The sequence below is a fragment of the Zonotrichia leucophrys genome, chromosome 7 (genome assembly GCF_028769735.1).
Source record: "Zonotrichia leucophrys gambelii isolate GWCS_2022_RI chromosome 7, RI_Zleu_2.0, whole genome shotgun sequence".
NCBI lineage: Eukaryota > Metazoa > Chordata > Aves > Passeriformes > Passerellidae > Zonotrichia > Zonotrichia leucophrys.
Genome location: NC_088177.1, coordinates 19,304,721 through 19,429,446, shown reverse-complemented (window position 1 = coordinate 19,429,446; position 124,726 = coordinate 19,304,721). Strand labels below are relative to the sequence as shown.

The 124,726-nt window shown below is 40.5% G+C and overlaps 1 protein-coding gene across 1 annotated transcript; it reads right to left on the bottom strand.

The window, feature by feature from the left end:
- Window positions 1–8,826: 8,826 nt before the first annotated feature.
- Window positions 8,827–113,619, bottom strand: BMPR2 (bone morphogenetic protein receptor type 2). The gene is made up of 13 exons (XM_064717655.1): window positions 112,564–113,619; window positions 61,181–61,354; window positions 59,748–59,927; window positions 34,008–34,118; window positions 33,397–33,488; window positions 31,140–31,370; window positions 28,133–28,247; window positions 26,417–26,577; window positions 25,134–25,281; window positions 24,042–24,178; window positions 20,308–20,480; window positions 18,038–19,299; window positions 8,827–16,356 (listed from the first exon to the last, which is right to left on the bottom strand). Exons 1-13 carry the CDS (start codon window positions 112,637–112,639, stop codon window positions 16,106–16,108), a joined length of 3,111 nt encoding a protein of 1,036 aa, XP_064573725.1. The 5' UTR covers window positions 112,640–113,619; the 3' UTR covers window positions 8,827–16,105.
- Between the last annotated feature and the right edge of the window lie 11,107 nt (window positions 113,620–124,726).

Below are 124,726 nucleotides of genomic sequence, written 5' to 3'. Positions count from 1 at the left end.
GAATCAATAAACCTTTTTTCTGTCTGTATTGCAAATGGCTTCTGAGCTACCAGTACTTACACAAATTCTTTTCAATACTGCTCTACAAGTTGCATGTTTAAACTGAAAAGCATTGCTAAGACGCACATGGTGTGACAACAGTTTACATATTGGTCTCTGTTCATCTTGGTTGTGCTTGGGTTTCTTTTTTTCCTCTCTCCTTTGCTGTTTCTGATTGAAGCCCACTTCACTCAAAAATCCCTAATTCCCCTTTGAAGAGCTCCATCCTTGTGGCTGACAAGTTAAACAAACCTGAAAATCAAGACACTGGCCCTTCTTAAGGATGCCTGGATACTGGCCTACCTAAAGCCTTGAAGGGTAAAGCTCTTGTTAGAGTCGAGAGCTGTTTGTGGGGCATCAGACTGGCCAAAGAGAACAGGACAGATGTAGTGATGAGGCTGTTGTGAAGTAAGCGCTTGCATTCTGGATTAATTACATTTATTTTGAAAGGCATTATGCTCTCTCACAGGTACTGTAAATGCTAGTAATATGGCCTCAAGGAGAGCTGCAAGAGTCAACCAAAACCTTCTGCAAGAGGCCGTGCCCCGTCTCCAGAATTACCCTGTGCTACCCGTGAAAGTGGCTGCCAACTGAAGGCACCAGAAGCCCAGCAGGTCACCATCAGCTCTATTGTATCCCTTGCTTCAACTGTGCAATTTACTTGTTACCTTGTAAATCACACACAGGAACACTTCCCAGTCATTTTCCTGTAGCCATCATCAGCACTGCTGGTACAATGTGGCAAGGCATCAAAATCCCAGTTTACTCATAATTAATGAAATATCTGGGAGACAGTGTTCTCCTCACTGGGAATGGCTGAGACAGTATAAGCTGCATACTGTATCATTGGGGATGAAGGGATCTTGTAATTCCCTCAGTGACTCCATGTACATACTGAAAAAGAGAACCTCAGCTTTAAAGCTCTCCACAGGTAAACACCCAGGAGGTAGAAAACCAGCACCCAGCATGTCTGGAGAAATAAATTGAACCTGTCTGCTGCTTTGTCCTTCAGTAGTTTCTGTGACTCATCTGTGGGGCAACACAGCAGAATAAATTTTTGAGAAGGGGAAGAAAATAGTTCCAATCCTTCTGAAAGCCCATTTTGCCATAACACAAAGCAAGGTCAAGAGACAAGGAGAACAAGTTTTTAGGAACTAAATGGCAAGATGACATCATCAGAACCCAAGGGATGCAATCAACAAATAACAGCTATGCTTTCACCAACTGGTAAAACACCACAGCTAGAGAACAACCCTACCTGGGGCTGCTGGCAGAAAGCACCAGGGGAAATGTTGACTTTTCAGCTTCTCACTCAGTCCCCCCAGCAAGGAGGCTGGGGGCACAAGAAGCTGTGGGGACACAGGCAGGACAGCTGACCCCAACGGGACAATGGGATGTTCTGCACCACAGCAGCAAGCTCAGCATGTGAATGAGGGGGAAAGCTGGCTGGGGGCTGCTGCTCAGGGGCTGGCTGGGCAACTGCAGTCTGCATCGCTTGCTTTCCGTGTTCTTCTATTATTGGTATTTATTTTATATATATATATATGTGTGTGTGTGTGTGTGTGTAATATCTACTATATTGTATTAATATCTATTATCATCATCATATGCCCTATCGAACTGTATCTCAACCCCACAAATTTTCATTTTTTTCCCCCTCAGTTCACTTCCCCACCCACTGGGAAAGAGCAAGTGAGACAGCAGCTGTGTGGGGTTAACCTGTCAGCTGCCTGACAGGTTAAACCACAACAGCAGCCCAGAACAGTGCAGTTATCCTAAAGAAGGTTAATTTATGCAGCGTTTGTTTCACTTCTTTGCTGAACTTTTCAGTCAAGAGCAGAAGACGCAGTTCTTCCCTCTGAGTGGGTGACAGCACCCACTCCCAGCACCTGTACAGTTGTGCAGCAGACTTTCATCCCAGTTTACACTCATCAGAAATACTGGGAAGCAGTATTTCCCAATACTTGCAAGGAGTGTGCCATAAAGATACTTCTAAAGCACAAAATATTCTGCATGCATTCTCACTCCTGTTACTGTTTTGAAGAGGCCAAAGTGACAGGTACTGATTCATATTTATTTTCATGCCTCATGCTATGGAGCCAAGTCACGACTTGGATTGCAGAAGATACCTGTTACAATTATAGATAGTACTTCCCACGTTATTGTCACACTGCAGAGATGACACTGCTCCACAGAGTAGCTGTGAGAATATAAAGCACAGCATTTATGTGCACTGCTCATCATCAGTTGTGTTGCTGTGCACGCAGCAGACGTGAGAACTCGACATGTAAAGTCATGTACTCAGCCCTGCTCCAACACCGTGTACTTCTTACCTTCATTTGTTTAAACTGTAACAAATGTGTTACAACAGGATCTTACTCCTACACTTTATGGAAATAATGGAAAGAGCTAAAGCAGGATTATGAACTTGAAAATAGTTTTGAAACTCGTTTTCAATTACAAAATAACCCAAACCCTCAAAACAAAACCCCAGCCCCAGATAACTTGGATCCAGATCCCCCAGACTCTCCTGGCAATTCACACCTCTCAGGCTCTGGGTTTCTTTCAGCTGTCACCTTCCTTTCTGCCTGCACACTTTGCCAAATGCTGTCCAGGCCACCTCTGAGCAACACATTTCTTATGGTTTCATGTGGAACCTCTAGGCTGGGGTTTCTTCAAATCCATGACACTCTAACTCTGGCCACAACACCTGATGTAATGGTGCCAACAGTGATCCCAAAAACAGGAATGAAACTCCTCATCACCACAGAGGCTGTGAGCCTTCTACCTTCAGCATGTGCATCTGCCTTTTAGTGCCCACAGTCACTTCAGCGACTCCAAATGCCCTGGAGTCACACGTGACCCCACGTACACAGGGCCCATCTCTGTGTCTCCAGCTCCTCCCTGCCTGGAATTTTTATCAACCCACTGGCCCCGGTGCTCACACAGCAGGCTGCAGTGCCACCCCAGGAGGCGGTAAGCACTCCCACATCCCACTGGCTTGGAAGCCCTCAGCACCCATCCAGAGTCCTGCCAAAACCTGCTGGAAGATGGAGCCTGGCTATGGCAGAGGGCACCTTGTGTGCAAGCTGTTGGCTCTTCCTTAAAATACAGCCTGTGGTGGATGCTGCAGATCCACACAAATCAATCCAAAGGCTGAAGCATATTGAATGCCCTCAAGGGCAGACTGATCAAACACTCAGAGCTGCATGAACAAATCTGGAACCTGCTGAAAGCAGGGATGTAAACAAGTCAGGGAACTGTTCAACTGCTAACACCAAATGAAAAGCAGAGAAACAAGGGTCAAAGAGGTTTAACTAAGCTGAGAGGCCCAAATCCCACTGCACGCCTAATAAAACAGATAATACTTAGCAAGCTCTCTGGTACTACAGACTGAAAATGTGTGAGTAGTACTGCTTGCTGCTCACAATAATATCTATGAAAAATGTTCTGTTAAAATAATCGTAATAATAGTAAACCTTACAGAAAATAACTGTACTTCAAGCAGCTTCAAATATGCTATTGTCTTATTCCAAAATTAAATAAATGCAAATCAGCACATGTAGAGGAGCAATCTACTGCCAGAAATTCGTTTTTTTAACCTACAGTTAATGTAAGTAATATTGAAGGTTGAAAGACTAAAGATTCTGGGAGTCTGATCTAAACATTGGATTATGCCTCAGGATATTTCATCGCATTTCTCATCTCTCTCCTGCAGAGTGAGTTTGTTTTGCTTGTTTATGTGGGTGTTGAACATCAACTGGAGAAAAAGACATTTAAAAAATAGGACAAATATAATAGAATTTGCTTCACACAAAACCTGTAAGAGCCTAGTTAATATTCCAGAATATCTGTGGGGATTTGAGAAGGCAAACAGATTGAAATAAGGTATTAAGATTAAAACAATAAAAAACAACAGATGGGACCTTGGACATAAATCAAACTCCCCGCAATAAGAAAAATGCAAAATGCACTTCTGTCACATTTTGTAAGGTACAATCTTTAAGAAAAGTTGTCACAGAAATAACATTCAGAGGCTTCAGTGCCTCTCTGACATTAAGATAACATATTTTTGACAAAGAAACTCAGTTCTCAATGCAACATTTACATGCAGGCTTGGGAGATGCTCCCACTGCACATTCCTGGTACACATAATTACCTGGGAGAAGCACGAGGTTAATTTCTTTAGAAGCCAGTGCCAAGCTCACCTACATGTGACATGTTTCTCCATGCATACAGATCTGTTTTCTGAGCATCTGTTGAAAGTCAGCAGCAACACTAAGCAATAACCCTGTGGTGAGTGTCCAGCTGCTGAAGGAGTAAATGGAGTCTCACTTTCTTCAGTGATAGGACCTGAAACTGTTCTTGGATGGGGATCAGGGAAGAGAATGAGCAGCAGGAAAAGAATGTTGTCCACCACATTCCAGAATCTTTTTCCTCAGTAACACTGAGAGAAGTAGCCTAGTCCACTTAAAAAAGAGATAGTCTAATCTAATCTCCCCCAGGTACCCTACAAAATGCTGAAGGATAATTTGCACATGATTCCTCCAATTCAATAATAAAACTTTCCTACCTTTTAGGAAGTAAGGAATTTTTTTTTTATCTTTCAAAAACTTAGCATTTTTAGCTCATATTTACAGAGCTTGAAAATATACTAGATTTGTCTGTATTTGTGTTGTGTTTAGACATGTAATGCATTTCTGCATTTCTAATCTCATGTTAGAAGAACATGTGGAAATGACAGAAGAAATTCTTCATTTACAAACATTAAACACTGATTGCCCCGGCAAGGCACCAGCACAATTTCTGTACTGTGAGGACAATGGAATTACACACTATAAAGTATTTGTTTCAAATGTTGATACTATAAATTAATTTGGTAAGTGGCAATATTTCTATACTGTAGGTTTTATGACCATGTTGTAGGATGATAAACATCCTGTGTAAGTGATGAATAGGCATGTAACTACAGACACTTAAGAGAGCAGAAAAGAGAGTTCACTCTTTCTGATTCAGGCCTAAAATCTTTTGCTTGTACTTGTTCATGTAACATTTAGAAAAGGTAAAGAGCTGGTGGAAAGCATGTTGGCATGGTTTATTCAAGCACTGAGAGGCAGTGACAAAATGATTTTTCTTCTCTCTCCACAGACATATACTAGCTCTGTAGTTAAACTAATTAACTCGAGCAGAGCGTGTGATGAAGCATGAGCATGTGATTCTCCAATTTGGGAAAACACTTACTGGGAAAGAATGGATCAAGCAGAGTTCTGAATCCTCCCTTGCACTCAGCCATGGGCGGCAGGGGAGCTTTTAGCTTGTTTGGTCACATCTGAAGCAGACATCAATTTATCTCTGTGGTACCATCCTGTCCTCACGCACTGCCTCTCCCATTCAGCCTGAGTGCCTCCGGGAGAGCCAGAGAGCCACCGCTGAGAGAGAGGATGTCATCTTGGAGAGGAAGAAAGCACAGGTGGGCAAAGCCCCAGCTCTGCTGCTGTTCACAGCCAAGTGCTCAGACAAGGTGTCAGGCTGATTCTGCTCAGCAGGAGCAGGCGGACATCTCCAGCAGCTGTGGCTGGCATGGCTGAGCTGGAGCTCCATCATGGCCAGCCTGCAGGGTGTCCCTTCTCCTTGAGGCCCAGCCGAGCTGGGCTGGGCTGTCCCAGCTCCCCCAAGGAGGGGCACCTGCCTCAGGCTGCACACTGAGCGAGAGCTCAGCCTGCAAGAGCTGCTCTCAGCTGTGCCACTCACCAGCAGGGAGCCACGGCTCTTCCAGCTGGCATCCCACCAGGGCTCATCCTGAAACAACTCTGCCCTTCCTCCTGCTTCCCTCCCCCCTTCCCCAGCAGAGTGCAGTTCCTCTGCCTGCCTCCTGCACCTCACCCCAGACCAGGGGAAGGACTCCTGAGGCTGTTGGTTTGCCACAGGAGAACCTTGTGAGCCCTTCCTGTGGCTGGCTGCTGAGCTGGGGTTAACACAGTGCCCAGATCAGGTCTTCTTGACACTGCTGCTTGCATCTGCCTGGCTGCAAATACTTCTCATGTCAGTCTCAGTTCACAGCTTAAATAAATGGATGAGAATTTCTGCTTGTCTGTGCCTTAAAAGCACATTTCTATCCCTCATGATCACAGGGCGAAGCTCAAACACATTATTTAGTTGCATTCTGGTTTTCCAGAAACAAACAATAAATAAAGTTAGCCTGCTTAATAGTGATTTTAAGTCAGCCACTTCTGAAGCCTGATTCAGAATTGTTATTGGTCCTGCAAGAAAATCCTTGGAATGGCAAAAAAAAAAAACAAACAGGTTCTCAATAAAGTGTTTCCACCTCAGCAGAGATCAGTCCTGCAGGAAATTCCCTGGTCATCCATACACATGTTGGTTGCACCAGCACAGGTGATGTGTGCATCAGCAATGCCTACCTCCTGGGCTAGTCACACCTATACCCTGCTACAGTGAGTTGTGCCAGATCTCATTTTTTTAACCAATCCAGAGACCTGAAGGTGCTAGAAGTTACTCTTTACAATATATCTGCAAGGACCAATTATTACCTTTCCAATAAGAGGAAAGAGGAAATGGGACAAAGGCAATGAAAGGGAAGGAGATGGAGAAAACAGGTGTAATTTCAGTATTACAGCAGACTGGCAAAATACCAGTCACTGCAAAGCACGCAGACTGTCAGGAACAAAACCAGGAACAGAGCACAAGCCAATCTCACTCCCCTGTGCACAAAAGTAGCTTAAGAAAGCTGTATTTCTAGTCATTCTGATTAGGAAATCTGATAGCTTGTGGCACGAATTTCTCCCAAACAAAGGCTGCAATAGGTGACAGGGGAAAGCAAACAGGCCTGTACCTTTCCTAGGAGCTGCTTGCAGCCTGTCACACTCAGTGGCACGGGTAAAACGAGCTGTACAACCTCTGTACCCTTTTTATCACAACGCCCTACACTATCCTTTCCTGCTAGCACTTGGCAGCAACAACAAAGAAATTGGGCCAAAGACAAATGCTGAGTTCTACAGTGTTGCTGATGCCTGAAACAAGTCTCCCCAGCTTCCCTTCATGCTTTCTCCTTCCTCAAATCCACCTCGTGTACTTGAGGTGCTGCCCACTGGCTTTGGGCTTTATCTGCCCAAGGCACCTGCCTGCTCTCTACTCACTCTATGTCCTTGTTCTCAAAAGGATTTGATGGACTGTGATAGAGGGTGCTGGAAAGCTCCTGTCCTGTGAATTGAAATGCACCTGGATCAGTTGTTTCCAACATTTCTCAATATGTGCATCCTTAACATTTTTCCAGTGCTCATGTGAGCCCTGTCTGGAAATGCCATTTGCTCAGACACTGTATAGTAAATACAGACTTGCTTTCCTTAATCACCTCCCACAGACCAGCTGTCCTCAGGCAGCCTCATTTGTTGTCTTTTTAAAAGAGGCATCAATGATCCCCAAAGCATGACTTCAGCTCAGATCACCATTTGTGGATTTCTCACAGACCTGTGGTACCTGTGGTACTGAGAGCTGAAAGAAGATCCCCTGACATAAAGGAGAATATCCAAGTGTGCTGTTTAAATTCCAGGAATCAAAACATTTCAACTCTTCCCTGGATGGAGAATGACAATGTTTCAGGTTAACATGAAAGGCTGGATTTATAGAAATATTTTGGTATAGTTGAGTTTTCCTGCCTATGGAAAATGAACCTTCTTATCCAATAGAATGTGGTTTGGGTCATGGCAGTGAGCAGATGTGTATAATCTCCTGCACGTGGAGAATTTCCATAACATCAGAATTAGCAAGAAGTAAATAGGGAAAAAGCCCTGAATGGAAACAAATGGAAGACTGACATGGCTGTGTTCCACAAAGTACGTTCCGCAGCTGCATCACTGCTCTGGAACAAAGGGGAATATAATTATTGTTGTTCTATTTTCAATTCCCGTTAGCAAACCAAAAGCAAGTAAAAGTGGTTATTTCTGCAGGGGAGAGCTGGCAGAGGTGTGTATGAGGTCACACAGGGAAAGCATGAGGAGACTTTCTTAAGTCCAAGTAGCTCATGCACCCAAAGAAAAATCGATCAGTAAAATTCACCATTCACACTCTGTTCCTGCAGGGCTGAGTCAGGCTTCTCAGATGCCCTGAGGATAAGGCTCAGCCACACCTGCTGGGGTAGGGCAGGACTTGGCTGCTTTTACTGTCAGCCAAGCCAAAAGTGAGAATTGCTTTTGGGGACACAGCTACTTTTGTCATGCTGGCCTCCACTCCCAGTGTGCTTCCTGCTCCCAGGGAAAGCAATTCCTGCCATGGTCCTTTCCTGTAGCCAAAGGTTTCTAGCTTCACTGTGGGCTGAGATGATTTGCCATACAGGCAGATACTCAGCCATACACTACTTGCCTCAGTTTGTTGTTTCCTCCTTATTTATGACAGCAAGAAATGAAGCTCCTCTTTCTTTGATTTTTAAATCCCTTCTTTCTTTGATTTTTTGAGTTAGTTCTTTGGCCAGAGACTTGCATCACTTATTTGCTTGCAAAAAGAATCACTGTGGATAGAGAAAAATAAATTAACAGTAATTGAGGAGGAGAGATAAATCAACATCCAAGCTGCAGAATGGAGGCCACCAATCTGTGTATAGAGGAAAAGCATCAGTCAGTGGAAATTTGTAGCATCCTTCTACTATAACCCAATCCATCTTTTTCAGTTCAACCAACCCACACATATGCAAGGGGGGTTTCCTCTTCATCTCACTCCTGGAGCATGTTAATACTCATGGCCAATAACGATATGAACAACCAACAAAAGACCATGCTTTTTGTCATTAATATGATCTTTAATAAATGGAATAATGCACCATTTTTACAGCAAGCCTTTTCTCTCAGGCCTAAAGAATAGCCTTTTAAATGTTCTTACCCAATGTCTCTGTATCAATACAATCTCTTTATTTAGGTTTATATATAACAAAGCAATTCTTACAAGTATTCATAGAAAACTCTGTAGTGGCTTTAACAATGTCAGCTTTCATAGTGGCATCCACAGATGATTAAAAACCAAAAATTAGCTTTTTATTTCATACTCACACTGTTCCATGAAACACAACTTATACAGCATAGCAAGGGTATTGCGCAGCTTATACAAAAGAAATAACTGAAAGCAATTATTTATAAATTCATACATGATATTTCCTCAGTCGTTTGAGAGGAAAACCAAAAATACCCGTTAACAAAAGGGTTCTGATGAGACTCCATATTCTAGGATTTCTCCCCCTCTTCCCCCAGAAAAGCTCGCTCAGAAAGTACAGCTCTCTTTACAGTCTTTCATAAGGAAAATGGCAGTTTCACATCTTCTTACTTCAGCCTTTACAGAAGACCAAACCCTAAAAATTCATTCTTGCCATGTTTATTTTCCTCTTATACTGCATTTGGGGGGAAAATAATCAACAGCGATTGTAAAACATTATTCCAGCTTATATAAATGTGAATAGAGCACGCTTTCCTCTAGAGACAAAAAGCAGACAAGAAACATATAAACACAAACCGTTTTAAATACGTTTCAACAGTGTGAAAGAGAGAGAAGAGTCACCAATCAGGAAATTCAAAAGTGACAAATGAGTCAGCTATAACTTGGACTTGCCTGTTTGTTCTTGTGACTTCTTACAAACTACAAAGACCCAAAGACCAGAAACATTAACTATTTTCTGAATAAACAAGACTGAAGTGTGAAACTTCATGATACAGTTCTGAAGCACAAAAAAGAAAGTGAATCAAGTGCTCTAGAAATAAACCTCACACATGTTTTCTGTCTTAAAAACAAGTGAATGGGCTACAAAAGTGGAGGTTTGGGAGACCTTGGAACTAGAAAGTTATAAAGGCTAATTATTTCTGCTTTAAAATCGTTACCAGGTGAGATGCTGTGCCATGATGGACACAGTCCAGTGAAACATCTGCAGAAGCCTGTAAGGACTGGGAAGAAATCCTTCCTTCCTGTGCTGTGGTGTATGCATTGAAGTTAACCAACTGAATGACTTGCAAATTCAAACAATTGCTGATGAAATCAGCAATAGGCTTTGAAAAATGGCTGATGATTACACTAAGAATTAGCATAACTCCAACTAGTTCCTGCTTATTATGCACACGTGTATATTAAACCACAGTGAAATAAACAGAAATGGCTGTAAGAAGTAACTTGTATTAATAATGCACTGCTAACACAGACCTGCATGGAGCCCAGCTGAACATTAAAGGGCCTTGGTGTAAATGAGGATTTATCTTGAACCCTTCCACTCCCACTCCCCCAGTGCAGTCCCACTTCCTGACAAAGCCACAGCTGCCCTGTGCTGACCCAGCTCCACAGCCTGAATCCCCAACTGCAACACCCAGCAAGGCTCAGGAGCCAGGGCTGCCCCGCACTCCCACATTCCACATCAGCTTTCCCAGGGCTAATCCTCCCCAGAAACCTGTAACAGCACAGCCAGCAGAACCCAGCCCCCTCTGTCCACTGCCAGAGGCAGACTCCTGCTGGATTCCAAGAGCACTGGGCTCAGCCAGGAGCCCTGGAGGTGCCCATTCCCTCAGGAATACAGGTGCTGAACATTACATCCATCTGCATTTGCAGGGGCACAAATCTGTTCTTGCAGAAATGGAAGTTCTGCCTCCAATTTTACTCGGTACCGAAGAATCCCCAAATGAGAAAACTGATTTGTTACTCTTTCATGTCAAAACTGAACCTACTTGGGGGATGGGTGAGATCAAAAAGGGATGTATTTCTATAGCTACAGTTTCATATGACAATATAGAAGCCTAAAATGCAATTTGATTTAATGGACTAAAATACTATGTTTAAACGGCAACCACACATATAACTATAGCTCCTACATTAAAAAGCCTTGTAAAAATTATCATGTTTTAAGTGTTTTGGGTTATTTTTTGATCTTTGAGAGAGGTATCTTAAATTACTCAGCTTCAGATAAAGCTTGTCATGTGCATTCCCAGGCTTCTCTCTCTCTCTCTCATATAAATCCATTCCACCCAAACAATCAGTGACAAGTCTGTCACAGGAGATCCTGAACTACTGGACTGTGTGTCACAGTCTGATCCCAGCTTTACTGTGATGCACTATAGACAATTTTAAAATGGCATATGAAAAATCCCCCCCCACATTATACTTTCTACCAGTGCTACCATCTGATGCTGTAACTCACAGAATTTAATCCTGGAACTTACACACAACATACATATGCATCTAAATACACACAGAGTTTACATAAAAATATATATATCTGGCTGCACTGCAATACGTGTAGTTTTTTCACTGAAGAAAGGCTTGAGGTTGAACAAAAATTAGTAAGTATGTTTTAAAAAGAAGGTTAATATAGTTATTATCAGTTAAAATGGGTACTGGGAGAGCAGACAGAAAAGTTCAAATAATCCCAATTTATGCACAATATTGTTGTCCAGTCTATGATCTTTCAAAGACTGATCAATCCAATTTCATTTTACTTTGATGAGATGCTAAAAATCTTCCAATTAGATATCAGATCATTTATATGCTACTGTGCTTGGCAATTATTATTTTTATGGCTTAAACCCAGCCTATTCCAGCAACGGGACCAGCCAACATTTTTATACAAGTAAAAGCTACAGCATAATTAATTTCTAATTTATAGATTAAATATGTCAATTTTAAAATCACCCTAATTAGGCAAGAAATGTCCACAGTAACATTTCAATGGAAGAATGGTTGGAAACTTTTGTATTTTTCATGTAAAGAAAATAACAATCTGAACATCGACACAGTAATGTTGTATTAGTGGATATTTTTTAACATTTAAAAATGGAATATCATTAGAGCAAAATGCACTGAACACTGGAACTAGGGCATATACAATGTATATATATATCTTTTTAAGTAAGTATTCATTACTATTAAGTTTGGGGGCAATAATTTATTCCATACAATTAAAGAACTTCCTTATTCTCCTCTCTGAGGCAGGTAGGATACCAGATTTCTTTTAGAGAAAGCTGACAGGTAGGAGGATGTGAACTTTCTGAACATATTTATGAGGTGGGAGGTTTTTGTTGCTTGTTTCCTGAAAATTGCCAGCATCTATCTTGCATTGTTTTGTGCCCAGTGCACTGAAAAAAAAATCAAAATGTGTTGCCTTTGAAAATCAGGTGATTTTCTCTATGAAAAACTAGAGACAAACGAGTGGCACCAAGAAAGCAAAACAAGAATGGAAATGTTGTTTCTGAAAATATTCTAATTATGATACCATTAGATGGTTTTCTTTTAAATTGGGAATACCTTTACTTGAGCTGTGCAGTGTAAGTGCATCTTGGAGTTTCAAGAAAGGCCTTGGTAACACTAACTGGCTAGTATATCAAGCTGTAAAGCACTATCAGCAAATTCAGGGAAGTGGTGCAGATAATCTGACCTGTAAATACCAATTACAATCTGACCAATACCAATACCAACAGGCATGTCTGTTCAAAGGGCTAGAATTCACAGTCTAAAAACCATGTTACGTTGGTATCTCTGTTACAGGAAACAGAACAAGAGACAATGCATTAACCTAAACAACTCTCCTGCCTTCTGCTAGTAAACCATTTTCTATACCCAGCAAGATGCTGGATTTTGTCTTATACAGACAAACACCAAAACTGTTTGCTCTCCCATTTTACTTGAATTCTCCATTATAAATTACATAACAAATATTCTACTACTGCCTATTTGACAGTGGCACAATTAATAGGTATTTACACTACCATTCTATTTTAATTTTGCTGTATTTATCTTGTCTGCAATATACATGAGAAACTGATGGAAAATGATCAACTTTGATAATTTTCCTTTTTCTGAAAATCAAATAAGCAAAATCATAACTCACAAGGAAATGAATCACATTTGGTTTCCTTGTTTATTGTACAATAACAACCATCCCCGTGTTTGATTTGTAGAATTCTTTCTCTTACATGTATTTTGTTTGGTTAAGGACGATTCCCTGCAGCACGAAAATTCAATTTCATTTAACTTACAGAGATAGTATTCTATGGACACTGGATTATGTGGTGTAAGGAAAAAAAATGGCATTACTAAATTAAACATTAAAACCAAACTTCTAACCTGATTTAATCTGGCTGTGCAGAATTACAGTATTTTGGGACCTACTTTAGAGTTTGCTTGGACTAACCTTTCAAAAAAGAATAGATTTTATCTGTTTAATCTACATTTCCTGATAAATCTGTATTTCCTGATAAAGTACATTTTTCTATCATTTTACAAATTATATTTATCCATGGTAGATTGCACAGCCAATCTTGCTACTAATTATAATTTATTCCAAACACCCTCCAGCAAGTAACAGAAATAGACAAAGGAAAGAAAAAAAGTATTGTTTAAGAATGTTGAAGGAAATCTGCAGAACAACATCTTCATCTGGTATTAAAGTTATTTTGATTGCACTGATCACAAAACAGTTGGATTTCTTACAAAGGCATGGCCTGCAAAGAAAGGCTCAAAGACTGGTGCAATTGTGTCTCAGCAGAAGGAAGCAGCAGTCAGAGAAGCAATTTTTCTCTCCCCAGAATAGTCTGATTTAGTAAGAGTCCTAAATATTGTTTCCAGCCCACATTCTGAAATGCTGATGGATGATACATGCAAGGCAAAGAAAAGTCATTGGGATAGGAGTGAAGAGTCCTCAAGATCACGATCAGTGCTCCCCAAAAAACACCACTATGCACCCCAAACGGAGACTCACAGGAGGCCAAGGAGAAGAGAACCCAGTGAGCAATATGAATAGAATGCCAGAAATTCTGATTCAGGTCTTGAAACCCAGCTGGGCAACTGGCAGGTTTTCAACATCTGGGATGTGAGACTGCAGCAGATGGGAAGCCAGAGAGTGAATTAAAAGTCAAACCAGAAGAAGGCTGTGTTTTTAAAAAGGGGTGATCTAAGTGCATTATACAGGGGGAAAGCATAATTATGCCTCAGAGACGAGAGGTACTATTTGAACTGGTGCTTAAGGAACATAGGGAGCTCAAAATGTGCCTTGTGGCTTGTATTTCTACAACTACACTTACTCAAAGTCTGCATTTATAGTGCTATCTCTTGGAGATATCTAGGAGAATCTAAGAAATGTTAAGAAGTGTTACAAGAGAAAATCATAGCAATCAAGAACAAGCAAGGAATTTTGGGCAACAGCAAGAATCAATCAGATGTAAGCAAGGCATGTATTAGATTGGCTGTATCAGCAGATAGAGAAGAACAGGGTTGGCAAAGTTTACCTCAGGGGGAAAAAATGGTAAAATGGCAAGGAAACAAATGAGCTTAAAAGCAGAGAGCATCTGCTTCAGTCAGCTGAAAGGAGACAGGCTGGGGGAGGCAATTGTTTGCTGCCAGTATCCTGCCACAGGAGTCTGGCAGGCTGACTGAATTGATTTTCTTTCTTTGAACATCACCAGTTTTCAGATGAAGTGATAAATCTTTGCTTGTTACCAAAGACTGATGTGATACATCTTTTTATTTCCAGATAGTTTTTACTGAAGGGTTTTCAATTGGAAAGAATTCTCAGGTGGAAGGCTGTTTCTTAGGTGGAAGGAGGTTCTAACTAATAAGAAAATTATTTTCTTTCAGTAGACAGTAAAACCAATCATTCCAAAAAAAGGAAGGGTTTACTTGAGATAGTGAATAAACAATTTATCTCAATACATATTACATTCACATTCACTGACAGCTAAAATCAATGTGCATACCAACTGAAAGAAGGGACTAAGCAGAGGGGAAAAAAAATCCCCAACCCTCCCCCACAAACACCCATGATTTTAAAAAGCATGCAGTAAACCTTAACAAGATGAATGAGGGCCTCTAAGAACTCTGAAGGGTGGACGAGTTTCAACTCAACTTGGCAACAACATCAATTAGGATGCACCTACCTGCATAAGGAATCAGGCTCATTTTTACCCCATCCTGTCTGTAAGGAGGTACATCAGGAAAGACTTGTGACTCATCACCAAACTGTTTTGTGCCAAGTAAGATCGATGCTTTTTTTCTCTGTGTAAACAAAATATGTTCACAACCTATCTTCACTCAAGCTTTTAAAGTATGACAATTACTAATATTTCTGAATAAAATGTATTTTTCAATGTACATCATTAGTGATCTAAATAAGGTTTTACATAAATACAGGGGGTGAAACTGCACACAAAATAAAATGGAAAAATGGCTGACACTGTCTCCTTACATTTGTTCAACATTTTGTTACTTAGCTTCACAGGCTGGCATCTACTACTATAAAGGAAACACATTTTGATTAGGGAGGATCAAAAGAAAGGTACAGAGCTCAGATTGTTTTTTTTTTTTTGTTCCTTTTTTAAAGCCCTTTCAAGTTGGGGAAAATTCATGCATTGTCACCTCTGAGCACAATGTGATAATGGCAGCTGCTTCAAGCTGGCTACGATGTGCAAAGTTCACTGTCATGACCGGCTGACTGCTCAACTGTCAAGGAAAAATTAACAAATACAAAAATGGGAACATGTGGCAGTTTTAGAAACACACTTTTCAGTAAAGCCTACTATGAACTATAGACTATTGCACATTTCAACATGACACAAGGAAAATAAGGGGTTCAAAAGAGAATACACTTTGTAACATAGAAATATACAGACTAGCTTGTGCACAGAAATCAAAACATGGTTACAAGACACCACTGCAGTCAAACCTGTCTTATAGTCTGCTTATGTTCTTAGTGACCTTAAGAAACTGGTCCAAACTGATTATCAGCAATACTTTTTTTTTGTTACTTTTTTTTAAAAAAATATTTTGAGACCACATCTTTGATACACATATATATATTCCGTGGTCAAAACAGACAGACTTAACTTTAGCGATACTAAATAAAAGTGCAAAAACGTTCAAAAAATAAAACAAAACAAAAAATATGGAAGCATAAGCTAAAAATTTTCTGCATAGCTGAAATCTATTTAAAGCGAGTCCTTGGTAGGGGTTGCTGACAGGAGGAGAAAGCAGTTTTTTAAAATGTCTTCTGCACGTTTGTTTCAAATAACGCAAAACAAAGGTGGGCTTTTGAAGCGCTTCACAGGCAGTTCACCCCTGCGTCCTTGGAGACCATGGTGGTGGCAGTGCCCCCCTCTGCAAGGTACACAGCAGTGCTGGATTTGGGGGGCACTGCCTGCTCGCCGCCGTTGTTGTTGACCTCGCAGTGCAGCGGCTCCGTGGAGATGACCCACGTGGACGGACGCCACCGCTTGAGCGAGTACGGCGTTTTCACACGTTTCTTGATCTTCTCTCCTGAGCCTGATTTGCCATCCTGTGAGGAGTCACCTACTGAAGGGAAAAAACCAAACCAAAACAAGAAAACAGAACAGAAAATAGCATTATGAGGAAGGCGAGATTAGACTGGAGTCCAGGGTTGTTACTTATGTGAAACAGAAACAAAAGAACAAAATCTACAAACACAGAAGCAACTGTGGGGCAGAGGCATGACAGGTGTATCAACTACAACAGCTGCCACTAAAACAAGGGCTTAGATTCTGTTCTCTGTCAGAAATTACTTCACTGAAGTAATTTGTGTTACCTGGAGTGCACATGGGCATCAAACAGGAGAATCAGCATTTGACATTTGAGGGGCTTTTGCAATCATAGTATCTTATGTCACCTGTAATGGGAGGTACAAAAGAACATGGCTACTACAGGACAGCAAAGGCTAACACTTAAATAGTGCAATGTTAGGTCCCCTAATCCTACTCCACCTGGCAAAGCATTTCACCTGAAAACAAAATAGTTCATTCTCTGTTAAGACATTAAGTCAGGAATTGGAATGCTGGGTTGTAAAACTGGCAGAACCAACTTTAACAGTGATAAAACTTCAGCAGTCAAAATCTGATTGTTAAAAAAACTTTACACAATCCCTTCTTCAATTAAAGAAAGTCACTGCAATACTATTTTTTCTTTATCTTGGTAAGATTTCAACTCACATCAACATGTTAAGAAAAAAATGAAGGTCTCCTACTTAAAAGGAAGGCTTAAACATTCCATTGCTGAATATTCAATTACATCTCTTGAAAGATATGTTCTTGTTTGGTTTTCAACCTTTTATTTCCAAATATGCCTGGCATCCAGTTTACTCCACTAGTATCACAGCATCTTCCTGAACACACTCACGAGATTTGCAAGCACCTTTCAAGACTACAGTGACTTCTGGAAATATATTTTCTTTAAAATGCACACCAGGAGGTCTTTCCAATAGCTCAAACAGGCTCAAATCCAGAGGATGTACCTAATTTAACTATAACTACATCATTACATTCTTACTGTAAAAAGGAGAACCCCATTGTAACCTCTTAGACCTCTGGCCATAAAACTCTCAAGGAAGTTTTTCTGAAATAAACTATTACAATCAATTCCTTCTCTAATTACATGGATTAATATTTATGTACATGGCAAACTGATGAAGAATTGCTCTAATTGTTGGAGCTAGGACAGCAAAATAGAAAATGCCTGACTGTCCATTTAGGCTGGGCTAATGCAGTAAAATCAGTTGCTTTAAAATCATGAAGCATAAGTAGTTACTATAATAAATTATTTTAATCAATGCATCTTAGAGACAGCTACACTTGAAAGAATGAGGAAAAGTAAGGAAAAAAAGGTTTAAAGTGCCCCTGCAGAAAAAAAGGACACTTTTCCAATATGCTTTGCAGCTACCAAAGGTAGAAGCCTTGCAAGGAATACTGAAAGTTAACCTAGAGACAGAGTGGATGGGTTAGAAAGAGACAGATTTATTCTGTGTATGTAGAAGGATGATAGTGATCTAATATACTGGAAATGATGGAGACAGGACTGTATCAAAAAGACAGAAGTTGCGCTGAGGGAAATTACATTTATATGAGATTTAATGAGTATGCTTTGAGGAGAAATGGGAGACAGAAAAAATTTCTATCTGAGCAGATATATGTAGTTATTAGGTAGAGAGGTGTCAGGGAAACCGTTCAGCCCTGCAGGCACTTACACTGCATACTACTGCTATCCAAACTACTTGTGGCTGACAGATCCAGCGAATTAGGCCTCTGTGCTCGTCTGCTCTGGGTCTGCCCAGGATTTCTCACTACACTCTGGATGCTGGCTGCAGCAGTGTCTGGACAGGGATTACTGTTGTTGTTGTTGGCGTTCGTTCGCCCGTTGTCCAGCGGCCGCTCCCTCCTGTCCACCAGGCGGTCCAGGACACCTTCGTCGTGGCCGACCTGCTGCTCCCGCCTCAGCAAGGGCTCGTGCTCGTCGGGACTGGAGTTGATATTCAGCCGACTGTCCTCACCACTGAACTGGTTCTGAAGCATTTCCTGGGCCCTCTGCGCCACCGAGCTGCTGCTCTGGCCAGAGGGCACCGTGCCGTTGGCGTACTGGGCTGTGCCAGCGTGAGAGTTCATGCCGTGGCTCCTGCCGGCCACTCCGTTCATGGTCACCGTCACCACGTGAGGCTCTGCAGCATTGATAGTGTTCATCTTGGCTACGCCTGTTTCCACTTGCTTCAAGTTTGATTTGTGCTTGCCACCGAATTTTAACCGTGGCTCCTTGGTTGAATTTTTGGTGTTTAGAGGGAGGCTAGTGGGCCTCTTCGGCAGGTTCTGCTGCTTGGGTAGAGGATAGACCTGAGCAGCTGGCACATCCGGGATCAAACACGCCTGACCGTTGGTAGCTTGTGTGAAGTCCTGCTGCCCTGTCACCTCTACTGCAAGTTTTATCAGTGGGTAAAGCAAGCTGGAACTAGTGCTGCTCAGTGGATCTGGCCCACTAAACTGCTTAAGTGAATGCTCCATCAGATTCTCATCAGAGCTTTCTTTCAGGTTCTTATCCACTTCTTTTGGATCCAATTTATTTGTCTCCAAGTCCTCCTCTGTTAGCTGCAGACAAACAGGGGTGGGCCCACCCGGCTGCATGACATTTGCAGTGTGTAAATTTGTTTCATCCGAGTAAGGCATTTCGGAGATGGTGGTCATGCCGGTGCTGGGAGTGAGGCCAGCTGTATTGGTGGTGGACAAAGTGGTGACACTTGTCTCGGGACTGGGGATGCGAGCTTGTGCTTGCTGCCGCTCGTAGTTAATGGAATTTCTATTCTTTTCCCCTGAAGTCAATGGTGTAGTGGACATTGAATGTTCAGAAGAAATGTTCTTTACTATGCTGTCAGTGTGGTGGATTGAATCTTCAATGTAGGAAGAGGAAGAATAATCTGGATATGGCCTTATCTTTGATACACGTCTGTGATGCGACAGATTCCTTTAAGAAAAAAAAAGAGGTATTAAGAGTATATATGTAAAAATCACCTCATACTATAATGCCTCTCATTTAACAGTCTTTCTGTTTATTTTCACGCATAAACTAAGGATAGACACTGTACAAACTGAGGTATTTCAGCAACTTCCTTGAAAAGAAAATTGGTTTTACTAGGGCAAAATTTCATTATAGATGTTATTTCCTAGGAGAACAGTAATGTTCTATTTGTCCAATATGCTGTTTGTCCAGTTGGCAAACAACTGCTAAGGTTCTGCTCTAGATGAAGAGAAGCGATGCTGAAGAAGGTCAACAAAAACCCAACAGATTAAATCAAGAAAGTGATTCTGGGGAAATGTCACAAGGTCCTAACCCATGAAAATGCTACTATTTTGACAATTTAAGTATTTTATGATTTGAACATAACATTTTTTTCATGACAATGAACAGTGTCATATACAACAACATTATTCTTCTCTCAAATCTGGATTTCTAGAGTACACTATTAAGCCCTGAAGTCAGCTCTGCAAATTGTCATTCCCTCTGGATCATATATAAGCAGACAACATGCAGTACTTCTCTTGCTGAGGTCAGAAGAACAACTTAAACAATGGCCCTGCACTTTGTTAACTGAAAAACTACAGGTTTGAGACTTGGTAATTTCCTGAACTCACACTGACTGCAAATTCACAGTTTTTAAAGCAGAACACTTTAAACAGAAGTTTGATGCATCATTTAGCACGTGTACTTAAAGACAATTCACTTTGTCACTTCCCATCATGGCAAGCCTGCTGGGACAGTTTGCCTAAGCTCAATTTAAAAGGCCCCTCTGTGAGAAATACAGTTGTATACATAAAAGGTGCCTGAATTCTGGGGACACACACATATGCAGACCAGGTCATGTAACACACATCACTGAATGGGGGCAGCAAGCTGTAGCTTCTGCCCTGGAGTGAGCCAAGTGCTGCATTGGGCATTCCCTGCTGTCTAAACCCAAATGTGCTCTCCTCTTACCTCTCATTTTGCATGGCAGTTGACATAGGATTGACTGTTGGACTAACTGATTTATTTCTCTCCCAAATCATCATGAGCTCTGCCATTCTCTCCTCAGCACACTGTGCTGTTAGTCGAGCTTCTGCATCTTGATCCCAACAGTCTTCAATAGTTTCTTTAAGTGACCTCACAGCCTGCCAGGAGACAAAACCCCTTTAAGTTATTTTACCTTTATACTGTGCTTCTATTTTACTGTTTTATGGCAGCATTCTGCATGCCTGAAAACAGTCACAAGCTGGTGAAAGACAGAAACAGAAGATACACAATTTTATTCAAAGCTAATTTAACCTAATACTAGCAATGTGCAATTTAATATTAACACACCTCACATACACACTTCAACTGGGAAGACACTTAGCAAAAGCTACATTCACCAATGTCCACACAACCTTCAGCCAGCCCTCTGATGGATGCATGCTCTGTGCACTCTCCTTGCCTTATGAGAGCTGTGTACTAAGGATTGCTGATATTCTGGAAATGATGCCATGGTTATTCTCACAGTTCTGCTAATGGTCACTGCTTTGCTCCCCTGCACTGTATGTAAATAACAGCTGCGCTCACTTCATCATCCTTGACCTGTTTACCACAGTGACATCCAAATGTCTCGTAAGTATCAATGAATTTGTCTGCACCATGGGAGGGGATTTTTGTTGCACTTGTTTTACAGGTGGAGAAACAGAAACACACACGTGTTCCTGGCATCACACTGTGGGATGAGCTGTACAGTCAGGATTAGAGCTCAAGACCTCCAAAACGTGCTGCCATATGCTCAGGGAACTGGAGAGGAAACAACTGAGATGACGAGCACTGAACACTCCTGTTTGCCCTCTATCTGGAGGACAAAAGCCAGGCACACATTTCTGGGCCCCTGCTGCCAGCCCATGGCCATGGAGAGGATCTGGTCTGCCAGCACAGCTCCCATCCACAGCCCAGCTTTAACTTCCCCAGCACTGAGGACACTGAGTGCAGAGTCCCAGCTGGGCACTAAGGCATTCAGTGAGTCCTGCTGGCTGGCTGTGTGCCAGAACTGCCTTGTGCCCTGCTGGCAGTGGAAGCCAGGACCAGCTCTCAGTAGGAGCCAAGAGCTCCTCGCCCACGGAGCGAGCTCCTGGCATGGCTTGCATCTGGCAAGCCCTGCTGCTTGGTGATGCAGCTCTGGCTGCACAGGTGGGGACGAGCTCCCCCCCAAGCAAACCTTCCATCTCCCTTCCCACAGCAGATCACACAGGGGATAAGCCAATACTCTCCTCTTGGCTCAGGCACATGAGTCAGGGTACTGGATCCATTTTCTCTCCCACAATAAAATGCCTTCATTCAGCTTTTAGGACTTGATTTTGTCACCATTCAGACTAAACCAGTGGATATCCTAATCTCCTGCCTTTTCTCTTTGCAAGACTTTCCAACCAGTGTTTAACTGAATACTGTCTGTCCTGCAGCAGATCCTTTTGATGTGTTAAGGATCACTAAAGGACACAGCAGTGACTGTACAGACAGTTATCAACACTGGAGTTCTTCAGCATCACACTTACCACAATTATGTGTTTGCTATTAATTTCAGGTTGAAAGACAACTATGCTAAAATGAACTATTTACAAGTACCAGCACTCATCAAAAAGACAGAAGGGACCACCAGAAATTTGCATTATTCTATTATTCTGCTCATATCCTTCAGTGCTGACCTCTGAAGCCAAGCGTGGCCCCACTCTGGCACGTGAGACAAGAATATAGTAACACCTCAACACAGCTTAAAGCCTTTGAATTATTTTATATACATCCTCTGCTCAGGTTCTTACTTTATACTATGAAAAACAATACTGCTAATCGAGGTCTGTAACAACACAGATGCTTCCAGAAGCACACTAAGACTGCATAGGTAATCACAAATGAGGATTCCAAATCTTTTGAGTATCTTAATTATGGGATTAAAAAAGAAAGCATTATTTTTTATTTGTATTTCTCAAATGAAAAGGACAAATGCATTTGTTTCAAAGATGAATTTGCATGAAGGTATTACAACCCAACATAACAGCACAGCTTTAAATAATGGAATAAAGTCTTTTATGCCATGTATTAGATACAGGAGGTTAGGATGCGGGTCCAGAGTGAGGTTATCTGGAGCTTAATTTTCTACACTATCTGCTCTAGAGTGCTCATTCAGATATTATCCTAAACTGGCATAGGGTGGAAGAAGTTGTTTGACCCCTGTGATTATTATTCTTTTCTCTTAAAGCAATGGTGTAGATCAATTCTTGGAGCTGGAGTTATCACCATTTTGATTATACAAAAAAAAAAATTAGTAACACCCCAAAGAATGTGCTAGGCATTTTAAATATGGGGATCATCTAATAACGCTGGAGCCTATCAGCTTGCTAGAACATAATTAACATTTAAAATGGCAGTCTGCAAAACAAAACAAATCTTGAACTGTTTCAGTATTAACTGTCTTCAGAAACAGCTGTCAAGCTTGGTTCTTCCAACGCCACATTTGCCAACCTGGCTATAGTTAAAACAGCTGTTGTTTGATTTCCTATATAGTTTGGGCACTGATTTCTCTTTTTTCCTCTTCCCCCTTTGCCCCTGAGGCTGGGTGGCCAAAGTGCGCAATAAAAGCACCTCTCTTGGAAGCTCTCAGCTGGGTTACAACATGTTTTACTGCAGTGCACCTCTGCAGTCTATGCTCCTCTGAAAGCAGGCTCCTACCTATTCACACCAGGTGAGGCCTTGGGCTCCTCCTGGTCTGCACAGCAGCTACAAACTTATCAACCACCAAAGCCTCTGAAGATTGAAGGGCATCACGTCAATATGGGAATAACAAGAAGCATTTTTCTAAATAACAGCCAAACGCGGCATTTTCACACTTGCAATTCAGCTGTGTTGCCTTGTATCAGGTGGAACCCAGTCACTGTTTGCACTGCACTTTGCTTGTAATACAAGACAAACAGCCCCCTCTAAGCCAAGGGGATTCACATTGCCTGAACTTTGCTGCACATGAAAGCAAGCACAGACTCTCACCAGAGTTCAGCTGACTTGCTCTAACTTGTTGGCCCACAGCAGCAAGGTTCTAAGCCATAGCTACACTCACTCAAAACAACAAGCAATGTTATAATGTTTATAGTCTTGAAAAAAAATTGCAGATCAAATGAAGCCATATAAAATCTTTTATGTAGTTAAAATGAAATTATTTCTAGAAGCTTTAGTCTCTGCAAATCTTGAGGTCTATACAAGTTCAAAAAAGTTTAATACAATGTTTACCAATTTTAGTTTTGGAAGAGTATACTGATGTTTTTGTCAGCTATTTTAGTTGGTATCCTAGTTCAGTTTTATTAGTTTATAAGACGTCAAAAGACAAAAAATGGCTTTTTGTTTCTCATTCAGCACACAGAGAACACATGGGCACTTCATGCACAATGCTACAGACAATGTCTGAAATTAATGTAACAGGTTATCTTTGGTAATCACACTGCAGCATGCAACAACAACAATAATAGTATTTTTCCTTGAAAGAAATCTGTCTTTCATGTCAATAACTTTTAAAAACTGAATTCAGTATTTGAGAAGTCCATGCAGAAACAGCTCTCAATCCTTAAATACTAATAAAGAGGAAAAAAACCCAAAACCTAAAGAATTGCTTTTAAGAAATGAGTACACCCTAAAGCTGGTTAAATCACTATTTCTTTGAAAATATTCTCCCTCACCAGGCTGTTCTCCTTCCATGCTTCAGGGAATTTTGGTCTTTGCTTCTCTCTAGACACCAAGACTTGCATATCTTCAAAAGTGGGATGGTTTCCGACTTCAGTCTGGAAAGCCATCTGGTACTCTGGCACAGATTCCCCTGTTAGCAAAAGAAAGAAAGGAAAAAAAATCAATCACAGATTAAAAGGCAGAGCAAAGGCTTTCAGTTGATGAAAGGCATTATCAAAGTTGCTGTCTAACGAGATGTTCCCCACTTTCCCCAAAGTCTAACGTCCAAAAAAGCTGAATTAACTGCAAATGAATTAAGTGCTGTTCAGCAACCTCTCAAAGGATAGCATCTTGAGACTGTGCTGGTTCAGTGGCACGTTTGGAATGTCTTTGGGGCCTGAAGATGACACCAACTTTCTGTGAAATGCCACTGACTGATGATGTTCATGCACTTCGTTTGGGAGGAAGCCCAGCAGGATTACAAGCCTCTGCACACCAAGAACAGCTGTTTGACTGCAGAGAGTATGCTGCATTTCAGATCCATTCTACATGCTGGAGCTTGGGCAGAAGATGGTGCATGTGGCACCAATCTCATGCGTAAATTTTAAGTCCACTTCCTTTTTGTTTATGTTACAGATAGGGAGGATTTCCCTAAATTTTCAATGTCCTATCATAAACAAAAGTACAACTGACTAAAGGCTACATGAAGTCATAGCATGTTTTCATGGTGACAAGTCTGAAAGACACTTCAAGCACGTCTATCAGTTCTCAGAACTGGAAACACTGCCTTTGCCATCAGCCTAACTCTCAGTGTTTTTAAACTCTGGACAGTAATACTAACAACAATAATAATGCTCAAAAGGCACCTAGCACGAGGCCTGCGAACCGCCTGAACAGGTCCTGCCGAGCCTTCGGGCAGCAGCCACACCTCGCCCCCAGATGTCCTGACAAGCACCACCTCCAACACTAGATGGCACCGACTCAATGGCAGAAGCAGCTGAGGGAACGGCTTCCCTTCTCCATTTTCACATGCTCGGGCTCAGGAGCAGCTTTGGGTGCTGGTGCCACTTCCTACTGTTACGGCTTTCTGCAGTTCTTTTCCTTACCTGGGAAGAGGTCTGTACATCTCATGAATATCTCCCAGTAGATCAGGCCCAGAGCATACATATCTACTTGTTTCAAGGCAGATTCACAGTCCCTCAAGTTCACTGCTCCTTCAAGCACTTCTGGGGCCATGTAGCGGATTGTACCGACCTGGGGAAACATCACATCAGAGCTTCACATCAGGAAGAAATTTCCAAATTTAATTAAGTTTTTTACTGCCCTATTCTGCTTGGTATTCTCTACAGTTAAGGAAAACACAGCTCCTTCCTAATCAATGTCCTCAGTTTCTAGATTCTTATCAGTCTAGTCATAACAAAACCTTTCCCCTACACTGTCACTGTTTTGTATGTACCAAAACAAAATTATTTTGTCCCTTACTTAATGTTCTCAATTGAAATATGATATAGCTGAAGTGTTTCTTGTTCCAAGTTGTTTTGTTAAACACCAAGGTATGTATCATAAGGAAGAGGATCCTACTGAATAAGAAACTTTTTCTCTATTCCTGGACTGTCAGGAAGGTTCCACCCTACAACTCCCACAGTCAAAGGTTATTAACAGTCTTGCAAGATACCTAGGCATTTTCACTTGGATATGTGGTAGAGTAGAGCACTTACTTATCAGTACTTGTATGGACAGTATCAGGACAGTATTTTGTCAAAGGACTATTCTACAACCCTGAATTTTAACCAGCAGTTTCTCCGTTTCTTTTATCAGTATGGAAAGATCTAGATGGAGCTCTTCTGCACTAGGTATTTTCAATTTAGCACTGATTTCTAAGGGAGAATGATTAGCACTGTGTAGCATGTTCTTTGAATGATATACGAAGTTTTTCTGTAAAAGCACAGATAACAACTGCACTGAACTATTAGGCACCCTTTATTTAAAACAGCCTCACTGTATTTCAGTAGCCTGTATCAGATGTCAAGCAGCAGATGCAAAATGTGGTATGTCACCATTTCAGAAAAATTAACACCAAAACCAAAAATTAAAAACAAAACCCAAGAATGTTTGGTCTTCAGTTAGCATTTGCAGTACAAAACCAAAGGGACTTATACCACATAATCACAGAGAATGTGGCAACCAAAATTACCTTGTGTCTTCTCGTATCTCACACAGAAAATTCAGTCTGCCAATCTATCACCTTTCAAAATGGCAGGTTTGTGATGAGTATTTTGAGAATAAAACCAGTTTCTTCCTGGGGAGTCTTCAGCCCCTTCTCACCCATACTGCATTCCCCATTACAGAAATTGTACCAGCTGAACATTCATCCAACCATTGTACTCACCTCACTAATAGCTGCATTGTCTTCCTCACCAGGTCGTACCAGCCTGTTCCCAGTCAGCTTCATGGAGAGCCCAAAGTCACTGATGACACAGGTGCCATCGTTCTTCACCAGCACGTTGCGGCTGTTCAAGTCACGATGCGATATTGCAGGTTTGTAATGCTCTGTTTGGACACACACAAGTGCTTTTACCATTTCAGCAATTCCACTGCTTGGCAAAATGAATGAACCTTGTTATGTCTGCTCAGCTATTATGAATAAAGAATCACTTTATTTTTTAGAAGGCTAGTGTTTTTGTTTCTTTACAATGAGCTCCAGAGGAAGCTTCCTAGAGAAAACTGACTGGCACCCAGAGTTTCACTGTATCTATACGATATATTAGGCTACTGCCATACACAGTTCTGATGTTCACCAACACTCTTCTTCCCAAGGGGTATTTCAGCACGACTTTGGCAGTGGAGACATTGTACACTTAAACACAGACCTGCTGCCGCAGCCCCCCACAGCCATTCCAAATACTCTCTGTCACTTCCACACTCCTGTGTCAAATGCAGTACCAACTATTTACATTACAATTGGAATTATCACTGGCACTTATTCAGAAGGTATGCAGACAATATTATTCCAGAGAGTCTGAACATGTTCATCTTGCAATGGATCTGACCTTTTTCAAAGAATAATCTCAGTTGTTCCTATTTTTTATTTATTTTGTTAGTAAAGCAGTCAGCAGTACAGAACTCGTTTTAGTGTGGAATTTATTCTACTCCATGTGTTCCCTCCTAGCATTCACAGACATTGGCTGTCTCTCCTTTATGATAGAAAGCTTACACGTTTTCTGGTTGCTAATGGACACACCTGTCTGCACATCTCAAAATGATGAAGTTAAGATGATAGCTGTAGCTTCAATGGCACATAGGAATACTGATTTGGGTATTTTCAGCACTTTTAATAGCATCTTTAGTTGTCATTCTTTGCTAGTGCTCATGCTTAACATTTGAGATATATAGGTTGAAATTTTAATCCAAACATTAGCACCTCAATGGAGATATAATGAAATCAGCCTTTTATTTACTGCCAAAACCCTAACATTTCAGTGCCAGGCCATATTCTGCAGCTCAATAGATCTCAGAATATCTACTTTATAATTATGATACTTCAGCTGCTGAAATACTGGGTGAAGCATGCATGCAGACATAGATAGATCCCAAGCAATACATTGTCACAGCTAGTACTCTAATAAAGTACCAGAAAATCCAGCAGTATTGTTTGTACACAGCAAAGATTGGGCTCAAACTCTCAAACAAAAATCCAGAGACATGATAAATAAAACTACAGTGGGGTTAGAATACTTAATTTGACAGCATACGGTTCACACACAAACTAAAAACTGCTTTGGTGATTTCTGAACTGCAAAAACAGACAGCACCTCATCTGTTTACCCTCTGCCAGAGAGGCGGGCAGTGCTTCAGCTCTTCAGTAACCTGTTGCCATGATACAGCAGCACTGCACAGCTCTGCCTCCTCCTGCCTCTCCCACCTCGGACCCAGGGCTGCCACACAAGGGCCACAGAGCCGCAGCACGGCTCCCAAGGAGGGAACAGAGCAACCTCTATCTGCACTCATCAATTCCTACTCACAGTAGCATAAAAGAAAGGCTGGAATCTATGACTTGACAGAAATAGGAATATACTGAGATCTTTGCATCCCTTCCTGGCCTTACCTCCTCGAGGCAGCTCCGTGTGCAGGTACGCCAAGCCCCGCGTTATCGAGTGAGCCAAACGACACGAGCTCACCCAGTCACTTGTGTGGAGACTCAAATATTTGCACAAAGAACCCTGAGAAGAACCCCAGAAAAAGACAAAACAAAAAAAAACACAGATTGAAATCATTATCCAGTAGAATAACTCAAAATCTTTTGGAGACTCAATTTTACCCACTGCTTCTAAAAGGTATAAATCTGTAACTGCTTTTGAGTTTACCCACACGTTTTAAAACACAGCATTTGACCGAAGTCTCATTCGAGTGCTGCCATTTCGTTTCTCTAAAGTGAAATATGAATTTGATCATAGAATAGCAGGGACTGCCTCTAGAAAAAATGATATTAATTATAAAAGTCTTGTTGCAGAACAGAATAAAGGTAATTGCTGACGTAACAGCCTGGGTTTCTAAAATGTGGGCTTTAGACCATTATTCCTTAAGCTTTGTTTTTTTTCTTGGCTTAGTGGGTTGACATTTCAACCCTTTCTAATGGAGGCCACAGGACTGTTGTCATAAGGTGACTGGCAAATATTCACTGTATTAAACCAGCTTCAAGATGTTTCTGCTGCAGAGCCTGCCCACCACTCGATGTTTTTTAAGCCAGCTGAAGTCTGTGATTTTATGCTTTTAGTGAAGTTAAAATGATAACCAGGAAGACTTTTAGTCAAGATTTAGAGGGAGATATATTTGTATTTAAGACTATCTTGTCAGTCATGAGTTACACATTAAATTGGGGATATTCGTTCTGACTTTAACTTTTGATAAAAGTGATATTTTTAACAACCAGAGATTCTATTTGTGTTTTAGAACACTTTTACTCTTGTTCTGAAAAGACAAGAGTGTCTGACTACTGGGGTGATAATTCTGTGGGTATTACATATTTCCCACCACGTCATGCTTTACAACTGACTCCCTTACTGACCTGCTACACCTCCGAGTCCCATCAGAACAGCATGCTGATTGATAAATGCACATAGCATTCCTTTTACTTGCCTATTTCCTTTGGTCTGTGGGCATGTTTGGAAAAAAACAAAACCTGGCTCAAACCTATCTGTCTTGCTTTCACCAAGGTAACACCAAGAACAATTTTCCGTGTAAAAATGCCCTGGCTTGTGTGTTCTTATTTTCAGGAAGGAAAGTATTATGAGGGAGAATGATGTTTTGGATGGGGAATATTTCATCTGCACATCTTGTATTGGTTAGTCCTTATTGAAATCAGATTTATGGCTCCAGTTTGAACACTGGAATTCCCTTCTAGCAGGGCTGCCACAGCAGGCCTCCTTTTCTGCTGTTAACTCCACATACAACAGAACATCTGCTCACTAAAATACAGATCACACTGTGCATTAATTACACCTGCTGTGCACTTTTTCCAATGACTTCCAAACAACAGTGGATTGATTTTAGACTAATCTTGCTGTTCTTAATACCACATTGGGAAGGAATCTGATAATATGAAGTCATAAGCTTCATCTGTACATTTAATCAGGTCATTAACAGAGCCTATTTACATAAGCAACAAGACACAATTTTCAATCAAATGACATTTTAACTGAAAATCCTTTCATTCAAGAAAATAGCAAAACCAGATTACCTCTGAAGACAGTTATGCCATGCCTCCTAGGAGCAGAATACTCCCTTGATTTTACTTAACTTTCATTTTATTACATGAAAACATGCCAGCTTTGTCAGAATCGCATGCTTTGCCACTGTCCATCTGGTATGGGCACAACTGACCTTTTTCATGGCCACTTCCAGTTTCTGCAACCTCTTCTTAGATGCCTGTCTTGCAAGCTGACCTGATAGAGTGTGTTCTCACTGAGAAGTTTCAGTTAAGTCACTTTTTATATTTGTGCTTTGCTGCCTTAAGTTTGTATATAGTGCACAAGTGTGTAAATACATACCTATGTTTAAGGCATGTATTTACATGAGTGCACTTAACTTGCAATACAAGCATATGCACAGAGCCTAAAAAACCCTAAGACTGGCCATCATTACTGCTATGTAGCACTGTCCTGCTCCTTTCTGCTATTCAAATAAGCAGCTGTTGTCCTACTGCCTCCATAAAAGATCAGGCTTCAGCCATTCCCTTCACATTCTGCAGGAAACACAAGTTTGCTTACTTGAGACTAAAAAGCTTGTTAAAGAAAATTATTTAATGGAATAACTAAGGTTCTTTCCCATATACAGGCAAAAAACTCCCCCAAAATAAATTGAGACACCATTTTTTGCACTTTCATACATATATCCCCCACATACATTTTATGATTTTTCAGGAAAGCTAGTCACATTTATACTGAGTATTTTTTAAATGTTTCTGTTTCTGTATATGTGTGTACACACACAGAGCATGAAGTTCCCTAATCCATGAATTTGAGAAATACAAGCCTTCAGTTAGCTGATGAGATTTGAAGGTTCTGGAAAGTAAGGCTGTCTTCTTAAGACATGTCCTACATCATCAGTATATGCTACAGAAAGCTTTAAAGAAGATACCAGGATAAAAAGTCACCATGATTTATAGTACCATAAAGTCATTTGACAACAATCTTGTATCTATTACATTTCACTGTAAAAAACCCCACTATTTACAGCTATTGAGCGATGTCATAAGACAGAGATAATGTCTTAATATTAAGAAGTTTTACATTTATTAGATTACTTTTACATAAAAACAATTCTTCAAATTCTGTCATTGAATAAAGACAAAATTGACTAAAAAAACCTTGCACCAAAACCAAGACCAAGTACTCCAGAGCTAGGAATTTGTAAGACTACATTTGGTAGCACTAACCAGGAAGTCTAAAAAGGTATTACAGTAACCCACAATAAGATCCATTAAAACTGTCATTGATATGGATTATTTTTACATTACTGTGCAAGAGGCACCACCAAAACCTAAAGTACATCCTTTTCATGTGGCTATTCTTAGGATTCTTAACCAAGCTGACTGATTTTCTTGAAGCACTTACATTGGGGTAATATTCCATCACCAATAAATATTCCATCCGGCCGTCTGCAGTGAATCTCTCATCCCCCACAATGAAGCGGGCGATGTTCTCGTGCTCCATCAGCGGAATCCTGTAAATGTTCCTCTCATTGACAAAGTTCTGACGATTGGCAAAAGAAAAGACTTTCACAGCAACTGGGCGCTCATCTAGGGAACCTTTGTACACTGCTCCGTACCGCCCCCGGCCAATCAGCTGCAGAAAACAGAAACAATTGGTTCACAAAACAACAGGTGAAGACAAAACCCGAGTTTTCACTCTACAAGAATTGTATGCCAACTTTTATCCTGACTTACACTGTAAGAACAATGAAGATAGCGAGTATTTTGTAATGAAAACCGGAATTAGAATAGAATGCTTTCATAGAGGCTATTTGAAGTTAGAAACCTCAGCACAAGCCAACATAGGCTTTACTAAATTGATTTATAATCTGAATATCCAATACATATATCATAAATAATCTATTCAGTACTTTTATATACAGAATCAATAAAACACATGTGTTTTGTGCTGCTAATTCTCTTACAACTTTTGCCTACTACAGATTTATAGCTTTTATGTGATCAATTTCATTTCACTCCAGAAATCACAGACTTTAAGGGAAATATTTTAGGTTTAGGACAGTTTGTAAGTTGTACCTTTCATGTTAGTAGTGACAAAACATGCATTTGCAGTGCAAAATAGATGCCAAAAGAGGAAAAAAGATTTTAAAAGAAGGAAGTAATTAATTCCTGACTACCTGTGAATATTTATTCTAGCCCCCACTATATTAGACAGTCTTCAAGAATGGCCTTTCACATCTCCATAGTAACTGCAGAACAAAGAAGTGATCTCCACTCTAAGCCAAAATGCAGGACCACCTTCAGGAAGAGCCCTCATTTCTAAAGCTCAAAAAATTCCAACTACATAAGAATTTAAGCACCTATTTAAAATAATTTTCAGGAAGACCCATACATGAAACTGTAAGGATTTCATGAGCCATTTTTTAAACTTTTTAAATACTTACAAATAGAGGAGGAAGAGAAAACAGAAGGGATAACAAAAGCAATGTTTCTAAAGATTATAAAATTGTCTTACAGGAACGTTTTCAAAAATAAAGTATCATTTAATTGAGAAACTTTCTGTTTCTCAGTGCTTTGATAGCACTGGGTTGCAAAGCAGCAGCAAGTCAGCTCAAGGTATGAATGTGCAATGTAATCTACCCACAGAAACGTCCAAAGGCAAGCACAGATTAAAACATTTGTCCCTGTGACTGGAGGCAAGGGGTCAGCTCCTGAGGATACAAGAAGCAGGACAGAAGACACCGTAGCATTTCTCTCTACCAAGTTTCGGACTTGGAGAAAGTCACAGCTTTCTCCAAGTCTGCATTATCAGTACAAGTGCTTTCATCTGGGGCTTTGCACACTTCTACAAAACCCACTGTTAGACTCTCCTAAACTCTGCCTCAAGTCCTTTTTTGGTGTCAGAAGACACCCAAAGTTCTTTGCTCATCAGTGCTGTCACCATTAGAGCAACTCACACTGCATGTCTGCAGTCTGCATCTCCAGGTGGGGTTTCCACTGGGAAAAAGAAGAAAAGCACCACTCTGCATCTCAGTCGTTCTACTCATGTTTTCGTGGCTAAAAGGTTTTAAAAATTCCATATGCTATATCAAGCATACCAACTGGAAGCATAACATTTTGCAGTTTTGTGATGATATCTCTAACACCAAGCTGAGCAGAAAGTTCTGGTTGGCCTCTAGTTGCCATGGAGTTGGATAGAGCCCCACAGGGAAGAATGACTTCACAGAAATGCACCATATACTAAAATATACTGCCCTATGTGCAGTAAATTCTATTTTCCAAGAGTCTTACTAAAGAATTTTAAATTCCTACAGTAGGACACTGTATTAAAAGCAAGCAGTGTCAAGCAAAACAGATGGATCTTCTGATGCAATGTTGAAATATAGCACCTTCTAATTTTCCCCACTACCTCCCAGGGTTTCTTATTTTGTTCTCAAGGTAAAAAATGTTCTAGCAAATGCCAACAACATTACTAAAAGAATTAGACAAAATGTACCTGCAATAACCCTTTTTTTATTTTAATTTCTTCTTGAAGCTGTGATTTAGAAGCAAATATTACAGGAGCACTGATACATTCATTTCTGTAACTATGCCTGGGATATGACCACAAGCATTATATTAAATAAAAATAAAGATTAATAACTGAGTTGAATATTTACCTCCAACAACTTTAGATTATCCAGATCCAATGAGGGCTCTGATGCCGCTGCCTCCATCATGTTCATACTGTGCAAACCTTGTTTACGGTCTCCTGGGGGAGAGGGTGAGGAGGAAATCAGCCAGTTTCCTTTCTGGACATGCTCCAAGTGAAAAAAATGCAACTTACCTGGGACCAGGCAGAATTACATATTGTAGGCAAGGATGAAATAAGTAAAAAGAAGTCCTGTAAAATCTTCTCAAAGTCAGCAAAATGAGCAGTGAAGGTGCTGATAAGCCACAAACTACAGATATCTGCTACACAACTATTTTGATAATTCAAAGTCACTGGCAATAACTATAAAGCATGTTCACCACCTCACTTAAGCTGCGCTGAGCAGAGGATTTGTAGAAGAAAAATGGGTCCCAAAATGCCAGCTTAGAGAAGCCATAACTCTCTCCAAACTGTTATAAAAGGAATATCACTATAAAATGTCAGAGAGGAGAAAGGGGAGCAGCATTATGTACAAGCATATAACAGGACTGGGGAGAACAGAAGACCTAAGTATAGCTCTGAGCAATAGCCAAACAAACAATGGAAAAAAACAAAGCCAAAAATATTGTCAAGCCCTACCTGCAAGCATCCTGTATCCAAAGAACAGAGCAGCTATGAGAACAGCCAGTACAGACACAGATGCCAGGGCAATAACGATGGTCTCATCTCGATGAAAAGAATGAGAAGAATCTGAAAGCAAACAAGATGAGGACTCTTTAATTGTAAATTTGAAAGAATCAACACTATAAAACATGTAATTGTTATTACAACAATGAGAAGAAAAATGTACTCTGGATTGTCAAACATGCCACATCCTTTTCCCCTCAACATCTAGGGATGGCAGAAGAGCTGATCAGCCCAAAGCCAGCTGGGCACACATCCATCAGCAGCCTGGCCCAGGCTTCCCTTGCCCTGCAGCGAGAGGCACTGACAGCAGAAAGGGATTCTTCTTTCTATCTGGCAAAGTTCAGCACAGCCATACAAGGCCAAGCTGATGCAGCTCTCATCTGTTATCTGTGCCTTAATCCACTTTCCTGGTATGAATCAGGTTTGTCACCTTTACAAGGTTTTTTTGTTGTTTTTCCCAGGACAAAAATCTCAGTTTGCAAACTGGGCTGCAAATATGATGAAAATTGAATGTTTCACATTCACTCAAATACCTAAAACATACATAAGTCCACTTAAGCAAATATTTCAAAATACTTGGGGGTTTTGATTTGTCTAAATACTCAGATAATTTTTGGCATAATTCTTAATACACAAACAGGCAGAAGTATCTCTACAGACTGAAGCAGGAAACCTGAAACAAAAATAAAACACTAAACAAAATTAAATGAAACTAGTCTTATTGAGTCTGTTGTAAAATATAATTTGACTTTTTGTCAAAATGAGTTTCTTGCTTTTTCAGGTTTTCTTGGTTGGGTTTTTTATTTTCCCAGAGAGCAAAAAAGATTCTCTGAAAACATTTGTTAGTGCCTTGAAATGTTTCTCCATGTCAGAGTCCAGTCTTGCTTCTTGCAGGCATATAAAAATCCAGCCACTTTAATACAAAACATTATTAGTGCAGATACTCTTCTGGTGTCAGAATCACTGGAATGTGGCGCTACAAGACCTCATTTACTTTGGCTTCAAAACCAAGTTTGGGAACTATGTTTAAACATGTCTTACATACTGCAAAAAGTACTCCTTAAAAGACTGTAATGAGACCTAACTAGGCTAAAACCACAAAATATAAAATGCACACAAGACTTAAACATTGAATAAACTCTTAGGTGAGACTGAAATACAATTTATCCCAATCTATACTAGCTGAATAAACTGACAAATTCACTTTTCTTGGATTGCATTTAAAAGAAATTCAACATTATTCACTACTTCATATTCCCAGTATGGACATACACAAGAGAACCACGTAAGAGGGAAAAGCAAATTTAAAAGACAACAACTGTCCTTTTTACATAACCACAACAGTAAGGGGAAATAATGAAAAGCTGGTAAAATAGAATGCCAGAGAGAATTTCAGCTGCGACAGAAGTATGTGAAAAATCACCTATCAAAACCAACACACAGCTCATATCTGATACTCCCCTTAAATAAAACAGAGCTTGTGATAAATCACAATACCATCAAATTTAAATTTGTTCTGTCAAAAGAAATACCATCACTACTGGTTTTGGTAAAATAACTTTCACCATGAAAATAAGATACTGGCATAGAACACTAATGTGTAATATGAGCTGTGACTTCTGTAGTGAGGAGATGAAAAGATACACATTACAATTGTCATCTAAATTGTGTATTCAAAGCACAGGCATGCATATATATTGAAAGCCACAACATCATAAAGGAAACTGTTACATTATACAAAGCTATATGAGACGTGACACAAGTGCAGGCAGATGAGTAACTGCTGGCAGGGAAATGGTAGTTTTGACTTTCATATTTTTATGAATGAAATTTACATTTTATTGGGTTATCTTTTAAAACATATATTAAATGTGGAGGGTTTTGCATCAGTTCAAGACAGTGCCTAGCACATACTAAGGAGCAGCAGGTTTGCAGAGACTGACCCTTTGGTTATAATCCCAGCTGTATTTTCCTTGCCTGCACAACTAGAGCACAGCCATTTGCTACCTTCCCACTGCCAAATAACCAGCAATCATTTCCCTCATGGTTTGCCAAATGATATCTGGTGCTCGAGTTTGATTGCTCTTCTTTAGTTTTCTGTATAATCAAAGGCTTAACAACATGCCTCTATCAGGAGGGCCCTCCTCTACCCTAGAAAGGATTTTGCTGTTCAAGGGCATGCTGAGCAACGCGTTCTTCCACAGCTCTGGCTGCCTTGGCACACTCCCCTTAGAAGCCTGTGAATGTTGACATTCTGCAGGCTGAAGAGATACCAGAAAATCTCAAGACAGCATTTTGCTCCCATCAGCAGCTGAAAAACACACAGAGAAAAAGGAAAATTTCTCTCTCCTTCCTTGATGGACCATCCCTTCTGCAGCCTTTTTCTGTTTAGTGGGTGGCTGTGCAGCCACCAGGTAACCTCACAGACCTCACTGGCCTTCCAGAGGAAAGAATGCTTTAATTTTTTTTTAAGGAGAGTTGTTTCATAAGAATTTTAGATTGGCATATCTTGAACTAATTTTCAATTCTTACAAATATTTAAAAATAAATCTGTCAACATTCCAATAGCCAAATCAGTCCTATAGTGCAAGTTACTACTGTCAGGATGATGAGCAATAATAATAAATTTAAGAATAAATACAAGTTTCTTAGTAAGGGTAAGTGAGCATCTCAATGGAGTGACAACATGCAGCTCAAAACAGCATGAGTGAGTAAAGTGTTGTGTGTGACAGCCAGTCCTTTCCCAGCAAGGACAACTTCACTATCTTTTGCTTGTAAATCTACACCAAAAGGAAAGCACAAAAACCCCGCCATGACAAAAGGCCCAGACAGCTCCAATGCCTCCCTCACCCACAAAAGTGTTATTTCTATCAACCCTCTACCTGCTTTGTAAAACAATTACTTTGGATGCTGTCAGATTATCAATCTTTCTTAAACAGAACAAAAAGGATATGTCACTTATCAACCCAGTTTCAAAACCTTCCAAAACTTAACAGAACTTTAATTAACTCACTGTTTTTATTAATCCTTGTCTGGATATATTTAATCTTTAGTCTTTAAATGTCTAGCTAAGAACCATACAGGACCTCTGAAGGCACATGGAGAGGTTCACATCTGCTCTTTTATATACTTCTAAGTAATAATTCATACAAGTTTTTTATATGCGTACGCACAAGAGTCATGTTTCTCTTGGTATTATTTGGAGATATGTTTTAACTAACTCACCAAAAGACACATCAGTGTAGGTCAATAAAAGTAATCACTAACCTTTAAGCAAGGCACTTCTAAAATAAGGATGTGAAATGCACAAGTATAGAAGTTCCTTTTCATGCTTTTGCCCATGAACTCATGGTCTGGGTGAAAACAACCATGACTCATTGTGATTGGGACATTCATTATGAAAGGTATGATTTGATATTACATTTTCCTGAATTAACATTTGGTTGGTCTTCAACTGTTGACAACCCCTCCCTCAAATCAGTGGATTCTGCTTTTCAAGTTTATTTACAGGACCAGACACTTGCCCGACAGCTTCAGTATTTCTTCATCATGTCATTGCACAAACTGACTTTAAACATGTCTAACAACCACTCAATAATCTCATTTGAGTTTTTTGAATCATTACTAATATTTGGGTACACAGTGACAAATATCAACTGATTCAAAAACACTGTTTTCAAATCTCAGACTGGGAGTGCTGGTATCTCAGTATTATTTCCAAAACAATGTACTGCATAAAAAAAGCAATGCCATAAAGGGCAGAATTAGCTGCAGACTCTAGACAATCCAATAATTAAGGAGTTGGCTGCTGAACTAAATTCTACCTGCAGTTGTACACAGAAGATCTTGTCAGAGCTTTCTCCTATTTATGTTACTGTAACTGAAAGGAAGGCCAATGAAGGCGCTTGTTTCACTGCTACTTGTTACTGAGGCTTTTATTTCCAACTTCAGCTTAGGCTCCCTCATCTACACCAAATGTGCCACAACAAAAAATTGAAACCAACAGAAACTGCTGTAAGGCCCAAACAACCTTAAAAGCCAATTTCTTACCCCACTTGAACGGGAAGGGGAGCACTGCTCACAGATCTACTGACTCTACAAGCAGCAGTGCAGAGATTCCATGGGGAAGGCACCCAGCATGTACACACTTCTGTCTTGGAACATTTTACCAGTAATTCTTACAGTCTACCAAGTCTAGCAATCCCATCACAAAGAAATATCACAGCAGACAGTGTAATTTTTTTTTTTTAAGTAAGAAAAAGAAACAAAGCACAACTCATCAAAACAGAAGGACAACCTCCTTCTGGCTGGGGAGCAGCTGGTAACCAACAAGCCACCATTCCCAGAAGTGTCCTGACCTCATCATCAATAAAGGGCTTGTTTTCAGGTTCCAAAACCCGAGTACAACAGCTCCTGTGTATGGAGAAGGTACACACAAATAATTGGGAATGAATTTCAGAGCAAACCATGAAGAGGAATGCTTCCAGTATTCAGTTAGAAGTGAGTCATCTGGCTGAACCCAGCCCTGCTCTTGGGACACTCCCTGCAGGCACTTCTACCACATGAAGCATTTCTCTCCCTTTTCTCAGACATGACTGCCATAACATTTTCCAAGCACTTATACAGTATCTTTGATGAATTGAGGTTTTTGGATTAAGCTTCCACACTACCACACATGGAAGCTGTCAAACTGCAGCCTTCCTAACCTTCCCCAGGAATGGCATACAATGAAGAATGCTGCCAGTGCTAATGGCATCAGGAAGAACAATGTTTTTTCTTCAAAGTAACTTTTCCATTATAAACATAAGCTTGTAATATTAATTAATGCAAAAGTATTCCAACTGTGCCTATGCTTGAAAAAACTTTTTTTCTCTCTAATTTAACTTTCAAAAATTAAAGCCTCTTTTGCAGGCTTTCTGTTTCCATAATTTAAAATCAGCATTTATCCTATGACCAAAGAAAGTTGTGAGAAATGAGAGAAAACTGAGGCAGGTAACAAGAGCCAATGGCAAATGAGTCTGTAAACATACAGAACACTCCTTCCTGGGAGCCAGAAAGGGGATGCACCATTCTTCTATCTTCCCTCCCCTTCAGCAAATACTGTGAGACCTGCAGACAGGAGGCTGCTTTGGAAAAAGCACCAACCAAACCACCACTGCCAACACCACAGCATCAGGTCAAGCACCCACATCTGTGCTCTTGGAGAAACATTCCAGCCTGGATGATGAACTGTGAGGAAGCCGGGCAAGTTCTCATATTTCCTATTTCACCATTCAACACACTGTTTCCCCAGTACTATTACTGAAATGAGAGGGTATGAAGCAAATGGAATGGGAAATGAGGAGAAGGGAGGACAGTGTCTTCCCTATGGCAGCTGAAAGCTGTCCAGAAATCTTCTCTCTAACCCTACACCAAAGGTGCTACACTGCAATGGCCAGAGATCTGCCTGGGACACCAGAGAGGTCACAATTACAATGAGACATCTAAAGACAGCCATGGGAAGAGGCACTAAGTAGAAACCAAATTGAAAAACTAGGAATCCCAAGGGGGAAATTCTGATTGTGTAATAAAAGGCTGTATCCCAACACAAACACACAAAAGGATATGGCCTTGAAGCTGTGCAAGCAATGACATTGTTTCCTTCTAATATCTGAATATGAAACCTTGGGCTTTGGAATGCTGTTTCAATGCTATATATTTACATGATGGTGATCGTATAATAAAGGGCATTTGCACATAAATTTCCACCAGATCTCTATATTGCTATTAAAGCTTTTCATTCCATTTTCAGAAATCTGCCTGCTCTTCATGTAAATGACTCACAGCTGTGTATCTGCCACACACTAGTAAATAATTCTAGAAAATATATGTGTGTATTTAAGTTTAGAGAGGCATTGTATAAAAACATTTTAGACAAACATACAATTATTCTATATAATCGAAACCAGTTTTAAAAGTAATTACCTATGTTCCACAGAATTTCTGGTAGCTATGTATCAAAAGCGAAGTGATCTTAAAGCCAATCGGTACCAAAATATTAACACTTAATTACTTTGCCATATCACACATAAGTAGCAACATTAGTCTTAACAAATAAGGAAAACACCATCCTTGAACCCTCACAGCACAACAGTGACATCTGATTGTTCAAAACAACTACAGCTGTATGGACTCTGATCAAAGCCAGTAAAATTACACAGGGATTCAAAAGATCTGCCCATACAGATCACTTTAAAAAGAAGCAGTGTCTTCACGCCATCCTCCAACTATTTCTTTGATGTGATAGATTCAATATGTTCATAGCCAATCTGGTGCACAAGTTGCTCTTCCATGAAGGAATCTCAGTGATAGTGAGGATGAGATCAGAAGGAAGAGGGACAGCTTTTGGTTCTGTCACCAGCACAGTGTGAGATGGAGGCTGCAGGGTGGGGGCAATGTGGACCTCAGCTGCAGATAACTGCAAATATGCTCTGCACATCAGAAAGAGGCCTTTCAAGTATATTTAATTCAACTTGCTTCTAAAGTCACATTTCTTTTCACAGTAGTCCTGCACAATTTTCATGACATTGATAAGATCTTGATCCTTTGAAAAAACATAAAATTAGCAATCTTTTCCAAGGGCTTACAGACCTCAATTACAATCTGTTTATCTGTTTTGTCTACGCAAAGCTTGGATCAAACGTGTCCTCAGAATTCTCCACAACTAGTAAAACATGCATCCCTTACTGTATTCTAGCAGCACATTCCAACCAAACAAAAACACATCACAAGGTCTTTTTTCCTCTCCTCCTTTCTGCACAGTAATCAACATTTCTTTCTGACCAAGTGACCATTGCTTCATTCCTGATCCACTGTCCTGCAGCAAGAGAGTACAGTCTTCATAACATTAGAGCAAATGACAAGAAAGCCTCTGATAAAAGCACTGTGTCAGAACAACCCAAGCTGTTTTATGTAAATCCTAAGTTCATTCAGTGCAGGGGACAAAACATGTAAGGGGGGGAAAAAGTACAAATTTTTTACAAAAAATGTTAGTAGCCTTTTCTATTGAATCTATGTATAGCTGAGAATGATGAAAGGAAAAAATAGCATTTCCTAACAACTTCTGCTATTGACTTAAGCTTTTACAGATGCATGTTTTAAAACAACTATTACCCTAATTCTGTTTTATGAACCCATGTATAAGAGGTAAGGTTGCATCTTTCTGTAAGCATTTGACAAATTATTAATAAAATTAAGATCCATGTCCAAATTTTGTAGTAGGACTACAAAATGTTATCAACATGACCATCTTCAATACTTGAACCAAAGTTAAAGTAAGGAACTACTCTTTCACATAAAATTTTGGAGGCACTTGAAGGCACAATGAAGTCAGCAATATAACTTCTATGGAAGCACAGTGCACACGCAGATGGAAAACACAATGGGAACTGTATTTTTTGTGGGAGATGGTGCAACACTCTTTAACAAAATAATCCTGCCAATCCATAACCCTGAGGCAGTTTTCTTTCATAACTGAAAATGGATGTTTTCCCTGGATTTAACAGCAAGTCTCTGGTTTCTAGTCTATTGGCTTAGATGAAACAGATAATTTGCACTTGCTTCCAATCATTACAGTGTTTGAAGAAAAGATTTAAACAGTCACAAATATGTTTCCACTTTGCACGCAGCATCATCATATTTGACTGATTTTAACTTTTATATAAAATTTTATAAACTTATTGTCATAAGGTGCCCTTTCTGACAATCTTTTCATATTTTTCTCCAATCGGGAGAGCTAAAATTTTAATGCACTTTTCACATAATCACATCACTGTGTGGAACCTGGATGTCAGAAAGCACCAGTCTCTCATGAGATTTGCAGTAACATCAAAACCTGGCACTCATGCATCGCAGATCCATCTGCCTCCTCAGTGAATGCCTCAAAACATCATACAGCTTGGGCTGTAAAATTTATTTCCCATAATGTGCTCCAGAGGAATCCTGCTATAGCTGGAAGTCAGTCATCCGTGGTGGCAGAGTTTCAGCAGGCAGATCTCTCTTCAAAAATCTGCTGCTGGAAAATGTAATTTGAATGTAAGCTTGGTCTCTAAAAGCCCTCCTCTGTCCTTCTCTGGTGTACTGGCTGCCACCAAGCACCCAATCTGGAGGTTTTTTTGATGCTGAAGATTGCCATGATACATCAAAATCAAAAATGAAGCAAGAGTGGTAATGTCTTTGGCAGGAGAGTGGGTTATGAAATCCCTAAGTGCTCTTTCTTTGATGACTAGATACAGAGAGGTGAATTAGCAGCTTGTCACATGTGTGCAGAAAAAATTAATGAGTTCATCAAAACCCAACAAAACTTCTCTTCCTGCCTTTTCTTCTGGGAGTTCAGAGATCTTCAGTATAATTTATAACACTACTGAATAGAACCTTATAATCATCATGTATGTAAAATAAATAGCACTCCTAACACATAACTAAATCTAGGTTATTCTTTCTGAAGTTCCCTATATAGCAATAAATATTTGATTACTAGAGAGATAAAAGAAGTATCTTGCTTCTATAGTCAAACTGTTTTTGAGTGCACCTCAACCTTACCTTCAAGCTAAATGGAAAACTAATGAGAGCACTTAACAACATGCTGGGGATATCTTCCATATTGAAACAAAAGTAAAAAAAATGTTTTTTAATAAAAAGGCTGAAAATAACATTTACATTATCCACTTATATTCATCTTGGACCAACAGGACTTCCTGCTTATCAAACCAAATGGTAACACCAGCTTTAACATATGGCACACTTCCAGCCTCTGCAATGCACTGGATCAAAAACTACATGTGCTGCAATGGAAAAAAATGAGCGCTTCAGAAAGCCTCTTTAAAGATATTTGAAGTTATTTTAATTCCAACAGGCTGAATAGCCACATATTCCATGTCTGTAATGCTCCCAGGCACCAAAAATAGAGCCCAAAAAATTACATCAAAACACTGAAACGCCTGTTTTTGTACGGATGAGCTACCAGCCAACCCGTCAGACCCTTCAGGAAAGGCAGCTCAGAGCCCTGGTGCTGCATTTTTCACGTCTGCAGGAGCGCTGAAGGCCAGCAGCGCTGTCTGCCCGGCACTCGGGCTCCCCCGCCCCGAGAGCCAGCCGGGCCCCGCCGGCACCCCCCGCTCGGCGGGCAGGGAGGCGGGGCCGGCAGGGCGGGACGCTGGGCCTGCCCCAGCAGGTTCCAGCCGGGCACACCCGAGGGACGGGCAGCGCCTCCGTTCCCAGGCACGGCCGGAGCGGGGCTGCTGCTCCCGCGTGGGCAGGGACGGGAGCACTGCGGCCTGGCAGCACCGCTGCACACCTCCCCTCACCGCCTTCCAGCAACAGCTCTCCTCTCTTGTCAACCTTAGCAACGGCAATGAAGAATGAACTGGTTTTATTAAAAGACATGATTGTACAGGGTGTTTATTCCAAAACATTTCCCTAAGCATGCAATGAAATCTGAATTATAGCACAATTTTAGGCGGCCAACCTGTTTCAAGTAGAAGCCCAAGATCAATACAAACAGGGTAAGAACGAGTTCTGACAAAATCTTTCCTTATACGATTGGTTTATGTCCTGGTATTCCAGATGTAATACCCTAAATCAGCTTAATATTGTAATCCTCAAGTGTAATCCTCAAGTGTAGCAAGTATTATAGTACTAAAACTTAACTTCTCCTACTCTCTTGAATTCAGGAACATATTTCTGTACTTCTAGTACAACTCTGTAGAGCGTACATTCTTATACATAACAGGTTTTGTAAATTTAAATTTGAAGGCCTACACTACAAAGTTGTGAGTTAAACCTGTCTGATATTTTAGAAACATTCACACTTAGTAAAAGATTGTTTTGTCTGGCTAATACAAATTCAGACAATGCCTGTATTTTGCCAAAAGGTACACATCTGCTCTAGCTCTTGCTATCATGGTTTAGAAGGAGAATGTAACATGAATGCACACGTCCTGTTTTCCCATTAATCCTACCTACTGACTCTCTTATTTTCCCCAATCATCATCTCTACCTGGCCATATTCTAACTTTAGCAAATGCTTTTTCTAGGACTGGAAAAATATTTTTGAAGTCTTCCATAATTTTAAGATTAAAATAACCATTACATTTCTCTGTACTCTAGCATCGTACTGGTTGGTAGTACCAGGTATGTCCCAGATGAAATGGTTATTAGAAGGAACTGAGTGATGAAGCGGAAAGTTGGGATCAGACAGAATTCCCCCTCCTGCCTCTCTCCAGGGCACCTGCAGAACATGTGAACAGCATCTCCCCTTCTCTTCCCCAGGACCACTGGCAGTCTCACTCAGTCTGCATCAGTGCCTCAGAGTCTCAGCCCTGTTCCTCACTCGGTCCCACCCAGCACGGGCCATCCCTGAGGACACTGCTCGCCCTGTGTCCCTGCTGGCGAGCAGAGAAGGGTGGCAGAGCAGCTGAACCTCTCCTGGTTCCTGCTGAAAGCCACCTCTCCTTCCCAGCTGAGAGGCCTTAGCAAGGGCTGTTTCCTTCTACTTCCTTGCTTAGATGGGGATTCAGATGGTTTCCGGGCAGGAAGAGCCTCCCTCTCAGAGATACTGCACAGATAGGAGATGCAGCTATTTGGGGACATCCTCAAGCAGAAGGAAACAAAGGACAGAAAAGGCTGTAGGAACCTGACAAACCCGTGAGGAGGAGGCAGTGGCAGAGCCAGCATGTGGCACGGCAGGAGCTGACACAGTGAGAGGCCCAGAGAGAAGAAAGGCTTTAACCTCCCGAGGACCCCAGCAAAATCAATAACCTCCTGTGCCACACAGCTTCTGCTTCCAAGGCACCAGCTGCAGTGACCTTCTTCAAACAGAAAACTGCATCTTGTATGAGGGCACACAAGTGCACCTTAGATATGTGTAAATGCATTTTCTTTTCCTAAAGGAAAGAAAAAATGTCCAGAACTTGAAATATAAAACAAAGAGAAACTTAGATTGTGTTTCTGGCTCTGACACAGAACAGCCTGATCTTAGATAGGTTACTTTGCTTCTTAGTGCTTTATGTTAGCTAGTTATATAATGGGGAAAACAGTACCTCCCGTAACTTCAAAGGTTATTCTGATTACTTTAAAATAGCATGAAGATGAAAAAGGCAATAATGATAAATAGCAATCCTTAGTTTGCACTTATGCAAAATCCCTCTACAGATCTAAGTGCTTGATTTCAGATGAAATACAGACACCGTTTGATGTTCAGCTCTTGCAGCACAAGTGCCAGCTCAGGCATCCCTTGCCTCCTACTCCCAGGTGCTGTTCCAGCCCAGCAGTGCCCAACAGCTGTGCTGCACAGCCACGGCTCTGCTGAGCTCCAGCAGCCAGCAGGGAGGCCATGGGAGGGAGGAAGGACCATATCTGAGGCAACATCCCTGCCAAAATAAATATACATCCATCAAGTACAAAGGCTGGCATCAAAGCTATCAATTTGTGTTACAGCTGACTTCACTTGTATAACATGTTCTGTCTGCCCTACAGTAACAAACTTGTTTCAAACCAGGAATAAATATTTCAACACAAATCTGAATAGGTCATGAGGAGACATTTCATAATCCTATGGAAATGACTTGCAAACGATGTTGGAATCTGCATGATTGCTAGATGAACTTCACAGACTGAATAAAACATATTGAATGATATGGCTTCTGTAACTCTTCTACTTTAAACATATTTTCCATAATAAAAACTTTCTTAAATGAATCCCTGAACTGGTCACAGCATTGAGTATTGGTTTCAGCAGTTTCAATGATGCTGTACAATTAAACTGTAAGTCTAAAACCTTCACAAGACACTTATTTACACAGATACTGTAGAAATTACAATGGAAAAGGGAGCCTTTTAAAAAATGAATATAAAGAAGTCTTCTGTCAATCTAATTTACTCAAATCCTGACCATACCCTGAAATCCTATTAAATGAAAGGCAAAAACCTCAAGTCCCATTAAGCAAGTAGAAATCTTTTTTTGCAAAACAAAAAAACCCAAAATGAAACTTGTGACAGACTCCTTTCTGACAGGTGCTCCTGCTTTAACACATCACAAAATATATGCAGTCATAGGCAAGGTTTCCAAATGGCTCTTCTGGTTCCCAACTGGTCACCATCAAAGCATTTCTACACTTCACTGAAGACACTTTTAACACATCCTAGTTTGGTCACTTGAAATTTAAGACACCCTCAAATGACTAGTCTACATTTAGGAATATGCAACTCTGTAAGCCTCCTCAAAGTGAATATACATAAGCAGGACAAAAATGAGGATTTATGATTGCAAATCAACTCCATGCTTTCACCCTTAACTATAGTTTCATAGCTGGGTTTTTTTTTTTCCTTTTTTTCCTTGCTTATTCCTTCTAACAACTCACAGGTAATCGCACCAGTTATGCCTCTGAGAGGATATTGTCTTATTATTGCTTTAGACAAGAGTTCTGGTTCCCAATCTATCCTTTAAAAAAGGAAATCCAAGTGCTCTGTGAGTTCCATGACACTTACACAACACACTTTCTACTTTTCTTTCTAAGCTGCCATTTCCTGAAAGGTTTCAACACCTGGGAAGGCCTGTCAGGAGCCCAGTCCACTGCAAAAATGTATGAAGTTGTCAAGTACTTGACCACATTTCCACCAAACAATCAAAAGATAGCTCCATTAGAGGTGGAAGCTGATGGCATTTGCAAGAACATACCTGCTTCTCACAAAAACCTGCACCTACCTGTAACTGTTTCATTCCATAAGCATCTAGAAAGCATGGAAAAACCTGCCTTCCAATCTCATTTCAATTTCTCTATCATAACACAGGCTGGCATTGTGCCAACAGCACTTTTGGGAATAAGACATAACCCATTACAGTGATTACAAAGGCAGGGCAAGGAATTCATGTCACACTTCTGGCATCAGATGTGCTAGGCTACTCATCAGCTTTGGCCTAAGCACTATCAATGCCTAAAAAGTGGTAATTTCAATTCTTATACAGGTAGAAAAAACTAGAAAAAGCTCTAAATTTACCTGCTTGTGTCCACCTACCAACTCACGTGTAAGTGTGCAGGCATAAAATGAACATGTGATGAACATTTAGGGGACACACGATCTCAGCTAATCAAATACTTAGTGCTGTGTCCCCTTACACAACAGGAAACTTCTGTTCCACAGCAATCATGGCACAGTAACCACACAGCCAGAGTCTTCTTAAATGCAGGACTGTGCTCACCTCCACTCCCTGCTCTGAGTAGTCTTCTACAGACTATAGTGTTACACACCAGCTCAGTGTAGGTTCAAGCCCAGCAGAGATGGGAGAACCTGCTCAGACTGATATCTTTAGTACTTTATTTCACTTGGTCTATTCTGGAATATCTAGTGAAATCAAGGATTCACAACTTATGAGTTTCCCCTCCCTTAGCAATATTTAATTATTATTAGATATCACAGATATCTAACATTTCAAGACTATTATGAAAATTTTCCCCTCCAAACACTGAAATCTCGAATTAGTTTCAAACCTTTTCCTTGATGCACTCCCTCCCACTGCTCTTACTCACTGTTCTCTTGGTGCCAGGCAGAAGTGTCCCATTTAACCCTCCAAAGCTGGCCAGGGACAGCCTGCACCTCCCTGGGCTCTGTGTGCCCGTGCCAGCCTGAGCAGGGACAGCAGCCCCAGAGTGCCTGGTACAACACTCAGAGGTGTGTAATGCTCCTGCCTGCAGTCTGTACTCATTTCACCCCCACACAGCTCCAGTTTGCTGCAGAGATGCCATGAATGGCTCTGCAGCTGGGAGTGGCTCCCCCAAACCCACTGCGGGGGGCACAGCCCAGCCTCACCTGCAGGTAACCAGGGCAGGATGGGGCTGCTGACCCTGCTGATACAGGCAGAGAAACTCAAGTAACTCTTCAGACTCACTGAAAAAACTTCTCAAAAAAACCAGTTAAAATATTTTCTAAATGTTCATCTGTCACTGATTTCTCTGGCTTTCCATGCCTTAATTTGCAGTAAGTTTTCACCACGTTCTCTCTGCTTTCCCACAGCACTGTGAAACAGCAGAGTCTGGAACTGCATCCAAAGGAAGAACACTGCTCAGTGCAATCCACTGAGGCTCAGCATCATCCATTTTGCCTTAGTCACTGCAATTATATCCTCAGAGAACAGAAATGGAGAAAAACAGAACCACAGTTTGAATACAACCAATTTGTATTTCCTGCAGTTTGAATGTCTACCCTGTCAGGAGTTCATGTTGGTGTGAATGTGGGTATTTTCTCCATGCTTGGGGGTTATTTTGTCTGGTTTTTCTATTGGGGAGCAGGGGGTGGATTTGGGTTTTGCTTCTTTTTGAAGTTTTTATGTGTGTATTATATTGCTTTTCATTTTTTTAAAGAGAAAAACCCCCCAGGTCAAAGGAATACATACATAAAAACTGTGCTTCTGTTTTATTACACTAGTACTTATTTATTGGGGTTTAAAGCTCTATTTCTAGATGCATCACTACTTTTAGAGCAGTTTAATGCTTCAGTAGGAGAAACAGCTACAACCTAGCAAAAATGATCACAAGTGGCTCCATACAGTTGGTTCAGCTGTTTAGAGCACATATCAGCAGTGTATTCCTTCAGACAGACACATCAGCTTGTGAACACATCGACAGAAAGGGCACTGAACCACAACTCAAAGAGAAAAAGAAAGAAGAGAAAAAGAAATATTTTTATTTGGCATAGGGGGGAAAAATACTTTCACTGCTACAGCTCCAACACTTGTATTTCCTGTTCTAGCATTATGAAAGTGAGAAGTGTTTTCACACAGGATGCAAGGATACCTTACACTCTGCTCCAACTATATATAGCTTTAAGTCAATACCAATGTCTGGAACAAGGAATTTTTTTGCTGGACTCAGAAAACACTTAGAGGCCTGCAAGCAGATCCTAAATGAGCCTCATGCCACCATGCCGAGGGAAGGCAAAACTCCAGGCCAAAGTCAAAAGCTGTATAATATCACTCACTGGTACTCCAGAAGCTTTCAAGAAATAATAATGCCAAGAAACATATATGCAGTATTTTGAAAGGCTCAGCCTTTCAAATAAATGCATTAAACTGTAGTGATTAAACATCTGAGTCCACCTCACTGGAATCTCAAAGGAATTTAAAAGAACTGGACCATAAACTCCTATCTCACTGCAATTTGATATTAATGTTTTAGAAAAAGAAGCTCTCACTCACATCTCTCAGAAAATTACAACTCTTTCTACTTCAAAATAAGAGAAAAAAGCTAAAGCACAGATAAAAAAAAAAAAACAAAACCAAAAATAATGGAACATCTTCACACTTCCCTCTTTCAGCACATTCCTTGCCCTTAAAGATTGAATTCCTAACTCCCCCTCTCACACATATCTATACAGCAAATGTTTTTCCATTAATTGATTCTGCATGGAAGTATAGAACACAAACTGAAAGAGAATGAAACTCAGTAAGTTATATTTTAAGGCTAATTAATATATTGATTTCTTTCAAATTAAAACATGTGTTGCAAAACAAAACATCTCATACCCAAAAATAAAACACTGATAAACAAACCAGGTCTTCTGAGAAAGAAATGTATGGACTATCTAAATATGATGTTCGGCTTTTTGAAAGATCAATACCTATTCTGATATTGAAAACATGGAAGCTCAAGTACAAAAAAAAAAATCTGCAGACCTCAAACAGCTGACATGAAAAATGAGATCTACCACAAAATGCAGTCCAAATGAGAATTACAACAAGGCAAAAAAGGTCTCTGTCGCACACAAAAATAGACACAACACTCGGTGTCCTAACTCTAATGCTTATGTATTAGTGTCCATAGCAACACCTCACCATTCATTTTATTTATTAAATACAAGCCAGCAAAAATAATAATAGTGAATGGTATACATCAAAAACTGCTAATTCAATACATAAGGAAGAAAGGAACATTCCCAAACCTATCAGAGAAAGAAAACAAAACTGCAACATGACTAAGAAAAGTAACACCACAAAATACCAAGATAAAATAAAAAGACAAAGAAATACTCAGTATGGGTATACAAAAGTAGTAATGGATTGAGGAACTGTATTCTTTGTAACTTCATTTAGGTCTCTTTGTAACTTTTTCAGGAACTCACCACACCCTAGTCGGACCTATTAGCCACAGAAAGCTTTCTTCATTATACAACCAACACAAATATAAACAGACTTTGGTATCAACTTGAATCCCTGTTTAAGTACAATTATATCCACAGGACTCTTCACCAAGATTTTAGTGAATACACTGCCATCATCTTCCATTTGGACAGCAACAACAGGAGTTATTCCATCTTAGAAAATGCAGCTTTGCAAAAGCCTGCAAGTGGTGTATAATCAGGGGTAACACAACCAGGAGCACAATGATTGTTCTGGCTCCCCTGGATGCTCTAGGAACTCTGCTTTTCAAGCATGAGTGTTCTGTTAGCCAGAAAGCCAAGAGATCACCTCAGGCAACTTCAAAACAACCCTGACATTTCAGTTCTTTAGAAATAATGGAGATATCTATAGCAAGGATGACATATGTCAGGAGCTAGATGCCCAGTTACGAAACTTCACATTGAGAATTCCAGAGTTAGTCACATGTTCACAATCCAAACACTTGAGGCACTTAGCTGATTTGCCATTCACTCTTTTAATGAGGATGTGAGCCTTTCTTTGTAAGGAAAACTAATTTAAAACACTGATCCCCAATATGCATCCACATGCAAAGATTTGGTCTGATATGATGAAAGGATGAAGGAAAAGAGACGATCCATGGCTTCCATCAAGTATAGCTCCTAACCCTTTTTCTACCCCCAACAGAAGGTGGTCCACCAGCACAGCTGAGAAAGAAATCAATCCACAAAGAAGAGTCTCTTAGTGCATGTATACAAAGATAAGCACAGTGTCAAGTTCAGGCTCTGGCTGCAGCACCTGCAAGCCAGATCCAACCCAGCAAGGGCTGCCTGCAGCTTTGCTCCCTGCTTTGGGGGCAATGCTGCCATCTCCACCCACACCCTGCTCTGGAACAGCCTCTGTTCTACAGGAGCCACCTGGCAGCTAACCTACAAAACTCCAGCTCTTTTGTCTAAAAGTAATTCAAGTGTCCTTAGAAACAACATCACACTGTTAAAAACCAAATGCTTTATTTACCTAGAGCTCCTAGGATCGTGCCAGATTGTCATGAGCATCTAACCTCCAGATAGCACACTCTCTCTGAAGATACACTGAATGCTATATCATAAGGGAAGGAGCCAGAAATCAATGTTAAGTAATGCATTGGATTTTCTGGACCACATTATTTTTCAGATAAAGGAAAAAAAATTATCAAAAACAGCTCAATAATGAAACGTGATTAATGACCAAGTTTGAAGGGCCAACATATTTTAAGAGTCTGTCTGGACTTTCAGTCTCCTCTGAGGCATTGTGCAGAGCTACAGCTGCAACTCAGGTAAGACTGAAAAGCAGCTTGGCTAACAGGTTATTCTAAATCAAATGCCAAGAACCTAAAGCTTTCTTTAAAAATTGTATCCATTTCAAAACTATGACAGAGAATCAGATTTTTGTCAGCAAACTAGCACATAGTACAGAAACAAGTGAGGCTTACCGAAAATGTCTAATTAAGGAGCAAGAAAAAGACATGAAAGGTTTTCCATGATCTAAACACTGTTCTACACAGATGAGCCCAATAGCACTGAACACCAAATGACCCAATATTTATAACTGATCTTCTGTTTTGCACTTAACAGCTCCAGTCCCAAGTCTGCCTCTTACTATGCCAGTAGTCTGAGGACAAAGACTATTACTGTGCTGGGCATAGGGCAGGAATTTATTAGTAGCAGCTGGCAACACCTAGCAGTGCTTTATAATCAAACTTCACAGAGCTCTTGTGCCTTTTAATCTTAACTCCATTCATTGCAAAACTGTTCAAGAAAACCAGAGCAGAGCCACGCTAAGATTCCTGAGGAATGCTCTGTGGGTAACACGGCAGGACAAAGGGGGTTGTGAGAAACAGTGTTCACAGCAAGCCCAGCAGCTCCAGGCTGCCCAGGGAGACACAACTGCAGTACTTTGAAGCTAATGCCCTCTGTCAGGAGCTGGAGCCACAGAGCAGCCTGTGCACAGCCATTTCTGCCATTCTGGCTCAGTGCAAAGAGCCTTTAGCATGACAAGACAGGGAAAGCAGGAGATCAACACAGCCAACGTGAAAATAAACATTTGAAAAAGCACAGGGACACAGACAAGCAGAACATCCACAAAACATAAACAGTGTTTCCATTTTGCTTGGCAATGACTTCAATGTACACTATCTTGGCTAATTCAGTCAGTATGCTTTGTTGAGCAGAGTTACCTAAACAAATTTCACAAGTCTTTAAAGGAGAAATGCTTTCACAGAGGTGTAGTCTTAACTCCCACTGAAATATTAAAATTTACAGCACCCATCTTAAAATATTTGAGCAATAGTTACTGAAGCCTATCACCATTGGAAAGCCTGTTAATCTGTGTCACCCAAAAGTGCACTGATATGTCAGTCTGCCTTCCAGAGAGCTCTACTACCTATTTCTCAAATTATCTGTATTAAGTAGCAGCATAGGGTTTGTTTAGAATAATGATGATATGGCATATATGTATTACACTGCATACTGCAGCATGTGAATAAAGACATAAAAAATAGAATACCCTTGTCTACTCTCCACTTTGCCTTGAGATGAGGTGAAACAATTCCTTATCTGGTACCTTTATTATTTACAGTCCAGCTTTCCATTAGAGCAGTCTGAAAGAGTATAATTCCTAGAAGCCTTATCTACTTTTACCTTGTGTCTGTAAGGCATTCACAATAAAGCCCCAACACACACTGTCACAAAAGGTATCAGTTAAAGATGACATTGAATGTATTATACAACACATAAAAGTCTGACAGTACACAGCATTCCCAGTAAATGGAAAGACCATCATTACTATATTTGTATTACCCAAAGATATTTGCAGATCTTTAAAGTCTTAGAAGTGCATAAAACATAAGCAAGTAACTTCCAGCTGAGATGCAAATTAGTGCCTCAGGAGCTGCACATGATAACAGACTGTGAATCACTTATTTACAGATATTGGTTAACTTAAAATGCACGTTTTCACTATTACTGAAGATGGTAAAACCAGCGATTACATTACAAAAAACTTTTGTGTTTCCCTTTTTAATTTTAGATCTTAAATATGAATAAAATATTCACTGTGGAGTACTAGAAACAAGCAGGCTACTTCAAGGGTGACAAAGATGCAGATCAGATAATTGTATCAAATGAATAAGCTAGAAGTTATGCTGACAGGTACTTGAGAAATTGTAATCTCTAAGGACTCAAGAAAAATACATTTAGCCCCCTAAAACAAAGCACAAATACAGATCTAGTACTTAACAAACACACTACACTGCAATGTCAAGAAATAGAAAAAATCCCACCTCGCATCCAAAAAAATTTAGATTCCAGCATATTTTTAAGAGAACTTTGCTGAAGATCCTTGCTCATGGCCTTCCAGGTCCCAATGCACTACTAATTCCTGCAGTTACCTTTCCCAACAAGTGTGCTCCAACAGGAGGCTGACAAGGCAGTAAGGAACATACTCGTAAAAGGAAAAAGTTTTAAGAGAGTGTTTGGGTTTGGGGATATTGGTGTCTTTGTAAAAATAATATTTGAAATGTTTCTGCTTTTTCAAACAAACATGTTTGTTCTTTTAACATGGTTTTCAGCATTTTGTGGGTTTGGTGCATAGCAGAAATTTAAAAACATTTCCAAAACATTTCAATGTCAGTGCAAGTAAAACACTTCAATTTCATCTTCCTGATTAAATGTTTCTGCAAGAGAAAAAATTAACACATACAGTTTTCTGCCTAAGTATGTTTTGCCTTCACAGCTAACATTTCATATGCAAGACTCCAATTTCACATCAAAGCTTTACTTTTAAATTCAGTAAAGATTCAAATTTAATCTCAGGAGACTATGATGTCTTAGAAGTTAGAACAGCTAAGAGCTGCTACCAACAATCTTTAAGAGATTCTGCTTTTGATAGATTCAGTTTTAATGGGAAACTGAAGTTACTCGACAAGCATTACCAGTTATCTTGAGAGACTTGCAAAACACTGCACTGGTTCTACAGAAGCTAAGGCTTTCACTTGAATTTCTAAATAACCTTCTATAGCAATTGTTTTAATACTGTGCTTCCTGCAAAAACTTTCACTTCTACTCTTTCTTCCCAACCCTAATCCACCATCACTTTTCCCTCAGTTGCAATGATACAAGACAAAGCCTTAATTAGCCCACGTTTCTGAAATCTTATCACTAAGCATTTGTAGCAATGTGTACCCAATGTCACAGCCCCCTCCAAAGTTAATTAGTTTCCTGTAACCAAATAAACAGCAAAAACACCCCACTAAGCACTAAATTTTAGACAGAAAGGCAACTGAAGGTTCAGGAGAATACACATTTGTTAACAGCTGGCTAAAAATCCAAATATTTCATAATGAATCCAGTATATTTAAAAATTGCTTTAAAAAAGCCCTACATTTCATTTTCTCCCTCCATCAGCTGCTCCACATGCAATCTCTTAACAGAGAGACATATACAAAGAAATCTCCATGCACCTCCACTGGTATCTCCTTCAGCAGTTCAGCAACTTCATTTTCTACAGCACCCTAAAGCAACTTCCTCAGAGGTACAGTACCATCCTCCTGCATCAAATGCTTAATTGTCTCAAAGCAAATTTCTTTTTTTTTTTAATATTTAGGCCCTTAATTACTGTCTTACTATAGAATGCCTCCTCACTGAAGGAATAGCTGCCTCACTGACCCCCAATCATTTCAAGAGTACAAGTTTTATTCCTTGTGTAGATCACTCCCACCTCCATCTTTTAAAACCTGAGATCTGCCACTTTGCAAAGATTTGTCATTTCCTCTTTACATCTAAATCACCTGAAAACAAAAAGAATAATGCACATGAAGGAAAAAATTTATTTACAGAGTGTTTTTTTAGATTAGGCAGATCAGAAATTAAAGTCTACAAACGTAGCTGCTCAGGTGCTGCAACCCAGCTAAGTAAATGCATTTCAATTATAAATTAATATTGGATGCTGTTCTCCAGAAAAAGCAGTTCAAGACAACTGAGAGTGAGCAGGGTTACAACTTTCCAAAATTAGCCTGACATGATCTAATTCAGCTTCAGTGGGAGTTAGATTGGGCCACATGCCCATGGCTACATGAGTCTAACTGCTGCCTCTCAAAAACAATAGTTAAATGAAAACTGTCTCATTACTACCATAATTAACCTGTCCCAGCCACATACATTTGTAATTACTTTTTTTTTTTTAATTGCAGTGTATGTCAAAGTTTCCATACAATTCCATGAGCACTTCAAGACAGACTTTTACACAGCTATTTCACGTACTGAGCAAGAAGGCTGGCAAAGAGAGGCAAGAAGCTTACACTGGAAAGATAAGCCCGTTATCAGTGTTACAGAGTGAAGAATAACTTCCTTGACAGTGTGAGGTGGTCTCTTGCTATCCAAAACTCAGCGCTCTTATTTAAAAGAGGTTTCCTAAATCCTCCAAAAGTAGCAGCCACCCTTTGCTGTTATGAGATGAAAACCCTGTATAACATTCAACCACATGTACCAGTAACTGCTCAACTGTTGCTGCCAGGGATTTTTTCCACATATCACACAAATACATCACCTGTCATAGAAAAATACATTCTTAACACTCAGTTGCTGCTACATTAATTTATTTGCAGGAAGCAGCCTTGAGGGAAAAAAATAATTAAAAATTGCTCTTTCATCTTGATGTTATTTTAATGTGAATGTTTCATTACAGCATTATATCTATGACCAACAAGAGAGATCATTTAAGTCTTTAGCTACTTAATTTCTATTTAACTGGCTATTATGAATGATTGAAGAACTAATAAATTTGTCTTCAAAACAGTCTCAGAATTTAGGAGGCATTTTGTAGTCATAACAGGCAGATATTTAGCATGTCAAACTAAATATTTGACAAGGCCAACAAAGTAAATATATCTCAACACACTGACCCAGGAAGCCACAGTTGGCCCCTTTTGGAGAGTGTTAAGGGGTATATGAGTATACTGGCTGAAAATATAAGATGGAAGAAGAGTGAATCTATCCATGAGAGATTGATCACAGAAGAAGAAAGCACATCTTTCCCTTGTCTTGCAAAAGTGCAAGTTGAAGATAGAGGATGAGTGGTTGTTTCTGAACATCTGCATTTGAGCAGCTCCAAACTCCACAGGCAAATCTTGAAATGAGAAACAGACACCATTCTCCAACCACTTCTCCTGGCATCAGGAAACAGCTATCTTAATCTCTGCATTTTTAATAACTCCAGACTGTGGCTTCTAGACTATCACCCATCCTACAGTATTTGCAAAATTCTAGCTGGAGGGATTAGCAACCAACAGCTACTCAAATCTGCCTGGATTATCTTTAAGATAGAAGAGATGAACATTATGACTACTCAGATGTATGATTGTTTTAAATTACCAGCTGTGCATTAGGAAGCAGTAAGGATTAAATTTCAGGCTTCTAGAACCTGTTTGTCCTCAATCTTATTTTTCATTTGTATAAAAATTTTGTTACAGGACAGGTTGGATTACATGTATTTATACTCTAATCCAACATAAATTTAAAAAAAACAACAACAAACTGTTCTGTTCTACACAGATACAGTTGTGAGATAAATGTTTTGACATCCTAAAATCAACATTGACATTATCTTAAATGTTACACTTAATTTTTCTAATTGCTATATGTCACGACAATGATAATTTGCTATATCTAACATGTATTAAGATCTTAATTTTGTCTTCTTGAATCATTTATGGTCTAGCTGTATCTTTCAACACACCACTGTTAAGTATCATAGAAAAATGGCAACCAAAAGATTGTATAAAGTAATTGTTTTATTCCATTCTTTTTCTGGGTGGATTTAGCTCAAGGGCCTAACAGTATTCTGCTGTTTCCACAGATCCTTCATATAGCTGCAAGGAAACATCTTTAAAAGAACAACTGCAATTTTCCTTAAAAATTCAGCTTTAAATTGATTAGCATCATCAGCAAGGTCTTCAAGTTCCATTAGCTTTTAAACTACAGCTGAATTCCTGCTTGTCATTCCAGGAACTTTTTATTCTGTATGATTCCACTGGAAATGAGGAAAAAAAAACATTTACAAATACTTAGTTAACTGTTGGCTGAATTAATCAGGCTTCACATAATTGTACACCAATCATCTCCACTTCAACATTTCCAGGATCATAAGTACAGTTACAGGAGGTCTCCTACCTTACTTTGGGCCATTCAAGAACTTTGTTTATCAAAAATACAGATGAAAAATAATGCTCTTACAGTTCACAGGCTATAGTGAAATAACCTTCTGCAGAAGATTTCCCATGTGACTGTGACCTGTTCAATTTAATAATCTAAAGGGTCTGGAAACACAGATTGGCACAGCCTGTGCAGCTAACCTTGCTAATGTCCTCACAGCACTCTGTCAACTATAACAGAAAGGCTGGAAGAGTGCCCAAGAAAGGTATCCAGTAACTAATACAAAGCTTCCCAACAATTCTATAAAAACTCAACCTTGCCAAAGTAAGAAGTCTGTACTTAATATACGTGCCAAAATATAATCTTACAGCACCAAAATGGGTTCTGGAAGGAGCTGAGAAACCATGAACACAACACCACTTGGAATGTGGGTCAGTAACACTGCAGGGGTCTGTGTGCTGCAGCCTCCCTGCTTTTTCACCCCTGCAGCTTTCTCAAGTATCCTGTACCTCCAGAATGGTGCTGGCAGAGTGCTGGATGTCAGCAGCCAGGAGCAGCCCCATCTCTGTCAGATGCAGCATTGGTAGAGCTTCACAAACAAAACTCCAGAGTGGTAAACAAGGCCATCCTTGCTGCTGGAATGGCCCATCTCCATCTCCTAACCCAGTCAAAGCAGACTGACAACCTTGCTCTGAAGCAACCTCCTTTGCTTGTGCTTATGCCTAAAGCCAAATTTGCCTATTATGAAAATGGAAGGTGACACAATAACACAAAACAGTTGGAGTCAGTAGAAATGTACACTGCAGCATTCAATTACAGCTGGGTGAATTAAGGACTGTGTTACAGATTTAATCCACCCCATCCCCCCCCACCCCTTTGCAAATCAAAATAGATCTTTTGGTATCAAAAAATCCATTTAAAATTATTTGATGATCTTATTGCTCAACAACTGAATTAATTCAGTTTGTAATTTTTATCCTTTGAGAAGAACAAGCACAAGTAATTTAGTAATAACCTGGTCTTCCTCTTTTGGGGAGACAGAAAGGGACAAGGAATTACCTTTACAGGTGTTCTTCCTCCTGTCTAATTTCCCTGCACAACACTAACTCCAGTTACGTTTGGGCATGACTCTTACCGAAGTCAAGCAGAGTCTGTTCTGCACTGCACAGTGACACTGATCCCAAATGGTGATTGTTCACTGGTTCTACAAACAGTACTGTCAACCAAATGTTTTACCAGCTTCTTTACCCATTCATACTGTACACACTTTCCAAGTTACAGACCACTGGTTTTTAGCATGCCAAACCAAACTCTCATTCTGATCCAACTTCCTTACAAACACCAGACCCTACAGCCATTTTAGAAAGCAACAGTGATAAGTATCAGCATCTTCACACTGAAGCTAATTCAAACACTATCATTCCTAAACACAAGCTATTCATTTGGCATTCTACAGCTGTAAATGCTATCCAATTACACACCTTCATTTCCCAAAATACTTTCCACTGATAAAGAACTCTTGACATACACAACAGTTGTACCTCCATTTACATACCTAAATTTATTCAACTTCCTTTTCACAATTCTTATTTAGAGAAGGTTATCCAAATGTTTAGATTAGGCCACTAACTCAGCTTCTTTACGTGTTCTTAACTTTTGGAACACAGTGTAACAGTGTACCTGCTAATTATGATCTTGCTTCTGTCTTACCAGGTTAAGGGGTCTGGTCCCTTGATTTGGATCTGTATGTTAGGCTGATTTGATAATAAATAACTGAAAAGAAAATTACATTGCTCAAACTAATATTCTTTGAACATCATGTCGAAGTCAGCCCTTACCAGAGATATGCCAAAGAAAGAAGTCAGATTTCAGAGACTGTTAGAGAGAACTTGCGATACAAGACCAGTTCTACCACTCAAAACTACCTGTGATTTATGACTGAACAGACAGGCCAAACTTTCCAAAGGTACCATAGTGTTAATGAAACCACTGGCCTCTTCTCAACAAAGTCATGAATCTTCTGAATACCTGCACAGGCTTATGGGGTTGAGCATCCAAATATCAAAACACACAAGATTAGAGACCATTTTGAAAAATATAAACTGTATTCAGCAGTTGCCAATACAAACAATCCTCTTGTAAGCATTTAGCTCATGATTTGTGGAGCAATGTGGAATATGAGTGTGACAAACTTCCTAAGGGAAGGCTCTGCTCTGTTTGCCATCTCTGTGACTCAGAAAGATCACAGGTTTCACATTTAACAGTAGCACAAAAAGAAGGCTCTTTCCCTAAAATCTTTATAGCATGAAAAGACAGAAACACAAAGATCTGACTTACTGTAAGGTGTTGTATCAGTGGGGTCAGGAGGCGGGAAGTTTTCTGTGAAGTTGACATTACACAAGTCTGTACTACAGCAGCAGAAGCGGTATGTTCCATTCTGAATCAGGGAAGGGGTGGTTGTAACTATACACTCCTCAAAGTGACACTCCTGTGGGTCTCCTATGTGAGACCAGCAACCTGCAAAGAGAAGCAAATGACTTTTTTTTCCCCCCAAGTAATAATAACATTAATTCTACTGACTGGATAAACACACCTACAGAAATCCATACATTACCTGATTAAACATTACAGAGTGGGGTGAGAACAGTTATCATAATCTGCTTGTCTGACTTTACTACCATCTTTTAAACCAAAACCTGAAGAATTTCTTTTAGAACTCCCCATGGTCAAGGAGAAGAAAACATGGGCAGGGATGAAGGCTAACGTCCAGCTGTTGCCTTACTATGATAAAATCTGAATTTCTGAGCCTTCTAAGCAGAAATATGCTATTCCTCATCTCTCTGATACCACAGACCATATCACCATTTTCTAGTCCACAGACTAAATGAGTTGTGACCCAATCCCTTCCTCAGGCCACAAGACTGCATCTACAGCTTGGTGCTTCTTGCATAATTTTCAAAATTCTGCCCTTCCTCATTGTCAGCATCACTGGACTTTTCTACAGGACCACAGCTTATTGCCTGGTTCATACCAGGTCCTTTGTCCCTGCAGCAACTGTTCATTCCCAAGCATGGTCAACAGCAGTTAAATGTCATTTATCCACAAATACCTGGAAGGGAAAGGGGCAGCAGTGGGGCAGAGGTGAGGAGTCAAGCTGCTCCCTTCAGCAGATTGCCAGATCAAACAGGAATCATGGACTACAGCTCCACAGGCTATTTGTAAACACCAGCTGCATTTTCATTCAGCATTATACTACATTAACTTGCATCCAAGTAAAAAAGAGAAGAATCCCTGAGAATCATAATCAAATGTGTCTCCAGAAATTGCAAGGCCCTCCACACTTCCTACCTTCATTCTCCTCACAGAGCAGCACTGATATCTGATATATACTGCAATTTCCTTTGTATGCAAACATCCAATCAATATGAATTTTTTTTTTTACTTAGTAAGACACTTACTGCTAAATTTATCATTACATCAATACATATACTGAAATTCAAGGAAGTCATCTTCCTCTGGACGAGGAAGAAATTTGAATGCTTCTTCTTTCAACAGTACATTGATGTCTTTGGTCTCTTTTAGAAGTTATTAAATTGAAACACACTTTCTGTTCACATTTAAAATAGTTAAATGGGAGTTTAAAACTATGCATTTCAACAATGTGCCAGAAGTCTAGTTCTGCAGCTGTGCAGCTTTGGATGAGCTGGCTAGATCACAAAGAAGGGAAATAAGTAACAAAACTACTGCACTAAAACAGAACTGTTACATACCTTGTTTTACAAGATGTATGTCTCCTTCTCTTGTTTTTTCCCAGAGTCCATAGCAGGTACTACCTTTCATGCACAAAATTGTGCCATTCTCCTGGGAGATTCGGCTCTCACTGATTCCATGGTCCTGCTGATAGGGGTCTTTAAATGCACACAGCCGCTCCTCACTCTGGGTAGCTTTAGCCAAAGAAAGAAAAATCATTTTTGTCAGTGATTCCATGCATAAAATATTAACTTTAATAAAGAGATGATTAAGGTCATCTGAAAAGATACATTCAAAAAAAGCTAGATGAGTAACTACAAGGCACTTAGATGCTATTCAGAAGTACAGCTCAGCAAACATCCAATCACAGTAAGAATTTGTAGTACATTTTTCAGCAACTAGACTTCATCCAGTTCTTTAACTCCCATCAAAGCATTGGCAGCAAAAAGATGCAAGATGAAGTAGATTGGTCTTTTGGGTAAAAGAGATTTTGAACTTAAAGTAAAATTATAGCATATGTAATTGTAAATTATTAAAGGTCCTGTATAAAATATCTTCTCACAGATGGTTTATTTCTTTGATCATTCTTCAGCACTACTCCCAGAGAAGCCATGTTTCAGCAAGGCAGACCTACTGCAAGAACACTGCTTCACTGTGTCACCAGCTGGGGTGATTGGATAAGAAAAACCAAGAGACCTGGATACATGTGTCTCACTTTTAAGGCTGTTACTATTCATTAGGAGTCAAAATTTGTAATTCCTTTATGCTGAGACAACTATAGATTGCTGCACTATTCAGGCCAACATTCTGTCAGTGTTTACCAGTTTATGGTGTGGCAGCAGTAATTAAAATAGCACAACTTAGCTGATTTTTCTACTGGTTTGGCAGAGCATGTGTGATCAGTTGAGCTGCATGTCAGCTCAGTGGGGGCAAAACTTTCAGCTGAGGAGAGAGAAACTTCTTAAGCCAGTGTAATTCAATCCCTTGCAGCTCTCCACACTCCAAGAACCTGGCTGGCAGTCCATGTTACTCACCCACCTCTCTGAACTCTGGTCAGAAAGTCAGTTGCCTAAATTTCACATCTGATTTTTTTTAAAAAATCTCTCTGAGCAGAGTTAGTCAAGTTACTGAGTACAAAAAGGTCACACATGGACAGCCAGCACATGCTGCCTGCAGCAGAACCTGCCAGTTGCACGCTGCAGTTTTATTCTCAGAACAGCTGAGTATGCCAGGCGTGAAGCATCTGTGCTGCATTCTCTGCTCCGTGACATGGCACTGGCCAGGAGACAGCGCAGCACAGGACAGCACCCACGGCCGGAAGGGAGCTGCATCTGACTCACTTCTTGGAAAGTCAAAGGAGAAAAAACTAACACAGAATTATAATTTTCAAGACACAATGGGACAAAAGTATACAGCCTTGTGAAATAGGACACATCTGCTCTGAGGGACAGTAGGAAGGTTTTAAACCCGCTTGCATATGATAGCTGAGTGGGGCTAAGGCCATCCAAGATCTGGTTGTTTACAAAATGCTCAAATTGCACCAAGATAAGCCCTTTCATAACTTGCCTTTGTGAAAAATTGATTTAAAGGAACGGAATTTATGAAACAGCCACACAAATCTGGTTTCCTTATTTAAAAAGAAAAGTAATTTCCAGGAAAGTCCACTTTAATAATACCTCAATATGTTAAAAAAAAATCTTTGAAATCATGAACTAATAGAAGAAGAAAAAAGACCAAAACAAACCAAAACATTTTGAGTTTGCCTTGGACTCAGACAAAAAATAATTACATGTATCGTGTCTGTGCACCACCAACTGAGACAGCTTTAATTTCTCACTTTTCAGGTCACTTAATCCTTCTATAAAACTCCTAGGATCAAGATTGAGAGGTAAGAATATGAGAACACACCCAAAAAAAGAGAAGCTGTTAAGAGTCATGCTAGATGCTATCCAAACATACACGTACTACAGAAAATAAAAGTAACTACCAAAGACTTTTCTGATTTAAAAAGACTGCATTTCCCTGTAAGAATACCAGCAGAGGGGAGGATGGGGCAAGCATGAGAAAACACAACACAGCGCTAGCTACCTGATTGTCTAACAATTTTCTTGCAAAGCAATAAAAATACGAGTGAACTTGACACAATTTAACGTCAGATGATCTCAGTGGGAAACTTTTCCAATAAAAAAATAAAGGTTACTCATCCAAGAAGTAGAGTTTTCATGCTGATCACTGCACATTCCTGCTTCGATTATAACTCGGAGAAGCACGGCCCCTGTGGGAGCAGTACCCACTGCAATACTCTGCTAACCCCTGCCCCTTCCCTGATGGCATGGAACATCTGGAGAACAGGGGACATGGAACAAAAGCTACTTTATTTTTCTCTGTGTCCTCTGTACGTTCATTGTTGAAGTTGTAATGCCGAAGAAAATTGGGTAGGGCATTCAGATGTACAGAAACCATCCTGCAGAACAACAGAATAGATGAGCTGCTTCAGTTACTGCTCGTGATTTCAGAACATTGCTGCTCTGGGATTTCTTTTTTCCAGGCAGTGGAAACTAGTCAGATTTAAAAACTTTTAGTACTGGAATACTTCTAGGTCAGGACTTGAAAGCAGCCTCTAGCCTAGGTGAGTATGCTTGTATGTCTTAAGCCTTGCCCAAGAGAAGTACTACAAAGTACTACTACAAAACCCACACAAAAGTGCTGGAGTGCCTCTTTATGAAAGCTGACCTATTTCAACAGAAATCTTACTCTTCAAGGTTAAATACCATTGCTCATTTGGATTTCCACATGTTCATGTAGATGACGTTGTTTGTCAGTTTTCAGTCATCAAGGAAGGCAGCAGGTATGCAGGGTGCATTCCGAGCTGAAACCCATCTCCCTGTCCCTTGGGAGCTGTGCACCTGCAATGCTTGAGGGCAGCCACTAACACACTCTGCAGCAGCTTAGCTGGAAACACTTCCAAAGCTGTTTCTCCATGCTTGGAAATATTTGAAAATTGTCTAGATATGGTCCCAGGCAGCTGACTCTAGGTGAGCCTGCCTCAGCAAGGAGTTGGACCAGATGACCTTTAGAGGCTCCTCTCAACCTCAACCATTCTGCAATTCTTGCATGTCTCCAATGTGCAGCAAACAAGACACAAAAATTGTTTCTCAGCTGGGCTCTTTTTAGTCTCCAAGGCAGGCAAGATGGTAGGGTAAGACCAGAACTACTGGATTCTCTTGCTTCAGTTCAAATAGATCCAAACAGACCCGAGGAAATACCTTAATGTTAAGATCCTCATTAAACAACAAGCGCAATTAAAATAAATAACTTAGCTTATGAAGACTGAGGCTGCTGAACCACTTTATTTGATACATCCAGTTCATTTGCTACCTGTCAGAAACATGAAGGGCAAAGTCCCTGCAGACATGTGTGCTCACCAGATATCAGGGAGCCATGAGCAGTTCACTGTGCAGTGCCCTTTCCCTTACAGATGTCACAGACCCAGGATGCACCAGCAGTGTATCCTCAAATCAGCAAAATGCAGAAGCCATTTACAGATCAAGCTAGGCAGTGTATCTGCCCAGACATGAAATGTCCCAGCACACAAACACAACCAAGACCTAGCACCAAAGTGGCAGCATAGGTTTCAGCTGCATGGCTGAAGCCATCCTTTAAAACCCCAAATTTACCTTTATATGGTAATTTCATAGTAAACTCTGTTCATCACATTGAACTCATCACACATTCAGATCTTTTCTAATTGATCCTTTAATGAAATTTCATGAGAGATTTTGAAATAAATAAATGGCAACTGAACGCCTACATGACATACACCACTGAAAAATGAGCTACTAGAGCAACTGTAGAAGCAACAGATAGGATGACACTGAAGAGGACAAAAAGTAAAACTTAAACAAGAAATTATGAAGGATTTATAATGAAATGTCAATTTTCCATTTCCCTTGTATTTGCCTACCAGACAAACTACGTCAAAATACTTCAATAGAAATAATAAAATGAACTCAAGCTTCTGTTCTCTCATCCTGCAGAGATTTCTAACAAAATCAAGAAGGGAAGCACCATTCCCACAAGTTCTACCAAGGAAAAAGCCAACAAGAGCACGGCAAGCTCTTCAACTCCCTATCACAAACCAGAAAAAAACCAAAGTGAGTTTTGCTGCTCTCCAGCCCATTTTACACCTCTATGTACACAAAAATACATTTTTATATACAGTTTCAGAAACAAAGAGAAGTGGCTTTCAGATTTAATATGGGTGCTCCAAGCAGTCATCCTAAGAATCAGTAAAAGTTCTCAGCTTTCCTGCTTGGCTGCCACTACTGGTGAGTCTGACCACCAGACACAATTGTAAGACTTTACTTGAATCTGTAAACTGTGAAAACTTATTGTCATTTTCCAAGAATGGGTAAACAGACTACAATAAATTACTTCCCTGGAATCACAAAGGAACTGGGAATTGCCCATTGTTTCCCAAGTCCATCCTGTGGCTCATGGTTACTGTTGCAGTGGTCTGGGGGCGTAGCTTTTACCCCCATACCACTATACAGCCCTGAAAATGAGGACCAGGGCTTCAGGAATTTCCTTCTGGCATACAGCTCAGGGTTTTATGTGATTTACCATCTTAATCAGTTCTACTGTCAACAAAAAGAAATCTGAACATAATCACAGAAAAAACACTATATAGATTTTTTTTCAGTATTTTCTCCCTGTAATCATGATGTTATTTCCAGCTGCTCAGAAACAGAGAACTGATTCACACTGATAAGTGAATTAATTCTGTCTGTGCACTACAAAAACACCCTGAGATGTTTACTATCGGAGTATTTTCCTTTTTTTCCCACTAAAGATATTTCTGAACAGCAAAGATCAGAAGAAAATTCCAAGTGCATCTATTGTGTTGAAATGAACACCATTCATCCATACCAGTTTAATCAAATTAATACATCGCTATTGTTTTTAATATAGTAATTCTTTCATGATCACTGCATGTTCTAGGAAAACAACTACTGAAAACAATGAAAGAGAAATACCAAAAGTTACAGCAATCCAACTGCAAATCCTTAGAACATGAGTCATATTTTCATTAATAGCATCGGAAGTCGCTTCCATTAGTACTTCAGCGATGCTTCCTGACCCTGCATCTATCCCGTGCAGTACACAGAATTCACACCAACGCGAAGCAAGGGGGAAAGGAACAAAAAAAAAGGACTCAAATGTTACTTGAATGCTACTCCATGGTCTAATCATTGGGATTAAAGATAAATAACACACTTGCCACTTTATGATTAATGCCAGGCAAAACATTTTGTGACTCAACAGTGACAAATAAAAGAATGTGAGAACAGTCTGAAGACAAACCTGCATGCAATCTACAAGAACAGACCTGCTGGCATCACAGACCACACACAGAGGTACCTGGCTGGTAATTACACCAACTGCCTTTAAGTCCATAAAGGTGACAACTTAAAAAAAAAGGCAAAAAACGATTTCTGAGCATGTTTGCCTGTAATGGAATTTCTTTAAATATAGACCACCACACATTGAACTGGAAATCTCAGTAGGCTGCATCAGATTTGCTTTCAAAGATCGACATTTTTTCAGTAACTTGTCCTTTCAATTAGTAAGATTTTCATCAGAACAGCCTTAGACACAAAACCTGTTTTATTTTGGCTCTGTCAGCTTTCTGTGCAACTCTTTTATTTACACAATAGGGGGAAATATCATTGCCCTCGAGACAGGGTTATGAGATAGTTTGCATCATGAAGACATGCTATTCCAAGGAAGGTACACACCAGGAAGCTCCTCTGAGGATCTTTTCAAATACTGATAGCTGAATTCTCATGTGATGTACAGAGAAATAGAATCTTGAAGAAATCATCACTTAGCAAATACTCTGTTGCTTTTTTTTATCTTTTTCTCCTCAGAGGCTTTAATTACAAATATTTCTAAATGTGTATCCACTTATATTAAAATATATCATAAGCAGATGTCTTTTGAAGGAAGCAGTGCTTCTCCAGACAGACCACTCTCAATATCAACTTAGAGTGGGAGGAAAAAAAGCTAAAACACTGGTAATCCTCCACATATTTATACTTCTGTATTCTGTTTTGTAGCATGTTTGACCAACTGAACAGCAGAGCTCTGTACTGACTGGTTAGAAAAACAAATAAAGTGTCTGCCTAAGGATTAGGCATGAGGACATGAAGGTCTAAACCGACCTGAAATGGCCTGGAGACTTTTTGAGCAGGAGGTCAGGAGCAGCACAGTGCAACACAAAGCCTGGGAATGTTTGGTCAGGCAGGCTGCACAGCCTATTGCTTTACACAACCACTGGACTAATATTTTAAAGACATGAAGATGAAACAATAGAAATTTGCACAAGAGAATACAGCAGAACTTCTAGGAAGGAGGAAGGAAAGTAAAGAAAAATGCTTCAGAAATTTACATCTGTGGTAAATTTACATATTTTCCTCCCCTCCTAAGAAAAGGAGGGGAAATAAAAACCATCACAATCCTTAACTATGTTACAGGACATAATATGTACCTCAAGATATACTGTAAAATATATTTTGACAAGAAACCCTTTACAGTTTACACTTGGTGTTAAAATCTGAAATAATCTGTTCACAGTACACTGCACACCCTTAGCCTTCGTTGATGAAAATTATTTTGGTTTTGTCTGCTTTTGCTGACTAACATCACAGTTTCAAATGCTGGCAATTAAACAGAGCCAGGCTTTGATTGAGAACTAGTGCCAAAACTGAAATGAATGCTTGTACTGATACCCATTTCAAAGTGATTGACTGCACATGCAGATGACAAAATAACTTATGTTAACTACAAGGTCCTTTGCCCTTGAAACAGACTAGAAAATTCAATGTCTTTTTTCTGTACATGGATATACATGGTTCTTCCTTCTCAATCTAGCCTTCAAGCAAGCAAGTAAATTTGAAACCTGTTTTCTTCCCTTGCTCACTTTCTCACAGAGTGTTGTGGGCTGATCAGGGCTACAAGCAGCAATGGAGACATCAGTGGAGCCTTTTCCTGCTGCGTTTTCTTTAACAGTCCTTGGGTATCTCGGTGTTTCAGCTTCCTTCTGCAGAACCAGTGGTCTGCTAGCACTAAATAAGTGCAACAGAGCCAGACCATGTGGCAACTGCATTGAGTCACGCTGTGCAAAAGGTTCACATTTTGCTTTCCTCTCAGGCACTGCTGTCTCAGACCACTCTGGTACACAGTCCATGGCTTCCTCTGGGACCAGCTGCCCCTCCTGGCACAACCTCACTGGCTCCTGGCTACCAACATGTGCCCCCCTTGCAGCCTTACATTGGTGTTGTACATCTGTGAGCAGACGCATCCACCACACCAGCAATCTCACCAATTGGAATCAATCTAAATCGCCATTATGGAGAGGCCAAAAAGTAAATTGTCAACTCAAATTCTGTACTGAAGGCCTTGTTCTCCTTTTACCCAATTCACTCTCAAAAGAACTGTTGCCTTAGAGGAACCCAGCTTATGCAAGAGAAGCCAGGCAGCAAAGAACCACGATGGCAGAGATTTATTGCTAGCAGCTGACAAATTATGTCGTTCCCAAATGCTGCCAGATTTTATGAAAAAATACCTGAGTTTACTGCCAATAAACCATGTCACTGCCTTATTTCTACAACTTTCTAAATGTTTCTGAGGACCACCAGACCACCTTGCTGTGCAGACTTCATGAGAACCAGACATTACCACAGATGCCAAGTTTTATCTACCTAGTAAGAAAACAAGACACAGTAGCAAGAAAGCCAGCAACACCTGTGTTGGGGGTCAAAATTCAAGAATGTCAAGTGAATTTGAACAGTTAATACTGCTTTACATCAAGAGGATAAGAATTTTTCAGCTGATATGGGAAGAGGTTCGAGCTGAATCTGTAATGAGGATATTGACTCAGCCAGGGTCAGAGAAGGACAGACTGCAGAATTAAACCCAAGTGTCCTAAAGTCTCCACTACAACCATAACAAGTTGGCCTTTGACTACATGAACCACTAATCAGAGCTTCCTCCACCTTACAATATCTCCTCCACAATGTATACAACTAAACAAGAAAAAGAATCTACCTCACACAGTGACTCAGCATTTTCCTTAACATCGTTGCATAGCTGCATTCAGCCAGTATACAATAAAAACAAATGTCTTAAGTGTGTAAGTCTGTCTAGTCCAGCAGGTTTCCTCCTTCCATCTTTTTCCACCCCTCTGCTGAAGTCCCCCTCATTTTTAACAAGACAGAATTAAAAGAAAAGGCACGCAACAAAAAGGTAGTTGAAAAAGCTTATCAATCTGACCAATATGAAATTCCCAAATATATCACTTGCTAACTCTGAAAAAAACCCTCTGGTATGTTAAAAAAAACTGTACCAGTATCTTAGTTCAGTAATTACACAGGACTGATGACATTTTATCCCACAACTTGGCACTTCAGAAATAGTTGAAGGCTTTCGAGAAAGAGACTGCAGCAGGTTTCTTGGTCTTGTAAATACAGTAAAATGTCATGGCATTTTAGCATTCACTTCATTAAGCTTTAAAATGCTCATCTTTGTCATCAGACTTCAATGTAGAGTCATTTCCAGAAACTTCATTTCATATCAAAGCAAAATCCAGTCTGTGTGTTCTATATGGAAACACAAGGGTCCAAGCACATTCAAAAAGTCTTCTGAAAAAGCTGTTAAGCTCAAATACTCCTAAGCAGAAGCAAATTAGCATAAAACATTATTAAACCATTAAATACCATAAAAATGTCAAATCATAGAATATGTTTAACACTCACTTAAGGGAGAATCTAGTCTACTAATCTAAACACATTAGTGGAGGACAAAGTATAAAAAATTACCCTCAACTCCAAACGCTTGTTTAAAAAAATCTTAGAGTTTCCATGAAATTAATAAAGTTGAAGATGATGATTTTCTGTGAGGATTCACATGGCAAAAAGCATCCTTGTGGCTGCAAATCCACTGACTTGTTTGCACTGTCTTGTCCCTAGATGAAATTATTTTTGCTTATTTTACTCCATGAGCAAACAGGAATTCAAGTCTTTACACACAGCTGAATCACCTCAGAGAGAATCTACTTAGACTCACAATGTAGAGCAAAAAAAATTCAACAAGAAGTACTTTGCAAGCCAGCTTTAAGTATACCTTCCACTTTATTCAAGAATTAGTCGAACATACACTTAAGTTCATTTAAACCCTGATTTCTGGAAAAGCACAGGAAAGGGAGTAGCTGGCTTTCACTAACTCGACAGGATTTTAGACATCCAACTTCTCAAGGTCTCCCTGAAAAATCCCAGTCTACATTTAATCTGAAAGAGTGACTAAGTTACAGGATTTAAACAAGTCCTGCATTTTTCCAAGTATGTTTTTATATATTCTTCACTTCCTAAATGACTCTGTCTCCATTCAAAGAAAAAATAAGTAAGTTCATGTTACTGTTCAGCAATTATGTCAGAATAGAAATCACCACAGCCTTAGTCACACATAATCTTTTCCAGTGGCCAGTGTCTATTCATGGAACTGAAAAAGCCTGAATTCTTTATCTTTGCCCTAGACTGGAGTTCAGGATTTTTTTCTGGGTATGAGCGTCTGGCTTTTGTTTATCTGGGCTGTCAAAGTAAAGTATTTGCATGGAACAACACAGGAAACTCTGCAGCAAAAGCAACACTAAAGCAAACTAATGATGTGATATTTATCCCCCAAACTCAGACTTCCCACAGCAAAATTGCTTATTTCAGAGTCTGCTTTACATTCCCTCTAAAAAAGATCCACTACTTGGTAATCCCCCAACACACGTAATGCACTCACTTTTCTACCTAGCAGGGATGCCATTTCTACTGCAGATATTACTGAAACACTTTCTGGAGCGCTTTACAGTACCTTAAATCTGGGAAAAGATAGAACCCATACAGCCTGGGTCTTACAGCATATTACAAACATTTTTCCTATTATTTTCAGGACGCTGTGAATACGCTGCTGTGAATACACTACTGTGAATATGCTGAAACATTCAAAAACTGGCAAACATTCTTGGACCTGAAGCTACAAGGAAATTAAGCTCCAGAATCACAACCATATTTTGCCTTCAGAGAGAAGCATAATCTATTTGGCTTTGAAATCTTACACCCTGAAGAAAATGACAAGAGCGGCAAAAGGCAGAAACTAGCTTCTACCCAGACAGACTTCACCAGGGCTTGAAACTTCTCACCTTTCCAGAATTCCTCACAGAACACATGCTTAAATTCAAAAACATCTCAAGTCTTTCTCTTCAAGGCATTTATTAGTATGCCACAGAGAATACCCCACAAACCACTGTTATCTTGAGTCAAGAGCATGGTCAGCATGAAAGCTGCTGAGGCACCGTGAGGCAGCTCATGCACAGGACAGGCTATCGAGGACCTGCGAGAGACTGTGGGCTGCTACAGGAACCTGGGACTCACTTCAAACACTCCTACTTTGTTCCTTAGCTGAGAGCAGGAATGGAAAGAATTGTCAGCTAAAGGTATTTATGGCGTTTGTTGAACTGGTCAAAACCAGAAAATATTGACTTTGTTTCTGTTAGACTTCAAGGTTATCAGCCCATTGAACAGAGGTCACTGTTCGTGTATTTCTTGATGTTATGGTGCTTAAATTGTTAGAAATGTATAGGCACAGCACTGCACTATTTAAAACCAACTCATACATTTTCTTTATGCATTTATTATTTTTCCATTTAAATCCTCGTTGTACCAAAACCAACTTCATTGGCTAAGAAGGTGATATAGGCAAACTTTTGCAGACTTTGTACAATCAGAAAAAAATCAGTGTCTAGTCAAGACAAGCTCTTCATTAACTTCTGATTTCTAAATGTAAGCAGTTAAAAAGGGCATGGTTGGTACATGCAGACAAGCCCAGGTTACTGAACACACTTGTTTCAAGGACTGTCTTTCACATACTGAAGTACAGCACGTCACACCAAGGAAACAACTTCTGGGGACAAGGAAGCAAAAAAAAAATTAAACAGAAGAAGATTGTTTTTAATTATCTCTGTTGATGCTAATGACAGGAAACATGGAAAAGGGCACTCCCAAAATAGACACTCAAGGAAAGGACTGTGATCAACTTGCTTAACATTTTGCATTACACACCTGAGGATGATGGCTAGAGCTATGCTCAGAAGACCATCTGAACTCCTGACCCTGCACATACACCTCAGGTAGCACAGGTTAAAACATCTCTCAAGACACAGCAGAAGTGTGAGCAGAAAACATCAGGCTCTGCAGTGCCAAGGCACTAATCCACCAGCCAACTGCTGCGGGGTGAGCGCAGAGCCAGACTGCGGGGGTTCCCCACTCACTGCAGCTCCCTACCACAGACACAGACAAGATCAGCACCTCACCAGCACAGTCTGAACTTCTCCTGATTCAGACCTACTTAAAAGGCAGGAAATAAGCACAAACAGCATCTTGGCATTTGGGACTTGTAAGGAAGGAACAACACCAAATCTCATTATGACAACCAAAAAACCACAACAGCACAGAGGCTTTACAATGGCAGAATTTACCAGTAAAGAGGTGGTTTCCTCTCTTTTCACTTTTTTAGAAGACTTTAGGCTTTCAACACCAAAAGTGTTATATACACTTATTACAGGGACATTGGAAAAATATTACTTACTTGATTTGGTGTCTTTTGAAACAAAACTGTGATCAAACACTTTGTTAGCCTCTACTGGGAACATTTTCACATATGACTGGGGACATAGTTTAGTGGTGAACACAGAGGTGCTGGGTTAATGGTTAGACTTGCTAATCTTAGAGGCCTTTTCCAACATTAACAATCCTATGACTGTATGAACTGATAATTTTTTCTCTTTAATTTGAACTAGAAACATTAGAAAGCAACATAACTTGCAACAAACATTTAAATAGCAGCTTGAAATAAATTCAGCTCAGGTTTATTAGCTCATGTACTTATTTCCTAGAAAACTGGCTCTAATTTATGAAAATTAAAGTGCAACATAAAGAAATACTCATGTTTGCACACACATTATTCATGCTTTTTTATAAAAAAATACATGGTTGTACAGATTAATGCATTTAAAATAATCAATATGCACCTACAAAGTAGGTTTTCTATTCTTTTTAACAGATTTGTATAAAGGAAAACTTACAAGCAATCTCTCTGTAAATAAGAGATCCTGATCCGAGCCTGAATTACTTGACAGGGTGATAAGCCAGATAAGGACAATTTCTGGTGATTAAAATACAAATCCTTCCAGTGTTAAATGAATTTAAGTTCAGTATTTTGCTAAGCAGTTTTATGACAGACATGTCTTTTTTTTTTCCCTTTAAACATAAACATGAGTATCACAAAAGGGAAAAGCCCAGAAAATACACAACTCATAACCTGAATATGTGTTTTAGAGTCTTAAGGCAAGATATAATTTATTCGAAAATATTCACTAAACACATTTACAGGATCAGACAGGTTTTCAGAATCTCTGAGACAAACTAATACTGCAATCAAAGGATTAACAAACCAGCTGCCTATGTGCCATTACAGCTGATTATCATAGACTGTAGACAGCTAGCTTGCTTGGAAAGTGCTTTCAGGAATACTCCATTGTTGCCAGAGAGAAGGGTACAGAAGGATAATGTGATAATAACTCATTATTTTATTTATGATACATAAAAAGGGAACATATGTAATAGGAATTGCATGAGATTTTTGAAAATCTTGTTATAAACTACATTTACAGTAAAACCTGGCAAAAAATGAAGAACTGGAGGCTTACTAAACACTGCCATTCAGAGCTAAGGGTGCCATGCAGTGAAGGTTTGACTTTTCAGCCTTCTCCCCCAGTCTCACTAAAAACTAAACCAATGCCAAAATTCATCTTATCATGAGACCTTATCACCTTATACATGCTAGAATAAAATCATAGAAAGAGAAAAAACTGAACAATTTGGAAGCTACAGGCTTATCTTCAAAACATTTTCAAGTATCCTTTCAGTTCACATGTAGAAAAAATTGTAAAATAGAAACTTCCAAGAGCCCTCAATAAAAAAAGTCCTCACTATTAAATAGTCCTCTAATAGTTTGTTATGTCCAAATATTTTTCCCTCCCTAAGGCTGTGAGAAAGAATTGTTGTTCTTAGTGGAGACTGAGCTACTACCAAACAGGAAAGCAGCAGAACTCAGCATTTTTAAAAAGATACTGATGTGTTTACAGCATTGCTTACAAAAGAAAAGGAAGTGTCTTTAGTTTTCTTCTGACACTAGTAACCAACTTACTTCATCCCTCAGGTAGTTGGTAAAAAAAATGTTTTCAGAGTAGAGCTGTGTATCTCTATCACAAGTACGGACATGGCATTCTTTTTGCTGCATATGGTTTACTTTGACTAAGAGTGGTTTTAGTCTATGTAACTTGAAATTAAATATTAAATCCTAAGATTCCTGTACAGGCAGAAAAACAGGATCATCTTGATCACAGTATCTAGCTATTGATACGGCTTCTATATCTCAGAAGAGGAAGCCAAAGTCAGAATTTCACAGCCAGTCAAAAGAGGATAGACTGCCTAGGGGGAACTACAGAAGTATAAATATGCACCAGTTATTCAAAGCACAGCTTTCCAGAAAGCTTTTAGATTAAATAGATTATTCTTTCCTACTTGCTTCTTCTCTAGTTTGTCTTTTCTCCCTCACCTTCTGGGGATTTAAAGGTCTTTGAACATCCTGTGTCGGAGATGAGATGAAACAACAGCCACTCAGTTTTTAAATGCTCTGCCTGAACAAGGCAGAGTAGTTAAAGAAAAGCAGCTTATCATAGTTTTATCCTCAGCTTCTTTGTTTACAACATGGTTATTCTCCAGATCTTGCTTGCTGTCTCTATCCCATAATACTGAAAGGTAAACCTCTCAGGTTTGCAAGCTTTTTTCACTCTTACAAAAAATCTCTTGAAATCCCATCCAAGTAAAGATGTCTAAGAAGGTCTAAACACAAGTTCATCCACACTGCCTTTGTCTTCTTTATTTCTAAAAGCTGTATTTTCCATTACACCTTTTTTTCTAAATCACAGTTGCACATCATTGATGACAATGAGGATGAGAAAACGGGAAATATTTGATTGACGTGAGGTTTAATGCTACCCAGCCACTGTATTATTCGGGGACCAAAAAACACTAACAGAAATTAAAATGAAGAAGATCCCAACAACAGAATCAGTTGGATCTCAGAGGAAATATAAAAGGAACTCATGCTCAGCCTCATTAATCCTTTCCCCCTGCCTCTAATTAGTATGTTGTAAGTGCTCTCTGAGAACACTGGACCATAAGGATGTATGACACAGGTATCAACACTAAACTGAAATGCAAATAATGAAAATGTTGGCAGATAAATAAGTCTCTTCTCTGTGAAGAGGAGAACAGAACACAAAACACAAAAATCCAGGCTGGGTCATCTCTGTAGAGTAACAGCAAATCAAAGTGAAGAAAATCCAACAAAGGAAATGTGCAACTGTTACCATCTGACAATAAACCAGTGACCACCAGTTACAGAAGAAAAGGAGCATTCCATGGATAAAAAAAAAAAAAGAGGGATTAATACATTTATGCTTGAGCTTTCTCTACCTAATAAGCAGAAAGACACCATTCCTTTCAGCTGAAGCTCTCTTGGTTCAATACAAAGTCAAACAAGGAACCAAAAGACAAATGTAAATAAAGTTCTAAACAAAAATAATTGGTTTTTTCTGTACATGAAAGTCAAGTTTCAGGGTATATTCAACACTACAAAAAACATTAACAGGACTCAACAGTTCTCAAGCTTTGAAAAATACCAACTTGTAACTGAAAACACAGGCAACATATGTACAATGAATTTCAGCAATCTCTGAACACACTGAGTAGCTTACTCATAAAATACTGTCATTGTAATAGTAGTATTTGGACTTTAAAAGCTAATGAAACAGTGAGCGCAGAATCTGCCCCATGACATTTAAAGTTCCAGGCAGGTTTTACACCACCACAGGAGTCATTATTATGCACCTTTCCACCTCCCTGCTGCACCCTGAAGCAGTAAGGTTCTCTCTTGCTATTCCTCCCTCCCCTTGATGCTTAACCTCGTTACACCTTACCTTTCAAAGTCCCACCACATTCAGTCCCTACTGATTTTTTTTTCAATCTGCTTATCATTTCCAGGCCTGCTCCTCCCCTGATGCATTTGATAGCAGCTGCCAGTTTTTCTCTTAGGCACCACTACACCTTTTCTAGGTCACTCTACACACACAGCACAGCTCCTGTGAACCGCTGCCAAGTCACCGTCACTCTCACCTAATTTTATCCAAGCTTGTGCAGATACTAATTCCTACTACAATGTAATTTCACAATGAAGAAATTAGTTCCCCTTTTTTAAACCATTAAAAAGTATCAGCAGCAAAACCCCCACACCAACAGATGCATTAAGTTGACACGACACATGGCTCCATTGTGACTGTCTTTGGCATCCCTCAGCCTGTGACCTGGCCTCCACACTTCAGTGTTTTCTGCCCTGAGTCATTTCACTGTGTCTTTATTCTGATTATTAATAAACTGAGACAGGATCCAACGCAGGCTTTCATCCAAATAAATATCAAAAACGTTAAAATAGGAAAGATAAAATCCATCCAGGTTACTATCATGTTGCCTGTTACCACAAAGTTCTTATCAAAGTCCCTACTCAGGAGAAGCAATTTGTTCTCTCATTTTACGGGATAACATATGTAACTCCAGAATCCAAGGGAGGGAAGGTGAGGACATTCCAGAGACCCCTGTGGGCCCTGGTAAATTGACTGGCACAAGTACCTACGGTGGAAGATTCTCTTGGTGAGCCTGCCAGCCAAACCCACAAAGTGACCCACAGGAGCTCACCCTGATAGGAATCCACCAGTGGATGGGCACAGCACTGCAGTAACAAGGACTGCAGAGGAGATTTCCCCCACTGGTTTGTTCCTGCCCTCACAAAAAGGAGTCCCTTTCTTAACCCTGTGTCTGCTCCATAACCTAGAGACACCAGACGCCAAGACAAGAGAAGCTCTTTTTTACAGACTCTGTCCTCCTCTCCCGCCCATCATAAAACATTGCTCACTTGCAATTTCCAATCAAATTTGACAGAAAAGTAAACATCTCGTGGATACGCATTTCTGCAGAGTACAAAGAAACCATGCTGGCTAGAGGTGAGTGGCACCAGAACCACTCCAATGGAAAGAAAAGGAGGCACAAGAGATTTTACAGCCAAAGGAAAGATTACTTAGAAGTGCCTCCTACTTAATCCCTGCACGGCAGCTCTCAGAGGGCCTCTGGCAAACACAGCGCTCCCAATTTGGCCAGAAGTTTTCCCATCATCAGCTCTAATCCCCATTTCTCACTTCCATACCTTTTTTAGCATACACATGTCACCATTTACACTTTACTGAACCGGTACTGAAGTTCCGGCCAAGTGCCAAATGGCAGCGTTAGAGGCAAACACCAGGTCAGGGTGCAAGCTGAGAGACACTGCAGAGATCTCCCTGCTCCTTCCCAGCAGAGCAGACAGCTTCCCAAGCAAGGCACTTGGAACAGGGAGGAAGTGGAAGGAGAGGCACATGCAGTGCCTGCTGTGCTTTAACCTGAGCTCAGCCATACGCTCCTCACAGCAGGGTCTGCTTTTAAAGCAGCACAAACAACTGAATCCTATGGGATCTACACACACCCCCCCCCATCACCTTCTGCTGAAGCACACACTAACATTAATCCTATACTGGCACAAGCAGCATCTTAAAAAAATCAAGAGTTTTGTCTATTAAAACACAAAACTTACACTGGGCAGTAGGATGAACAGAGCAGACATTCTTTTAATTTCATACAGTTTTCCTGACACGCATAAATTGATTTAAAAGATTCCACTCCAGACACCATTTAAAGCTAAATGAATCTGAGGCTGACAATTTTTTATTTTCTTAAGCTTTACTTTTTATACGTGTTCAAAGAAAAGTATTGAAAAACATCACTGCAAGTATCACTATAGCAACTGCAGCTCTTGAAACTTCCTTGATGCAAGATACTCAGATTCCAGATGGAGCAAAATGCCATGTCTATCTTGCTTTTCTAAGGAGCCTCTCTTTCCTACAAAGCCTCCAAGACTAGCAGGGACATCTGCTGCAGAAGTTGCTCTTGCAAAGACCACACAGACTTGGATAAATTCACCTATTTTCACAGTTCCGAAAAGAAATAAAGCAATCAATATCTGCACCCAAATGCCTGCAGGAAATGCCACCAGAACAAGAAAAGAGTTATGCAAGGTATTTATTTGAGTCCCTTTACAACCCAAGGGTTGACCTCATTAAAGTCAGAGACAGTTTTGCCACATATTTCAGCAGTGCCAGAATTCCACATTTACAGATTTCTCTGGTAGCCCAGCTCTTTGACTCACCATGCTGCATCCAGGGTATTTTGTAACATTTCATTATATCTGCTGCAAACCAATTCTGCCTAGCTACCTGGGTGCAATTTGCAGAAAAGGTTGTATATCCTTGAATCAAAATCTTAGAAAAAACTAACAGCAATAGTAACTTTTTAAAAAGTACTATGGAGACTTTTTAAGATCCAGGGTTGTTTTACCTCTAGGAAAAGGCAGAAGACTGGAATAAAGGCACCATTGGCTAATCTTTTTTATGCAGCCATCCAGGGGTGAATAACAGACAATCGTGTATTTCGTTCATTGGTTCCAACATTTCGCATAAAATTCAATATTATGGAAGCAAGAAAAACCAAAAGATCCTTTCAGGTGCCAGTGCAAACTATAACTGCCATTATAATATTCAAGTAAAAATTAGAATACCATCAGAATACATTAGTTCTCCACTGTATTACCGTTGCCAAAACCATGAGGATTTAATGAAAATTCTGATAGATTCTCTGGTTTGGCTCCTAGTCTGAAAAATAATTACCCAGACATTTGCCAGGCTCTGGTCCAATCAATTTTTTGGAAGTGGCCCCTCAGTTGCAAGGTGAACTTGTAATATTTTTGTACCTTCTGTGCCAAATGAAGGCCCTGGGCAGGGCTGTGGAGGCAGGAAAGACGAGTAACTCACCACTGCTAACAGCAGGCACAGTGCCAGCATCTACAGAGGGCTTGCAGGCCACCATTTCCAAATGGCAGCATGGTCCTGTACTGGGAACATCCCAATGCCCTGGAGATTCAGCCCTGTGTCCTCCAGTACACATAAATAAAAACAAGTGTTAACACACCAAAGAATACTGCCTATAGTTCTTATTGCAAGTTTCTGCTATAGCTGACAGATGGCTCAGTTCTTATGAGTGGAAGAAAAAACATTTCTTAGCAGACATCAAATATTTGTGCTTCCTTGGCACACCTCTCAAAGAATTCAAGAGCAGGAAAATAGGGACAGTATGAATTCCCAATCTGAAAGGAGAATAAATAATGGAAAGAAATATATAAGTCATTAAATTAATTAATATTGTGCAGGCCATATTTGAAAATAGTAAACTGAGCACATATCTATACTTCCCTTCTAGAGCCCTGAGCATAACACTCAAAACAACCTCAGCTGCCAATTAACTGGAGTCCCTACAAAATCCATCTATTGCAGTGAGGAATCCGACAGTCACTAGTGGGGAAGTACAATAAAAAGGTTTAAGTTACCACTGTCATTTGAAAAATGTGTAAGTAATAACTTAAATTCTTTTTCTTCAATAATTTTTCATTTTTAAAATCATAAACGAGGGAGTGTCTGCAATTTCTGATTGGTATCCTATGTATAGAGTTGAGGTCTGAGAAAAAGTTCAGGTAGTACCAGTATCTAACCTGCAAGCAATGATGAGAAGCTACCATCAATAACTGAACAGCAATAACAACTGAAAACATTTCTTAAATGGTTCTCTAAATTCTTAAACCAACTATCTAACCAAAAAATATTTTCTAAATTACATACATGGAGCTTTAGGTACTAAATGCAAACCCAGACATGCAAATTTGATTACAGATTTCTGGCACACTATCAAGGCACAGAAAAACACCACATATACTTGTCTGCTTAACTTTAACAAGAAATGGTTTTGCTCATAATTATTCAGAATCTTTAAAACTTTTTTTTTGTGAGCTAAACAAGTTCAAGAAGATCACCTCTCACTTGTGCATATTTTGTGGGGAAAAAAGGTAAAACTTCAATGAAATTACTTCCTTCTAACTATCTCAGCTACTTCTAAGCACAAAGATGGCATGCAGGATCTATGGCTGTAGAGCTCCCATGTCTCAAAATATCACTCTAAAAACGGCCAGCATTACTTAGACTGTGTCAAGGGAACCTACAACTTCTAAATTTGCAAATAGATACGTCTTTCATATCTATCTCAAAATATGTCATTGTCAAGCTTAGGGGGGAAAAAAGTTAACAACAAATGCTTCTGTGAGGATTTTTACAAATAAGGTGCAGTGGTCAGTTACACTTTTCCTACACACTATTATCAATAGCTGTGTACTATTAACAAAGTAAATGTTTGACTTGTCTTTTCCAACTGAGGGGGAAATCTGAGTTTTCTGCTTGGTCAGCAATATTTGCAATATATTTTAGTTTTTGACAGTGTTGTTTTAAATACTTGCAGAACTGCCATTTCTTGAAAAAGAAGTCTACAGAAAGTAATGGCCATTGGTAGATCCTCCTCTCTCTGATGCTACATCCCTTAAAAATTAAATCAGTGTTTTACAAGAAACTGTAAATCAACTGCCTTGAGGCTCAAGTACCAACTATATGTCAATACTTGTGTATCAACTCAGTGATCACTCCTCTCTACACACATTACATTTGCTAGCAAAAGACAACCACTACACTGACTTAACACCGGTTTGTTCAATCCTTACAGTAATTCTAAATCCCTGTGAAAAAGCAAACAAAAAAAAAGTACATTTTCTTTCAGAGAACTTATCTGCATTGTAAAACAAATGTTGGTTTAAAGCTAACTGTAACCACTCAGCAGCACTGCCCCTTGCACTGCCCCGCTCCCAGAAAATGATTAACACCACGTATGGGCCAGTCTGCTTCCCTCCCTCATCATCAACCCTGCTCAGTTTCCAGACAATACAGGACTATTCAGATGCCCATCCTGGTCTGCTTCTTTATGTCCCCATTAACTGACCTGCAGCTGTACAAACAGCAGTGTTTCACCAGCATACAGTCTCCTCTACTACAATTTATCTCATTCAATAGCAGCTCCTAAAGCTTAAGTCCAATGTCTGAAAAACAGTAACAAATACCTTCAAGACATACTCTCTAGTCTACCAAATTATACACAGAGGTCCCAAACAGTAAATTGCATGACAGTCTGTCTACTGCATCTCCACAAAGGGGTTTTGCTGAAATCACAAGTCCTGGGGAGTCTGAGGGGCCATGTGTTAGTTTTATGAATATTCTGACTCATTATCAGGTTCCGTTCTCAAAACAGAAAACAGCACTGTACAAGCTTTGCCAGCACAGCCATCAACAAAAGCCACCATTTATTTCTTCAGGTAGAGGAGGTTTCCCCAGCTGTGCTAAGAATGCCATCATCTTCCTAAATAAACTATTAAACTGATGAGGGGACTGTAATTTCTCTAAAAAAAGTCTGGAAAGAGTTGTTTTTTCAAATTTGCAAAACAAGTCAGCTAACATGAGCAAACAGTCCCTCTCACAGCTGACATCCCTGGCTGGCAGCGGGTTGTAACTCATTTCCATGCTTCCCCCTGCTCCCCCTGCAATCTTTCTGGGTAAAAGAGAAAGACAGAAGAGAGATCCAGACACATCCACCCAACACACATCCAATCCACTGTTAAAAGCAATCCACATTACAATGGCTCAGCTACACTAAATTATTCTGGATTGTCTTTGCACAGACATCTCAGGGCACAGTTTTTCATCTTAGTTGTTCAAAACATTCAGCAGGGGAGCACTTAAATGAAAAGCTTTTTATATTGGTGCTGCTTAGAGCTACTGCGTTTTTTAGAAAGTCTTAAATCTTATCCACATCAAAATCATAGGTTCAACACAGAAGGAAAAATGTGGCATCAGAGTTGAAAATCCTTCTCTCAGGCAGAACTTCTCAGAATGTGTTCTTGATCTCTTACAACAGTTCCCTCAGTTACTGAGTATTTCAGAAAAGTTACAAATTACCTGAAATTTTTGCTATAACTAATATAGAGGATATACTTTTAGTATTAGACAAAATTAGGTTTTTGTCTTAAAGAAAGTATTATTTTTATAATTCACAGTTTAAGAAAATGGATTTGAGTAAGTTTTTTTTAATAATTTACAGATTTCAAAGAATGGGACATGTGAAAACAAGACTCTATTTTTCTAAGGTGGCGATGTTGACGTCTTTAACGCATTATTTCCCATTTGATTTCAAGTACCGAACAAGAGCAGGGGAAAACCTTTGAATGTCCTGTTACAGCTATTGTGTCTCAATAACGCCAAGGAAAAAGGCCAGGGACAGGAGGGGCCACATTCAACTTTTACAAGAGCCAGCAAAAGTTACGGCCCGGAGTTTATTTCCAAGAACTCGGCTAACCCCTTCAGCACAACAAAACGCAGCAGTTGATGGGTGAAGCGCTCTTTTCTTTCTCCCCCTCCCCTGGCCGGGGGAGGAAGGCCGGGGCTGCCGTGCCCCGAGTGCCTGGCTCTGCTCCAGGCTGCGCCCAACGAGCTCCCGGCAGCCGCCCCCGAGCGCCGCCAACAGCGCCCACCGAACCCACGGGCACGGCCGCGCCTCACAGGCTGGCCTTTTCATCCAAAATAGAGAGACACACAGACGTGCTAGAATGTCGCATGGCCCGGGCTTCATCGCAGCTAATCCCGTGTCACTTCAGCTCTCCTCCAAGTAAAGCGGGCGCTAATACCTTCCAACAATTAACAAAGTTTACATGTAGTGCTGCTCAAGTCACCTAACATTTGATGCAAAAAACCTCTTAACTCTTCTAATTTCAACTGCTAGAAACTCAGTTATATATTCAATATTTGAGGGGAAAAAATTAATTAGTAGAGAAGTTCTGATTTCTTTTCTAAGCATCACTGATAGGGCAAATAACTACAATAGGAACCAAATTCTACAAAGCAGAAGGAGATTCATTCTTTAAACAAGTATCAACTAAAGAAACATCTCAGTAACACATTGGTGTCACCACTAACTCAATTTGCTCAAGAATGTAATGCTCACTGATGCTTCCACATTTTTAAATGACAGTAATTTTTATGCTTCATATTAATATTTTATGTTATCTCCTTTTCTGACTGACTACAAGCTTGATTTAAAACAAAAAACATTACAATATAACCTAATTATACAATAGAAAGCAGTTTTTCTGCTTCCCAGTGGATCTGCATTAAGTTTCAAGTTAAAAAACAAAATTAGCCACAATACAATGAATTGTGCACAGAAAGTGCTGTCTGTTACCCATTTATGGAGTAGGATTTTCTTGTTTGGCTAAGGAGTTTATTTACTTGAAAAGAAATGTCACTTTTCTCTGCAATAATTTGCAAACTTGATTAAAACTGTAATTTGAGTTTGACTGACTATCATATTACAGGGTATAAGCCAAATCCTTGCTAACAAGGCCCAAAACACATCCTTCCAAAAAGATCACTTGCACACAGGAGGGACACCCTGCAAGAAAACACACATTCAAATCCTACTGGCAGCCAAGTTCCATCTGAACAGGGTGTAACTTCTGTAAATTACCAGCAGTGAACCAAGAATCCCATCTCCTCAGGCTCAATGCCAGCACTGCCCAAGCTCAAAAAACCACCCAGGAAATTTACTCCCATTACCATCTTGTGCTGAAAGCAGTTCTCAGCCCTAGCCTTTTGTTTCAAACATAAAAATTATATACACACTATTTAACAAAGGCATTTACTCTGCAAATCTTACATCACAGACATTCTGTTTGTAGTATCTAATGAACACAGCCAGCACATCCTGGGTTAGGACCAGCTCTCTCCACCCAGAATGGAAGAAGCTTTTCCCAAAGGTAAGGGAGAAGACTACTGCTTGATCGTGTATCATTGAACAAGGAACAGCAAGAGACTGCACCCAATAACATACATGGATTAGCTTTAATGAGCACAAAGTGAAGTTGTAATAAATGCTACAGATAAAACCGAATGCCTCCCCACTGCTGAGAGGAAGAAGGGGGTGCAGGTCTCTCCAGATGACACTTGGCAACGGCACTTTGCTCCCTGAGACAGGCATTTCCTAGCGCTGCTCAGCAAAGCACTGCACCTGGGTAATTCTGCTCAGGAGAACCATTTAATTAAATACAGTACTAACAGCACACACAGGGTGTGGGAAATACACACAGCAAACAAAAAGTACAGATAAGGAAGATTAAGGGTACAAGAGAAAAGATTCTGGAAGACAGCAGGTAAGTCCATCTGCCCAAGAGGGGCAAAGCACTGGCTGGATTACCATTGACATGCAATCCACTCCCACATTCATCACAAATTATATATCCACTGGTCATAACCCAGATGAAATGTAAAACCATTTTTATGCCTAAATAATGATTTAGTGTATTAGTTATCACTTAATTTGAAAATTAATTAGCAATCCACTACATGGTATTGAAGAAAAGGGTTGCAGCTAGCATCATGCTCTCACTTTGTTAATTTAGTTTATGAAATACATACAAATGAATGCCTGTGAAATGCAAAAATAAGAATTTATAAGTAAGAATATTTGAGAAGAGACACTGATTCTGCATAATTAACAGGATGGAAGAGATGGAAATGTTTGCTCTTCAGCAACCTGTAATTTAGCAAGCTGCTATCACGAAAAACCTGTTATTCCATTTATCATTTTCTCACCAAACTGGACTAAAATTTCAGTCTGGGTTCCATTTAAATCTCTGTAACAGTGCAGCTGAACACGGCTCCATAATCACTCCACGGAGTATTTGCTAAGTAGGCTATATTTTGAGAGAGGAGGAGGTGAAAGACCTTTTCCTTTAGATACACTAAAGTAGCCTTTGAATCAGACTGAGGGGCAGAGTGAAAAGGCATCAACAATGCCCACATCAGGGTAATGAAGCAGAAAAGCAGCAGGATCAGCAGCAGCGGAGGGAAGGAGCTGAGAGGACACCGGAGCTCCCCCACCGCAGGCAGGATGGCACCAGTGCCTACGTGACAGCGCGGTGACAAAGCACACAGCGCAGTCAGGATGAAGCTTCAGATTAAGGCCATTCACCCTCCACACACTCCACTTATGTGCTTTGGAAAACCACACTTGTGATTTATTTGTACCACCAGCGGTGTGCAGCACAAATCCCCTGCGTGGTGCTTAACAAGGAGATGGGAAAATGCACAAGATCGGCCTTTCACCATTCTTAATGTATGGGCAAAGTATCAGAAGACCTTTATTTCCAGTATGAGAGAAAAGGTTTTTCCCAATGACCAAATACACACCATTTACAAGGATTATCGTGCTGGTTAAAAGGCATTTCAGCAAGCTCACTGCTCAGGGTGTGAAAAGGTCTTAGGGTGTTACATTAGTTTCCCTCCAGCTATTCACTTGGTGCCAGTAACAGAGTACAGTACTTTTGAAATCCAACACTTACATTGCATATGTTTTTTGGATGATTTCCAATTCTGACCAGTTTCAGATGTTAGACACACAAACATACAACATTTTCCAGTACACTTTTCTGGTTTCTAAGCAGCAGCAGTTTTGGGCTCTCTAAATCAGAGATTATAGCATTTTGTGTAAAAAAAAAAAAAAACAAAAAACTCCAGAAACTTTTCTTCTACAGATATGAAATGGGTATTTCTCCTTTTCATCACCCTGTTCTATCCTGCAAATCTACCAACTGTCCTTAGAAAGAAACCAACTGTACCAAATCACAACTTCCATAGAAAAGCAACAATGGGCTTTACCCAATTAAAATGCAAATATGGATGTTAAGCAATTCAAAATTTTAAATGCAATTCAATATCCTTTAATGTCATTAATCAATATTCTTTTCAGGAAGGTAATGGCATGAAACAGCTTGCATTAAAAACAGCAGCAAAACATTTTGCTAGCAATGACCTCCTTCAATCTTGGTAAGATTTACATCTTTCTCTAGAGTTGGAATAGACAATTATAGCCTTAGAACATGTAAGCCGACATTTTAAATGTCCATAACTGACTACCATTTGTTTACCAGGTCACATAAAAAAATGAATTATCCAATAGTGTAAAACTCTATAATAAAGTATTACTTTATAAAAAAGCAATTAAGCACCAAGAAAAGTCTGACTTTACGCAAACCCAAGCTGTTTACTATGACCACAAGATAATTGTCTTTGTTTGGCTTATCATTCGAGACCAGTATTCAGCAGAACATAAATGTATCCTTAACTTTGTGCTTATCATTAAAGATTTGTTCATTTTCTGTTCTACATGCCCCAAGAAAATACGATTTTGAACCTGGGTTTTAGCAAATTTGCAAAAGATCATAAACAGAGTAGTAAAATCAATAGTCTTCATATCCTTCTTTTCTTGCTCATGCTAGTATCTCTAAAAATCATAGAGCTGTCTAACATCAAATATCCATCCTGTATTTTCTTCAAAAATGAACATTACTTTTTAAAAATCTCAAGCAGCATACACATTGCACATTCTTCTGTGTGTTGTGCTTACAGCCTATCCAAACATGATGCAGAACCCCACAGTAACAGCTCGTGTCCATAATGCAGCTATCACTTTACCAAATAATCCAAAACAGAGCAAGATGAAATGGGAGAAGAAAAAAAAAGACCCCAGTCATAATCAACTCTTCAGTATGAAATATTTAAATTATAAATAGGTTCAGTATAAACCTATGCAAAATTGTACCGATGATTTATTTCAACAAATAGCTTTTCAGAACAGCAATAATATCATTATTAATATAATAATTTATTTTATATTATTTAATATTATTTTAAAATACATCAAATGTTATACAGTAGCAGAGCTAGAAACAGCTCCTCAGAGCTGTGCAGTTTTTCTGTTTCAATGTCTCTCATCTCTTACTGTCTCTGCCACTGCAAAAGTCTCTCAAAAGCCAGTTATATCTACAGTATACTTTTTAGACAAAAATATCCACATCATTTACATATCTTTATTATTTACACTTTCTCATTATCTTAAGTAACCAAAGGCTCACAAACCCAAAAAGTTTATAAAGCCTTTACCCTCCTTCTGCTAGGGATTAGCATATTTAAGCATTCTAGGGAGGCCCTCATGAAACAAAAGATAAGGGCTGGGAAGTACCACAAAGAAATGCTTCTCAAGTAGAAATGGGTGCTCTAAAATAAAACAAAAAAAGGGAAAAACCCCAACACTTAAGCATTCACACCACTTGCTATTTACCCAGTGACAGAAACAGAGGTTAAAAAAAATCACTGCAGAAATTCAAAAGATGGTAACAAAAGCTGGTGTATCACACACAACCAGCTCAAAGTTATTCAGCTCCTTTTTCCTGGCAGCAAAGGTCTGCTCCAAAGATCACCAAAAAGCAAAGCCCCAAAACAGGCCTCCATCTTCTATAAATCAAGTAAACTATCAAAGGAAATAGCAGAAGAAAAAAGAAATCTCTCTCTCCTCAGGCAAGAAGTTCCCAAAACATCAACACTTAAGCCAAGATTTTCATTGAGACAATGCAGTTTTAAATTGGTTTATGTGTTTTTTTACACACCAGTAGTGAACGACTGGGTCTCTTGTGCTCCACGGACCAATTGTGGTGAGACAGATTTTTCTCTTAATCGGCTGCTCAATAACTCTAGACAACCCTGTTATTCAGTAATCCAGGAATAATTCTCTTTCTCTCTCCTGGGGCCATTACACTGCCTCTCAACCCAAACTGAAGCAGGATTAGCACCATTTTGCCTCTTCCCCTCCACTACTTGCTGTTTCTCTTGAGACAGAGCTGACACCGGTGGAACTGCCCAGAGCAGCAGTGGGGGATGCTCTGGGCAGAGACCAAGCTGGGAGCAGGGGGATGTCAGCAGTGAGCAGCTGCTCTCAGAAGGGTCTCACTGAACCCTGCGGCTGGCCGGCAAGAGAAGGCAAGGCCAGCTGGCTGCCCGTGCAGACTGGAGGTGGGCAGAAGCCCACAAAGGTAGTCCCTGCCAGGTCAAGGCTCAGACCAGCTTCAATCACCACAGAACTGCACCCCAGGCTTCACTGTCTCCTCCAACAGCAAACCAAACATCTAACAACTCTACAAATGCAAAGAAAGCAGTGTTTTTGAGCCAGTGGTTATATCGCTGAAATAGAAATTTGTACTCATCAATGCTGGCTGGAGACATGCTAGAAAACTGCTGTTGTTGTCTGACTGTTTCAGTATTTCACTGTGTCATTCCTTCCACACATCCACAAATTAAAAACAAGACCTTTGTCATGGGGAAATTATTTTTTAAATCATTGACTTGTCACAGAGCCTTTATGGGACTTTTACATAAGTCTAAGTTGCAACCTCGTATAGAATTGTACAAAGAACAGTAAAACACTAAACTTTTGAGCACTAAATACTACTGCACTGCATTCTTTGATCTCTGTGGAGCTAAAATGTAACACTATGTATTTCCCAGCAACCTATTACCAAGTACATCTATCAGTTGATGAAGAAATTTCAGATTTCTTGGTAGAGAAATGAGAAATGCAAACAATCTGCTATGTTACTGATAACACTTCAGGATCGCTTGGTTCAATTTTTTTGAAGTGCTTTCATACATTTTTGATAGCTCAGTGAATGGACTTCTGGGTAGTCAATTTGCATATATTTTGATAGAATATGCAAAGAGGCTCTCTGAACATCCCTTTAAATAAACTACAGAGAAAATGTTCATTATTTCAGCAGCTACGAAGGATCGATTTCTCTGTCCCAGAGAAATCAGACACCCATACATTCTCTGCATTAAAAATTTAATTGGATTATTTACTAACAACATCATTTCCTTCTTGAAAACCATTTTATACTCATCTCTAACAAGCCTCTAGAAACCTCTAGAAGCCAAGTGAAAAGTTGAAAAATTTACCACAATTATATATTTAAAACCAGATTTTTTTGAAATTAAAGTAAACAAATCCACATTGAAATACCCAAATCAAAAACAGATTGTTGGGCAAGCTGCCCACTCAAGCTGAAGAGCAAAATCAGCAATGAGCCTGCTAGTCACAGGTGCCTAGATTCTCCCCAAATTTTATAACTCATCAGTTTCGGCTTTTCAGACTTCCTATTCCCATAGAGCTTCCTGTGAATAATTACTCCACACGGACATTTCTGACCCATCTCTGAGCAGTAAATTTATACTTTCTTCTTTGTGCTGACCCTGAGTAACTTCACTCCTGGACAAATACCAGTGGAATTTCAAGTGTTGCAAATAATCAGACATGCCTTTCCTTACACACAAGTATTCATGAAATTCAAGACTACTCGTCCAATGCAAACATCTCAGGTTTTCCTCTAGGATAAGGCGAAGGCGCTGGAACAGGGAGTGTTTCACAGAGAGATGATGTGTAAAGACAGGTTAACCACACAAGACAACTGCACTGTATCACAACAAAAATGACCTTAAATTAGTTTGATGAGAATGAACTTTGATAATAATGGAAGATAAAAAGGTGTTTGATTATTTAGAACATCTTTTTAATTTCCTTAACGTAAATGGTTACTAAAATAAGGAAAGATAAACAGGCAAATAGCTTCCAAGACTTCCAGCTTGGAAGGCAGGTGAATCTATCTGCAGGTAAAAAAGTTCAAAGATTTGCTGTTAGAAGAAAAAATACACAGCAACAGAGTCTTAAAAATTTATATCTTATGAACTTTGCTAGGTAATCACCCAGATCTTTCATAATGAAGCATTTTTAACTGCTTAGAGCTTGTAAACCATTTTGTACAGCACATAAATACTGTATTTTTCTACAGAATTCTACAGCAATTTTCACATTTGAAGTATTGTTGTGACATTATATCTCATGTTGTTACAATCATTCATCTTCTCTGCAGAAGAGTCCTGCTTCACCAACAGACATGAATTATGTTATCAGTGTGATACAGAAAGGGTAAGTTTAGATAGCTAAATATCAAACCTTGCTCCAATTACATAAAATAAGAAATATAGACCATTCTGTACCAGAGGGAATTGCCACAGGCTCTTTAAATTTAGATTTACAATAGGCTATAGATGTGGGTTATTAAGAAACCCAGACACTCACAGAATCTAAGTACATACACAGATTGTGTTTCACCATCCAAACAGCCCAAAATTCCTGAATAAATAGTGAGCAGGCAGAGCTAAATTTCTGTCTCAAAATAATTGCCAGAAACATAGAAAATTTCAAAGCAGCATACAAAAGCACTGCACATTCCCACTATTTAACAAGTGTTGGAGCTGACCCACAGCAGGAGCCCCACGAGCTGCAGTAACTCACCAGTCTGGCAGAAAACTAGGTCAGTAGCCCCACAAAAACATTGCTTAAATTTCTGCCAGTTAGAGACTTTAAGCTGCTTAATGAGGGGTTCCAGATGAGTACAAGGGAGAAGAAGGACTACATTGCTAGGAGCAGGACAGAAGCTGGGAGAGATTTCCTCATGGATTGCTGCTGTAGAAGGATGACTAAATCATCATCTCCAGAAGGCTCAGTCTCCTGCCTAGCTCCTGAAGGCTCTGGCCAGAATGAGACAAATGGGACACAAGTAAGCAAAGAACTCCAAGCACCCCTCTGCCTTCCCTACCTCAAAGGGCACTCACTCATCAAACCTCAACAACTGTTAACTGCAGACACTTCTTCAAAAGCACTACCATGCAAACCCCAGATTTGGTATTCATGGTTACAAATTTGTACATCATCTTTAAAAACACATTAAACACCATTCCCACAGAGAAATTACTTCTGTTTGCCCCAAAATGAAAAAGAAGAAGGGCGGCAAGGGAAGGGATAAGGCAGAGGGAAATGCATTTCTTGGTAAAACTATCTACATAAAAGAAGTGCAGCTAGAATTTTGTAGAATTTAGAACAGAATAACTTATTATCTCATGGGTTACCTATTTTCAAGGTAACAAACTGCCCACTAAACCCAAAATTGTAGGAATGGTGACATTGTAGCACCATTGCAAATCCCAATGCGCTGACCCTGGCAAGCACCATTCTGCATCAAATTAATGACAAGTGAATATTACCTTTGCTTCCAGCTGCCTAGCTTCCATACCAATCCCGAAGTTTCCACTTTGTCCTACCTGCTCCAAGACCATCAGTAACACAGATTACATTTCCAAAGCACTGAAATGCAGAGTACATCCCACCATATGACTATCTGCAGCTGAAAGGATTTGAAGTACCTTCTAGCTAAGGTGCACTACCTCTGTTTATATTCAATGAATGCTGCTCAGTTGCAGCTGTTAACAACAAATAATTAATTCATAAAAGGGTAACTTACTCAGAACTCTTCAAAGACTTACTATCTAGCCTTACCTTAAGCAGGAACCATGAAAAAAAAAAATTCTTACAGTGGTATATATCAGCTCTAAAACCATCTCCTGTGGGATAATGGCTTGCTTCTAATGATATAATAAATCACAGGGAATAGTTAAGAATCAGAAAAACAAATGAGACATCTATTACTATTTATGAACAATATTTAGAACGGTTCAGAGAATTTGCCTGCTAGCTTCAGTGACCATTGGGGGTGTGTATGGGGGGAATCTACCTTCAAAACTCATTTTTCTCAGTTCCACAAAACTTTTGAAAACTTTTGAAAATCCATAATCACTGTAAACACTGTAAAATTAGGCAATTAAGTCATAGTAGTAAATATTGTAATGTTGGTTAATATTTGATATTGGAGTTAACACCAAATACACACCTAAAAACTCCCACAGACTTTTAAAGATGTGCTGGCATAACCTAAAGCCTGTAACTATAGTACTAGAAAAGAAATTCAAGTTTGTAGTAACAATATTTGAAAGCAGCAAGAATCCATGAGATACTGAAATGTAAGGTGTTCTGACTTTTAACTTGCCTTAAAATCCAACTGCTTATTTCTGCTGAATTCCTCCCTGATGTCCACCCAAGACAGCGAGCTGCCTCTGTGCCATGCTCTGTTCAGACAAGGCTGTGGATCTGGGAGGCCTGTGCAGTCCATGGCCACAACAGGAGTTTACCATCTGCTGACAAGTCTGTTCTCAGTCAGGTTTTCACCTGGGATGTGGAGGGTGGGAGTAAGTTTGGAGGTAGAGAGAGGGAAGTGTGGTTTTGTTGCTGTTGTTTTAAATATACTATTTCTGCCATACCAAGAGTGGTCAGCATGCTCTTCTCAACAAGCTTGAACTGAAGTGACCTTGTCCACCCAGCCTTGCTAACAATACCTAAGAAGAGGATCTGTGAATCCCTTACAGGTTCTTGATAAGCAAAGCCACAGTGGCTTATCACAAGACGCTATACCAAACACACATTTTAGTCACCTTATAAACAAAACCAAAAAGCTCTACAAACTTCCAGGGCTGCAGTATCAGATTACAGAGACAAACCCAGCCAGTACTTCCGAAAGCCCCATCTGACCTTCTTACTGGCTGCCACACAATCTTTACTTCCTTTAAATTCTGCTCCAATTCTACTCACATTGTTTCATTGCTTTAGGGAGCTTCCGCTTCACAATGAGGGCACCTCTGCCAATGCAGCCTTGCCTCTGTAAATAATTTACTGGTTACATGATTTCATCATAAGCAGTGACTGGAACTGCAGCATGGGGGAATTTAAAACATGAGTGTCTAAACATGCACTTAACAGAATCCCAGAATCCCCCCATCATCTGCAATGCCTGGCACACCTGGAGCAGGTTTCCCCTTGCTACAGGAGCCACCAAATATGTTTCATAAAGACGGGGATGAAAAATTCCCTCCAAGAAGGATAACTACTTCAACAGCCACTGTAAGCTTCACCTGGTGTACACAAAAGTAGAGGGTACTGTACACTGATTCCCCCCATACCTTTCAGCCAGTCTCTCATACTCCTTTTAAGACTGAACACATCTCATGGCCACAGAAAACTGTCTTGAGTCAATTAAGAAACATCAAGCATCTTGCTGGCTCCATCAGGATATTACACTGCCTCATGCAGGCTCTCCAAACTATGGAGGGTGTGAGAAGGTGCCTCATCCACACCAGCCAGCTGCACTCCTACCCTGTGCAGCCATTGCAATGCTGTCTCCACAAAAGGGACCACGACAAACAGCTACTTCTTCTGTAAAGGCCTTTAAAATAATCTTTCATACATAAAACTACAGACACAGTTTATGCCACTGGGACTGTCCAAGAGACAGAACACAAAAATTTCGTTCCAGTGGGATACAAGGTTTTGTTACTTGAGAGCCTGATTGTAAAAATTGGAGCATGTGCACTTCTGAGGAGTTTTATGCTCTTGTGAACAGGTCCATTAAAAACACTCACCTGAATACACATTCTTCTGCTTACAGAGCAGAAAACATGCTTAAGCAGTCACTAGAATGCTGTCCTCCACAGATGGTAGCTTGTTCGAGAAGCACCAGGAGTGGGGACAAACTGCAGAATAGCAGTGATGTCAATTCTCCATCATTAGATAATGGAGTGCTTGCCTGTCTTCTTCAAAACATTTTGCTAGCAGTTACAGATTTCTCCATACAAATTTCATTTCTCCATGAAATTACTGAGTACTGAATTGATATTTTTTAGAATTTGTTAATAATGTTACAAGACAAAATCAAGCAGAAGGAAAGTTTCCATCAAAATTGCAAAACAGTGGTAATTCAGGTCAAATAGGTTACAAATATTTACATTAACACACTAGGTCTGTTTTGTCATTGGCTTTTTATCATGATTTGGTTTTGTTAAACTGACCACCACAACAAGCACTCCTGTTCTCATTTATTTTCACATTATTTCATCCCGGTATGTTTATACACATAACCTGAAATTCAAGTTTTAGGACCTCTTCTAAAAACTAATTGCACTCTTAGCCACCTTTCCAATGTTAGCCAACTGAGGACAGCATTGAGGGACAGTTGGATGGACATTATTTATATTTACTTACTTTTAATTTAAATTGAGAGGGAAGGGAGTAATTACATTTATTATAAGCCAGCCTGGAATTCTGCCTGTAATTAGGATCTGACACATCTTAGAAGAACTCCATTTTCAGCAGCTTATGACATTCACCAAACTGTCAGTGAGGTCACAGATTTCATACAGCAAGCACTCTTCTACTGAGACGTTAAAAACAGACTCTGTTAAAATGATGTTGTCATGACTGCAACAAGACTAGAAAAAATAGGTTGTGAAGTCCATATTAAAATACCTTTTTAGAGTACTCTGTTGACGAGTTCTAAAAGTGGAAGAAGCTGAATTTAAGCTGTGGCAGACGGGCTGCCTCATACCAAGGGTGTGGCTCCTGGTTGGTTTGCGGCGAGCTTTTTTTTTTTTCTTGTGGGGAAGTGGAAGGGGAACAGAGAGAGGATTGCTCATTTTCTTGACAAAGTACCAAAATTATAGGCCTCTGAAAAACTTCAGAAGGGGTTGTTAGTTCGGAAACTCAATTTTTCACAGACCAGCAGCACTGGACGTGCTCTACAGCCTCCCTAGGACATGGGATTGTTGCACACGCTGCTTCCATAGGCAGGGAAAAATCTGGTGCTTTACGAATAAACTGAAGTGAACTTCAGCTCCTCATCCAGCAGCCAAGCACCTACTCTGGTAAAGATGGAACTAAAAGCATGACCCTGTCTTTTAATCTTGCTTTTCCCAGGGAAACACACAAAATAGAAAAAAAAAACCCCAAAAATATGAAGAAAGCTGGTATGTGGAAAAGAGTGAAAAGGCAGAACACAGGTCAGTGGAAAACGCAGCAGTGGTGCCACTGCTCAGAAAAGCAGACAAAAGCAAAGGAGGTCAAACCCAAATGAAAAGGCCAAAAGCCAGGGAGAAGATGCAGCTGCAACAGAGAAAAGAAAGACTGGAAATGCTTGTGGTCTCCCATAAAGAACAACTCTGCTTTGTAGAAGCAACTTTTTATTCTTCCCTTTCCCCTGCTCACCCTCTAGGTCCCTGGCATTTTTTCTATGATCCTGATCACAATGTTGTGCTTAGGAGAAAAATATTATTGGAGCAAACAGTAGGAAATAAACTGCTCACTTCAAAGCATACAACAAGATATCTTTTTAATAACATCGTGTTTTCACTATATGAAGTTTTGAGTTTGTGGCTGTCTTTTTTTTTTTTTTCTTTTTTTTAAATTAATTTCTTCCATAACCTTACAGCAGAAAGCTCTCACTGGGGTTTCTGCATGCAAGACTTCATATTTGTACTCCATAGTATTTAGAGAACTACATCAACAAATAAAAATTGTAGAATACCATGTATTTTTAATTGGTTCACTGCAGATTCCTGTTTAGTGCCAACAAGACTACATGCTACAAGTGAATATTATCCATCCTGAATGAAGGAACACGTTCATACTATGGCAGAGACAGACAATTATGCACAAACTGTGTGCATGTGCCATTATCAGAAATCTACTCCTTAGTTTATTTACTAAGAAATCTACAAAGACTTTAAGCCAAGGACAATTCCTCTCTGTCCAGTCTTTTCTGGTGACTAACTCAAATATGGATTTTTTTTCCCCACATGCTTAAACAGACCTTTATTCCATGGCCCCTGTGAAGAGGATTCTTTCTTCACACTAGCCTAGTACCTACCTGGTGCTTCAGCCATTCAGCCACAGGGGAAAATCAAGACAGAAAAAAGTTAATCTCCAATTATGTTATCAGCATTCTCGCACCTCACTAAATTTTCATGTGCTTCCAAGTAGTAAATCAATGAAATAACCTTTTCTGTTAGAGATGTCTTATCTTTCCATCTATTAACCAATACTCTACCACACATTCATCTGTATGCCACAAAAGATTGTGATACTTTTAATTCTACTGTACTTTTTTATTAATATAGCTTGATATCTGTGCCTAGTTAGAATGTTTCTCCCACAGTAAAGAAACTGTAGCTCAGTGGCCATGTCCACTTTCATAATGGCTTTCATGTGGCCACAATGTAAGGTTTGGCAACTAAACTAAATTTTAATTCAACAATCTAATAACACTACATTGTCCATTTTGGAATTTGGATGCTCAGAGTTCCAACCGTCCAAAGATGACTTAAAATCTTGTCTCCTAATTCCAAAGCCAATAATTTTAATTAAGACCACAATCCTGAGCTTGCTCTCTCTCTCACATACAGAAAGCCTTGAGAAAATTACAAAGCTCACCATTAGCAAAAATAAGGGCTGTTACAAATAGGAAGGGATTGGAAGTCAAATGATTACAAGAAAAAAAATAGCCACAACTACTAATTAAACTAATTAAAAACTAATTAAAGTTTCCCCACAGTATGTGTATCTTTAAATTCACTGAACTGCACTGAGAAGCTGGCAATATCTGGGTAAATCCATGTGATCTGCTTTCATTGACTCTCAAACACTAGCCCACTGGACTCCCTCATGCTAAACTTACTACTTGAGATGTGAAAAATTAATAGCTTCAGAAATGGTTAAATGAAAACACTCTTAGGGTTTCATCTGTTAATTTAAATCTCCTTTGGGTCTAGGAATTTCTTGGTATCTACAGAGAAAGCAGGACTCAGAATAATTCCACATGTACTAGTATCAGACACCAAAGCATTCCAGCACCATAACAGGATAATGCTAAGGCTCAAATTACCTCTTCTCTCTTCTACACAGGCAGAACAGCACTTGAAGAACACTGGGCAGAAGAGAGAAACAAAAGTGAAAAAAACCAAAGGAAATACAAAAATATGAAAAAAAAAGAAATGAAAGTAATGAAATTTTAGCAATGTGTTCACATCTCTACAATTTGTTTTTTTTCTCACAATATAAAACCCCAACTAGATTCACTTTCAAAAGACAAGGAAGAAAATAAGGAACAGGGAACATTCTAGTTTCCTGCTGCTTCTAAGAAAAGCAGTGAAAGCATGTCAGAGTAAAGAGACTTGGAACTGCTAATTTAGATGCAGCTTAAGATTAGAAATTCACTTTCATCTAAAATAAGGAACATCCACCATGTGCCTACCAAAAAACTTTTTGCTGAGTCATTAAAATATATTTAAGTAGTTGGGCAATTGTACACACTACCTCTTCAGTCATCTGTTTCTTAGCTGCTTCATTAAATATTTCAGAAGCAGCTCAATCAGAAAAGACAAAGAGCATGAGTGGATGATACAAAACTACAGATATTTGGAATCTGTGGCCTGCTTGGCATAACAAGTTGAAGAAATGTAGTGGTCAGGAATGATTATAAAAAAATCAGTTTAACTAATCAGAATTCAAACAGTAATAGGGTAAGGCACAAAGTAAAACACTCCAAAATGTATTTGAAATGACAACGCTTTGTCTTTTGAACTTTTTGTATAGAACTAAAACAGAGCAGTTAACACTCGTGAGAAAGTAATTAATTAATTTCTAAACCTTTCAAAACAAAAATTTCCTTTTATAATTGCCATCTCTAATAATTGTATGATTTGCAATAAAACTGCCACTTCTCTTACCTCTTTTCTCTGAGAGCAGCTTTACTTAGTACAAAACCATCACAACCAGCTTTCTACCATGATAAATCTCAAAAATCCATAGTTTGACATTGTAATGAACGGATGCTGAAGCGGATGACAATGCACCCCAAGGCAGCAAACCAGGTATGTGTTCTCTTTGCTGGTGGCACACTAAGCAACAACAAGATACTTCATCTCACTGTGGTCCTCCTCCCATCCACTGTGGATGTATTTTTTAAGTACTGTCATGCTTTTGCTCATTACAGTCACAGTTGGGCCTCAGTGTTTGCTTTTTCTCTTTAAACATCTGTCCTGCAATAATCAATGTGCACAGAGCGAGTTCTCAAAACACAACTGGTGTTTCAGAACAGAGCACCCAGGGAATGAGACCTGTCTCCACGTCTCAAGAAAAAACAAGATTTATGGCAACTTAGACAATTGTTTAGAGGGGAAAAGAAGCTATTTTTAACTATCCTTCCTAGTGGCTGCACTTAAGGGAGGCTCCCATTTCCTTTCTTCATCTTACACAGCAGCCATAACTACTACTTCCTTTTCCCTCAGCTGTTTTTACAAAATATCAGGGCTTGCAGCTTGCAACTATGCACTGTCTTCAATACAGTCACAGGTTCAAAGCAAAAGCCTCCAAACCAACTGCTTCCAAACCAACTTCTGCCCTGAAGGGCAGCCGGCAACTTTACCTTTGAGTGTATCTATTTCTGTTCCAGACAGAAATAGCAAGCCTGAATTAGGCAGGGCCCTGAGGCCAGCCAGGGGATCCAGATTCAAGCTGCTGTGTAAATAAGTGTACAAGGGGATGCAGACCTCACACAGACTACTACAGATTGTGGTTGTGCTGCTCAAGGACTGCTACTTGGTGTGATCATTTGCACTTGGGACAACTAAACTCCAGTACAGGAATCTGTAGAGACAGACAGCACTGCTAAAACAAGTTTTCTGCAGTCCTTAATAGAACTAGATAAATGCTACCATATGCCAAGTATGGGACATGAGAAAGGAACTCTGTCTTTGTCTTCAGATGGAGACATTTGAGACGAAGACAGTATTTGTGTTCACATTTGTATACATTTGGTGAATAAAAACCGGAAGGATAGGAAGGGCAGAGCAAGCAAAGGCTACTGCAATTCTAAGCTCACTTCCAAAGACTGATCTCATCAGTCTTGCACAAGACAATTCCAACACAAAGATGAAAATTCAAAATAAATCCAGCAGAACTGCAAGTTATCCGCTATCACGCTAATGACCAGATGGAGATCTCCCAGAGAGCATGATCATTTTCTTTTTGAACTCTCACACCCACCTTCCCCTGCCACACAGGAGTTTACAATGCTGAGAATAATTCTGGGTTTTGTCTATGCAATGACAAATTATATTACCAGCTTGCCTCTCAAAAGTCCTGGAACCTTTTAATAAAATGCACCATAAGAGAAATAATTTGGAAATCTGCAGCATGGAACCTGTATACTCCTCAAGGACTAAAATAGCCCTTCCCACAATTTTACCTTAACTGCCCCTCTCCCCAGATCTTAACTGAAGCTTCTTATGATTCTTCTGAAAGCCTTATTTAAATATATATCTGAAATCACTTCCTTAATTACTCACTCAAGCTCATGCATGTTTAAAAGAAGTTTGGTAGGTGAGCCACCTCTTGTGGGCTGTACTGAGCCAAGTTTAGGTAGGCAATGACCGTCCTACACTGCCTCTAATCTCACCCCAACAGCATCTCCCCCAGAACAAATTATACATCCACAGTGCATCTGTCAATTAACAGCCTCAGAGTGTGTGTTCTGCAAGACAATAAAAGTAGAAAAATAAAGGAGCCTTACTTTTTGAAAGCATACCAGAAGAGTCAGAGAAGCTAAGCATTCCTCTAGGGAAGAATAAACTTCAGTCTCTTGCACTTCCTTTATGCACCCCAGTTGATCTGAGCACTTATCAAAGATCTCTTTTTAGTAACATGATACAACTCGTTTCTTTTCATTAAAGAGAAGAAATGCATAAAACAGCAATGTTCAAGTGGAAATAAAAATGTCTTTCTACAATAACTGAAATAAGGGCAGTAAGTGAAATTTAAGAAGAGATAGTATCAAGAAAGAAGCACACAAAGAACCACCTCTGAGCTGGAGGATAAAACATCCATGGGGAAGGGAGAAGCAGGAGAGTGTGCAACTGTGAAAGTCTATTCCCTGCAAGGCCTTGAAATTACCCTTTTTTCACCAGATGAGGCAAGTACCCTGCAGAGAGATACCTCATAAAAACCATCATAGTTATGCACAAAGCATCTGAACTAAGGTCAGATACTTGCTATAATGAGTTTAGGGGTTTATATGACTAATTTCATGCTTATTTATAATGCTCTGGTTGTACATAATTTTGATTTTGTGAGTGAAAACAAAACTACAGGACTGTGCTCATTCTCTGCTAAGAACATTTGCATCTTCCCTTCTTTAAATGCTCCACTTGGATCTTAATCTGCAGAATTACAATCTCCTGCTCAAGCAGAACAATTGACAGGGGAGAAGGAAGGATGTCCACAAAGCCAGATAACAAAAAATATGAAACTACAGTGTTAAATTTACTTAATTTATCCTACAGCAACTCAGCATCTGCATAGTCACAGCTTCTTTCCAAGAGCTGTCTTGACACTTACCACAGGTTAGGAACATGCACAGAGTCAATCAAAGCACAGAAGTTGGCAAACTACTTTCCATCTGAACTCACTCTCTTCCTTTGCATCTCTTTGTTAACAGTTCTTAACAATTATCCTCAAGCTGTTATGGTGCATCTCACTCTTTGTGCCTCCTGTACTATTAGGGGCATCTGCTATTAACTGTTTGTCCTCACATAACCAAGAAAACTTGAAAATACCTTTCCACACTTTCTTCAATATCTCCCACATTTTTTCACTCCTAAATTCTCTCCAACTAATTCTGGTAGTGTCCATGTAGAGATAAGGCTACCAAATCCAGCAGAAATATTTAACAGGGCTCACTTTGTGCCACATCACACTTACCTCTTAATTTTGCTATGCCTTAGAAATAGACACCATCCAACTTCATAAATAAAATACAATTTAAAAAGGCCCTTTCCTGTAAATGCTGTTTGAAAAAGCCAAAGCTCGCTCTGTTCCTCTTCAATCAAAGGGAGCTGAGTTTCTACTGGTGCTTTCTAATACTTACTGCTATAAAAGTGCACTTCAAACTTCCTCCCACCTCAACTAGATAATAAGCTTTTCCTTAAATCAAACATAATTAACTGTACAGCAATTCCTTAAACCATTTCTCTCAAAAACCACCACTCCTATAAAATGAGGAGGAGCCAGCATTCTGCAATTCTGACCACGTCTCTCCAGGTGAGACCCTCAGCCCCAGGACCTGTGCTGCTGGTGATGGCACTGAGCTCTCCAGCTGCCTTTGTGCCCAGCACAGCACACTGTTCAGCTGCAAGGTCCCTTTCCAGAAGGTGATCAGCCTGCCTTGTTTGCTGCAGGATGAACGATGCTCTGGTGCCTGTCTAGACTGAGACTCGCTGGAATGCAGCTACCTCTGCACCTCGCATTCCCACAACTCAGGGAACTGAGGCAAGCTGCAGTGTTATCAATGGAGCACTGAAACAAACTGCTTTATGTCATTGCCACAAAGGAATTTACTATCAGATCCCATCGCATACGTCACCCTCCTGTGCCATTAAATATTTCAGCTCAATGCAATAACTGTTTGTTTATGGTACCCCTGCATTTTACACCAATTGGCTGCAGTTACATGTCGAAAGCACGTCGGTAACATAAAGGTAAGTTCGTGACATGCTTATTCTAGCCATCCTAGAAAGAATAACAAAGCCAAGGGTGGAGAAGGATGGACAAATCTAGGAAAGAATCAAGACACAAATACCTTCTTCTGTAATAACACTGGTAAACATCCAGCCAGGATGTCTAGTTTTATCTGGGGAAGCCAGGATATTGCAGTAGGCTTACTTCTCTGTATTTCCTGGCAGTCTCAATAAAATGCGTGATCTCCAGAACCTCTGTCAAGTTGGAAGAACTACCCATAAATGTGTACAAATGAATAAAGTATTCAGAACACAGGAATACTAAAAAGGCTTCTGGGATTATACCGGCATCTTGTATAACAAGTATCTGGAAACAGAATCTAACTGTACTGGACTTCATTGTCCCAAAGTGATTCTGGATTTAAGCTTATAGCATGAACACAAACACATGAAAAAAGCAACACCAAGAGGCTCAGAACTGGCATCACATCAGCACAGAAAGGGAAAAGTGACTTACTTCTTAAATTTCCATTTAAAAAGAGAACATTAACATAAATGTTCATTTCCCCCTCAGCAAAGATATAAAAGACAAGTTAGCTGATACAGTAAAAAAGTTCAGTATGTAGAATTATCTTGATTTACCTTCAATTAGAAGCCTGTCTAAAGGCTGTTGACATCTTTGGGTTTTTCTTTTGCATTATGTGCATGAACATATTGCAGGAAGACTGGAAGTGCTATACAACAGTGTCATTAAATATGTGCTGAATTCTGATGTCTGAAAACTATGGCTTTAACTACATTTAAAGATTTGAACTTGGCCAAAAAGATACCATATGCACAACAAATACATTAAACCAGCACCAAAGAGAAGGCATATCTCACCTTGCTGTAATAAAGCAACCCTAAAACACAAGTACTGTATGGAAAACTCCACAGCCTTTCAGTCACTTCAATTAAGCACTGGTTTTCAAGAAAATGTAACAACAAATTTATGGAAGAGTAATCATAATCAAAAAGACAAAGGCATTAAGAAGGTTGAGATTTTAAGCAAATTCTTATTTCAGTTAGTACAACTGTGGATTATTCAGGCTCTCTGTAAAAAGGTTCTGTAAATTTTTGCATTGTATGCCACATAAAAACTTCTTTAAAATGTTCTTTAAAAGTTAAAATTTTGCTTTTCAACTGTTTCTTTACAGGTCAAACAAAAACCCGTTGCTGCTATTATCATGAGCATTGGCTACACACAGTGCAGTTCAGACAGAGCTCTAGGGCACATTCTGGATTTACTGGCAATTTCAGATGCTTTCTCACTTAGCCAGTGGAAGCTCCCTTCTGAAACAGGGCATCCAGGAGTGAGAGGACAAGGCACACCGCCCTGGTGCTACACACAATTCACTCTTCTTCACAATGGGTCTCCTGGTGTTTCATGAGAACCTTAATTAACTGCAGAGATTTTTTTTCCCCCCACCTATCTTCTCCCCTCATTACTGGATCACCAAGTCTGTTCCTAGTTTTGTTTATACCACATTAAAAGCCCATTCTTTATTTTTCTGCATGCCTTATTATCGTCTCAGCTCAGCTCTTTTGTTGCTAACCCTTCTCCCACTCTTCCAAAACCAGTCAAGAAAATCAACTTGCTGGCTATGATATCACTTTGGCAATATTTGCTTCCTTCACAATATTTGCAGACCTTCACTTCTTCAAGATGAAAGACTTTGTTTTGATAACTACTTCAAAGTACATAACATCTGAATACTTGTTTCCACGTTTAACTCTTCCATTCCTCAACAGAACTCAATGCAACATCCCTTTTAGTACATTCCCTCTTAAATTCCCCTAGATTTCCTCAGTGAAGTGGCTCCTGCTCATAATATTCTTACCAGTCTCAATATATTATGGCACCACTTATTATTCAATTGTCCTTATTGTCTTAGGACCTCACTGATTTTTTTCCCCATAACATTGCAAAATGATAATAAAATATTCTTACATTCTCCAAGTGAAACCACAAAGTTATTATATTATTACTGTATCACTAGTGTTCCTTACTTTAAACAACCCACCTTCTCCCCATTTTTAAAATTAATTTACTCTGTGATGTCATATTTAGACTGTGTATTCCTGTACCCAAAGACCACATCTTCAGTTTTAAGTAGCTATACAGTCTACATACAGATTAGTAAAATAATAATAGGGGGTTATTTGTTTTGCACACAAACATTCTATTTCAGTATTTCTTAAAATAAGGGAAGCTAAATTTGCTGACAGCTTCCTTAATGGTACTATTTCTCTGACAGGAAACAATAAAAGACAACATAGTCTCTCTATTTGCCACTTTAGATATTTCTAAGTCTGTATGGAAAAAATCAGGAAAAATACTTACTAGATTTGAAATTCTTGGCTAAAACAATGAGAAAAAAAACTGTGACCAAATAATTGTGTTCTGCTGCAGCAGCATTAACTATTACTGGTTAATTTTAACTAAAATTTAATTAGGTCAGATTCATCTTAGCATAACTAAAAGAGAAATTATTTAACAGGTCCTGATAGAATCTGGATGTAATTAATAAGTGTAAAGTTTACCCATCCCACAAAATAAGTAATTTATGATGATTTTTTGGAAATTAAGAATGCCATGCAAACAGTAAATGTTCTAATATTAAAAGTGTTAGCAGCAGAACATATTGGTAGAATTTTGGTAACATAGTGAGTATGTAGGGATACACACAGACACACATTCATATATACATATATGTTTTACAATTTATCTTCAGTGTATCTATGCCATACACATAAGAACTGAGAATTTGCATATTTTCTATATTAAAAAATTTACAGAGGTCCAAATAATACCGCAGTGGGCACGAGGAATGATTTCTCCTACTGTTTCCACGTCTTTTTTTTTTCACTCATTTAAATTCACTGAGTCATTCATCGCTGCCTGCAGAGCCGAGCAAGAATAGCACAGGAGGCTGGAGCGCGTTCCTGCCCTCCCGAGCAGCCGAGCGAGCGGTGCAGCGGCAGCGGCAGCCCCGGCGCGGGGCCGAGCCCGGCTCCGGCTCCAGCTCCGGCTCCAGCTCCAGCTCCGGCTCCGGCCCCCGCCCGGCCGCACCGCCCCGGCCCGCCCCGGGATTTCGGTGCCGGCAGCTGCAGCTCCCCGGCCTGGCCCGTCCCGTCCCGGCCAGAAATAAGGGAAAAGAACTTCAAACATGCAAACACAAGAAACCAACACCGCGCTGGCATCCAGACGAACTTCATTACAGGGCTCCTTTTATCCTTCTCTGATTGCAACTGAAATTATTTTAATACAGAAAGCTGCTTCTTGGGCTAAGTGACTGCTTTGCATATATATGGCAGTGCCACTGTCGAACTAAAAGACAGCTGCTACAATTTTCCTACAACAACCTTAGTCTTCTTCACCTAACTATACTGGTTTTACATACAATTCATATCTCAGACAGATAAATATGATAAAAATTTATATTTAAGAACTGATAGCTTAAAAACATCTAAATTTTCAGCTAAGTCCCTTCTCCACATTTAAATATAAAAAATCAATTTCTAGTGTTTAGATTTTAAACAAATAAAAAGACTGACAAAAATTCACAGCACATTATCTTCTGCAAAAAATATGTCCACACCAAGATTTTTGCAGCTTGGAAGGAACACAAAGCCTCCCAAAGAAATCACCTTTAGAGACTTCTCTCTGAAGGACAGCATCAGAAGGAAGGACTAATTTTCAAGCAGATTCAGCAACAATCTGACTACAACAGAACCACTACTCTAACAAAAGCAAGCATTTTTTTACAGTGAATAACTAAGCATACTGCTGTGAAGTCATTTATTTAATATAACCACTACTAGAGAAAATAGCTTTAATGGTATCACAACCACTATTTTTCCTGATACATTTTTGTGAAGTCTAACAAAGGATTGTGAATTCATTTTAATTCTTGGGAAAATCTAATTAAGGTTCTTTAACATGGATGGTCTAGGAGTCTTCTATCAAGTATCTGCTGCTTTAATTGTAGAAATAAAATGTTTTATTTTTAACAGAAACCAAACCATGCTGAGGAAGTCTCCTAAGGGAAAAGCAAGAGCAGTAGATCATGTTTAGTCAGTTGTTCTTGTCCCTGAACTACATTACAGCTTCTCCCACCAGGTAAAGCTGACCTTTGTGACTTATGCAGAGGGAAGTGCACTTGATGCCAGCAATGACGAGCTTGAGATGACACTGCCAACGCCCAACACTCTGATATTAATTAGGTGCTGCAATCTCCAATGTATAAACTAAGGAGCCAATTAACATACATGACCTACGATCATACTTACAGCCATCTCACCACCACCAAAAAACCCAAAAATCCTCTTACCCATCTCTTCTTACACCCATCCTGCTTACAACTCAAAACAGTCAAAGGATATATAGTAAAAGCAGAAGCATAAATGTCAGCTTTTGGCTGGACATAATAGTAAGAGCTTCTGTACTGACCTGTTAGTGGCAGTGGGCAAGGTAATGCAAGGTTCCCTGAACCACTGCCAGTGCCATTGTCTGCCACTTACTCCAGAAGGTGACAGTTCACACCTTGCCATTACTCCTGCTTAAACGAACAATAAAACTACTTTTCATGAACTTCACAGATCGAAGCAAGTATAAATATATGCGTTACAAAAACATTCAAAGGGATCACTGGAAAAGCCTGAGTTACAGCACTGTTGAAAAGAAGATCATAAGGAAGCTTGATGTGCGGGGTATCTGAACTACAGAATACACACAGGACAATCAGCTAAAAGCGGTTTTGAAGTGTGAAAAACAATGCATACCATTTAAGTTACTCATACACACTGTGAAGTTCATAAATTGATGATAAGCATTCAGTAAAATGATTTGGGCATTGTTTTGCAAGTTCAGTCAAAAAATTGGCTGCTACATTGTCTCAGAAGCACCAGTTGTTCAACAAGCAGCAAACTAATTGCCTAGAAATGTGACTCTTCTCCCACACTTCTTAGCCAACTCCCACATCTCCCACAGAGGGATCCCTCATTGTCCCCCAGATCTCCTACAGCATGCCAAGTGAACAGGAAAAAAAAATCTTCTGTGCATAGTCCATAGCAGTGTATGCACCAACACTTACATCCTGGGCTGAGTTAGGCTCCTCTTTTCCCTTGAAAAACCTCTACCTTGGAACTTTTCCCTCTATTCCTCTATTCAGTTCCTAATTTTTCATGAAAATGGTAGCAAATTAATCTCTTGAGACTTTTCTCATCTTTCACATATGGTTGAAATTGGCTAGCAGATTACGGAGTTAGAGGTGGAGACAGAAGGGTTCACAGATGTCAGTCTTCTGGGTCCATAATGCATATTTTTCCTTCCTTTTCTCACAGAATACACCAAAGAGAGAATACAGAGTACTGAGAGATACAAAAGGTAGACACATTTACAGCTCAAAACAGAACACACGATTCGAAGCAAACTCAGTAAGGCAACTGACAAAACTGACACATCCCAGTGACTTGAAACAAAATGCCACCACCACCCAAAAGCCTGTGATTTTGAAACTTACAAAACTGAGGGAAAAAGAGAAGGGTAAAGGCATCATCTGAATGACTGTGTGTCTCATTCATTCTCACAAGAAAGAACAGAGATCTTCCAAACTGCTACCTATACCCATGCTTTGTCTGCCTTCCCAGTGCAGAAGGTTCATTCCACTCATTCTCCAAGCAAGTCTGACAAATGTTCAGACACTATCTCTGTCTGGCTGTCTCATACGCCTTGGTTCTCATCCCACAGCAAGCCAGACCCAATCCTTCATCCTTTTCCATCTCTCCTGTCCCAGCCTTTCTTCCTGCTCACCACACCCCCTGACTGACCTCTCCTATCAGATTCTCAGCTGCTCAGCCCAGCTCCCAGCTCTGCTATTAACACATTAACAGACATCTCCAGTCACGCAAGCATCATCAGGAACCGAAATTCTGGGAAGGCCGCCTCAACATTTTTAAAAACTGAAAAATTGCATTTTAAAACACCGATGATCAAAAGCTTAAACACAGGAACTTATCTAAACTGGTATTCCCTGGCAAATGCCTGTGTATGTATACTACATTACATTTTCAGGTGGATTGCCACATATTAATTATGGCATATCTTAAACAATCTTGCATTATAAAAGAGGCAAAAAAAATCTACTACTGTTGCATTATGAAAAACATGATAATTAAGCACTGTAACAGGCCAGACTACCTAGACAGGCTGTGAAATCCCTCTTCACAGGAGATTTTAGAGATGTTAGACAGACATCATTATCTGTACTTACACAACCAGGCCATGGAGGAAAAAGAGAAACAACTTCCAGCCTTATACTTCTGTAAACTTATGCTTCAGAAAAAAAAAAAAAAAAAAAATGGAAAAAAACCCCAAAAAACACTACACCAAAAATCACAAACAGGTAAAAAACAACCAACCAAAAAAAAGCCCACCAAAACCCCCAAAACAAAACACCATAAAATCCACACTGTAGAAAATCAGTTTGCCTACTGAAATGGTAGTGTTTTGAGGAACAATTCCTGTATTTCACTTATTCTTAAATTCAAAATCAAGCAGTGAGTAGCTCCACTATGTCTACAATCTCAATGAAATTAATAGTTACTGCCTGCAAGCTATGCACAGATTCCAGTCCTACCCAACCTAAATCATCACCCAGCCTGTTTTATTCAGGGCATAAACATTTTGTTCCAAATGAAACTCTACACTCAGCTCACAGTCCTGGCTATAAAGTTATATTCTGCCCAGAAAATGACAGCACATATTCATAGCATAGCCAGACTGAGTCCAAACACAATGCAGCTCCAGCACCAGGCACTCTGTTGTTAGGAATAAAACATTGCTGAAGAACCCAATACAAATTTCTTGTCTCTTCGGTGAGAAAGGCAGAGGAAAATGGTATTTACCAAGGAAACAATGCCACTGACTATACAAACGACTGATAAATACCTAATAAAATATAAAAATGGGAGCAACAATGCAGAACTCAACAAATATTTTTTTACAGAAATTTGTAGTAAGTGCTAGGGAGATGCCATCAAAATAACCAGTTCAACAAACTTCACTGTAAGAAAATTTTAAGAAATCCAGTTATGCTTCTCTCTGTCCAGGGTGAAGTGAGGTTGGCCTGCCTTCATCAGAGAAGGACAGGGGGACAATTGAGCCAACTTTTTATACATGGTGCCTTTGAGGGTAAAACCATTCACACTGGAGCAAAATATCTGTGTAATGTCTCAGGGCTTCAAATTTGAGTTCCTTGGCCACCAGATGAGCACAGCTTCCATCTCCTCACAGGCTGTGCCAGCAGTGCACAGCGCAGTGTCCCAGTACTGAAGTCTGCTTGGGAACTGGAAGCGCCTGAGTCAAAATATCACGGAGGCTCACACAGGCTGATTCACCTAAAGGAGAAAAGGCTCTTCCCAGCAGGGTGAGCAGCTTGCAGAGCTACACAATTTCTTTACACAAGCCCACAGCCCATGAAGGCCCAGCCTGGTGCCCAGGCTGCACTTGTGCTGAGGTTATCCTTCAGGCACCTCAAGCCAACAGCCTGGCTTCCATTTCCCAGGCTCAGGTTTCTGAGATGACTCCCAACACAAACAGAAAAATAAACAGAATTTTTAGGTTACATTTGAAAAAAACATAAACAATGGGTGTAGCTCTTGTAAATAAGGAGAAATCAGGGTGCAGATAAGTTTAAAAAAGCCCCACTGTTTAATATGCAAGATACACAGGGTCAGTTACTAATTTGAAACACTGAATTAGAAGAACTAAGTTGAATATCCAAAGGAGATTATTCCTCATTTCATCCAATTCACATTTCAGACAAATTATGTTGAGATACTAAAGTAACTTAAACGAGCAAGGCAGAATTAGATAAAGATACTTCAGTGCACTAATTTTAATTAATAATTAAATTTTCATTTAAAAAAAAAATCAATCTCTATCCAATTCCTTCCTTGCTTTAATTTTTGAAGCTCTGTTGAACTGCACAGATACAGAATTATGAAAATACTCCCAAAGATAAAAGGATATTCTGTTTGCTTTAATTTTCACCTTATACTTTCTGCAAATAATTTACACATTAGACAATGGAATGCTGTCTACCCTGGACATGCATGCAGAAGGAAAAGTGGTTCAGTATTGCATATAACAGAACGTAAGCAAGTGAAATGAGGAAAGATTATATCTTTAATATCTGGTCCATATGAACACCCAAACAAAATTCTTTTGCAATACTGGGGAACAGCTCAAAGGTTCACCAACCACCTCTTCCAGCACAAACCCTCATGATGAACACACCAGAATCCTCTACAATATAAAGACATATTTTTATATGTCTCCCAGTTCTAAACAAAAGATTCAGAAATAACTATTTAAAAGAATTTGAAAAATAAAGAACAAAATGTTGCAAACCATTTTTGTCCAATACTGCTTTTTAAACCTCTACCCAAGACTGTTGTCAGTAAAATGTCCTCACTAAAGCATTTCTCTTTGCAAAGACTAATACATTATTTAAACGCAGACTTATCAGATAGCTGTTAAGATCTGTATTTTAAAGAGGAAACAGTAATATTTTCCTCCTAATAATCAGCAAATATTTGTGCATCTAGAGCTAGTTCTTTATTATATTTTCAATTAGAAAGGGGAAGAATCACCTTCTTGCTTCATTCATATTTCAGATTATGAGTGGAACTATCATCTACAACCTCACGGTAAGATTTTTTGTGACATCTTCTTTATTCATTGTTTTATCTTCCCTTTCCTGTCCATACTAAGCCCAGGTCTTTGTGGAGCTCTCCCCAGAGAGGTCCAGATATTCTCCTCCAGACAGAAACTTAAAAACCTGTTATCAAAATACTTTCCCTCTGATGTCATGATTTTGCATTTATAGGCACTCAATTCTATACACTGCTGAGATATAGTATCTGTTCACTAATCAGAAGAAAGAATTAATAGGGGTTTCAAAGCTACAAAGGCAGCATTTTCACTCTGATGGGAGCATACAGTTCATACTTTGGGGGAGGGGAAGAGAAGAAAGAGTGTTGGCTCTTTCATGAACATAAAAGGGCAGAATTACACATTAGTGTAGCTTCCCCATGTATAGACATTTTTTTCTGAAATGCAGTGTAAACTTAAAATCAGCCATTAGCTTCCTTAACTAAAGCTCAAATCATCCATGTAATTACTTTTACAGAGGATTATGACCAAGTTTTTTTTAAATGTGAATTGTTAAAATTTCACAATTAAGAAATAAATCACAATGGCAAAATAGGTTCCTATTCACAAACCAACCGACCAAGCTGGCATCGTTAACACCCTTTTAACAAGGCAGAACTGAAATACTGGGAATGCTGCTGCCAGGTCAGAACTGAAGTGAATTGGGTAAAGCGTGCAAATGGGCTCTTACAGCACCTGCCCAGCCCTTGGCCTGCTGCAAATCTGTGCTTGCTCCTTCAGTAGCCCTTCTTCATCAGGGCACAGAAATGACCAACTCGCCGAAGTTTTCACAAAGGCAAAAATAAAGCCTACACTTTATAAAAAAATTCATTGGAAAAAAAAGTTGAGATGCTGATGCTGAGCATTCTTGATTCATATGTGCTTTAATACCAAGATTTTTGACCTTCAGAAGTCCCTTCTCCCAGGAAAAAAAAAGGGGAATAAACCAAAAACACTCCTCAGAAACGACCACAGAGAGACGCTGCAGACATCCATCTAAAATAATGGCAGTCAAAGGTCAGGATGATATAGGGAACATCGAGCTTTTCATTTATGAATCTTCCTGAAAGAGACCTCTTAGTAAGCAGAAGCAAGAAAATCAGGGACTATCCAGTCAGAGAAAACTGCCTAAACATGTGTCATTTACAGGATTTTCCTAATAATGGCACCAAGTATCTTCAACTTTGACAAATTAATTTTAAGACCTCACTGAAATATAACATGGAAACCACCATGCTTGTTGGGTCATCTAAGCAACATTCAGCAATTTTCCTCTGAAGATTCGCTTATAAACTATATCCAGAAGATTACAAAATATCAGGAAGAAAAGCAAGCACTGCAGATTGGATCCCGATCAGTAAAACGACAGAAAGTCGTAGGAGTCTTCCAAAAGTGCTGGAAAAAGCATACTGCAAGAACAATTGGTATTCCTGCCTAACAAAGCTGGGTTACACTCGAGGCTCCAACATGTTAATCTGTCACCGTGACAGAAAAGCAAAGGATGCCAGACCAACATACATCTCTTTTCCAACACCCTGCATATCTAACACTGAGCTTCCGAACACAATTAAAAATAGGACTACAGTATCCAAATATACGAGTAAGGATGCTCTTAGCATTTCTGCTTCCAACTTCGTCATAAAAAAGAGTACCCTTCAAGACCTTTCAGCATTCCTTAATAGCGTTTTTTTGTGTTCTATAATCACAAGTGACAAAAGAAATAGCTCCATATTTGCTTCAGATCTCTCCAAGGGAAAAAAAATACACATTACAGTAATTCTGTTACAAAACTACAGCACATGTGTAAGGCCCCGAGAAGCACCGATGCTGATAAAATTAAAAATGGCTGTGCCCGAAGATCCCACAGCGAAACAGGCACAGCTCTGCTGACGATTAAAATATATATTAAAAATTCCTGCATTACCTTACAAAGGGCGAGGTATGCAAAACAAAAAGATTATATATATTTCCAAAACTGAAGTAAGTTATTAGACAAGAGATGCAGATCTAAGCAAAGCATTCTTACTGAGTGCAGGTCGAGCTCATTTACACAATAAAGCAGATTTTATTCCCCGAGACACTTAACGTATCACGATTTCAAAACTTTTATCAGGCTTCGCCGCTGAAATAGATGCCCAGCACTTTGTAAGGAGGCACCGATGTGCCCAAATACCAGCGGACCCCACCCCCTTCCCGCTGCCAAAATGGCCAGTTCGTTCCACCCAGTGGCTACTCACCAGCCGCAGTGCCGAGCAGCAGGGTGGCACTGGAGAGCAGGAGCACCAGCTCAAGGTGCTGCAGTGAGGCAGGCATACCTGGGCAAGCCACGGTTCGAGCCGCCAGCAGAAAAAAAAAAGGGGGTTTAAAAAAAAAAAAAAGCCAAACCCCGAAGAGAGGAAATTCCTCTTGCTTTCGCACAGCCTTCCTTAACTCTCTCGGTTTACAATCCCGTCTGGAAGGGCAAATGGCAGATGAGAGGAGCCGTCTTCGCTCTTACTCCATTACAGCCGCCTGCCTTCATGCCTCGGGAGCCGGCAGCGCTCAGCGGACACGGGGGAAGCGCCTGGCTCTGCCTCCCAGCCCCGCGGCATCTCCCCCGCCGGGGAGGACGGCGGCACGCTCCCGACCCCGCTGGGAACCGGGCTATTTCCCACGCAGCTTCACGACATCGAAGAAAGCGCCCGGTTGGGAAGGGAACATATCCAGACGCGCCCACAGCGGTGTCAGTCAGCGCGGGCCCTGCGGGCTGGCCGGGGCACGGCGAGCGAGCTAGGCGCTCACGGCGGCGGCGCGTCCCATCCCGGCAAAGGTCTCTGTCCTCCGGCCGCCCCTCCTCGCTGCCTCACGCTCCGGGGAAGGCGGCGGCGAGGCCCCCTGTTCTCACGGCGAGGGCTGCGGCTGCATCCCGGCCCATCTGCCTCCCGCGCCGGGCGGGCTCCTCCGCGCTGCCCCGGCCCCCGCCGCAGCACCGACGCCACCCCCGGCCACCCCGACAAAGGTGGGGCCCGGGGCGGCGAGGCCCCTCCTCGGCGGCTCCAGCTGCGAGCGCACCGCGCTGCTCTCCGCGGGCGAAGGCCCTTCCCGTCCTCCGCCTCACGCCCCGAGTTTCCACAGCGCCGGGCAGCCTAGCCCGGCCTCCTCACGCCGGTCTCCGCTCAGCCCCTCCGCGGTGCCAGCGCCTTCCTCCCCCCGCGCCGGGCTCGCCGGCGAGGGGCCGCTCCGCCTCCTTCCCCTGCCCGCCGCCGGCTGCGGGCGGGAGCCGAGCGAGGGCCTAAGCTCCGCCGCCCGCGCCCCCTCTCGCCCGCCCGCCCCAACAGCACGGGCGGCTCCAGACACAAAGGGGAGTCGCTGCAGCCGCCGGCCCGGGCGCCCGTCCCGCCGCACCGCCCCCGCCGCCCGGCTCCGCCCCGCACCATAGAGGTGGCTCCAGGTAGGCAGAGCGGGGCCGCCGGGCGGAGCTCCGCCGGCTGAGGGAGGGGGCGCGGGGCCGAGGGCACCGCCGCGGGCGGGAGCTGCGGGCGAGGGGCGGCTCCGAGAGAACGGGAAGGCCCCGCTAGACCTTCCTGGGAAGGCCGCGAACGGCCCCCCCACCCCATGCAGGCTGCCTGTGAGAGAGGCTGTCAGCAGGGAGGCGCGAGCTCAGGATTCACAAAAAACGCTGTAACAACAAGAAAAAAATGTTTGGCAGTCTCCGAGATTGCGTCATGTTTGAGCTCGGGGGCCTGCCTGTCAGACACCCGGAGCTTCTGCCTCGTCCTCGGGTTCAAGCCCCCGTTATCTCTGTCCCTGTGAGCTCCCCAGGAGCGCTGGCCACAGCACCTACTGCTCTCCTGCGGTGAGCCCAGGCAAGTCACGGAAACGCAGATCCCTTAGGTTGCAACAGACCTCTGAGATCATCGAATCCAACCTGTGACCGATCGCCACCCTGTCAGCTAAGTGCCATCCAGCCTTTCCTTAAACACCTCCAGGGATGGTGACTCCACCACCTCCCTGGGCAGCCCATTCTAACAGCTAATCACCCTTTCTCTGAAGAATTTCTTCCTAATGTCCAATCTGAAATCCACTCAGCTTCAGCCACCTGACTCTCTCAAGCAAAACCATTACCTATCTCTTAAATTAAAGATATTTTATGATTTCAAAACAAAGATAAAGTGAGCTCACTCAGCTGTTTGTATGCTTTAACCTTTGCTGTATTGCACAGAACCAAAGAGCTGATGGGAGAGCTGCAACTGGGATGTAGTGTTTGATGTTCTGGCCTAGCAAGGCTCTTTCAAACAAGTTTTACTGGCTGTTGCATAGAAAAAAGGTTCTTAAGAACACCCTGCACGCTGAAGGCACCTTCAAATTTGGGCATCACCAAAGGTTTGATTATGGGAAATGCTGCCCTGTGCCAAAATTTCTATACCAGTTTCAAGGGTGAACTACAAGTTCAGAAATCCAATTCCACACCTCAAAATATTGAATGATACTACATAAAATGGTGTTGTTGCAAGTCAGAGTTACAATTTTAGTGATAATAAAAGTTTTCTGCACAATTCCATTCCTCTTCACAAGCCATAATGGATTAAATAGATGTAATCTGATACTTTGATCATCAAGAGAATTATTAAATAAATTGTACTAGGATATTCTTCATTGTGATGCTTTGGCCAGGGTCATAGTTTGACATTCCTTGGGTCAAGGTGAATTTACACTGATAGTTATAAAGTTGCCTACAATATTTTTACTTCTAATCTATGCAGATCCAACATGGATATGGGTAAGATAAAATAACAATAACAATATAATATAACAGTATAACAATATACAATATAATATAACAGTAACAATAAAATATAGAATCACAGATTGTAATTTGTATTGCCACTTTCCAGAACTGCAACCACACGTTAACCACAGTATCCTTCCTGTTATTTGTGAAATATGAATGTCAAGAAATAGCCTTTAGAAGTAACACCAACACCAACTCTCCCCCCTCAACAGCTAGAACAGTTTTACCTCCAAGAGAGGAAAAAACCCCAACACTGAATATTTTTTCTGCAGCACCAAAATCCAATGTTCTTTTCTGGTTCCACAGACACCAAACTATGCCACACACCTTCTGCCCAGCTGCAGCTACCAATAAAAGAAGCAAGATCTACTTTGTTCAGAGAAAACAAGAGGCTTGCCATGTGGGTTGCACAGCACTGCCACTGTTTAGATGGTAAAAGAAAATTACTGTAATTGTTTATGACGTCTATAAAAACCTGCTCAGCCTGAAGTAAATGACAGAGGTCTCACTTGTTTCAATAATTCTAGTTTTGGCTCATTAATTAATACTAGGAGTTCTTCTCCACAAGAAATTGTACAAAAACATATTCTGCCTTAAAGTACTTTTCTTTTTTTCTCTCCAAAAAACGGATTCGTATTTTGTTCTGTGTTTTCCTAAAATGAAGGCGAAAGACATGTCATTGTAAATACAATTACTGAATTATTTCCTTTTAGTTTCACAAAAAGGAAATAATTGTATTAAAAATGACATGTCATTTCCTTCATCCAAACCCGATCAAGAAAACACCCTACCGAAGGGCAGGGGGCTGTGCATGTGCTTTGCTGGAGTTTCTATCGGGCCCTTGGATTAATCTCATACACTTGCAATCACAGCAGTTTGCAAGAATTTCCCCTGCTTCCCCAAGCTCTGCTGAGTGCTGCAGGTGTTCAGGACCATGCTGGGTCCCCCCAGCCCTGGTCACAGCCCGGTGCCAGGCGGCCGAGCAGGAGCGGCAGAGCAGGAACTGCAGAGCAGGAGCTGTGGCACCCTGGTGTCCTTAGAGCAGGAGCTGTGGCACCCCGGTGTCCCGGGAGCAGGAGCTGTGGCACCCCGGTGTCCCGGGAGCGGGAGCTGTGGCACCCCGGTGTCCCCGGAGCGGGAGCTGTGGCACCCCGGTGTCCCCAGGGCTGACAGGGCCCAGGAGGGGCTGGCCCCCTCACAGATGTAGAAAGCAGTCGCTGCTGTCTACGCACAGAGGCAGCTTCCTTTTCCCACGGTGCTGGGAGGAAACAGAGATCCAAACTGTCACAGTCAGGCTCGCTCATTGTTATGTGCTTGGACAAGAACATATTTATAATTCTTCCTGTGATATTGTTTTATCTGTAAGCTAGGATTTCGCTCTCCTAATATTCAGCAACACCAAGTAAGACCTACAGAAAAGTAGTCAGGATAATGAAAAATTGCAGAGCTGCAGGACTGTAAATCTGGGGTGCAGGTTCAGGTAAAGATGGGGAGACAAGAGAAAACACATCAAATTTACCAAGATTTAAAATATTCTGACTGAAGGACTGTATTTCCACCAGGAAGAACTCTGACCAATGAAACAACACTACTGAGCTTACTGGTGATAAGACTGTTAAAAACTCTGAGGAGGAAAGGCCTTAGGAAGCAGATGGTCTTTTGCAGCTGTGTTCACTGTTCTCCCAGCCAGGCAGAGGCAAGGCTGCCCCAGCACGGTCATGGGGCAAGGACGAGGAGGACGGTGGCACAGGAGCCAGGGTCTGTGGCTGGGAGCTGCCCAGGATGAGGGTCAGATACAGCAGGGGACGTGTATCTCGCCCTTGGGTAGGGAGCTCTGAACAGCACAGGCACAAACAGCACGTGGGGGCTGCCCTTTGCTTCAGTGAGACACAGAGAGGAGAAATGCAGCTGATAGGAGGCTCAGGAGTGTCCTGCTCTGGCTCAGACTGATGCAGACACAAACATGTTGATATCGCTGCACGTAAGAGAAATTAAACGTGTCCTTGTTAGCAGCATTTCCTTTAAACAACACACTCCTTTATTTTTAATTAACTGGAATAGGGAAACTATTTTCATGCTACCAAGAGAGTATTCCAATCAGTGGAAAATAAGATGAGCAAAGAATGAAGAACACTCAAATGAACTATGAAACAATAGCTTGAGTTTCATTTCTTTTCAGAAAATCCAATGTTCAGGCACTTTAAAAAGATTTCTCAGGGTAGGTTCACTGTTATCCAAGAGTTTTTCAGCGCTGATGCAATATAACTGTTATCATTGTTAGGACTCAGGGGACTGTTCTTTTTGACAGGGCCTTTCATGAAGTCAACAAATCAGTTTAAAACAAGCCATAAATTATATTTGGCTGCCTGTCAGCTTGGCTGGGGTGTTCTCCCAGTGCTGCTGTAAGCGTTGGGGAAAGAATATAACAACACGTCCAGATATTTTGCTTTTAGGAGATATTTTGTTCCTAATTTAAAAAGAAAGCATCTCCCTAGCATTGACTCTGATGCATAAACATATGTTAGAACAGCCATCAAGATTTTTACAGACTTCCCTACAAATAAATGCACCCGTTCTGGATCCTAAGTGATAGCTTAATAAATAATGGACTCAGTACAGATCTCCCCAACAAGTGCCTGCCACTCATTACTAAACTAGGGAACTGTCAGCAAGATCATCACCCCACTCTTGCTCCTATATGTGGAGAGAGAGTTGGGTCCTGATAGATGGGATCCAATCCTCCTATAGCTCTCCAGATATTATTAACATCCTGAATTGCAGCCAGAACTCACAGAAAAGACAATAGTGTCTACTTACAGTCTGCTGAGTTAGCAGCTACAGCTTTAGCCAGTGCAGCCAAACAAGAAATCACACACAGACATCATTACCTTTGGAAGTGTCCAGTTCCTTGTTTTATATAGATTTTCCCATCAGTGTCCAATCCTGGCTGCTGCAGAGTGGCATTAACACACCCCATAAGTCCCCTTGGAGTCAGGGCAGGGAAGGTGGCTGTGGGAAGGCCACACTTACAGGGAAGCAGGCACATATTCATAAGGAAAAACAATGGAACCTCTGGAGACTTCAGAAGCAATCTGAACACAGAAGTACCTTCCTCAGTCATGGACATGTTTCCTTGGGATTAGGGAAAGGCACCCTCTCCTTCAGAGCCTTTTTACAAACTACCAGCAGCACTTTCATCTTGTCTGAATTATTGTTGGGTTTTGCTCCTTTTCCGGGGCTTGGTATTACAGGATATTGGGAAAACAGATTCTACAAAGGAGGGACAGAGGGACACCAAGCCTTGACTGAAATCCCAGAGAAGTCCTTTTTGGGGTAAAGACTGTTTCTTTCTGTTCTTTCTGACAGGATGGAAAAGCCCTATCCGCAATGGTCAGCCTGTCCTGACAAGATATGACAGTAGCAAAAGCTCCTGTGGCATCACATACCAGACAAGGCTCTTGTGCTCCCAATTCTACCAAAAGCCTTAAGGAAATGGTAAATCAAATTCCCTGCCTCAGAGGGAATTAATTTCCCCTTTAGTCCAGTTAAATAATCTGTGCCAGACATTGCTTTTGGCTTTTAGACTCATAAAAATCTGTCTGAGGGCTGTTATGACTTCATTTTTCTTTGTCTCTGAGGCAAAGAAAAGAGCACCTACTGTTGAGCTTTTGAAAAAAAACCCAAAACATTTATGAGTATGGACTAGTAAATGTTTTCAGACTTGAGTTTTTCTAACTCTACCAGGCTGTTGTGTAATCTACTGCAAGGTGAACCACACTGTGCAGTGAAGTCATGACAGTCTTTGACATCAACATCCTAAATCAGAAGAGAAGTTTTGTGGCAGCTTTGTTTACCTTTTGATAACAGACTCTTAATAAATCGAATACAAAAATTAATTGCACCACTCTTGTGGCAGTCCCCAGAAAGATCTATTTTGATGTTTTGCTTCTTTTTTTGTGCTGGTCTCACATGCCCTGATTTTGGTGTAGCAAGTGGTTTCCTATGGGGAGCCCATAATTGCATGATCAAAGGATCATGTGTGAGGATTAAGACTCGAAACATAAGCAGGTGGGTGTGGGACAGGTAGGTCTTGAGCATGCAAGGAGAAGGAGGAGGAAGATGCACACTGTGGGATAAACAAAGGAAGTATTTTGTTTCTAAAAGGGTTAGCAGTGAAATAGTTAATCAGCATTTTTACATTTCATAATACATTATATTTCCCTGTGATAATGAACTACCAACAGTGTCGGTAGCAGCTGCTGCCTTGTTTTAGAGATAACACTGCTTAGTCTGTGGAAATCTTATCTCCACTTTGGGGGTGGAGGTGAGAGAAACTTTCATGTTAGCTCTGAGAAGCACCTCCCACTTTGAATTAAGTCTGAAATCATCTGTTAAAGGCCTTTTACAGCTTGTCTGAATCTCTTGGCTTGTTCATCACAACATAAAATGGGAAATTTGCTGCAGAGTTTTTATCCGTTCAAAACATCACTTATTCATTAAATCCAACAATGGACATAGTCAGAAATAGAAACGTAATGAGCTGTGTCAGAATCATCTTCTGGTCTGCAGCAATGGGTATGTCATCACCACAGACCTGCAGGGTTTCATTCCTGAGAGCTACCTGAGCCTTCTCACACTCAAGACAGGCGGCTGGGAATGGAGCTCAGGGAACCTCCAACACTCTCTCCTGCTACTGTTACCTTCCTTTGCCTTCTGGTTCTGGGCTGTTGGGACTTTTTTCTTTTCAGTTGTTGGTTTTTTAGTCACTCACTACACAGGATAGTTAGCAGTGCAAGTCAGGTTGGTTTCCAAAAGCCACCTTTTCCTTTTTGGTCTTTAATTTCTTGCAGACGGTTTGCAAATTTTAGGTTGCAAACAACCTAAAGATATTTCTCCAATCAGCTCAATACTATCAGGAAGCTAATAAAATGCCCTCAGAGAACAAAATGAAAGCTGTGATAGACTTGCACTCAGTTTTCCATGGTAGGGGTCCAGAGGAAGCAGCCTCTGTTTGTGCTCATTGCTGGTCACCCTTGAACTTCACATCAACTTTACAAGTGCCAGGCATTCATCTAAAGGACAGAAGTGGTGTCTACAGCATGCATTTGTTCCTTGTTATTTTAAATGACAGTGTGGAGGGAACCCTTTTTGCTCAGACTTTTTAGAACTGTTGTCCTTTGCAATGAGAAAAGAGGCATCAACCATGAGGCCAACAGCAGAGCTTCTTCAGGTTTTGTCTTCTCTTGCAAATGTGAAAAAGAGTAAAAACAGAGTTGAATTGAAGCCCCTTTTAACTCAGATTTTGTTGCCGCTGCAAGCACAATGTCAGAGGGCTGACCACTCTCAGATCCACAGCTTGCAGAGAAAGGTGCTGCTGAGTGTGCCTGCCCAGCATTCCTCTCCTGCATGCAGCCAGCTCTGGGAACGTCACCTGGAGCAAGATAAAAATACAATTATTACCTTTTACTAACCAAACAGGAGATTTCTATCCCTTCTGCTTCTGCCTGTAACATGACATCTGTTGCCTGACAATTTTGAGACATTTTTATCTGAGAAGATTGTTCCTTCAGATCAAGAAATGAGTCAGTACCTCTGCACACCCTGCTTGCTTCTCATGGATTGATTTGGAAACATGAACCCAACTAATTGCTTCCCCGAAATATCCATCAGGAGCCCTCTCCTTGAAGTGATACAGGCCAGGACACCAACTCCAGCCACCAGCATCAGTCCTGCTTGCTGGGGCCTGCAGCTAACATTGCGGGCACAGTTGCTTCCTACCCCTCTGAGTTGAGTAAAATCAATGTCTGACCAGGGTTTCCCCTCTCTAGCATTTTTGTCAATTTCACTTTTGTATTTATTTACTTTCAACCATCCCCTCAACTTTGGAGAAGTTGCATTTAGCAAAAGGAAAAACTACCAGCCCCATAGCTCAGCTCTCATAAGGGCTGAAGCTCTCACATTCCCAGCAACAGAAGGGTGGAAGGGGTGTGAAATGAGGGCAAAGAGAAGCATGGACCCTGAACTAAATGTTGAACAGAAAGAGGGAGGAAGCTGTAGGCAGGAGAGAGAGGATCTGAAGAGTGAAAGGAGGAGAGAAAATGTTACAGGAGAGGGTTTGTGTTTGAATATGGATTTAAATGAAAATGCATTTTGATTTAACAGAAAGGAGGGTGCTAAACTCAGATCTCTGTTATGAGCCACACTGACAGGGACACTGGCTTGGAACTTTCACAGTGCCCATCTGCAGGAGTAGGTCCCTGGGACAGGCTGGCAGATAATCCTCGACTCAGAAGGAAACAGCAAGTCTCAAGTTTCTCTTGGCTTAACCAAAAGCTGTAAAGCATATTCTTCCTGCTCTCCACTAATATTCAGAGCTCCCCTGTGTATTTTGTTGATGAAATCTCTCACCCCAATTCAGGAGATAGCACCATTTGCTAAACATACTCTGCCTTGCTACCAGAAGAGCTTCTGACCTTGTCCTGTCTTCTCCTTAGCATTTGGCAAATAGTTATCTGTACTCACTGTGACCTCCAGCCAGCTGGGTAAAAAGCTCTGGAGCCAAACATGTGCACAAATAATTCCAGGGGCAGCTGTTACTACTGGATTATCTCTTCCTGTGGTTTCTACAGATAGAAATAGTTAATATATGTTGCAGTTTACAGCTCCTTTCCCTTTAGCAGACCAAGGACCATCTTCCTTCAACTCAGGGCCATCAAATCCATCTCAACAAAGAGGGCCTTCAATCTGGTACTCCCCTGTTTTGCCAGATGTATCCTATTGGATGAAATGGAGCCCACAACAGCCAAAATCACAAATCACAGCCCTGCCATCTTTAGCCAAGGAGGTCTCCATTTAATCACTCTTCTCAAGTTATGTGTAACAGAAGCCATTCTGTGCGTATCCAAGCACAGCAGCCCTCTCTCCAGCCCCTCCAGCCTCCCACAGCCCAGACATGAGGTGTTTTTTCACCCTGACGCATTGAGGTCCACGCCTGATCAGAGTTCATTCAACCCGAAGAGCAGCAATGACTCGCTTCCAAAAAATGAGACTATTATGGCTAGAGACCATTATGAAAGCCTGCGTGAAGCTGAGACCAGATGTGTGCTCAGCTCACTCCAAATATTGCTTAGGGCAAAGCCCTGGATTGTTTTGGTTTTGTTTTTTAAACAAAACAGGATTGACAGAATCTCCTCTGTAACAAAAAAGGTTTTCTGATGTTTTTCTGCACTGCTGTTGCAGATGTGTGGCCGGGCTGGGAGCTCACACCCACCAACAGTGACCACAGCAGCTCTCAGAAGTGCATGAAGACGTGGAAGGAGCCCTAATGTGATAGGATGGAAGTGATGGCAATGCCAGCCCATTTAAGTTCAGCTCCAAGAATCAGCTTGTGGTCATTTGGGACCATGTTATTCTTTCAGTAGGATGTTCTGTATGAGCCCTTGGAAGTGAGAGCGATAAAATGGCTCAGATCACTTTTTGCCTTTACAGCAAACCTTTCATCAGAGGAACCTCAAAGCAACTTGCCAGCAAGAACGGGCACAACCTCACACTGTGCCTGTGAGATAAGCGAAGGATGGAATAGATTAACTGCTTAAAAGCACACAGCAGCTCTGTGGGATGAAGGAAAAATAAGAAAAAAACCTTATATATATACATACACGTTTGAAACCATACAGGGTTTTATGGAGAGGCAGCCTGGAAGGCTGCCAGGATACTGAAATTGCCACCCCTACACAACCACGAATACCATGGAAACCAGTGGGGCACTGGCAGGCAGGAAAGGAAATCAGCTGAAAAATGGCTTTCCATGAAATGCAGCCAGGCTGGGACACTGCTCCCCTCCTGGCTGAGGGAGGCCTACGTGCCGAACCACCAGTGCTGCTGCCGGTGGGAGCTGGCCTCCAGGAGGGAGCCATTCCCAGTCATTTCCCAGCCTGGGGTGGCGCTTTCCTGGCGGCGGCCAGTGGATGACAGCAAAAAGAGGGATGGATGAAAACTGCTACATCATGTCAGCTGTGGTGTGGAGGTAATGGAAACCCTGAGTGCCTAGTAAAGCTTCAACACATGCTGGGAGGTATAGGAAGATCAAAGTCAGTTGACATCTGAATGAGGACAGGGAAGGAACAAGTTTGTGCAAGCTCCTGCCTGCCCTGTCTGGTGAGGCACGATTGAAAAGCACAAAACACTCATCAGTTTTCCCTCAAAATACTAAGAAAGCACAAAGAAGGATTCCTTTAACCTGAGCGAAAGTAAGTAAAGGAGAGAGGCCTGGAAAACGAAGCCAAAATTAACAAATGAAACTGAATATAGCAGGAATAACAGCAATAAACAAACCCAGACAAGCAGTGGAGGAGGAATGAACACACTGTTAATCTGTCAAGTACACCGTGCCCACATCAAACTACAGAGTAAGCCCAGAGAAATACCCAGCCTCCTAGCTGAGCAAGGGCACCTGCTTGTTACCAAACAGCACACATCCCTTAAAAAGTCATACTCCTGGTAAGCCAGGGGAGGAGGAATTCAAGCACAGAACAGCTGTACTCATTCAAAATACTGCTAAGAGGAACAGCGGCATCTTATGAGTAAGCTGGATACAGCGCAACCAGCACCAGGCTTGAGCAAAAATAGCCCAGTGGAGATGAGAGGCAAGTAGAGACATCAGCACACAGCTCTCCTTCTGGCTCTCTGCAACTGAAGGGTGCAGAGGTGATCTCCTACAGAGCCTAGATTGAATAGAGGCAGGGGGACATTTCTACAGAAAAGCAAAGAGGGCTGGAAAACCAGAGAAGGAGCAGAGCAGCATTTCTGCTGCGCGAAAATGCACAGAGCTAACAGACCTTCCAGTGGCCACAGGGGAGGGCTGGAAGGGGATGGGAGCATTGCCATGGCTGGCCCTGATAAGGCTCTATCTAGGAACAGGAGAGGGCTGTGCAGCCGAGAAACGGGTCTGGAGGAGTGCGAGAACAACAGGATAACATCAGGCACTTCTGACACAGCTGAAGGACCGCCACTGGTCATCAGGAGACAAGTGAAGATGGGAGACTTTAAAGTGCTGCCAGGAAAAACAAGCTACAGCCAGGGTCGAGGAACATGGGATCCAACTCCTAGTTGTCAGCAATTGTGGTGTATACATTGCTGAAAACAGATGCAGTGCCAGGAAAATCCAACTCCCAGCATGAAAAGAATAACTTAGGAATGATAATGAGAGAAGCCAAAGCAACTGCGACTGTGAATTAGTGATTACATGAAAGTTTTTATCTTAAAGTTATGTTAGGCCAAATCCTGAAGTAATTTTTTCATCCAAGAGTACTCCCTCGAGAACCCTGTGATTTGGCCACAAATTGCTACATTAGAAAAAAAACCCAAACCAAACAAACAGCCCCCCCGCCCCCTCTGAAAAAAAAAGAAAAAAAAAGGCATAACAAAACAAAGATTTCTTTTTTATGCTGGCTGGAAATACATAGCAGGCAATAGCTCTGACTGGCATTAAACACTTCTCCAGCAGGTAGCTGAAGTCCTCTGCTTCATGGCACCATCCAGCATCACCGTGAGGGACAGGCCAGTCGTCAGGATTTGCTCCCTTATGTGGCTGCTACCCAGGGAAGTGGGAACTGTGGCTGTTTGTTATG

Coding starts and splice junctions, on each gene's coding strand:
- BMPR2 (XM_064717655.1), bottom strand. CDS start 112,639: ATGCCTGCCTCACTGCAGCACCTTGAGCTGGTGCTCCTGCTCTCCAGT. Junction 26,578..28,132: donor CACGGAGCTGCCTCGAGGAG/GTAAGGCCAGGA, acceptor GTGTCCAAACAG/AGCATTACAAACCTGCAATA. Junction 25,282..26,416: donor ACAATGCAGCTATTAGTGAG/GTGAGTACAATG, acceptor ATGTTTCCCCAG/GTCGGTACAATCCGCTACAT.